Genomic DNA, 105,176 nt, shown 5'->3' with positions numbered 1-105,176 from the left:
AACTAAAAGTTAAAACAGAATACAGTTTAAGAGTAACACAACCTGATGTCATGCTAAGGTGGCCAATCACATAAGCCGACAAGCAGACGGTCTGGTCAACAGTATTGTTCTTCAAGCCTTTTACCTTGAATTTAGCTAAAAATGACACTACAATGCTTAATAACACTTAGAATCAGTAGGCAATTGTTCATTCTTGACAGGATGGATGGACCAGTTTGTGTCATCAGCCAGTGACCAGCAAACTGACTCTCATTTTAGTTTTTTGTTTTCAGTGCTATGGTCAGGGACATGGACTCTAGCACAAACCTCAGTCAGATAAAGGATTGATGAGTGAGGTAGACTAGACACATATTCAGCTGAACAACCTCTGCATTCTCTCTGCTACCTGAGGATGGAGAGGGTGGATAGCAAGGCAACAAGGGGAATGCAATTTTGCATGGAAGTGTTTCATGTTTTCTTAATACTGGTTGGCATGACACATTTGGTGTCAGGGTGGAACAGATACTGCCATATAGGCCAAAAAAGACACATGCACAAACATTCAGAGGTCTGCCAAATTGCAAGTTTTTTTTTACTCTGATAAAGACACACCTAGCATTGAAACGTTAGTCCTTAATAAAGTTTGTTGCCTAAATCTGTGTCAATCTTATTTCTGAAGTCTCTCTTGATGCTCTGAGTTTCTGTTATGTTGCTTCAAATCAAATCAAATTTTATTTATATAGCCCAAAATCACAATCACATTGCCTCAATGGGCTTTACAGTCTGTACAGTGAGCGACATCCTCTGTCCTTAGACCCTCGATTCGAGTGAGGAAAAACTTGCCATCTTGATAGGAAAAAAACGACCCTTTTAACGGGGGAAAAAAAGACGATGGAAGAAACCTCAGGAAGAGCCACAGAGGAGGGATCCCTCTTCCAGGACGGACAGACATGCAATAGATGTCGCATGTACAGAAAGAACAGCAAATCACAGTTTACAGGTTGCATTGACAGAAAATCTGATACAAATTATGTTGGCGCCTCACGCATCATAATGTTGCCATGAGACTGCATCCGCGGTACTCTGCACATTTTTTGCTAATGAAGAAAGCTTTACAAGCGAGTTCTTGCTCCCAAGCCAAGAGCCAGTAAACTGGGACTAGATTCCAGGCAGAGTTCACGGACCAAATGATGATACTCTCCCAGTTATGCAGTTATCACATAGTTTTCTACTGCATGTAATAGCTTCAATAAGTAACAAGCTGGACTTTCTACTGAACTGAAAACAGTTGCCAAATATCAGGCTAGAACTAGCCTAATGCGTTCAGTTACTGACGGACATAGCCTACTGAAGTGCATTTTGAACAGTGATTTGACGGATTTAGTATAGAAGAAAAGTGACCCAATAAGGTTGTCAGAGAGTCCAAATTTCAATTGAACTGAAATGGAAGAAACAATTTGAAGATGACTACAGCTTGCAAGGAAAATCAACCAAGGTAGCGGTAAGACAACAAACTAGGCCACCGTGCTGACCTAATGACATCACTGTCAGCTGTTGGTTTGTTCAACTAATTAATTTTTTGCCCCGCCACTTCTCTAGCTTTGTTTGTTTTTTTCCTTGCCTTTCATGGCTTTATTTGATAGGACAACTGAGCTACTGTGGCGCCCCTCTAGCTTTGGTTTTGGTTTTGGTTTCATGTTTGGGGTTGATGTCCTGTCTGAAGCCAAAGGTCAATGCTGAGTTATTATTTTTAGACTTAGCTGACTCAGTCACAGTTTGGTTAGGTTTAGGCAACAACACTACTTTGCTGAAGGTTACACATGAGTGTAAACAGCCACATCAATCCTTGCATGCATCGTTGGCTACAGACACCTGGATGCCAATAGCATCCACCTTTACTGAGTTAGGTTGCACCATTAAAACTAATGAAATTTCAGTGAATCGTTTGCAAGGAAACTGCAGCATCAAAAGTTGTAGAATACGGTACCTACCAAGAAATATGCATGTTTTGGGGCCAAATGATATGTTAGTCTTAGCTGTTAATCATTTTAATGCAGTACAAAGACATTATAATCATCAAACTTATAAACTTGACTGTTTTACCACCCCGTTCCATCACTTTTCTTCTGACAATACTCAGTAAGTGTTTGAGAACTGAGGACACTAATTGTTTAAGATTTGAAAGTGAAATTCTTTCTTATTCTTGCTCGATACATGACTTAATTTGCTCAACAGTCCAGGGTCTCTGTCCTGGTATTCTGCTCTTCACAATGTGGCGTACATTTTTTTTAGTGGGATGCAGGTCTGGAATGCAGGTAGGTCAGTCTACACCTGTACCTGAACTCTTTACTATGTTGTTGGAGCACATGCAGAATGTGTTTTGGCGTTGTCTTGCTGGAAAAAGCAGGGATATCCCTGAAAAAGACATCATCTGGATGGCTGCAAATGGTGCTCCAAAACCTTTCAGCATTAATGGTGCCTTCGCAGATGCGCAAGTACACGTTATAGGCAAAAACAAACCCCAATACCATCCCAAATGCTGGCCTTTGGGCTGAGGAGGAAAAGGACCATCCAGATTGTTACCAGCACAAAGCTCAGAGGAAGTGACGTCTATGATTTCCAAAAACAATGTGAAATGTGGACCAATCAGACAGCAGCACAATTTACACTTTGTGTCAGCCCATCTCAGATGAGCTTGGGCCCAGACAAGTCAACAGCATTTCTGAGTGTTGTTGAGACATGGTTTTCGTTTTGCAGGTAGGTTGCAGGTACAAAAATTCATAAAGAAAATATATAAATATCTTTTCTTTGTTCTGTTTTCAATTAAATAAAGGTGCAAAAAGATTAGCAAACCATTGCATTCTCTTTTTAAGGTGTTTTACACAGCTTCCTAACTTTTTTGGAATCAGGGTTGTATATATTGGTTATCTTACCGTTTAACATCTTTACATTACATTATTGAAGGGGCACTATGTAGTTTTGGAGAAGTAATTCAAACTCAGATTTTCCATATTTACAATATTACTGAGGTAATAATACAAACTCAGAAATATTTATCTTTTCCATAACTGATAAACCAGCTGTTCTCAGAGGAAAATAAGGTCCCATGAATACTGTTTGACCCCAGAAAGGTGGTAGGGTCCGCAAAATCTAAACTAAATAAAACAGTATGAAATTGTTTTGTCCTTTAAGGTCAGTTCAGTTTATTCTGTCATGAAAACAAAGAGAGTTTGTTTATTTAGTTAATTCAAGCATAAAAATAAAATATAAAATCAGTCAAAGAAGATTATTCTCTTATGATTAAAATTTCTTCCCCAGAACTACATAGTGCACCTTTAAACCACTTTTTAAATATTGTCTTGTCAGATATGTCAATAATATTCCATACAACCTCTGATACACTCCAGTCTAAACGGGCCATATATTAGCAAACTAATAATAGCTTTGTAAGTTGGTTTATTGAATTATTATTAATAGCTCACCTTTAGTGGTCCAACCTGTGAGGAATTTATGAGAAGCTGGTGTCACCAAAAGGCCACTAGCATGTGTTGATTTGTTCAACATTAACGTGAACAAATTTGTAAAAACAATGTAAAATCTGGTTTAAATGGTTGACATGAATTTAGTTTAAATTTTGGCTGAAATAGACCTATATAATAGAACACTAAAATAAGAGAGTAGCTGAACCTTCATACCGTCAGTGTTTTTTCACTGATGGGAGTAAAGATTGTTTTAGCAAAACAGAGCAGCAGCATGAAACATAGCCAGTATGTGTGTTAGTGTGCTCAGTGTGTGTGTGTGTGTGTGTGTGTGTGTGTAGGCATGCTTCCAGTAGTTCCTGCCTACTAATTTCCAGCAGTGTTTTGTCAGCTGCAGTTTCCATGAGAGAGAAAATGTTTTCATGGATTCACTGCTATTACACCTCTTTATCCCCCTCTGCTCTCTGCCTCTGCAGTCGTGTCCTCTCTCCTCTCCTCTCCTCCATATTGACTTCAGCTGACTGAAAACACACCTGGTGTTGTTATAAGGTGTAGACTATTTCTTCAGGCTGAGTGGCCCCATTCATGTTCCTGAGTGCTGACACAGCAAACAGTCACACACAATATTTTCATAGTGACCAACCTCGTTGAAAGCAGTTAAAGCTGCATTAAGTGAATTTTCAACACTAGATGGCAGAAAGTAGACAAAAACAAGCTGCTACAAGCCTTAACATAATACATTAATTCATTAAATTCTGAAGACTAACACATTAACAACATATTTGACCAAAACAGTATTGCAGTCAACTGTGGGGTTGCTATAGTGCCAATCTAATATTTGGATTAGCTTAGGTCTGGACCCAGTGTTGTGCATGAGCACGTTCATTGAACATGCTCATATTTTTGGTTAATAGCGAACAGAACATATTTGTTTACAACTAATGAAGATGAGCATTGCTGCTTCCCACAAGAATTAACGACACTCAAGCACTGTGTTAAGGAACCCGACGATAAATAAAGGAGGTATGTTTCATACAAGTGTTATTTTGGATCCCACTGCTTTTCTTGCCTCTGATGGTCAACAAGTCATGACCACAGTGTCTGATTTGTCAACAGACTCATTGCCAGAGGATTCTAACAATCATTGTGACGAAGGACAACCTTGACAGACAGGCAAAAGTTACAGTAAGAAGCAAGAAAGAGTAACAGCACTACACCCCCTGCTGGAAGCAAAGGGACAATTACGTTATAGAACAGCTGCTGTGTTTTGGGGACAGATATTAAAGTTTAACTAGTGTTTGCTGTGTCCTTTTTTGGATTTTCCTTTGAAGACTGCGTGTGTTCATAAGCCAGAAAGTGAACATGATGGGATAGGATTTGGGTTTGCTAGCTAAGTTATGCCATTCACCTGTGCCAAGGAGAAATAATGTGGTGATGTTGAGCTGGTTAGACTGTGTGTGTGTGTGTGTGTGTGTGTGTGTGTGTGTGTGTAATGCCTTGCTGTTAAGTTGTTTATCGCAAATTAATGTTAGAATCGAGAGTCCAGAAATATGGCCTTAGTTTGTATCCCATTTTGGTTCTTCATATTTGCATTGTGTTATTCCTCCATTATATCACTGAGTGTGAGTTAACATTATCCTCTGACAGTATACTTATTGCACTGTATACTTGGAATAAGGAATGTCACAACCTGTTGGAATATGCATAGAGATTGTAAATTATTATTTCCTTTATTTCTCTGTTACAGAACCACACACATACATACAATCAACAATACTCCCAAACATGTCAATAAATCACCAAAGGAACATCTTGTCTTGAGTGCATTCTAAATGATGCCCCCCTTTGGTGTTATTAGACCTGGTTTGGTCCAGTATCTGTTGTTTTAGTGTCCTGTGAAATACATGCATTGCAAAATCAAAAATGTGGTTATAATTTTCTCTGCTTTCATAGAATGCTGAAATTAAATGATTCAAACAAATTACATCCAGACTGATTGTTTTTTTCTTTTGTATGTTATTCACTATAATCAAATCTGCTCTCAAAATCAACCACGCACGCACAGCAAAAGCTTCAACAGTCCAGTCTAAAAAGTATAAAAGTCTCACACACACACACACACACACACACACACACACACACACGCACAAACACACACACACACACTACCAGGTTGGTTGCCACAGTACCTCAGCGAGCGTTTGTCCAACTTGCTGCTCCATTTCACATCATGAAACAATAGTACACAGACATACTAAGTGGTTCCAGTGGTTTATGGAACAGTGTTGCGTCAATGCTGACCTCCAACTGCCCACAAAACAGAGAGGGTGAGAATGAGGGAGAGAGGGAGAGAGGGAGAGCTACACAGGAATGTCCTGATCTAACAATACTCAGAAGTGGAAAGTACCTAATGTCATTTAGCTAATTACAGTACTAGAGAACATTTTTAAATTGTGGTCTTTGAGTATTTCCACACTGTGAGACTTTCTACTCTGCTGCATTTGTCTGATAGCTGGATTGTATAGCCTACTCAAAACAAAAGAGAATCTCCTAAAATCTGAGCTTCATGGAGTTGAAACGGTAAATCCAGCATACAGTTTTTTTCCTGTGCAAAAAATGGTCAGACAAAGGGGAATTACAAATCATCGTTTTTAATGATTTTGTTTAGTTCCACAAAGACTCATAATCAATAACTATTTAATTCATATAAGGGATGGCAATGTTGGTCAAGTAGTTGGTCCCTCACTTTGGGCCAGACTGAGAATATATTTCCCTAATGTTTTCTCTAGTGCCACATAGACATTTGTTGACGTTTGTGGTTTAAAGTGAAATATGTCAACATCTGTTGGATAGATTGCTGTGTATTTGACATTCACTAACTATGGTGAGTTTTCATCCAGAGTCATCATCAGATCACAATTTTAATTTAATAATTCCCATCGGCCTCAGCTGTACTGTGCAAATAACGACATGCTAAACTAAGATGGCAAATGGGGTGAGACAAAATATTTATATGGTAATATATTGTGATACTTAGATTATCAATAAGCCAGATATCAATATTTTTATTAAAACATGCGGCACATTGGAATGTTGGCACACATGAACATGGACACGTTGCAGTCAGTGTATATGATAAAGAGGCACTAAGCTAAGACTCTGCAGATGAATAAATACATAATTCAGCCTTTTTGTATTCTTCGGTTAGACATATTGTGATGTATCATGAAATTATCTTTATCGTGGGCAACATATCATGAATTGTATCGTATTGTAAGTTACTGAGTGATTCCCACCCTTAATGGTAAACATGGTAAATGTTGTACCTGTTCAGTACATACTATGCCGGATTTGTTGGACGCTTCCAGTTGGTCAAACTCACCATCTTATCGTCTCCTCACCAAAAACCTGGACTGGTGCTGAAACAGACATATGACTCAAGTCATTGGTCCAAGTCTCAAGCAAGTCCCTAGTGGCCAGTTTATCCAACCTGTTCAAATATAATAATGAATTGTATTTGTATGACAATTATTGATATTTAGTGAAATAAATGTAATCATACAAAAATACATTTTTAAAGGTTATTTATTTCTTAATTTCTTCTCAATAAAAAACCCATCCCCATCACTTTTAAATGTCAAATATTGACAGCCAGAATACTACATCAAACTTAGCCACAGTCCTCCCCTGTCTGTCTATCAGCCTGTTTGAATATTTCAGTTATGAACAGATCCAGGTTCTTAGGCTGTTTGTGTGTGGATTTCCACCCACTATTTAAATAACTGTCCATGGAAATAAGTCAAATTCTCAAACATAAAATGAGAATTTAGTCTTTAACTTCCAAGTCCAAGTTGAGACTCAAGTCATTTATTTTCCTTTAAGTCAATGTGCGAGTGATCATACGGTGACTTGAGTCCACATCTCTGTGCTGAACACAAAAAAAGAACAAAATAGACCAGATAAGTGGGCAATTTAGTCTCGGACTTGGTGTGTGAAATGTATACGCACACCTTTCACATTAAAAATTCAGTTTGAAACCAGTGAACAAAGGTTTTAATTTCAGTCTGTTTCTGTTTTGAACTTTTTTCGAACACATTCAAACTTTTTCCCAGCAACACACAAGCTCTGTCTACACAGTAATTAGCTGAGCAACAGCTTCCAATTTCATTTTCCAACAGCATGATAACATTTTAATGTTCTCAATATTGTTCTGAAACTCACCCTTTACCAGCCAGCATTCTGACAGAAACTGTTCATGTGCTTGCTGTTGCCTGCTGAACTCCCTCCCAGAGGAACGACTGAACAGAGGAGCAACAGTGTCCCCTGCTGGTTCAACTGGAAACACAATATAACAACTAATAACACTATACAACTATACAACCTTTAGAAAGCTACATTCTAGAGCTGTCTATCAATATCAGTTCATTTTTTGATTTTTATTTTATTTCATCACTTATGTTTTTGTTATCTATTTAACTTAATCCCATCCCTACTTTTGTATAAAAATATAAATCACAACAATTAACAAATACAATTAGACAAAAGCCGTGCATCAAATCCATATGTTCTGTTTTTTTGTTTTGTTTTTTTCTATCAAGAACATACTGATAATCATAGTTCAATCAATTCAATTAAAGGTAAAGTTCACCCCAAAATGGAAATTAAATTACTATAAGCTCACCTCCATCTCCCTAAAGTCAGGAGAAATTTCATAGTTCACAAAACACTTCTGGAGCTTCACAGCAAAACAGTGTTGCAACATTCTCCTAAACAACTGAAGTAGCTGGGGACTTGTTTTAAAACGTAACGTAATGAAACAAACAAATAAAAATTGTCTTTATACAGTTCATACAGTGTAAGCTAAGTCTCTGGAAACCTGAAATCCCAAATTGATTTGAAAAGACTTTATTTAAACCATTGATATGTCATCGAGCTAATACTTTTAGCCCAGGTGTAAAAAAACGTCCATTCAAATCAACTTGGGATCTCGGGGCTTCCAAACATTTTTTTAAGAGTTTAGCCATTGACCACATCTTCTACTTTGATGTTTAGTCCACTATATGTGTCCTGAAATTCCTACATCACATTCTGTAAGTTGCATATTAGACCACATTTGGCGCCAAACACAACACAATCCTGCTCATAGTTTGACGTTTAACTGAGATTCAAGGTGAGAACAGAGAAACGTTCCCCTTTCCCAGATGAATGTGAAAAGAAGGCTTCGAATGTCAAACTCTGCATAAACATCATTAAAGCTGCAATGATTATGAATCAGCAACTATTTTATTATTATGGCATGAGCACTGACGGGTGCAAAGGCCCTGTTGTAATGTAAGGATTTGTTCTCTCAAATGAAGTTTTGAGAGCTTTACATGCTCCAAAACTCATGAAACTTTGCACATGGGTCATTCTGTGCCAACTCACCCAAAATCCAGAACTTTTCCCAGATCGCGTCATGAATATTATGAAAAAAGTTCATGTTGAAAATTCCATTTAATACATGAGACCTTGTAAAATCCTTTGCAAAGTTTGGTCCTCAGCTAAATTTCAGCACTTTTGTCACTGTCTTTGTATGTGTATTCTAAACCTAGAATCTCTCTGTTGGAGGCTGCACAGAGTGACTGGGTGTGTCTTCACTGCTCCTGGAGCCCCGCTCAGAATCAAGGCATTTTTTGAATTTCCAGCCTAGATGTACCTCAGCCAAAACCTAGGGGTTTAGTTACTCTTTAAATTAGTTGTTCCTGAATGATTATAGTAATCAAATTAATAACATGAAGTCACGTTTTACCAGAATGAAGAATCATCACTCATTTTGATGATTCATTTTCAAAAATTCTCTTCACTAGTTTTTACTTTTTTTATTTCTCTGTATTAATGTAGTTCTATCACATCTTGAAGTTATTTGGTCCTGCATAAAAAATTGAGTGCCACAGGTCTTGTTAAATATAGCTTCAGAGCTGAAAAATGACTTTTTCGGTTATTTTGACTATATTTTCCCAAGGATTATTTTAATTTCCTTGAAACCTTTGTATGTGAAAGTGTTGATATTCATTGTATATTTTTATTTAAAAAAAATCAATCAAGTGTTATATTACTCCATCGGTTATAATTTTTTTTTTTAAATCAGCTAAATTAACATGCCAATATTCAGTTACAGTTGAGTGCCACATAGTGGCAACAGGAAATGACATGTTTCTCTGCTTCTATCTATTCCTACTCGCAGGTTGTCCTAATCCACCTGCAATTTGCTCAGAAAATCCTTCAGGCCGTAATGACATTGTATGTTGAACATTGTGACTTCTCATTGGATCCGGTTGCCTTCTCTCAAAGTAAAATGGTGGGTTTTCGAATTCCACTTGGGCAGGGAGCTCTGGTGTTCCCCACCATGGCATATTATGTTAATTCTCCAGTCTCCAGGCTCAGATCTGAAATTAGACCCAGATGCACCCACTGCTCCCTTCAACTCTTATATGATCTCATTGGGAAGCAGATGTAAACAAAAAGATTAGTGTGGTGCAACAGCTTGCTATAGTTATGCATTGCGTTGAGAAAAAAACAAGTTCAGAAGGTTAAAGTCAGCGAGAACTGTAGGTGAGACTTTAAGTTCCTGCCAAAGGTAGTATGCTATCTAATGTTAGCCTCAAGGGCTAGAATGTTTACTGTTGCTTGGCAGCACCATCAACTGTTCCAGGGTGCCTCTCCCATTGGTTGTTGCGATCCAGCTCGGAAAGTACAGATGTAATCATCCAGATTTGAAATCATAGATACCAAGCATGACTGACATCGGGGCAACACCGATGAGTCTGTGAACAGTTCAGGAGGCTTAAGACTGGATCTGTAAATCCCCTCGCATTACCAGATCATCTGTGCTGAACACCACTGGTCTAGCACTGGACTAGCGCCCTAGGTGGTGTCATTGTATCTCTTGTTTCGTCTGACCAACCATCCTAAACCCCAAAATGGTAAATACTGTAATAATGTTAAACTGAGGTGACTCAAAATCTAAATAGAAACACAAGTTTTATTGTGTTCAACAGTTTTTAGACAATAAAAAGCAACACAATGTCAACATCTGTGTGTGTGTGTGTGCGTGTGTGTGGTTCAATTATATATCCAGTATACAGTGTCTCACAGTTTTACTTCATAGAGTAAATACAAACAATGGAGACAAAAAAAAAAACAAATAAAAACAAGGCAGAAGTATTTAGCACATTCAGCACAGCAGGTAACAGTCAGTCTCAGTCTGTCTGTTTCTGTGTTACTTTTCAAGGAGTGTTAACTGCTTGATCTTTGTGCTAGACCAATCAAATCCACTTTTGCCCATCCTTGACCTATCAGATTGCAGGTCTGTCTCCCATCACCACCTAGAGATCATCAAAGCTCATCCTGCAGTGAAAAAGACAGACGTCACACTCTGGTTCACTTTACAGCATTTGAACTTGAGGTGAACTGTGAGTTACCTTTTGTTTGTTGTGTAACCGCGGTGACAGCTGCTGTAGTCGTTGTCTGATGGTGTCAGCGATCACGTTAGCATCCCGGCTATTGAGAGGTTCCCCACTGTGTTCATGCTGTCAACACACACACACACACACACACACAGGACTGATTCATTTGATGTGATTATTTTTCTCCTAATTAATTAATAAATTGATTAATTTATCAATAGAGGTGGTGCCCCTTTTAATGTGTAAATGAGTGCCTAATAATATTTCACATATGAAGTGATTGCTACATCACGTTCTAGTAAAATGACTTAAAGCTATGGTCTACGATTTGAAAGATTTGTTATTATTAATAACATCATTTAGATGGTGGTTATGACCCAATAGTACCACCCACACAATGTGGAGAGTAAAAGGAACCAAAAAAATCCATTCTCTCTAGTGTCTGTAAAACTGAAAAGAAATTGACCAATAGGAGCCATGCGGCCCGCATGGCTCCTATTGGATCAATTTTCCGATCCAATCCTCGCTCACTCTCCTGCTCCTGCTCACGTCTGGTCCCGACCCACTTCCGCATTTGAAACTACAAGCGACAAGAGGTTTGTTTTGCCCTGAGCAGTTCAGCTGCCTCTGCTCGCCCCACCGACAAAGAGTCAAAGAAAGAAAGTCTGTCACTGAAAACACACAAAGCGAGATGTGAAACAAAGAGGGCTCAAACCGACTAAACATCGGGTCATCATTTGAACGGTGGCGAAAGGTCCGTGAAGATATGGACCTGGTGCTGATACAGCGGCGTTTCTGTTGAGCAGGTAACCTTCGTCTCTATTGTGGATGTTGTGACACAGATAACTTTCATGCCGATGCTGCTTATGACTGTGAAAGCTGCCGTTAGTTTGTTTCTGTGTTATTAGACGGTGTCTGTCTCTGCAGTGTTGTCAACACTTGTTTACTTGTTCGACGGAGACGTTAGCCTCTATGCTAGCATTGTAAGCTAACAACAAGTCTGAGTAGCACCGAACAGCAGCTGGGACACACACAGGTTTGTTTTTCAGCCACAGGTGGAAGCGATCGTTGTGATGAAAGCTGACGGCAGCATCTGTTAGTCTCTTGGCCCTCAGTAACTTTTAGAAGTGGCTAACTTAGCTGTTGTAACTTATTACGTAGCTGTAAGGTAACGTAGCTGTAGCATGCTAATGACGTTACGCTAGCTTGGCTGTGGAGCTTAGCTGTGGACATTGTAATGACTTACAAGATTTACGTTAGTTTCAACGTGCATTGTAATAACTTTATCTGTGAATCCGACATCGTTACTCCGCATTCAAAGCTGGGCTGTATTTGGTTTCTGCCGGCTTGTTGCTCTTGGTGCTTGTTGCGGGACGTATAAAGTTCGTTGAAGAGAAGAAAAAAAAAAAAGCTTGTAGCAGGAGGGGGTGTGTCGCGGGACTCCAAGGGGAGAGCGATACGAGCTCGGAGGGGAGGGGTTAAGGAGCACAGAGGGGAGGGGTGTGTGTGGGGGGGATGCTTTTTTCAAACCTTTCTCAGATCGTAGACCAGAGCTTTAAGGATGAAGTTTTGATTGGTTAAGCTCTTTATTAGTATGAAAGTGTCCTCACCCTCCTTGTTTCCAGGTATGGGTAGAATCTGACGGTAGGGTAGGCGCTGATTCCAGCTGATTGACAGGTCTGATGATGAGCCTGACAGTCCACCTTCCCTGCTCGAACCTCCCCTTTAAGAATCTGTCAGTTGCACAAAGGACATCCTTTTTAATACATAATGGAAAGAACATGTTCATTTGTGTTTCATGTCACAGCATGTGGCTGCTGGAAAGTCTGTTTTAGTATGAATGTTGCCTCTACTGGGCTGTGACTGACAGGAACCACAGAATCAAAGTTACCAGGTAAAAGATTTATTAGGAAAAATAAACTCACCCGAGCAAGGACCTCAAACTCTGGGGCAAAGTGTTGACAGGGTCCACACCACGGGGCATAAAAATCCAGAACCCAGTGATCCTGACCTGATAGAACCTGAGACCTAAAGGACTCTGGAGTCAGGTCCACTGACACTCTGGGTAAAGAGCTGTACAAACAAGACATTAACACATACACACATCAAATGGACTACACATTTACCCAATCATTGATTATTTTGATACTAGAAAGACAGACAAAATAAAACTGTCTGTGTCTGACCTCAGTGCCCATGCTCTCAGTGAATGGGCATCTCTGTGCCAACCATTGTAACTCCTGAAGAGACAGAGAAACAGATGAACAGGATCAAACAAACATTCAAATACAGTACCAACATACCTTTTCAGAAAGACCTGGGTCCAGATGCATAAAACTTTGTGTAAACTCAAGACTTAAACTGTGTGTATGCACAAAGACAGAAATATGCATATGTATTCTTCTCGTCAGATTTATAAATCTATGCAAATGCCTTCTTCTGTTTTACAATTCTCAATCATTGTTAATCATCGAAAAACTTTTGCATATTGACCCTTGTGCCACATCATAAGTTATTAGACCTGTCAATGAGAAGAACGGTGCAGAAGATACAGTGCAATTTAACCAATTTCATCTACAAGGTTGTTCAACAGCATTAGAACGGCTGTCATTAGGCATAACCATTACGCACGGCTGTGGCTGCTTATAACACCTGTACCAGTAATTTATCACAAGTTCCATCATCGCAGAAATATGTCAATCATCATTTGTAGTAATCTATGGAGTTCATGTTGAAAAAGACTTTAAAAAGTGCTTCACAATTCAGGATCAAATGAAAAGATCGATAACAGAAAGATAATGTCTCCAATGATAATTAAAAGAATGATAAAATGAATTCCTCTGAAATAATTTTAAATTAAGTCAATAAATTGAAAGGAAGGGAAATTTTTACAGAACTCTAGTAGTACTCTAGAGTGGACTTGAAAACAAAACATAATCACAATGTTGTACTTTTAAGTTACATCTATATCCTTGTATTTTTCATGTCCACCTCAGCATTTCACCTGCAGCTATCTAAAAGATGGGCACATTCTCACTGCACATCTTTTATACTATAAATAGCGTATGCATCTGTCCCATGATGCAGTTATGGACGATAGGATCCAACAGGGGCATGTGATAGGAATAGACAAGCACATGTCACAGAACCCTAAGGACGTATCATATACAACACATCTGAGCTTTATAATTCCACCTGAACACTCAAACATGCATATCAGATTTTTCAGCCACTTTGAAGGGAGTGGAAATGCAACATTGACATATTATCAACGCACTGTTTAAGCTGATAGTGACATTGCTGGCAAGCAGTTGCTTATTAACACAGTTACAGAGCAACATCATTCATTTCAAGGGGTGTTTGTCTTCACATGATGAATCTAAGTCCAATATTTACTGTCTTTTAGTTCTGTTTTTGTTTTCTCTACCAACTGAAAAAAAAACAGCTGAGGAGAGCTCCACAGTCAGGTGATTATTCTCAATAGGTTACATCACTACAAGGGAAAATATTAATATAAACATAAAGATATCATAGACACTTTAAGACAAAAATCTGACATTTTGGAAAAAATATTTTTTGTTTGTAATTGTATCCAAATAAGATTTTGCTTTGTTTTGCTTTGTAAAAAGTTTTGTACATACAGATTGAGTAGTTTACATACATGTAACGATCTGACTTCTGGGTGTTGCCAGGGTACAGGCGGATTTCAGGGTACGCCCTCACATTCTGATTCTGACAGAACGACTGAAACTGCTGACAGTCAACTGAACCAACCAGGATCTGACCGGACAGCAACTGGATGAGACAGAAAGAAAGACACACACAAGTTATACAAGTTACACCCTGTGCAGGAGGTCCCTGGTAGCCCACCTTGTAGAATGCCTGATTCCTGTCTAGCCTGTCACTATACAAACAAAAGAAAAAGCCACAAAAAAGCAGTAATAACTAGCTAAACCTCAAACTGTGTTTCTTCTATAAATCGGCAAACACTTCTTTGAACAAACACTGCCTTGAATTGAGCCTATTCTGAAGAAAACAACATACTGACTTGGAAAAGGTGATAGCTTTTGTGCATCAGGAACTACAACTCAAAGGATATCGTTGGTCATATGTACCAGCAATTTGTTTAAAAGGCACAGTGTGATTGATTAAGCGGCATTTAGTGCTGAGGTTCTAGATTGCAAGACTCCCTCGCTCACCCCTCTCTTTCTGAAGAGGTTGGAGAAGCTCCAGAAGCTACGGTGGCCCTCACGGACAAGGAACCGATTTAAAATGTGGACTCGTCATTAATTTTGACCGTCTTTGACACACTCCCAGCCCTAAATATCTTCATTAGTTATCGCTCCATGTATTGTCTTACTGCAACAGACAAGGAATAAATCTAAATTAAATCTTGCTAACACTACACCAGCTCTCTGAGAGGCACAAACTGAGGCTATGGTGTGCTAATATTTTACATTATACGTGCCAACATTTCTTTTCAGTGAAATTAATGTACTGCTAATGTACATTGTACATTATCTAGGTTTTGTACCATTAGCAGCGGAGTGGAAGTATATATTACGGTCAGTTGTAATCAGGGGTGTAGTGGTATTTGTTTAAGTACCGGAGTGCACCTAAGACATGCTCATGCATGCGAACACGTGCATGACTAACCATGGGAATATTTTTTCATAAAGCTTAGTTTTCAAGTTTATCCTTTTTTTTTTTACTTGTGGAAGCAAAGCTGCTGCTGTGCACTGTAACTTCTGCTTTTGTTCCTGTGCTGTAATTCTTAGTTACGTATTTTGAGTGTGTAGGTCAGTGAAATGCAGACACCTGCACACAGAGAGAATGACAGGACCATACTGTACATGCCCAGCTTGTTACATACAGTATGCGTCACATAATGTAACGAGCTGCACATGCAGAGCTGTTCAGGTTTGCTGATGAGAAGATGCTAACCTCTGTTCAAAACATGGCATAGAATTAAGAAGTTTTAGCAATTCATCACTTTAAAAAAAATTGTATTCAACCGGATTATACAAACTGAACATTTTATTTCCTCACTTGGAGAAAAAAAGTAGTTGTTTTATGCTGTTGCCGATTTTGTTTAGCGTCTTGGAGTTTTTGTTTCTTCACAACGTGATCGTCTTTGTACAAAATAAATATGATCCGCCATCCTTTATCAGATTGTGGTTTCAAACTTGGTTTCAAACTTGGTTTCAAACCGCTCACAATACATATTGTTTGGCAGGAAAAAGCAGCCACCTTCTCTTCTTCTTCTTGGTCTTCCAATCGATGCATTTCCGGTGGCCACCCACTAAATTTAAAAACGCAAAAGGCCCTTGCTAGTGCCAGGTTAAGTTCTGGGCTACTGTGGGGACCTCCGTCGAGAGGGAACCGCTCCCTACGTAGATACAAACGGCTAATTCTAAAGTGATGAAAACACAATGACTATTATTTTCAGTGATTATATACTAATTGAAACATACTTGTGAATATTATATTCCATTTCTGCCAAGTCTGTTCGGCTTGATGCCACTACATATTACACACTGCACCTTTAAAGTCAGGATACTTTTGATAATATGGTGACTATGAGCATTACATACAGCAAAAAGCGGCATCTATGGAACAGGAATGTTGTTTGTGCGCTGATTTGCAGCATAAAAACAAGGAAGATAAAAGGAAAGAATATATATAGTAGAATGGATGAGGATGCGTAGGTAGCAAGGATTATTTTTACAGTGAAAACATAACTGCCTGCCTTCACCACGGACTAACGGTTGCAAATGCTGGAAAAAGCTTGTATGAATGCCTATGTATGCTGATATAACTGCACCTGCTCAATGATGCATGATAAGACTAGGTTCAGAGAGCTACTACTGGCGACATTTTGCCAAGCCACTGGATCGTGTCTGAACAGTTTATATGTTATATTCCTTGCATACGGGAGTGTGTAGATGATGTGTGTATGGTGTTTTGTACCCTGGCCATGCGTCTCCACTCTGGCATCAGAGCCTGACAGGGACCACACCATGGAGCATAGAAATCAACTGCCCAGATTTGCCCTTCATCTCGACCTGCAACCAAGAAACAAACTTAGTAACACTCGTTGTAGTTGAACAGGAACTCGTAGTTCCTTGTTTTCAGTTTAACTGTTAAACTCGAGCAAGATTAGAGTCATACAAAAATCAAGACCGAATCATTTAAATTCATCCACCACTCTTCCAGACTATTTGTGAACTAAGAGCTGTGATTTCAACTGTGAGTGAGAAGGGTACATGTAGAGACTGCAGTAAAATCTTGAAAAATAATTCATGCTGGTGTTGCTCTGGTCACAACTTTCGGAAAGATTTCCTGTAACTGTTGAGTTCCAATTCACTGCTGATGTTCTAACAGTAATAAACAGCATGATTGGTTGATCAGTAAAACAAGTTTTTCAGTTTGAGAAGACTTGGTTTTACCAGATTGCCTGGTGAATAAATCCTACTAATTTTTTTCCTACTTTTTGCCGGGGACAGACAATGTTTTTCGGGCAGAAATGTGACGAAGAGTCGGTCGGACAGACACTTACGTATAACTGTGGTATTTTTTTCCTCATATCAGTTGCCATAGACACGACCAGTTACGTTACTGTTGTTTGGTCCTGTAACATTGCTTTGTGGGACATTTCTCTATTTTGTTGAGTGATGGACCTGTTCAGTTATCAGACAGTGAACACCATCAGACCGACACACCCTTCCTCCTCGCCGCCGGCTTATCCGTTCACACTGGTTCGGTTTGCCAATACTGCGCGTCAGACATTGATCTCAGACACACTGTATAATGCGACTCCTTATCCGTCAAATTCAGACAGGCACAAGAAAATAACAGCTGCCATTGGATACTTTTTAGCTAAAGATATGCACCCTATCGTTTGTCTTATTTGATTTTCTAAGTATATTTATTTTATTCATTAAATGTTTTATAGAAATTGCAGAACAGTCGGATACATATTTGTACATTATTTTCAATTTGAACATTTTGTATTTTTCGATTTGAACATTTCGTGTATTTTTCTGAGAGAAGTGCTGAATAAATGCATCATGTTTCCAAACTCAAAAATAATCGTTTAAATAATCGTGATTTCAATATTGACCAAAATAATCATGATAATGATTTTTTCCATAATCGAGCAGCCCTAAACCAGCCCCTGACATACCAGTTAGAACCAGGGCTACACTGTACCTGTTGCTGACAGAACTTGTTTTACCTTTAACTTTCTCGGTGAAGGTAGGAGGATCCAGGACCACCACAGATGGATGGACAAGATCCTGCAGAGACAGAAAGAGAGGTACTTGAATAGGTGTTGATGCAACCAGGGGTGGTTCTAGGATCAGACCTTTAGGGGTGCTCAGCTCCCACATGTAAAATTCAATTGTGGACGAAATGTTTTTTGATGACTTTTCATTAGTAAAGGGCGACCAAATTTGAGGTTGATCAGACTGTCAAGAGTTCGTTTAAGTATGATGCCTGTAAATGGCCAAATATACACTGGCGGTGACGGTGACCACCTGTGTGTCTAGCCGACACAAGAAAATGAGCGGCCCGACTAGTGAAACCGAGTGCGAGGAAACTGAAAAAGACGAGGAAATTGTACCAATAGGTGCAAAATGTGTCGGCGACCAGTCCTCAGCAGAACTGGAAACACCACCAACCTCTTCCATCATCTCAAAAGGTACTGTCCCAAAGAGTACTCTTAGACCATGAGTTTGTGCTATCATGCTAGCGCCAGCCTCCCCTCAAGTAGCAGACCAGCACTACTGCTTCTACTTCAGTTCGACAACCAACAGTTGCCACTGCCTTATCAGCCATTACCCCATATGAAAAGAAACTGAAGCGACACAAAGACAGAACCAGCACAGTTACGTGCTGTATTGCTAAAGATATGACGCCTATAAGCACGGTTGAAAAACAGGGCTTCAAGAAGCTAATGACTGTCACGGATGCTAAGTACATGCAGCCTGGGCGAAAAATAATTTTTCCAAACATCACTCCCTCTGCTCTACGCAGAGTGTAGGGTAAAGTTGGAGCAGCAGCTCAGAGATGTCACCGCTGATCTGTGGTCTGGTCGCACGTCTGAACCACATCAGGGCTTACAGAACAGGAGGCATTAAAGCTGAACTGAACAATTACCTGCAAGCTCAAGAATGTGCAATATTCAAAGAATACAGTAGCAAAATCATCCTCAACATTTGCCTTTTTATTTTGTTATTAACAAGCAATTTGTTGAACATATTCATCATTTTATTTATTCAGTGTTTAGTATAAAGCCATTTGGTTGGTACACCTGTAGGTTCTGTTGAACGTTTGTCACCTATTCATTCTGACAATGAATAATTGTATTTTAAAAACCATAATTAACCTTCTGGTTTGTTTTGGGTTCTGTCCTAAGGAAAATACTCTTAAAACTGTCAATTAACATTATTATTGTTAAATATACTGTATATCGCCATCGATCAATATAAAAAAACATATCGTGATAACAGTTTTGGCCATATCGCCCAGCCCTAGTCTTAACCCATTAAGGCCTAAAACGCCTAAAAAAAATGCCGGTAAAACCTATGGGCGATTTTGGAAAGAACCCCTAAAACCTGAGGTTTTCTGGAAAACAGCACCCAGGTGTCAACATCTACTAAAAACCTGATATCTCAGCCTCTGTAGGAGATAGAAACAAAATTCAAAATGTAATGAGAGCTTACAAGAACAATGTTTTATTTGTGCAAATCTTTATAATAATTTTCAAAATATTTAAAACATTGCACAAACTATTACAAAGTTGAAAATACAATAAAACCAATAAAATAAATGACAAATCTCTCTAGTTATTATTTCTTATCAATAAACTTTTTATTTACAAAGCACTTTCCAAGTCAAACAGACGCAAAGTGTGTAACAACAAATAAAAAAATAGAAAAAAGTTACATTTACACCTAGGATGTAGAATAAATATACTGTCATCATCACAATTTCCTCTAATTATCATAGATCATAGTAATAAAACATATATTTCACTTTACATTTTACCTGTTTCAAAGTGCAGTCAGAAAAAACATTATTATTTCAATTATTATGATTATGATTATTATTATTATTATTATTACCTCCAGATTGCCACGAATCTGTCCCGGGACATGTGTTTAGAGAGGCTGGTCATGAACAGATCCTTATTTCTCCTCCAGTAGTCTCGTCTAACAGGCAGCACCATTAGCCCCATCGCTACGCAAAGTCCAATGAAACTTTTCATCTCAGTGAGAGTCTCCGGATCCCACTTTGCCGACTTGGACCTGGGTGGGGTTTCATTTCTCATCTGCTCAGAGTATGTGTTGGTCTGTGTCACAAGACGTGACCAGAGCTCCTCTGTAAAAATCTTTTCAAATACCTGCAATGGAGTTGCGTCTGCAGGTATGTTTATCTTCACGCCTGGTGTCCGGGTAAACAGTGGTGCGGTGACACGGTGATAGTTGTCCGTCTTCCACTCAGACGCGAAGCCTTCAAAATCTTCTTCTTCATCTTCGTCATCTTCTAAGAACATTTCCCTCATCCATACATCTTTCTCAATTGGCCCAGGAACGCCATCATCGTCACTGCCACCAGCAATATCACTGCCCTCGCTGACATCTTTTTCTCCTCCGGTAAAGCCCTCTGTCTCTGCCATTGTTTACAATCTGCCTGAAGCACATGTAAGAATCACCCTCCTTATTATGAGATGAAATCCTTAGATGAAATGTACTGAGAACTACAAAATGACGTATCCGCTTTCCCGGCCTCAAAGGTAGAAATGCGCAACAGCGCCCCCAGCTTCAAAGGTAGAAATGCGCACATGCTCTCCCGGTCTAAATGGGTTAAGTGAGAGCCCTTTCAGATCCACCTGATCTTAGGGCACAAAGTGGGGTGAGACAGTGCATTGAAAACGGTTGACAAATCCCACGATGGAGTGAGCTGTTTGGATACTCGCTCTAGACGGCGGGCACCCTTTATAAAACGGCTGACAAGGGGATGTTGCCCCACAGCCTTAGCATCAAAACCCACATGGCACGCTGCAATGGCAGCCAAGTAAACCTTAACTGTGGAGAAGGCTTTGGCCTTATTGTGTATTTGCATTACTGAATATAATGGGGACATAGTGTATGAATATATTATTAGGACAAAATTCATGTTAAGTTCTCAGTCTTGTCATTTCATTTTCATCTACAACACCTTTATCCAGTCTTAAAAACTGAGAATTACTGGCACCGAGCACTAGAAGGGCACCTCCTGTGACCTTGAACACCAGTCTTCAAACACACGCCATTTACAGTCATATAGTGACCTGGTAGAAGAGACTCTAGCACTCTGAATGGTTGTAATGACGCTCTGTGGGAGTCCAGCCGCATCCAGGTTCAGCCTCTCACAGGCCAAGCCCAGAGTGCTAACTGCTCTGGGTGAGGATGAGATATCTCCCCTCACCATAACAGGTCTCTGTGTATAGGAAGAGGCCATGGCTGGTCGTACAGGAGTTGACTGATATCCACCAGCCAGTGCTTCCCCAGCCAATGAAGGGCTATCAGGATGAGGGATACGCCCCTCTTTCGCACCCTGGACAGTGTGGGTGGAATCAGGGCCAGAGGAGGAAAAGCATAAGGCAGAACCTGTTGCCACTCGACAGCCAGCTCGTCTATATCCCAATGGTGCATCCAGGTCTCTCAGGGAAAAGAACATGGGGCACTGAGCGTTCTTGCTCGAGGCGTACAGATCCACACTGGGGCAACCGTAGCGTGCCCAAATCTAGTTAATAACCTCTGGATATAATTTCCATTCCCCATAAAGAGGATTGCCTCTGGAAAGCAAGTCTGCCCCACATTTCCGTGCTCCCAGGACGTGAGTGGCTCTCAGTGACAGGAGGTGCACACTGCTCCAAAAAAAAAATCAGTCTGTGAACCAGCGTGCGCAACCGGCTACCTCGTGCAAATCCATGCCTCCGATTAGCGAGGGTGGGGCCACGTCAGCCTCTCCCCCTGCAGCCAGTGCCATTGGCTGAGCTACCTGGAGTGATGGAAAGGCAGAATTATCATCATCCTCCCCTTTGAAGAGAAGAATGTCAGACAAAGCATCGGAGTCATCAGACTGCTCGTCACAGTCCAACAGTGAGCTGAAATTTTCAGATGGCAGGCAAACAACAAATCCCTTAGACAGGGGAATGTCGCCCTAGCTCTCACCTAGCATGGCGGAGACCTCACCCTCTGTCGGAGTGGCAGCTGTTGTCAACAGAATGTCCTGGGTGCTGAGGCTTGCCTGGCGTGACAGCCTACAGCGAAGGCTCTTGAGAGTAAAACGGCTACAATGCATGCATGAGCCGGGTATATCCAGCGTCGCCTGAGCGTGCTGCACTCTGAGACAGGCTACGCATACTGGGTGAGTATTCATAGCCAATATCTTCGCCTCGCACCCACAGTCCTGTGGTGGGGGTTTTACTGCTGCCGTGGGCATGAGAAACGGTGTAGCTGGCGTGCTATCAGCCGGTATGTTTTGCTTCGACATCGTCATAGTGAGTGAGTTTGGGTCAAAACTTTCACTGAAGCAGAAGTTAGCAAACAGGCTGCTAGTGTGGAGGCTACCTAGTCGCTGTGTAACCAAAGGGAAAGCAGGCTTAGCTAATGCAAGTGAGGTGGCTAGTTGGGCTAAGGTGCTTGGTGTTACCGTTTTTGGCAACAGGTGAGCTACGATTAGCTGTATGGGGGACAGTGACTGTATAGCTCCTCATTGAAACCCCAGATTTACTATGGCGAAGAAATCGGGATTCCGACATGGAATAATTAGTGCCGGTGATCGAGTGGTTAGCTCAATCTGTGGACAGTTAAGCTAATAGTCCCGTTGGCAGTAGTGTCTGGAAATGTTGCTCTCTGAGTGAAACGTTAGAAGAGGTTTTTGAATGAGCTAATGACAACGCATCACCCTCTCTAGGGAGAGCATGGCCCTCCTCTTGATGCAGTTGTCACAACCACAAGCCAATGTGGCTGGCGTAATGATATTGGGCTTCTGAGGACTATGAAGAGGAGCGTACCCCCATAGTGAGATACCGAGTGAATGTTTGAAAGAGAACTTCCTGTTGCCAGCAGATAGTACTTGAACTATGCCTGAATAATAGCATGAAGTTTGGGGCAGATTTGATAAAGTATGTGTGAGTTACAACAACTTCCTGTTTCATGGTGTTGCCTCAAAATTTCCCACGCCCAGGCCATTAAGCGAAAACTCAAGCTTTTGATAACTTTTCATCTTTAAGTTGTTAAGATTGCCCTGACAAAAGTCATCCAGGTAAAAACCCTAGAAGGAGTTTGTTAAAGTACAACAAGTGCAAATCGCCAAAAATAAGCACTTTATTCAAAATGGCTGACTTCCTGTTGGGTTTAGGTCATGGTGCCAAGAGACTTTTTTTTGCAGATCTTGGTGTGATACACATGTCTGCCAAATTTCATACATCTAGGTATTACAAATTTTCACCACAATATAATTTAAAGTGTGCTTGAGTACCCCTAAACAAGGGACAGTCTCCTGCGGATGCAACCATATTTAGTGGAAACCATTTTTGGGACAGTGTTAGAATGGTGCAGGCTGCACGTTTCTGGATTAAACAACAATCCTGATTTTTCTTTGAGAGAGAATCCCTCCCTGCAAACAGAAGCAACAGCGGTAGTGTGTAATAGTATATTATTTGTATGTAGTATTACCTGTATGAAATCCAGGATGCCATCAGCTGAATGTTGTCCTTCATATTCATGAACAGAGGAACCATTAAAGATCACTGTGGTAGGATATGCCTGGATATTATACTAAGAAATGGAGAAAGACAAAATATTAAACTGTCAGAGGTGTAGCATTATTAATAGTACAGCCCAAATATGTGTGTGCTTACCATAGAGCAGAGGTTGTGGTGGATGGTACAGTCCAGAGTACCAAACTTTATCTGTCCTGCCAACTGGATTGAAGCTTTTCTCAGTTCAGGCAGTAAGGCTCGACATGGAGGACACCACTGCACACATGAATCAAACATTTATTTAATTAGTATTAAGAAGGTGAGATCACAAGAATTGTTTTTTTTAATGCAAGGTCAGGTCTTTGTTACAGTCTGAGGACAATGATCGCTCCTCAAACTTTCTCTCGATTCTCATGAGCCGGAAGATTGCAGGCAACTTTAGTACTGAGCACATACTCAGCTCTGATGAGGTGATTATTTTCTCCCTTCTACCATTACACTGGCACAAAATGGAGAAGTCTATAGCCTCAGTGATGTGCTTCAATGAATAAGCTCATTTAAGTTATATGACCCGATGATATGGTAAGTATGTTGGAGTAGAAGTACACATCTGTTTTGTGAGGATAGCAAACGATAACCAAAAACGCATGAGCGACAACCAATCGCAACGATTGGTTGTCGCTCATGCGTTTTTGGTTATCGTTTTTTTGTAATGTTTGAACCTTTTATCCACTTCATTCCAAGTTGTACCACTGCATGACTTTTGATCCCTGAATTTTGAGGCACAAAGATGTTATTTGGGGTAGAGATGTTCCGATACCATTTTTTCCCTCCCGATTCCGATTCCGATACTTATGCTGTGGGTATCGGCCGATACGAGTACCTATACCGATACCAGTGTGTTATAAAAAATTATATATATCATACTACGCCTGCATGACTGTGATATGATCATCAATGTGGTAAGGCCTGGCTCAGGTTAAACCCTTTGTAAAACATGAATGAATACAGCAAATGAAAGCCATTTATTTTTAAAAAGAATAGTATAAAGCCGAATTCAGCACAGAGCAGACAGGAAGTCAGACACGAAATAATAACATGACATCCGGTTAATTTTTCAAAATAAAACACTCCGTGTTGATACAAGCACAAAAACCTCAAATAAGAGACAAATACACGCTCTTCTTCTAATCCTTCAGTCGGGAACACTTCGTGTTGTTGTGTTTATAACACATACATATAACTGCGCTCGTGTGTGATCATGTAATCCAGCTGATCGGTGAAGCTGCGCTGTGGCGGACTCAGAACACAGCTGGTGGGGGTTGCCGGACGAGGACGACGGAGCCAAACCGTACCGGAGCCGTAACACAGCGGACACGTATCCGGTAGAATCTAGGAGCTAACGGAGCTAGGCTAATAAATTACGTGGTATCAGATCAGTGCCTGGACTCCAGTACTCGCCGATACCGATGCCGGCATTTTCGGTAGTATCGGAGGCATTTCCGATACTGGCATCGGAATCGGAACAACTCTAATTTGGGGGGTTGAATTCAATGTAAATGGCAGCCAGTTGCAACCCCCATGCCTAAGCCCATATGTGTGAACAGGGCTAAGGCTTATCTGTGTAAATGCTGTGCTAGGCTTTGTTTGTTGTGGCCTGTCCTTTGCCAGGCCTCTGTGGTGGAGAGAAGGAGAGTTGTGTGGCTCAGGTCCTACAACATCTAAGTTCAAATTCCTCCTAGAGCCACATTCTTCACTCATGTTTTACATCAATATACAGTCGTGGTCAAAAGTTTACACACACTTGTAAAGAACATGTACCGTATATCATGGCAGTTTTGAGTTCCAGTGATTTCTACAGCTCTCATTTTCTGTGATTGAATGAGTGGAACACAAACTACTTTGTCACAAAAAAAACATTCATGAAGTTTTGTTCAATAATGAATTTATTATAGGTCTTCTTCTTCTGGCTCAAAGATATACACACAATAATTCCAATATTTGGTTAAATGTCCCTTGGCCATTTTCACCGCAGTTAGGTTCTTTTGATAGCCATCTACAAGCTTCTGGTAGTCCTCTAGCGGAATTTTTAACCACTCCTCTTGTAGTGTAATATAACCATATAACCATAAGTAAGTAGTTAGTGGTTACTGACAACTGGTAATAAGTACTATGTTAAAGAATCTAATCAAAATGTGAAGGAATCATAAATGAATGGTTAAAACATATACTACTCTGCACTAGTTGATTAAACATGCACCTATTGATCAAATTGATGATTAAACTACTGTATTGTGTTAACTTGGAATAAAATGTAACCACAAATGTAAGAGTGAAATCATGTAACCAGATATACCACACTTTTATTATTTAAAAAATGCAGTACATAGAGTGATCAAAGCTAATGGGACATATTCAGAGGGAAACTTGTATAAAAAGCTAAGGCCAGAGTCACTAAGAGCCTACGGTGTATTCTTGCCCTATCATCACAAAACTTGGTGGACAGGTTCACAACGGGACTGGGAATCTGCCTACCAAAGCATTTTGAGCTCAACCTATAGGGGGCGCTATAAATGCCACACATGCGTATCTCAAAGACTATTGGACGGAATTTCCCCAAATTTGGTATGCATGTTCTAGGGGTGACTATTAACTAATATCTTGGCTGCCACGTTGATAGGTGAAAGTGGGTGTGGCCTGTTTGTCATTAACCGTCATTGTTTGCGTTTTAATCATTTACGGCGAGCCGGAAGGACCTAGAGACACGAAACTTGGTACGTTGAGTATAAATGATGTCCAAATGCTGCTCAAAACATTTGATCCCAATCGGCCTAATGGGGGCGCTATAACATAGAGTGTAAACTTGGAAAGGCTCTCCCCACTAAGCCATAAGTGCTATTGACTTGAAATGTTTCGTACACGTCCTCTTGATAGTCCACTACAAAAAAAGCCTCTTGCACTATGAAAGCCGCTATTACAGATTTTTGGCTAATTTGCATAACTTTAAAAAACAGTAAAATGAATAGAACTTTTGAAATACTTATGCTATCAACACCATTTTTGGTATATGGCATCAAGGGACCGAGACAGTCATTTCTCTTATTGATGAGCATGATTGGTCAAAAGACAAGGCCGCCGTCAACAGAAAATATATTTTACTGCCTCTCCCATACACATCCATTATTATCTCGAGATTTCTCCCAAAATTATCATGATCGTGGAACTGTGATTACTTAAACATTATAACACCTATTGAAACTTTGAAATACACATCAATAGGTAAAATTTGAATTTATATTTCAATGTTCAAATGGAGTGTCTATGTGAAAGTATAACACAAATGCCATTAGCATGTAGCTGAAAACCAAATTTGGAGAAATCTGGGGCTTATCATGGGTATGTGTTGCACAGATCTTTGAGGAACACGGCGGCCGATGTCATCAACTGCGGGGGATGAGGGTCAGGGTGGCTGATTTGGGACGAAAGAGGTTAGAACCCGCAGATTGCCGCTTGCGGCTATATTTTTTTTAAAGAATTGTGTTTTATTCCTGTTGGTTTTTATTTACTTTTTTTTTTACTTGGGGTACGAGGTTAGTGGATTGGGTGTTATGATGAGGTGGTGATTTGTTACACACCTCAAAAAGGTATCACAAAAAAAAAAATTGGGAACACATATTTGTACTTTGTATTTGACATTTGAAAAAAAAAGAAAACGTTTACTTTTTTACATTTTTGCAATACTGGTTTCCAATAAAAATACTTGAGGAAAAAAACGAGGGATATTCCACAATGGAAAGAAATGTTTGAGTTTGCCTTTACCTCTGTATTTTTATTTGGATACATTGCCAAATTTGATGAAACAAACTACTAATTAATTTGTTAAAAATATGATCAAAGTGTGAAAATGTATTAAAAGAACTTAGTCTATTATCTCAGTACGATCTCATTTGGGGAAACCAGCGACAATGGGCATCAAAGGGACAAGAAAAAAATCAGGATCTGTATCTACTTATCTAAGACAGCATGATGTCATTTGAAGAAATTAGATGCAAGTATGACATAAATAAAAAATATTTGTTAAAATTCCTTCAGCTCAGAAGCTTTATTAGAATGAGCCAAAATAATCTCCTAACCAGACCCTTAATATCTAATTTGAAAAAAAAAATGTGTCTAAAGACAGCTTAAGTAAAGGTGCTATATCAGAACTATACAATTGGCTACTATCCAACTCAACCGAGAAGTCAGATCACAAACAGAATGCATGGAGAGAAGCTGTAGAAACAGACATATTGCCACAGGACTAGGAATGCACGTGCATGCACACACACACACACGCACACGCGCAAGCACACACACACGTTCATTCCTGCCAGTCTTTCCATGTCTGCCTCTTTATCACTCACTGTTTGTATTGTAGGTGTAACACCATCGCCAGCCCTGAAAGTAAACCGGTAATCCGGCAGGCTAGGTCAACAAGAAGTAAAGCATGAAGTACAAAACTATCTGCGGTAAAGTCAAACTTATCAGTTATGACGTTGCAGTTTCACCTGTTTATTTTTCATCAGCAGGATGTGCTTTATCTATCCCTGTAAGATGATCTGATATGTAATTTGGTACCTGGTTCACTGCTTTCTATGGGGGAAGTAAATGACTTAAGATAGGTTGATGCTACTGTATTTAGGATAGGATAATGCTATTTGTTTTAATGCATTGTTAACAACATTGTGTTTTTTGTCTCTCTTTTTTACGTCATTGTATTTTCAACGTCCGACATTTGTTTGTTTCAGTAATAGACAGTATAATGTCATTAACTCAAATACTCCACAATGTCCTAAGTCATACTGGACATAATGCTTGTAGCCTACATAGCGTATATGCAGCTGCATCACCTTTTCTCTTTTGTGTATTATTACTGCCAATTTATAATGCATTTGTATCTGGCCACTGCTAAATACCAGCGGTATTACTGAAATCTGTACTCAAGTACGACTATAGTTACATTACTGAAATATTACTCAATTACATTCAAAAATAATGTTATTAAATAATACTTAATTAAAAGCACAGTATTCTTCTCAAACGCTGCTCAGAATATAAGTTACTTTTTGACCGTTTATATTTCATGCATTATCAATGTAAAGCTGAGACTAGACATGAGAACTGGCCCAGATTGCTAGATAATAGCTCGCCTTCTGCACATTTAGGCAGTAGAAGCATTATAAAATGCTTAATTTAGCTGCACAACAGCTGCTAGCATTGACAACAAGGTCAGCAACGCCTATACTTCATTATTAAAAATTATATAAAAGTCACATTCAAAGAATCTGTGTAGGTACGGAGAAGGCACCATCATTTTGAAACAGTAGTAACAAGTAGCATCCTGAGCAGGTGACACAATTCCAAGTATGTGTGGGTGTGTGTGTATGCGTGTGTGTTGATCAATCAAACTTCTGACTGAAGCAGTAAGTTACTAACCGGAGCAAAGAAGTCAACCAGCCATGGCTCCTTCCTGTCTGAAGGAAAGTTGTCAGGTCTCAAAGTCGTCACATGAGCACGAACGCTGTCCCTTGCGAAAGCCACAATGTTGTATAAAACATCTTTACCTACAAGACACATAGATTACACAGAAAGTCTGGGTGAAGTGACTCACAAACAAATCACACTAACTCCAACTATATTGCTAATCTATTAATGCTAACCTATTAAAGAATCAAAACATTGCTTGTAGATTCTACCAGAAGCTTGTGAATGACTATTGAAAGTGCCTAAATAAAGTGAAAATTGCATTGGGGCTTAGCATTGCCCAATTTCTTACACTATTACTGGTCCTGTAACATTCATAAACTCTTATACTGGATTAACAACACAGGAGACGACATGGGTGGATATGGAACTTGCATCCTCTAAACTCTCTTTTCATTCCCTGGTTTGTTCTCAACTCCCTCTGACTGCCTCTAACTTTACCTCAAACCCAGTGGTAATTAACTCTGTTAGAATCTGGATTCAAATTAGGAAAAGCCTTCATAGGGCCTCGGACCTCTCCCCCACTGTAAACAATCACCTGTTTCTGCCCTCTTGCTCTGATTTAACCTTTTGGACTTGACAAAGGGATAACTAAATTTAAGGACCTTTACAACCAAGGGATTTTTATGTCCTATTCTGAGCTCTCAAAGAATTTCGACTTACCTAATTCCCTAATACATAATTTGTTTTTTTTTCCAGATAAGGCATTTTACTCGGAATCAGAACCCCAAATTCCCTCGTCCCCGGAAACTCTGGTAGACTCTTTATTGGCTCTTGATCCTGAACAAAGGCGGCTAATTTCTAGCATTTACAGTCTTATCAGTTCTACTATTGATAGCCCAGCATCCAGCCCCAAGGATTGTTGGGAGCAAGAGCTGGGAACCACACTGCCTGATGATTATTGGCAACAAGTCTTACGGTTGGTTCAATCTGTGCGAGGCACGGCCTCCTACAGTGTAAAGTTGTGCACAAGGTTCACTACACTAATTTGAGGCTATATCGGATTTACCCCAATGTAACTGACTCATGTAATAGGTGAAAACAATCTCCAGCCGACCATTCCCATATGTTCTGGTTCAGTCCCAGGCTTGCCACATTCTGGTCCGAAATCTTCAAAACCATTAGCACAGCATATAATACTACTATCACTCCTGAACCTCTATTGGCCTTACCACCCCCGCTAAGAATCACGTATTGACCCCATTTTCACTTCAAGGCTTCTCGGTCCATTAACATTTGCAAAGTCTAGAAGAGCCACACAATTAAATTATTTTATCCCCATTCAAGTTAGCCACGCACTAAATCGAAAGTTAGCCTGCTTGGTCGGCGATCATGGTATTTTCATAGCAGGGAAGTGAGCGTTGTTGGCTTCAAAAGCCACTGAGCAGCTTTCATAGGAATAAACGGGGCTCCGCCTCCAACGCCGTGTCCAGTAATAAAACGTCCTTGAATAGACCACATCGCAAATTCCTTCTTTATTTACGTGCCACCGCCGGATGTTGAAAACGTGTTATCACTTTGTGCGGTGAAATTTAGTGTGTTTACCTGGGTCTTACATTTAGATCAAAGCTGAGCTGAGCCAGGGCGATGAAAACCCATGTCTACGGCAGAGTTAATTGACCCGGGTGTAAATGCAGAGTGTACACATTCCAACTGCACACAAAAGCCCGATCTTAGCAGGTTTAAGTGGGATTCCCCCCCCCCCCCCCCAACACTGTCCATTGACCATTGTTAGGTCACTTTGTTCTCAACAAATTATACAATGTACATCAAAAGAGAGTTCCAACGTGAATAATTTGTTCATCAAGATCTGATGTGTGATTGAACTGTTCCCTTAATTTTTTTTAGCAGAATACATCTCGACATTAGAATCGTTTGTCATTTAACATATAAACTGGCTGACCACCAACAAAAAAAAAATGATGGTTAGCACTGCAGGTCTGTTGGAAAAGACAAACACTGTTAAGTCTCATTTCCACAGCATGGTACAGCTTGGCTCAACTGGGCTCACTTTTGGTACCAGGTATTTTACTCAATTTTGTTTTTGAAGTACGCCTTCAATGTAGGCTGGATTCATAGCTGATTGTCATAGTAATGCTGCATTAAACTGCTGTGATATCATCTTTATTGTGTCACAAACAAACAGGAACCGTTTTTACCAGTGGAAAAACTACATCAAGGTGGTATCTCTAGTATACAACAGAATGCATAAAGGTAATAGGACAGTAAGGTATGGTCTACGTATAGTACTCACCGTGGTGGATCTCAAAGTCATGGATTCCTAGTCCTTTGAAGACAGCAACACAAGGTTTATGGATGAAGAGAGACTGACACAACTCTGAGTCTGCTATACAGTCGACTCTGCTGACCTAGAGAGAAAAACAGTCAGTTGGAATAAAAACAGGCAGGAAAAAAGAGATAGGCAGACAGATAGACAGAAAGAGTGGCACCTGTATGTGGTCGTTTCGGAGCAAAGCTTGTAGCTTCTTGTACTCATTGGAGGTGGAGGTTCTGTCTCCAAATGTAAAACTCACCAACCAGCGATGATGGGCGAGCTTCCTCTGGAGACAAGAAGTTACATATCATTAAAAGGATGTACATTTTGGCATGTATTGTAGAGGTCTGATATGTACCTAAAGCTCTAGGGTATAAGAGTGTGTGTTCTGTAGTGTGTATACCTGGAAGCTGTCACTGGTCAGCAGTTGCAGATCAGGTAGGTGGTTGATGACCTGATTGTAAATCTCTTTACTGTCAAGAGTGTTCAGCCACTGGAACATATGGACATTGAGTCAGTGTGCAGTGCTACACACAGTACTGAGATTACTATACTGTCTAAATAGAACCAGTCATGTGTTCGGTGTATTACCAGTACACTGCCTTTTTGATCCAAAGAACTCCCAGGTGGGAACAAAGCAGTCGCTCCAGTGGTCACCTGCAATACAGCAGAAGCATTAGAGAATAATACTAATACTGCAATAAGTAATGTACCCTTACCGCTAACACTACTACTGCTGTTACTGCTGGGTATATCAGGGATGCAGAATTTTTCCACCGGTTAATAAACTTGCAACAACACCAGTGTTACCATTTACAATCTACAAAAGAAGCCACTATTTGAGATGTATTATTGTGCTAATGCAAACCCAATATGTCCTACTGCTGTAGCTTCCCATTAAAAGCATTTAAACGTACATTATGTAACTGCAAGCAGAGGGAAGGAGCTGCTCAGCTGCTTAGAGCTAGAGATTTTGGATTAGAGCCAGACTGTCTGGAGAATAAACACCTAGAGTCACTTCGGATTCTGCTCTGATCCAGCACCATTTACTGGCAGGAAGAAGGCTCAGGGATTACTTTGATATTATCTTCACTCCTGTGTGTCAACCAGCTGCAGCAGCAATCGCTGAGCTGACCTCTCGGTGTTTTTATTCTATGCTGACTGGAGCTGGAGGGGAAACGCACTACCCTTCTCCTCTCTTACCGCTTTTCCACCAAAATTAGCGTGTCTACATGGGGACACCCGCTAAAAATAGCCTATTGGCCCCATTCTCACTTCCCGCAGGCTACGTTAAGAACGTCACTGACATCACGTTTCACGTCATGAATGTGCTGGAAACACATACTGGTAACAGAAGAGAAAACAACAATAGACCCATTGTGAAAGAAGTGTCTGTAAAACAGTGGACAAATTCTTTTGAGCGTCACAACCCCCCGCAAAATGACTAATTTCATGGTCATAATTTGAGCCATTTGGTCCATTAACATTTGCAAAGTCTAGAAAAGCCACACGATTAAATTATTTTATCCCCATTCAAGTTAGCCATGCATTAAACTGGAAGTTAGCCGGATCGGTCGGCAGTATTTTCATAGCAGGGAAGTTGAGCATTGTTGGCTTCAAAAGCCAAAAGCTGTATGTCACTGTTTTATGTAACGAATCAGAGTCGTCACATGAGCCTGAACGCTGTCCCTTGAGAAAGCCACAATGTTGAATTTGAATTTTTACCTACAAGACACACAGTTTACACAGAAAGTCTGGGTGAAATGACTCACAGACAAATCAAACTCCAACTCCAACTATATTGCTAATCTAATAATGCTAACCTATTAATGAATCAAAACATTGCTTGTAGATTCTACCAGAAGCTTGTGGATGACGAAAGTCGAATGTGCCTAAATAAAGTGAAAATGGCCAATCTGACATTTAACCAAATACCAGGATTATTGTATGTATATTTTGACCCAACAGATATAGTCACATTTTCAGAAGACTTATAATAAATTCATTATTTAACCAAACTTCATGAGTGTTTTGTTGTGACAAGAGAGTGTAAGTAGATAAGGCAGATCCAGTTATGTTCATAGCTGGGAAGTCAAGCCTTTTTGGCTTCAAAACGCCACTGAGCAACTTTCATGGGAATGAACGGGGCTCTGCCTCCAATGCTTTGTCCAGCAATAAAACATCCTTGAATAGACCGCATCCCAAATTCCTTCCTTATTTACGCGCCACCACCGGATGTTGATAATGCTTCATCACTTAGCTAAGCCAAGCCGAGGTGCTAAAAAACCCGGATCTACTGCAGAGTCAATTGACCCTGATCTGCACTGACTTTGATTGTGTGTTATTTGTTGGTGACTTTAACATCCATGTCAACAAACCTGAGGACAGATGGACTAAAGAACTGTGTTGTGTCCTTGATGACTTTGGACTCACTCAGCATGTGACGCCCACACACAACAGGGGCCACATCCTGGACTTGGTTATCTCCAAGGGTCTGAAAATTTCTAAGGTTCTGGTATCTGATGTTGCTCTCTCTGATCATTTCTGTGTTTTGTTTGAGAGTGATATATCTGTGTACACAAATGTTCAAACTGAGGTCGTCTCAAAGCGCTACATCACTGAAAACACCAGTGACATATTCATTGAGGCTTTCTCTTCCACACTTCCCCTCTCCAGGTTCTCTGTCAATGACCTTGTACATCATTTCAGTTCTAAAATTACAAATGTTATGATGCCATTGCAACCACTAAAGTGAAGGTGGTCTCTGGTAAGAAAAAATCTCCTGGGAGAAATGCCATGCTGGTCAAAATGGAAAAAAAAGGAATATCGAAAAGCAGAGTGCAGGTGGCGAAAAACAAATGTCCAGGTTATTTTTGATATTTATAAAGAGAGACTTTAAATTTTTAATTTAGAACTGAAAAAGTCAAGGCAGTCCTCCTTTTCAGACATTATCACCAAAAACAATAATAATGCACGTGCCCTGTTTGCTACTGTCGACTGTCCAGTGCCACAAGCCTCTGAGCAACTATCTACCAGGGCCTGTAATGAATTTGCATCCTCCTTCACTGACAAAATTCAGAAAATTAGACAAGCGGTCAGTGCCACCGTACCAGGTACAGGAGGTGTGTTGTCCATGTGTCCACCTAAAACCAACTCTAACACCATGACACAATTTGAATAAATGGCTGTTTTGATGTCTTCCAACCAGGACTTCGACCACATCACAGCACTGAGACCGCTCTTGTCAAGGTCCTCAATGACATTCATTTAAACACAGACAGTGGCAAAATTTCAGTTTTAGTATTGCTGGATCTCAGTGCTGCGTTTTTGACACGATCAACCATAATATACTACTGGACCGACTGGAAAACTGGGTGGGACTCTGGTACAGCACTAAATTGGTTTAAATCCTATCTAAATGACAGAGACAACTTTGTGTCTATGGGTAATTACACATCTGAGCGGATGAAAATGACAAGCGGAGTACCCCAGGGCTCCATTCTGGGGCCTCTACTATTCAACATTTACATGCTCCCTCTAGCTCAGATAATGGAAAACAATATTGTCTATGTTACCATGCAGATGACACACAGATTTACATGACCATATCACCAGGGGACTATAATCCCATACAAAGTTTTCTTCAGTTAAACAAAGATAAGACTGAAATAATTGTTTTTGGAGCCAAGGAAGAAGGACTAACAGTCTCTGCTCAGCTTCAATCTGAAATGTTGAAAACTACAAACCAAGCCAGAAACCTTGGTGTAATCATGGACCTGAATTTCAGCAGCCACACTAAGACAATTACAAAGTCAGCCTACTATCATCTTAAGAATACATCCAGGATAAAAGGACTTATGTCTCAGCAGGATTTGGAAAAATGTATCCTTGCATTTATCTTCAGCAGACTCGACTTCTCTAACGGTGTCTTTACAAGACTCTCTAAAAAATCCATCAGACAGCTGCAGCTGATTCAGACCACTGTTGCTCGAGTCCTAACAAGAACCAAAAAAGTAGATCACATCACTCCAGTTCTCAGATCTTTACACTGGCTTCCTGTCAGTTGTAGAATAGATTTCAGAATCCTGCTGTTGGTTTATAAAGCACTGAATGGTTTAAGGCCAAAATACATTTCTGATCTGCTGCCACATTATGAACCATCCAGACCTCTGAGGTCGTCAGGTACAGGTCTGCTTTCAGTCCCTACAGTCAAAACTAAACACGGAGAAGCAGCGTTCAGTTATTATGCTCCACATATCTGGAACAAACTCCCTGAAAACTGCAGGTCTGCTCCAACTCTCTCTTTAAATCAAGACTGAAGACCTTTCTGTTTGCCACTGCCTTTCACTGAAGTGATTTTAAGGCATTGAACTGCACTGTGACTTTTTTTTTCTAGTCTTGTCTCTTTTAAACCCATTCTATTTTAACCTTCTTTCCTACTTCTTAACTTGTTTTAATGTTTTGTGTCTTGATGTCTTCCTACTTGTTTTTAATGTATTTTAAATCTAATTTTTAATTTCTTTTAATGTAATGTTTATGCTCCTGTAAAGCACATTCTGCTATACAAATAAACTTGCCTTGCCTTGCTTAAAACTTGAGAAAATCAGATACTGAACAGGAAATTCCAGGAAGCACGGTGGCCTTTCTTAAATACAGCTTACTGGCAGTGAATATACACCGATTAGGCATAACATTATGACCACCTGCCTAATATTGTGAAGGTTCCCCTTGTGCAGCCAAAACAGCTCTGACCTGTCAAGACATGAACTTAAGACCTCTGAGGGTGTCCTGTGGTGTCTGGCACCAGGGCGTTTTATAGTGGATCCTCTGGGTCCTGTATGTTGGGGGGTGGGGCCTCCATGGATTAGACCTGCTCCAGCACGTCTTACAGATGCTCGATCAGATTGGGATCTGGGGAATTTGGAGGCCCGGTCAACACCTTGGGCCCTTTATTGTGTTCCTCGAGCTGTTCCTGAGCAGTGTTTGCGATGTGTCAGGGCACATTGTCCTGCTGGGGGGCCACTGCCATCAGGTAGTGTTGTTGATGAGAGGGTGTACTTGGTCCACAACAGTGTTTGGATGGGTGGTGCATGTCAAGTGGCATTCACATGAATGCCAGCACCCAAGGTTTCGTAAGTCAGTCTGTCGCTTCATTTGTGTGACACACTATAAGTACAGACAGTGCCCAAGGACGCACACCCAACAACATCGTCGGTCTGGCCTTTGGACATTGCCCTCCAACAGTCCTGAGTGGTGGCTCTGTGGCCCCTTTGTGCCGCTATGAACAAAGTCCCCGCCACCAGTACCAACAAGAGAGTAGTGCCACTTATGTGTTCCCACTTCAAGCACTGCACATTGAACAGGTAATTTTCCTCTACTGGCAAAATCACAGGAAACAAGGCTTATGTTTTACTATGAGCTTCTTACAATGACACAGACTTTTCAACACAATCTCATGTGAAGACACCTAATGTATCTCTCCTCCACTGACCAGAAAACACACCGGCGGCTGTGGGAATTGAACATTTTAAATTAAGAAATTTAGAAACACTGTATAGATTTGGTGGTGTTGGATTCAGGTGCTCATTGCATGTCCAGCGATGCCATTATTGTCCATGCGCACGTTATGTCGATGCTGAAACAGTATATCGTGTAGCCCTACTATATACCCAACTAGCAAAGAATCAGGTGAGGAAAATGACCGAAAAACTGACGAGTGAGTATTTGCGATGAAGAATAACATGTTAGCATCTTACAGTAGTAGTATTAGTAGTATAGCAGTAATGCCAAGCCTTACCTGGAAACTCTCACAGAGCTGTTCCTGTGCGGTGCAGTCCATCCATCCCACCTTAACAAGACCGTCCTACAGAACACATCATACAGAAAACAGAGTAACTTGCATTAAACTAACTTGAATTTGAAATTAATCTGAGTTTATTTCTCACACATCTTCTGCTTATTGTGCATGTTGGAGTCTTATGCGATGAACATTAATTGAATGGAAAAGCAAGTTTTCTGTTTTTCCCTAAACAATGCCATGTGCTACCTTGACTCTAGAACCTTGAAAGATCAATAGACCTGTTTCACAGAAGACATTTTTACTTGCAAGGCTCACTAGGACACATGGACAGAACCATAGTTCCACTTTGTTTCACCACTGCTTTCCTGCTGCACAGATTCAAAATGTCTGCTGTGAAATTAGTCTATTGCCGTTATCTGTTGACAGCTGTGTCAGACAGCTCCTCACAGCATACCATCTTTACTGCAAGAAGGTGAGAACAGTGGTAACAAACCTGGGTGTGTTTTAATTTCTTATGGGCAACCCTGTGCTAATAATAGTTCTCACCAACATTCCAGCCACTTTGTGTCTTGTTGTTGGCTCGAGGCAATCTGAGAGAGAGAGACAGAGAGAGACAGAGAGAGAGAGAGAAATATTAATGACCTTTTAAATTGTATTTATTTTACTTTTAATTTCTATCTGGACTTGAATTTTATTATTATTTATTTACTATGACCAAAAAATCCTCCATACAGAGGATGCTCTGAGCGCTCTGAAACTGGAACTGTGAATTTCAACAACTGTTTCTGACTCAATGTATGAATGCACCAAATCTATAGCTTAACAATTAAACTAAATCCAGCACTGAGGCAGCTTCTCACAGAATTTTTTCCTTTTTCAGGCCACTCTGAAATGTGCAGTTTTGCTTTATTGGGGGGGTCTGGGGGGGGGGTCAGAAAACCAGTCAGTATCTGGTGTGACCACCATTTGCCGCAAAGAGTTGATCAGGATGTTGTTTGTGGCCTGTGGAATGTTGGTCCACTCCTCTTCAATGGCTGTCCGAAGATGCTGGATATTAGCAGGAACTGGAACACGCTGTAGTATACACCGATCCAGAGCATCCCAAACATGCTCAATGGGTGACATGTCCGGTGAGTATGCTGGCTATGCAAGAACTGGGATGTTTTCAGCTTCCAGGAATTGTGTACAGATCCTTGCAACATGGGGCTGTGCATTATACAGATATTATATTATTATTATATGGTCGTGGATGAATGGCACAACAATGGGCCTCAGGATCTCGTCACGGTATCTTTGTGCATTCAAAATGCCATCAATAAAATGCACCTGTGTTCGTTGTCTATAACATACGCCTGCCCATACCATAACCCCACCGCCACCATGGGCCACTCGATACACAACGTTGACATCAGCAAACCGCTCACCCACACGACGCCACACACGCTGTCTGCCATCTGCCCTGAACAGTGAAAACCGGGATTCATCCGTGAAGAGAACACCTCTCCAACGTGCCAGACGCCATCGAATGTGAGCATTAGCCTACTCAAGTCGGTTACGATGACGAACTGCAGTCAGGTCGAGACCCCGATGAGGACGACGAGCATGCAGATGAGCTTCCCTGAGATGGTTTCTGGCAGTTTTTGCAGAAATTCTTTGGCTATGCAAACCGATTGTTGCAGCAGCTGTCCGGGTGGCTGGTCTCAGATGATCTTGGAGGTGAACATGCTGGATGTGGAGGTCCTGGGCTGGTGTAGTCCAAACACCCATCCAAACACTGTTGTGGACCAAGTACACCAAGTACACCCTCTCATCAACAACACTACCTGAAACGCCTTTGGAGACGGCTTATGGTAGAGAAATTAACATTCAATTCAAGGGCAACAGCTCTGGTGGGAAGCCCCAGACCATCACATTACCTCCACCATGCTTGACAGATGGCGTCAGGCACTCCTCCAGCATCTTTTCACTTGTTCTGCGTCTCACAAAGGTTCTTCTGTGTGATCCAAACTAGGGCCCGACCGATTTATCGGCGAGCCAATTAAATCGGCCGATTATAGCCCGTTTGAGACTAATCGGTAATCGGCCAAAACTCGCCGATTGTCGCCGATATTTTCAGAAATAAAATGCAGGGAATAAGACTTGGTTTTACTTTGAAAATGTTCCCCCATTTGAAAAGATCCCCCAACATTAGGCTATTTATCCTGTAGAGGGCGCACCGACCTCATGACAAACTCCGTTGCCTGGCAGCGGCAGGAACGCACGGAGGAGAGTGGTCCGCCTCAACGGTAAATAAACAAGTTTGTGAAATAAACAATAAGTCAACAAGTTTCAATTCAACCCACTTCACGATGTTCCCCGCTGTGTTGGTCTCGATCACGCCGCGTTAACGTTTAAGCACTATGTAATATGCAAGCTAAAGTTAGAATTAGCCATCTGCTATTAGCCTTGCTACACATATTAGCCGTGCCAGTAACAGTAGAATAAACATAACAGTACACATTACGTAATCGACTAGCTACTTCTCTCACTGAGGCAGCTGCATGTCTCCAGATAAGACCGGAGCAAAATGAGTAACGTGAGTTAAGACGGGGAGGCACCGACCGGCGGAGGGGGGGGAGGGAGGGAGGGAGGTCGGGAGGGGCGAGTAGTGAAAACGCTTTTCTGGTCCGAGTCTGATTCATGATAAATCCGTGGTATATTACTGAGATGATCAGTCGGTCTTCCTGTCGGCGTGAAGAGCAGTAGCTAATGGTGCCTTGTTGTAGGCCTAATGTTGGATGGTTGTCATGTTAATATGCTGCTTGACTCAGCAATAGAAAGGATTTGAAATTATTTTTCTGCCTTTAATTCTTTGTAGAAGTGTCTGAAAGGCTCAAAAGCAGCCATTTGTTCAAAAAAATAAGTAAATATGTAGATATATTACTTAAATTAATAAAATTTTAAAACTTTATAAAAAAAATTAAAAAATCAGCCGATTAATCGGTTATCAGATTTTTTCCCCCCTAATAATCGGTATCGGCATCGGCCCCAAAAAATCCATATCGGTCGGGCCCTGATCCAAACACCTCAAACTTAGATTCGTCTGTCCATAACACTTTTTTCCAATCTTCCTCTGTCCAATGTCTGTGTTCTTTTGCCCATCTTAATCTTTTCCTTTTATTGACCAGTCTCAGATATGGCTTTTTCTTTGCCACTCTGCCTAGAAGGCCAGCATCCCGGAGTCGCCTCTTCACTGTGGACGTTGAGACTGGCGTTTTGCGGGTACCATTTAATGAAGCTGCCAGTTGAGGACCTGTGAGGCGTCTATTTCTCAAACTAGAGACTCTAATGTACTTGTCCTCTTGCTTAGTTGTGCACAGGGGCCTCCCACTTCTCTTTCTATTCTGGTTAGAGCCCGTTTGTGCTGTTCTCTGAAGGGAGTACTACACACCGTTGTAGGACATCTTCAGTTTCTTGGCAATTTCTCGCATGGAATAGCCTTCATTTCTCAGAACAAGAAAAGACTGTCGAGTTCCAGAAAAAAAGTTCTCTTTTTCTGGCCATTTTGTGAGTATAATTGAACCCACAAATGCTGATGCTCCAGATACTCAACTAGCTCAAAGGAAGGCCAGTTTTATAGCTTCTCTAATCAGCACAACAGTTTTCAGCTGTGCTAACATAAATGCACAAGGGTTTTCTAATCATCAATTAGCCTTTTAACACGATTAGCTAACACAATGTACCATTAGAACACAGGAGTGATGGTTGCTGGAAATGGGCTTGTGTACACCTATGTAGATATTCCATTAAAAATCAGCCGTTTCAACACCAGCAGACTGTTCTAAAGCTGCTGACCGTTTTTCTCTTTTTTTTTTTCTCTGTTTTTCTTTTTGGGTTGGGAAATAGGGGGGGGTATGTTGGTCACACTCTTGGAATACAAATGTTGTGAGTACCCTTTTTTTTTTAGTACAGCTGGCTTCATATACTTCTTTTTTTTTCTTTTTTGGTTACATTTTTCTCAAGTGTCATTTGGCAGGCCTATATAGGTATTTGACTCAGTATTTGACTCAAAGCTATTTGGATTTCGAAAAAGATTCAGTTCATACCAGAAAGCATGGTACCTGACTGTAATGGACGCTTCATCATGGTCTCGGGCAGACTGTTTCACTTACCTGTTATATTAGTCTGTGTCTACGCTCCTAATTTTGATGACAGCCAGTTCATGGCCACACTTTTATCTTCACTTCCAAATATGGATACGCATTATTTGATTTTAGGAGGAGACCTAAATTGTGTAATGAACACTCAGCTAGATCGCTCAAGCCCTAGAGTGACAAGTTTATCAAAAATGGCGACAACACTGCAATCTTTCATGGTAGATTATGGAAGCTGTGACCCCTGGAGATCCTTACATAAAGATACTAGAGTCTATTCCTTTTATTCTCACGTGCACCATGCCTACTCAAGGATAGATTATTTTTTTATTGATAAGGTACTATAACCATCTATACATGTTATTGAATACTCAGCGATAGTCATATCTGACCACTCCCCGGTCTTACTAGATTTCAGATTTGACTCTCCTTCGGCAGGAACTCCACAATGGAGACTCAATACATCGTTGTTGTCTAGTGATGCTTTTTGCTCTTCCATAAAAGAAGCTATTGAAGACTTTCTGTGTTTTAATCGCTCAGAAGAGGTTAGTTCATCGCTACTTTGGGAAAGCCTCAAAGCTACAATCAGAGGACAAATAATTTCTTATTCCTCTCATTCTAATAAGCTGCGCAGAAAGAAGCAAACTGACATAATGGATAAATTATCCGAATGTGATAGGCAATATGCAATAAATCCCACCCCAGAGCTGTACCAACGAAAAGTTAACCTCCAAACTCAGTTTGATCTCTCTTCGACGGGGAAGGCTGAATATACTATACTAAGATCTAAAGGCAGGTGGTATGAGTATGGCGACAAGGCTAGCCGGCTGCTGGCTCTCCAGCTCAAACATCAAGCAGCATCATGTCACATCCTCCAAATCAACACTCAGTCAACTGGTCTTACAACATCTCCTCTGGAGATCAATGCAGCTTTTAAATTATTTTATTCCAATCTATACACTTCTGAGCCCCATCCAACGGACTCGAAAATGAATATTTTTTTTGATAGCATAGAAATACCCACTATAGATATAGCAACACAGTTATCATCAAATCAGCCAATAACTGTAGAGGAAGTACTTAGCAGCATTAGGGAAATGAATAATTCTAAAACACCAGGGCCTGATGGGCTGCCATCTGAATTTTACAAAAAATTCTCCACTCAACTAGCCCCGTTATTACTAGATATGTTTAACCATTCCCTGTCTATAGGAACTTTACCAAAAACTTTAACAGAGGCGACTATTTCTGTTATTCTTAAGAAGGATAAGAACCCTGCTGAATGTAGTTCCTATCGACCAATATCACTTTTAAATGTGGACGTGAAAATACTAGCAAAAATTTTGGCGAAAAGATTGGAAACATGTCTCCCTTCAATAATCTCTGAAGACCAAACTGGCTTCATCAGAGCTCGTCAGTTATCCTCAAATGTCAGACGGCTATTAAATATTATCTCTTCCCCGTCCAATGAAATAAAGCCTGAAATAGTGCTCTCATTGGACGCGGAAAAAGCCTTTGACAGGGTGGAATGGGGGTACTTATTTAAGGTACTAGGAAAATTTGGATTCGGAGAAAACTTTATTGCATGGATACGCCTTCTTTATAAAATCACCCCTTGCCCGTGTTAACACAAATGGGCAGTATTCATCATATTTTCCCCTGTCCCGTGGTACCCGTCAAGGCTGCCCGCTGTCGCCGTTACTTTTTGCTCTTGCTATTGAGCCGCTAGCCATACAGTTGAGATCTTCTGCACATCTGCAAGGTGTTAAACGGGGAAACATTGAGCACCGTGTCTCCCTGTATGCAGATGATCTATTAATTTACATAACAGACCCTGTTACATGTGCCAATAATTTAATACAGATATTAGATGATTTTGGTACATTTTCAGGTTACAAAATCAACCTCCAAAAAACTGTCTGTTTCCCAATTAACTCCAAAGCCAAAACACTCACGCAGGGACAAATTCCTTTTAATTTCTCTCCAGAAAGTTTTCAATATCTAGGGATCAACATCACCCACTCCTTTAAGGCCTTGCATAAAAATAACATTGGCAAATTAATAAATAATGTCAAAACTGACCTACAGAAGTGGTCCAAGTTGCCGCTGTCATTAGCAGGCAGAGTGCAATGCATAAAGATGAATATCTTGCCGAGATTTTTGTTTTTTTTCCAATGTTTACCTCTCTTCCTGACAAAAACATTCTTTAAAAAACTTGATCAAGTTATTCTTTCATTTGTGTGGGCAGGCAGGGTAGCCAGGATTAATAAAAGCACCCTACAGACAGCAGGGCAGGAGGGTGGGCTGGGCTTACCTAACTTTATGTTATACTACTGGGCAGCAAATATACAAAAGATACTCAGCTGGTGGTATGAAAGCGAGTTGGACTGGTGTAAAATGGAGTCCCTCTCCTGCCACACCTCTTTACTTGTGGCTCTGACATACTCCCCTTTGCCACTTTCAGTTTCAAATTATACCTCAAATCCTGTAATCTTGTCAACTTTGAAAATATGGACTCAGTTTCGCAAACATCTCAAGCTAAACAATCTTGTCCTTCTAGGTCCGTTATGCAATAATCATATTTTTTTACCTTCTAAACTTGACTCTGCATTTACACTTTGGAAAGAGAAAGGTATCATATTATTCCGAGACCTGTTTTTAGATGGTACGTTCGTTGATTTTGAAAGTCTGTCCCATAAGCATGACTTGCCCCGGACCAGCTTCTTTCGCTACCTCCAGGTTCGCAGTTTTATTAAAGATCATTGCAGTACATTTCCACGTTTACCGGCAGATTTACCTAAAATTCTTGACAAACCAGAAACTTGGATAAAAATGATATCAAAGCTGTATACAGGTATTCTCCAGGCTAACCCCTCTCCACAGATCACAGCAAAACAGGGGTGGGAAAAAGAACTAGGAATCCAACTCCAGGATCCTTGGTGGGAGAGAGCCAAATTACAAGTGAATAGCTCCTCATCCTGTGCCCGTCTTAACTTAATACAATTCAAAGTACAGCATAGAATGCATTTCAGCAAAGCAAAACTAGCAAAGATTTTTCCTGGCAGTAGTGAAGCTTGCAATAGATGTGCCTTTGTCCCAGCTGACTTAGCCCATACTTTCTGGTCATGCTCGAAGCTAACAGGGTTCTGGAAGAGCTTTTTCAAGATTATGTCAGAGGTTCTAGGTGTAGCTATTACTCCCTGTCCACTCATTGCTATTTTTGGAGTTCCCTCAAATTATTCAGAATTGAGTAAGCAGACATTAAATGTTTTAGCATTTGCCTCTCTGATTGTCCGCAGGCGTATCCTTCTACACTTGAAGTTGCCTAAACCCCCAGCAGAACAATCTTGGCAGACTGACCTAATGTCATTCCTTAAATTAGAAAAAATCAAATTTTCACTCCGAGGGTCAACTGAGAAATTCTATACTACATGGCAGCCTCTTATCTCACATTTCGATAATATAGCTACAACTCCTACGGTGTAGGAGTGAACAATACATTGTTTGTTTTTTTGTCTTTTTTTTTTTTTTGTCCAGCTGTGCCCTTACATCAATATGAATGTACAAATGTAAGGTGGTTGATGAGATATTCTGTTTGAAAAGGGAAGACCAACTGAGGTGGGGGGTGGGATAATGCTTTGTATGTTTTTTACTTGTTTGTTTATTTGGAAAAAAAAAATCACGCATCTATTTGTAAAGGTCATGTAACATGATGTGATGTGTTTCAATAAACAGATTTATAAAAAAATAAAAATAAAAATAAATCAGCCGTTTCCAGCTAGAATAGTCATTTACCACATTAACAATGTCTAGACTGTATTTCTGATTATTTTAATGTTATCTTCATTGAAAATAACAGTGCCTTTCTCTCAAAAATAAGGACATTTCTAAATGACCCCAAACTTTTGAACGGTAGTGTGTGTATATATGTATATATATATATATGTATATATATATATATATATATGTATATGTATATGTATATATGTGTGTATGTATGTATGTATGTATGTATGTATGTGTGTGTGTGTGTGTGTGTGTGTGTGTGTGTATCTATGTGTGTTACCTCCAGTGTCAGAGCAGAAGGTGATCAGCAAGCCAAGCCCTGTCGAGAACGCACTCTCTATCTCGTTGAACACATTACCTAGCAAACACAAAATCATACCCACAGATCAGACCTGCTTGATAATCAGTCTGAAGTGCTGTTTAGTTTCATCTCTGAAAAAAAAGAGATTTGAGTGATGAATCAGGAGTCTTGAACAAGGAAACATACAAACTATAAATGATAAATAATTCAAAGAAGTTCACCTTGCCAGAGCTGAGTGACAGTTGTTGTGATAAACTGCATGGAGAAGCGGACCAGGTTGTCTTTATAACGCTCCCCATTAAACTTCTCTGGTTTCTGTAGGAAAAAAAATGCTCATGATACAACATAAACAATATTGTTCAGATGTTGAGCTAACAGAATTGAGGTTAGCAAGATTTATTCAGACAGCAAGAAAACATGTAAAGTACATTTTGGACAAGTTAAAAAAAGCAAGTTATGGTCATTAAGTAAACACATCGGTCAAATACAAAATAGGTTCAAGTATATCTGTGACATTTGAAGTTTTACATTTTTCATTTTCACAAAAGTAACCCATGAGTAACAAAGCATGATACTGTACAAGAAGGTCACGTTCTATATTATTATTTCAATTTTGGTGCACCCCCTCCAACCTCACTACTGAGGAAAGAAAGGCCCTGGCATCAATCAAAATAGACTGGAACATCACCATCTTGCCGGCAGACAAAGGGAGATACACTGTAATGCTAGACACAGGAGACTACCACACCAAAGTCACTGATCCGCTTAGTGACACTAACATCTATGAGACACTGAGCCCAGATCCTACCAGTAGCTACAAAAAGAAGGTTATATAATATCTGCAAAAACTGGGACAGGACAAAGCCATTGACAGGCCATTGATTTCCTGACTGTATCCCGGGGAAGCTATCCCATGCATCCATGGACTCCCCAAGAGTCACAGGAACTGCACCGAGTCACTGGTTCAGGTATGTGGATGACACCTGGGTCAGAATCAGAAAAAGGATAGTGGAAGCCTTCACAGAACATATAAATGCTGTGGACAATAACATCAAGTTCACACGGGAAGATGTCAGTATGCCCTTCTTGGTCTCATCGGGCTGAGAGCATGCCCACAAAGACAGAGGGGAAGGAGTAGGAACAGAAGCACATCAGGGGAGCACCTGTGGCTACCCAAACTGGACCTGGGTCAAAACCTCAAAAAGATCCAGGGCAGACAGAGAGGAAGAGACTGGAGAGAATCTTCAATAAACATCATATCCCGGTTCACTTCAAACCTTGCAACATACCAAGGCAGAAAATGTCCATCCTAAGGACAAAACACCCAGGCATAAGCAGAGTAATGTAGTTTATGCTGTTCAATGCAGCCAGGACGCAAAGATTATTACATTGGGGAGACAAAACAACCTCTCCATAGACTAATGGCATTGGAGGGCCTCAGGTCAAGACTCTGCTGTCCACTAACATCTGAAGGAGAAAAATCATTCCTTTGAGTCTATGAATATTATACCTGTAGGAATAGACTAAGTTCAAATATGTATATAATTTCTTCTTCTTCTTCTTCTTCTTCCCCTTTACTGGCAATGACATAGTTAACTTCATTTCAGATGCCTTTTTGTATACAGCCCAGTTTGAAATGGCCACCTCCATGTGTAGGGCAGGTGTTGAAGTATTAGGGGTTGGAGCATCAGGAGGTTGCATGCAAGGCATCCTGGTACCTGTAGGCTCAGGATGCGCTGATCCGATATTCAGTATCGGTATTGGTCTGATATTGGCCAGATGCGCAGCCAGATGTGTGCTCGCCCACTGCCTGTGGAAAGGTTCGCTATGGAGTCCCCTGGCCACACCCACCCCCAATCATTTTGAATTCTAATAGCAGCACACCAATGTGACGTATGTGCTGAGTTTGGTGAGTTTTGGGGTATGCTCAGGCCGCCAAATATGCGATAGTTTGGAAGGAAAAAAATAATCCTTACAGATACAATAGGTCCTCGCGCTGACAAGCGCTCGGGCCCTAATAAACAATCCTTACAGATACAATAGGGCCTCGCATCGTTAGTGCTCGGGCCCTAAAAACAGCAAACAGACCTGTCCTGCTCTGTATATAAAAAGACTTGGGTAGCTGTTGATGCCTTTCCTCCTGCACAAATGGTTGTTGTCTCCACAGTTCACGGCTCCAATTCTGATGACTCCATCCATCTCCTTGGCAAACTCCCTCCACTGTCAGACAGACAAGTTAGTTCGAGAGACACACAGAAAGACAGACAGATTTTGCATTATTTGGTTAACACTAGTCTGTTGATTGATTAGACTGACAATTTCACTTGCATACAAGGTGTCCTATCCGTGTAATGTGAGTTCAGTGCTTGGCTCGAGTTTAATGTGTATGTGTTCATTAAGTATTTTAGTATTCTTACCGTTGGAGCCAGCTGGTGACAGTGTGAACATCGTGGGAAATAGAAGTTGATGAACCAGATTTCTCCTGAGTTCACTGCTGCCTCTGAAACACACACACACACACACACACACACACACACACACACACACACACACACAGTCATTGCCCGTTTACCTGTTATGATCTGTCACAAACAACACTTGTGTTTTGGCAACTTTTCGGTCATGAACACTTGAACGATGGTCCCACTTGGGAGAGGCACATACAGTCTAATGTACGGGGGAGTAGAGATAAAGTTGACATTTTATAGCCGTTCTGCTATTTGTTAAGGAACATACCATAATGTAGAAAGAAAAAATACATTTACAGCACAAATAAAAAGAAATACAGTAATAGCTGTATAAGTTACACATATTTTTCACAGTATTGATAAATGCTCTACAAAAGGTTGTTCTTGCAGGCACTTCTTGGTGAGTGTATGTTATTATACACGACAAAGGACAGCAGCTGTCAGCTGTCTGTTGTTTAATACCACTGGTTTTCTCTGTTTCTATTTTGTTTTGTGCCTTGTTATGTTATATATTGCTCAATAAAGATCTGTTTAACTGAGTATCTGTCAACTGTGTTATAACCCTTAAACTTAAAGCTGTATTAACCTAGTTTTGACCCACAGGAGGCAGAAAAACATCCAATTCATGTAAGTATCCATGGTAGCATCTATGTAATGTATTCATGTGGGATGTCATTTTCGGTTACTTTTGCTTTTGATAAGCCGACACCCATTATCCGGTAACTAACTGGTTAATAAAAGCGCAAAATGCCGTGAAATACAAGAGATGCTTTCCTTTTAGTCCAACGCTCCAACTCAATGAGCCCTGCTCCACTGCATCATGCGCTGGACGGAGCAGCTCTGACTGAGGAGCACACTAGTCTTGCATAGCCCAACAAATTTCCACACCTGGTTTTGTCACTTTACCAACACTGGAGAATGAAGCACTCGGGACTGCATTTTCAGTCAGCAGTGATGAAGTTAGAGGTGGTTATGAAGTTTAAAGCGGTCACATGTCAGAGTAAATGTTAGCTTGTCCACCCTGTCTAGCTTGACTTTCAGCTCATCCTTCTTCATCTAAAACTGACCATGTGTCACAGTAGCTCTTGCTGGCTTAAGATATCCGGGCTTGAAGTAACATAGCCAAACTAGTTCTTTGAATCCCTCACCCTCAACCTAACTGATTGGCTGGTCTCCTTAGATCAGCACCATATGCTGATCTCCCCTAGTCTCCCCTAGACTAGCAACAACATCAACTTTGGCTCCAAGCCATCCGAAGACATGACAGCAGGGTGCCGTTATTGATGTGGTACACCATAGTGCTATAGTACTGCTAGAGCAAAGCTTTTAGCAGACAGTGTGTATATATGATATATATATATATATATATATATATATATATATATATATATGTTATATTATATTATATATCAGGTTGTTATCCTCTGAAACGCTGCTCCTCTGGTTCTTCTTCTCCTCCTCTGTTTTAATAGATGGTTCAGAAACAAACTTTAAAAGATGCATACTGCTACCTACAGGTGAAGCCTCTTAAAACTTCCTGCTCCTCCGTGAGGGGGCCCTAACCGCTCCATGACAGGTCTGTGACGGGTCCGTGCTCGGACCTGGAAGAGTCCGTGACTGGAATGAGATCCCCCGCAATGAAGAAGTGAACGCAGGGCCGAATTGTAACGCCCCTCAGCGCCATGTGTAGAAACCAGTTGCAACGGTTTATCTATCCAGCACGCAAAGCATTGATGATGGAAGCTGAAGCATTAGTTCAGCGTGAAATCAGCTGTTCTTACTGAATCATTGGCATACAGTATGTGACGTGTGTGAGAGATTGTGATTCCCACACAGAGCATTTTTATTGAATATTAGGTCATCAAATCATGAGGTCATCAATATTATGTTTCGGCTTTCTGTTTTTCAACAGTACTGTATGAAAATGAAAGTAATATGGCTGGGGAATTAATGTTTTAACAGGAAGGAAAAAACTGCGTGTGCATCACTCGTCTGACCAGCTGACTGCGCTGACAGCGTGTGCAGTGGTACCTGGACAAACTATTATAGTGCAAGAGCCATTTTCTCGTTTGTTATCTTATTATATAAATGTAATTTTCTAATGCTGTTAGATTACTGCTAAACCACACTGTCAGGTGCGTGTGGAAATCCGATAGCAATGTGCAGGGCTGCTGAATCAGCTAGGTAGCTAAGAAAACTCTGATGGATCTGTAAAAATAAGTTGGTTGGAGGAGAAATATTTCACTTTTCCTCATAATGTCGCGGAAAATCAGCGACTTTTTTAATAAGAAAAGAGCAAGAGAGGATGAGGAGGACAGGTAGAAACAGTGCAGACGGACAACAGCTCAGGATATAATAAATAAATCAATAAAATCTTTTATGAATTATATTTTTTCTGACGAGGTGTAACTTTCTAATCAGGTCTCAAGCTGAAGAAACCGAGGCGAGTGGAGGGTAGGACTCGGCATCAAGAAGAGGAACAGGGTTAGCTAGTGCAGTGCACTCGATTTACTTTATCACACATCATGACACTGAAGCCAACTGAGCATAACATTAATTTACCCCCGATTCATGCCAAAAAAGATTTTATCTAAATGTATGATGTCTATTTTCCTACGATTTGTGCAGTGAAATGTCTGTCAGTAAACCCCGAAGTCCGTTAGCATTTTTAGCATATTTAAAGGTAGCGCAATGTAGAGCTGTCAGAAATGAAAAGCAGCCTCCTCTCTCGTCATATTTGCAGCAACACTGTTGCTTCAGGCTGCGATCAAGCTTTTTTGTATCACTCATACTCTCTCTCCATCAAAACAACCTGCTGCTCTTGGCTGAAATCAGCCCGTTGTCGCTCCATTTAGTGAGGAAGTAGAATAATATGACGCCAAACGCCTTAATTGATGTGAACGTGTGTGTGTGTGGGTTGACACGCATTATCTTCGTATTATCAGCTTAATTTATGGGCAACAATGAAATTATAGCCATTACAGTCTATAAATAGCGAATAAAATACATTTCCCAATATCAGGCCGCATATTTCACAAATCATAATGTTTCCCTAATTAAAGGTCAAGATATACTGTATCTTGCTTTGCTGCTTGGAGGTTGGCCATTCTTTTTTTCTCTTTCTTCTCAGTCAGTCTTTATGAAACTGCAATATTACAGTACTGTATTGGCCGTTTAACAGCTGTCAACTTTCACACCCTGTAGACAATAAACCACAGTATCATCAAGCCGAGAAGATTTTTTGAGTGAACTTTCCTCTGAAGAAGATGTTGCTCCCAAGAATGAGATTCTGTGATGGAACCAACTCCACCAACTACCACCAACTCTACCCACTACACTACCTTTCACACCAATTATTAGATTAAAAAAAGAGGTTAGTCTGGAGGATGGTCACTCTTACCAAAGTCTCCACTGTCCAACGTGATGATCTCCAGATCATCATCATAGATACCTGGTCAGAAAGAGGAATTCAAATGTCAACAACTTTAAGATTGCAAATTTCTTCAAAGAAAACATTCTAATGTATTATCATGGTTTCAACTCAACCTGCCTTAAAAACACAAACAAAACAACAGTGTTGCTTTTGTAGCATCACCATGGTTACATATGACAGGTGTGCATAGTTACTGTAGAGACTTGCCAAAGTCATATCTGTAGTAGTTCCAGCTCTCGTAGCGTCCTCCCTGCTGCTGCTCATCCAATCCCTTTTCACCATATTTATCATATTTCTTTCTGAGCTCTTCATCTTTCAGAACTTCGTAGGCTCGATTCACCTGCAGAAACCTGTCATGGGCAGAGCTATCCCCCTAAAACACAAAACTTTTATTAGGATTTTGAAAAAACTGACATGAGTTGAAGGTTGAGGTGGAGTTCCAGTTTGATTCGGGTTGTTAGGAGTTTGTGGTTTATATGTAGGTGTTTGTGATTATATCAAGGGTTGTTTCCGAGTTTATGGTTTGTGGTTCCTCAAAGTAACTCACAGGGTTTTTGTCTGGATGCATGGTGAGTGCCAGCTTCTTGAATGCTTGTCGTATCTCTCTGGTTGTGGCCTCCCTGCCAACTCCCAGGAGACTGTAGTAGTCTTGGCTCTCTGCCAAAACTGATGCCAGCAGGTAGATGAGAACCACCGTCAGCAACGTAACTTGGAAGTGACGGGGCCGCTGAACCCCGAGGACAACCCTGTGGCCCATCATTAGCTCTCCCAGAACAACAACAATGATCAGCAACTACCAGAGGGCCAGCTGCTGAAACACACACAAGCACAAACATTGTTCACTTGCTGTTGCACAGAAGAATTAAGAATTAAATTAGTTCACCCAACCCTGTAATGTGTATGTCAGAGGTAGGGATTCATTCCAGGGGGCACTAGAGAGTCCCCTGGCCACACCCAAGACCAATGACATTGAATTATCAATTTTTTCGCCACATGTGACGTATGTTCCGACTTTGGTGAGTTTTGGGGTATGTTCAGCCTGCCAAATTTGCGATTCCGTGGATGGAACAATAATAATAATCCTTACAAATACAATAGGGCCTCGCACTGGTCAGTGCGAGGCCCTAATTAGTATCCAAGCACCAGCCCATGCAAAGGCGCTATCGAAATGCGAGGAATTAATACTATTCTCTCATACGAGTCACATTTTTGAGTTGCCCAAAAACTCATGAAACTTATCACATGCATCACAAGTTTGAATATGATATAGGTCTTGAGCATGGGCGTGGCAAAAAGGCTTAATAGCACCTTCCGAGTACATTTCACCTAGAAGTACAAATTTTGGCAGGCACATGTATCATGTCCAGCCTTTTGGTGGGTATTCATTGAACGGTGTGGCCACAGTGGTGTGGAGAGCTTTTTTAAAGAGAAGTAACACATGAGAAGGGCTGGAGTGAGGTACTAATTACTGGAAGTGGACTTAAAAGCAGGAAAAAATGTCGTACAGTCTACCTCCATTTGCATTTTCCTTTTAAATCCAATGATGTGTCAGCCCTCAGGTCTTGTTCAACACCAAGAAACACACGGAAATTTTCACCTACTGGCAGCAAGAAAATAACATACCAGATACTTTGATGTACTCTTCCTAGCGGGTTGACCAGATCCACCTCAAATGTGGTCAGAAAAGCCCTTAGATATTGACGCTGTTTTATTGTGAAAATTGTGAGTTTTCATTGAACAGCGTTGGTGGCGTGGCAAATTTCAGTATTTCACCATGAACAGCAGGTTGTTTTGGGACCAGGGATGCTCAGAAACCCATGAAACCTTGCACACACGTCAGAAGTTGTGCAAATTGATATCTGATATAGGCCCTCCTACAAAACTTTAACAAAGTAGCCCCTGCAGTACATATCACGTAGATACATGAAGTTTGGCATTTCTAATACAATACTCATAGTATTTCATTTTGAAATTCCATCCTTGTGTTTCACCAGAAAGCGTTTCCTTGATGAGCTGCAGTGGAGGGACAGCAGTACAACGAGGAAACTTCTTACTTAAAGGACTGTATCCCTCCTTGATTTAGCTAACTTAGACTGCTCACATTAGTTTCAGCTGAACTTACAAATGCACGCACAGAAGGACTGTAGATTTTATCCCAACTGTTTTACAGTGTAACTGCATTTCAAAGAGATCACTTCAGGGAAGGCATAAACAGGATGCCAGCTTCAACTAACCCTGTAAATGTAAATCCAGCCTGCAAATACTATATTATGATGGACCTGAAAACATCCCAACCTATGCTTTTATAATATATGAGTCAACTGCAGCTTTCTCACCTGATTTGGAAACCTGGAAAGAGCAACCTTTTCTTTCATGTTCTATTTTCCCTCCTTACAATTGCTCTTTTACACAAAAGTCTACATTTTTCTATTACTTATTTTTCTTTAGATTTAATGTTTGTTATACTATTCCCTGTACACTGACAGCAAAATTAACCGGAGTCGAATTCCTTGTTGTTTGTGTGCACATACTTGGCCAATAAAGCTGATTCTGAGCAATTAATACCAGTCCGAAAAAACAGAAAAACAATTGAAGGAGAACAGGCATTCCAGATCATTCTGATGATGTATATCACAAGTAAAAAACAACGTGTTTAACTAGTAAAAAAAACACCCTAACACAAAACTCATGTTCACCGCTGGTTATTTACGATGCCTGGCGTCAAAGGGGCAATGTAGTATGTCCTCAGATTTTTAATTGTGTGTATTGACCCTGCAGAAAAGCTAAAATGAGCTTAGCTAAACTGGGCAAGCTAGCTGTATGTCCCCAGTCAGCAGCACCTATTAGCTAGAACTTGCTAGCTAGTTAGCTGGTTAGCTTCACCACGACATGAATCTATCTGCTGTGTGTTGATAGCTTGAAGCTAACATTCTTCTCATGTTTATTAAAGTTTCATTCCGAATCAAACAAGATCTTCGTTACCTGAGGTACAACTCACAACTTCTTGAAGCCTGAGGAGATCCGTAAATGTCTGGCTCAGACCGGCATCAAGCTTCACAACATACCATACTCCACTTCCGTTTGTAGTATTTCACAATACGTGCCCAGGCAGCTGGTCTTATGCGTACCAAAATCATGTTTGTTGAAATGCAGTGTGTTAAATATGATATTAATCAGTAAAAGGCAAGAACTATTCGTCATCTCTTCGTCTGGCTTGCACTTTTATTTCGACAAACAAAGTAGTAACTTTAAGTGTTTTTGTGTTTGATTTGGTTGCGGTAACTTGACGAAAAACCGGGACCACTGGTCACATCCCGATGACGTAGGCACAGTAATTTGGTGCGTTCAGAGCTGCACGTTTGTTGATTCCCTTACTGCGATAACGCATTTAAACATTTTAAATGAGAAATTATGAATGATATGTAAAATAAATAAATGCGATAGAGGAAATGTACAATTGAACAAAATGGTCGATCTATGTGACATATGTGACATGATTTTATGAATTAATAAAAACTCATCATGAGAAAATCACATAAAACGCCAATTTCTACATAAGGGTGCTTTTAGATATCAGCATCTGATGGTATTTTGTAACAATGTATTGTTATTGGTTCATGTCACAAAATAGCGTATTTGTTAAATTGTATATTTTATTTGTTCATATGACATTTATTATATCATAACGTCTTGTTTGATATTAATATGAATGTATTCTAAGCTTATACTTTAACTATTCCAAACATAAGCAGAAAACAAGTTAAAAGAGGGTATCACGCGAGTGGTTGGTCTTTATTCTCTCTCTAAGTTTTCAATAGTACTTAACAATGATGTAACATCAAGATAGATTAGTAACCTCGTGAAGGGCTAGACATGTAACATCAATCAAAGTTATATGTATAAGTATAATGCACGTATATGCACATTTTTTCAAGTTTATCTTAAAACATTAATCACATGTCGGTTTGGACATGAAATCAGTTTTTAGTCATAAATAATGTTCCACAACGCCTGGACCGAACCTAGAAATGTATTTTTGCATGGATTTTGTCTCCTCCTTTCACATAAGAAAGAATGGATCTCTTCATATCTTCCGTATGAAATATAGGGATTATTACGGCCACTAAAACTGCTTGAATGTACATGCGTGCATTATTTTAACCAGAAGGTAAAACACAACCTCCTGGAAACGCATCTTTACACACTGACGCCATCTAAAAGCGCCAGAGGTTTGCTGCGGTTCCTTCAATTTCCAATCAGCTTGCTGTAGGCTGTACCACGGCTCACGGCTCAGGAGATAAACGACAGGGGACTGAGATATGCAGTTTTGAGCAAATTGCCATTAACTAATCGGATATTACACGATAGTATTTAGCGCCACTAAAGAAGACTTTTCAACAGTAGTAGGTTCTAGCGACAAATCATTTAGCTTTGCTAGCCGCGTTAGCTAGCTAGCATCCTTGCTTGGCGTCACTTCCTACTTTTGAAAATCGCGGCCAGAAAGTAACGAAACAAGGATGGAGTTACAAGGTGACTTGAGTATTATACTGTCTTTATCTATCTCTATGTATGTTATAATGGTCTGTTGTAATGTAGCGAAGTAATTATCACTTATCTGCTTGTTCTGAATATGTTAGCTCAGCGGTAATGTTAGCTCTTTAACCTCTAACAGTGGTCTTTATTATCCCGTTTCTAATTTTTGTAAAAGGTAATACCTGTTATAACATTATATTAGGGGTCAGTCAGAGGGCTAGAGGGGGTTACATTATTTCTCACGTTTACACAGACTGACAGCAAACTACGTTATTGAGAGTAGGGATTTGCATGCATTTTACTGTCACTGTCCCTGTTAAATTTACCGGCCTGATGCTGGTCTAGTCAGACCGAAGCGGCTTCTGACCGCTGGACTCAGTTCTTCTATGGTTCTGAGGTCCAACTCAGCACTGCACTATGATAGGACGTTACAAACACGCAGATGTTCTCCTGATGCAGCTGTGAAAACAGTGATGTACTGACCTGGAAGACTCTGTGTTTCATCCCACAACCCACATGGTCGTTTCTAATACTTGCTCACTGTTGTATATTTTAAAGAAATTTCACAATGTCTAGGTCTTGCAATGCACTGGCAGAAACCCTGGAAACATCAGACTGGTAAGTCTTGATGGTGATTTAAACAAATCTAACTGTTCCTGTCTCTCAGTAGGAACTGAACCGATGACCCTTGGCTCTCCCACCTCTCCCAAGCCAACCTCTGGAGCTCAGTTTCTGCCAGGTTTCCTGATGGGGGACCTGCCAGCTCCAGCAACCCCCCAGCCACGCCCCTTCAGCCTGACTACACCTATTGTGGAAAGCACAGGTAGGCGACGCTGTCAGCAGACACCCATCTGCAGATCGACCTCTTGTTGTTTATTCTGTAGATTCATTACTGTGCCCTGCCCTGCACTTTAGTAGGAGGGGGAGGAGGCACCGCCCCACAGCCTGTTGTTCCCACCCCCAAGGATAAGAGTGGAGCCCCACCTGTTCGTAGTATCCATGACGACCTGGTTACTGTGGTGACCCCCCTCAACATACACAGACAGGTTAGTCCACAAGCTATGTCTGATTGCTGGAGACCAGCAGCAACAGCTGAAAGGTAGTTTGATCTTATGTTCTCCCGGCCCCCCCTCTCCCTCCATCTGACCAGCAACCCGATGTCAGTAACATAATGTAGGTGCTCGCACATGTGAATAGAAAAGGGCATGATCAACACAGACCGATTCAAGACAGGTGGATATTACAATATTTTTTCGTGGGGGTTAAGTGGAAATGCTATTTGCCTGATATGCAAGGAAAAACTCGCTGTCCTAAAGGAATATAATCTCAAGCTTCATTACTCGACTAAACATGGAAAAACAATATGAGAAGTACCAAATAGACGAGAGGAAATAACGAGCCACACAGCTATATAGAGGACTATCGTCTCTACAAGGTCTTTTCCATAAAGCAAAGAAGTGAATGTGGTTGGTGAATTGATCACTAAAGCAGGAAAGCCATTCACAGAAGGGGCCGCTTCTGAAGGATTGCATGTTGTAAGTCACTGATATTCTATGATCAGAAAAGAAGAGATTGTTCAACAATATATCTCTATCAGCAAAAGATAGTGCCAGAGCGTATTAACGAGTTATCAAGTGACATTTATGAGCACTTACGGAACAAAGCCCGGAATTTCACTGCATCTTTGGCGCTTATACATTAACAGGAACTGTGCAGCAAATGCTTGAAATTTGAACATATCATGTCTGTTGTCCTGAAATATATCACTTACATCAGATCCAGGAGTTTACAACACTGCCAGTTCTGGGCCTTTTTAGAAGAAATCGAGTCAACATGGTGATGTACTTCACTTTACTGAGGTGCGCTGACTCAGCAGGGGAACTGTCTTGAAGAGATTTTTTTGAGTTAGGAGCAGAGGTGAAGATATTCATGGAAGAAGATGTTCCTAAACTTGATTATCCCAACTGAATCATGGATCTTGCATTCCTAGTGGACGTAACACAGGAGCTGAACATCCTTAACCTAAAGCTGCAGCGACCTGGTCAGCTCACCACAGCAGCTTATGAAAGTATGAAAGCCTTCTCCACAACACTGAGATTATGGAAAACTCAGCTGTTTGCAAACAACCTCTGTCATTTCAAAGCTTGCAGATCTCTTGTGGAAGAGGGCACAACATCCAGTGGTAATGAATATGCCTCTGCTATTGAAAACCTTCAGCAGTTTGATGAGCGTTTTGCTGACTTTAAGGCATACTGTGACACTTTCCAGCTGTTTGCAGACCCTCAGACTCAGCTGATGTAGAGAGTGTCCCAAGTGTGTTGCAGATGGAGTTTATTAATGTGCAGTGCAACAGTGAGCTAAAAACTAAATTCAGAGAGGCACAAGGAAAAGCCTGGACAACTTCTTAGAGAACTGCCTTCATCTTTCCAAGAGCTGTCCAAAGTGTTGAATCGGGTAATGGGCCTTTTTGGGAGCACATATCTGTGTGAAAAACTTGTCCTGACTATGAGCTTTAATAAATGTAAGTATAGAGTAGTAGTACAGGTCAGGGCTTACTGATGCCCATCTTGAACCTGTAGGGTTTCAACTGTGACCTCCATCAGGGCAAATGTGGTGCAGCTGTGTAAGCAGAGGTGCTGGCAAGAAATAAAGTACAAATCTATTCAGGGATTTTATTTGTTAGTTCAGTGGAAGGTTTAAATAAGTTACTTAAGATATTAGGGAAAAAAATCACACTAACTGTTTAAAAACTGTAAAAAATAAATAAATTTTAAAAAATGGATAGAAACTTGCTGTATTCATTGATTGGAACCTGAACGTGTTGATGTGAAGTGAACTTTGTTCAGGTGCACCATCTCTACCTCTGCTATAGTTTATCTAAGTCTAAATAATCAAAACTTAGTCTTAGAGACAGTGCAGTATTGAGGAATATTCTCAACAAAAAAAAACTATTTACTGCATGGAAATTACATTTTTAAACAGAAAAGGTAATGTATGAAATCTTAGGTGACCATCCAGACATACTACAGAATGTGTTAGTAAGTCAACACATGATTTGTCCATCATTTCGGTTATACATAGGCATTTGGGTTTTTTAAGTCATGTATAATAAAAACATCAACTAAAGTCCTTGGATGAACTTCAGTTTTGGTGTAAAGATTCCTCTGAAGTAAATACCAAAACAGTTGTGAATGCAGAATAAAATTGCACAAGTGCCCTGCCAGCTGATCCACTGACATTTTTTGGTTGTAACGGTAAGAAAAAACATGTTTAAATGAGCCAATAGTTTTGATGATAAAATTCAATCAAGACAAGAAAAGCATTTTTTAAATCTTTCTCTCCGTCTCCATCTCTCTTCAGTGTTTTCCAGTAATGCAGTCTCCTGTGTCGGCACGTGGGGCCTCAACTCCAGGAACAGGTACACACAAATACTAACATTACTACTGGAACTACATATTCTACTACTGTTATTCATTAGGGCCCGACCAATATGGATTTTTTTGGGGCCGATACCGATTATTAGGGGGGGAAAAATCCGATAACCGATTAATCGGCCGATTTTTTTTTATTTATAAAGTTTTAAAATTTTATTAATTTAAGTAATATATCTACATATTTACTTATTTTTTTTTAACAAATGGCTGCTTTTGAGCCTTTCAGATACTTCTACAAAGAATTAAAAGCAGAAATATAATTTCAAATCCTTTTTATTGCTGAGTCAAGCAGCATATTAACATGACAACCATCCAACATTAGGCCTACAACAAAGCACCATTAGCTACTGCTCTTCACGCCGACAGGAAGACCGACTGATCATCTCAGTAATATACCACGGATTTATCATGAATCAAACTTGGACCAGAAAAGCGTTTGCAACTACTCGCCTACTCGCCCCTCCCTCCCTCCCTCCCTCCCGCCCTCCCTCCCTCCGCCGGTCGGTGCCTCCCCGTCTTAACTCACGTCACTCATTTTGCTCCGGTCTTATCTGGAGACATGCAGCTGCCTCAGTGAGAGAAGTAGCTAGTCGATTATGTAATGTGTACTGTTATGTTTACTCTACCGTTACTGGCACGGCTAATATGTGTAGCAAGGCTAATAGCAGATGGCTAATTCTAACTTTAGCTTGCATATTACATAGTGCTTAAACGTTAACTCGGCTCGCCGATAAATCGGTCGGGCGCTAATATTCATAGTGAGTAGTAAGAACACTGATACTTCTGCTGATATACAGCGGTAAACCCAAAGGTATAGGCTTTGTGTTACTTTCAGAAAACCATGGTTATCAATAACACCTGTAGCTGTTATGTCAACTGCAGTCAGCATCCTGTTGCACATGCTCGCACTGTGTAGGCGCGCTACACGAGCGAGCAGCTGAGCACTGGTCAAAACAGTGAGAAGACACACACAAGCAACCAATGCCAGACTCACGCTGTGCAGTCAAGCTTGTTGTTGGCTTAGACCTATACAGTTTGTCATGATAAATAACTTTATATCACTGATCATGTTAACTGGTGAAGTAATTTGGCAAGCTAGCCAATGAACATATTCACTTATACCCCTTTTCCACTGCTCAAAAATCCCACCTAAACCTGCTAAGATCAGGCTTTTGCGTGCATTTTGAATGTATACACTTAGCACTTACACCCGGGTCAACTGACCCTGCATTAGACACAGGTTTTTATCCCCTCTGCTTGGCTTGGCTTTGATCTAAATGTAACCCGGGTGAACACACTGAATTCCGCCGTGTGAAGTGATGGCGCGTTATCAACTTCCAGTGGTGGCATGTAAATAAGGAAGAAATTTAGGATGTTGTCTATTGCAAGCCCCCAGGAAGAGTGCCAGGCTTTGAAGCCTTTGAAGCCAGTTTTCGTAGACAGCTCGTCTTGCCTGCAGGAAGTGGGAATGGGGTCAATAGGCGGATTTTAGCAGGTTGATCCTTTTGTCGAAACCAGTGTAGACTCGCTAATTTTGGTGGAATAGCGGCATTAGATAGTATTTTGCTAGCGATTAGGTTAGCAAGCTAACAAACTGGCAGCCACTACAACAGAGACTGACACAAAGTCCAAAGTCAAAGCTGATATTACTGCAACACAGAAATAGATTGTTATATTTTGGTTTCAGCTAGCTGATGTTGACTAAGGTTTGCTTAGACTAAGTTAGTTTAAAATTGAAATATACAGTGACAAAAATGACCAAATTAATACTTGCACATTATTAAAAGATTGCATATCTAACTTCTTGGAAAGCCACAGTAAACAGTATTGTTTTAAATGTGCACTATGTAGTTTTGGGGAAGATATTTTAATCAGAAGAGAAAGATCTTTAATTAACTGATTTAAAAAAAAAAAAAAATTACACCAACAAACTGGAAAACAAACTCTTTGTTTTCATGACTGAATAAACAAACTGACCTTAAAGGACAACACAGTTTCATACTGTTTCACTTGTTTATATTTGGCAGACCCTGCCACCTTTCTAGCTTCAAACAGTGTTTAGAATTGTTTTTTATTTATTTAATAATTTTGTCATTTCGATGATTAACACATCTGGGCGACGCCATCTATTTGTTTGTGTGTTTCCTTTCCATAACAATTGCTGAACAACTGCAACACACCCTCCTTGTCCTATCCACCACTTGCTCTCTGACACTTTCTCAGCTGATTTGAAAGCAGCTAGCTGTCTCTTGTGTATTAGCCATAGTGCATAGTCGCATCACAGTGTCCTTTTCTTTTTCTTCTTCTTTTGTTGTTTAAGGGCGGTTTGAAAAACAGTTTTAGGCGCATTAGCGCTACTTACTAGGTGTGGATCAGAACAGTTTTAATCCAGTCCATTGACATGTACTGTCGCCATATTAGTCAGACCAGAAGTGACTCTGCAGGTAACACTGCATGGTCACTCATTGCCCATCCGCAACCGTGATTATTTTTTTGTAAGCTGCCCCAGACGCGCCCGACCCAGGGGTCAGTTGACTGATCATTACTGTCTACGTATCTCTTTTTTCAGGTGTGCAGCAGGTGTGCCTTTCTCCAGCTCAGGTGGATCCCTTCTACAGTCAGGGAGAGTCTCTGTCATCTGACGATAAGCTCGACCAGACCTGGGTCACTGTTTTTGGGTATTTATGTAACAGTTTTTGTTTTTTTCCGCCATTTAGTGTTGCCGCCATTACTATGGTGGCAACTCAATGACAGCAGCATGGGTAGTTGGATTAAAGATGTTAAACAGTGGACCCCAGTTACCGATGAAGGTACCTTTTATATGGATGGCAATCTTAGCATATTTAGATTTTACACATTACACATTTGGTATGACAAAAGCCCAAATAAATATTGGAGAAATAGAGAAAAAAATCTATGTAATGTTATATCCAAGTTATGGTCTCAGATACGGGCCCGCTTCATGAAGTAAATGTTACACGACAAGAAACAGGTTTTTTTTTTCTCCAACAACTGCTTCATTGGCATCCGCCATTTACCACGAACACAATAATGAACAACAATGTCACTTCTTGAGACTTCACAATAAAAGTTTGTGTTTCCTACTAAAACATATTTGGTAACATAAATTATCTCACACATGTAGTTGTTAGACCAGCAGGATATGTAGCGCACCAGTGCAATATGCAAATGCCTGTGACCTAACAAACTCACTCTCTTAAAAAACCCTGTGACCTTCATTTGCGAACAGCAAAACGTTTTGAACATGACTACAACATAACAATGATACAACATGAGTTGCATCATTTTGCTCAGAGAGAGATTATGTCCTTTATCAATTTTTCAATGTCCTTCACTGAGTGCCTTAAGCAACTGGAGAGCAGAAGCACCTCTTTTTCTGAGGCAGTCTGCAAGTTGATCTTTTGTATTGGACAAAAGAACTTGTTTCAACTTTGATGGTGCTTATTTCCAGACTTAGTCTTTTCTCAGTGACCGACTTAATTGACTTTAGTGTCCTCCTTGAGTGGCAGACAGATCAGATAGATTTCCAAACAAGGCATCACTGAACAGTCATCTTCATGGCACTATCTCTGTCCAGGTGTTGGGAGTTCAGAGAAACCTTCTTGGACTTTAGTTTACACACTATTCTGTTTGATTCATGCCTGATGCCAAGTTACTGGCATCAAACATTACATCAGGTCTGCTCTGCATTGCAACCTAGAGGATCTGGCCTATCTTGTATGGACTGCATGTGCTGAATGTAGTTTTCCTGGTGTATTTGTATATTGTATCAACAGTCTATTCCAACATAACAGAAGTTATCAAGTTCTTCACGTCTAACTTGGAATGCTGATCTGAGCTGAGGTATTACAGTTGTGGAGAAACTTTGTGTGTCCCCCTTATGAAATCATCCACATGGCAAGTGAGAACCCAACTTCAGTCTGCCATTAGCACTATTTCCCTTACTCTGTTGTACCAGTATAGTGAAGCATCCGCTAGACCATACACACTCCTCCATAATATTCCTTCACTTTGAGCCTTAGGGGGAGGCCTGATTTAAATGTCACATGACAGTTCCAATCCCTGTCGAAATGCAGATTATATGTTCATTGAATTAAGTGTCCACTGTCTGCCGTGACAAATCACTGCCACAAGTAGCCGAAGAGACTCAGTGGCACATGTGGGTGAGTCCTTTTGTAGCTCTGACGCATCTAACTCCTCAAAACCTCTAGCCATAAGCCATGCTTTAGGCTGTAAACCAGTGGCTGTCTCTTTTAGGGTGCAAACCCATCTCCTGGAGATACACCTCTGTCCCTCATCCCCAACTTCTTCAAACACATTGTTATCACTCCAGCTCTTTATCTCTGCAGGTTTGCTAGGACAAATGATACATCTTCACATATATCTGCTGTATTGGTATCAGTAGCATTTGTTTCTACCTCCAAGTTTTCTACATTAGACATGTCAGCTGACTCAGTAGTGCCGGCAACATCAGTGGGCTAAATATGCAACAACTTGTACCAGTTTCTGTATTCTCCTGTAGCTTTGCTAAAATCGTTAAAATTATTTTTTTTCCTCTCATCAATCTATACTCAATACACCATCAGGACAAAGCCGAAACAGAATTTTATACATTTTTGCAAATTTATTAAAAAGGAAACACTGAAATATCACACTGACATAAGTATTCAGAGCTCTTGCTATGCCACTTGAAATTTAGCTCAGGTGCCTCCCATTTCTCTTGATCATCTTTCAGATGTTTCTCCATCTTGACTGGAGTCCACCTGTGGTAAATTCAATTGATTGGACCTGATTTGGAAAGACACACACCTGTCTATATAAGGTCTCACAGCTGACACTGTCTTTGTTCGCATTCATTCTCCTCTTCGTTGTGGGTGTTGTTTTCTGGGGTTACCAGAACCTGATCACCCCAATGAGCGTTCTTGTTTTTATTGTCCATAATGTTCACATAGTAGTGACCAGAGCTTGTAAAGTCAAGTTTCACAGGCTTGTTGAACATCATTACATTGTTGAACGTCAATTTCCATCGCGGTTTCTCCTGCTCTTCCCGATAGCACCAAAACCACAGCAAGCACTTGTTTATCTTTGTCATGTGCTGTAACTCTTGTCCAAATTGTAACTTCATTCTTCCAACTTTCAAATGGTTTTCCTTCATCAAAGCCTGGCAGGACTCTGTAGTTGCTAACCATCCTCTGCTACCAATGTTACGTGACAAGAAAGTTGTTTTTTTTCTCCAACAACTGAGAACTGAGAAGTTCCCATTTCCTACTAAAATATATTTGGTTACATATATTATCTCACACATGTCGTTATTAGACCAGCAGGATATATAGCAACCACACTGCAATATATATATGACTGTGACTTAACAGTAAATGCTTGTGTATTTTGCATTTATTTTTATTTTTTTCCAGAGTTGAAGTTTGAAGACTTTTGGAGCAGCTGAGAATTGCTCAAGTTCTTTTTCTGATGACCTAGATATCAATGTTAAAAGTAATTTTACATAGAAGGTAAAGGTAAAAGTAAATATTTCTTCAATTCTTAGGTTAGGTTGCATTAAAACATGCTGATATTATAGGGAGATGCCACCGCAGTAATGGTGACTCTACTTCTGGTACTTTCCCAGATTCACGTAAACCAAACGTACTAGTAACACTGCTGTACTGCTCAACATACTGTGAATTCTAATTGTGTGTATGTGTGCGTGTGTGTTTTAGTTTTCCTCCAGCCTCAGCCTCGTACATCTTGCTGCAGTTTGCTCAGTACGGAAACATCCTTAAACACACGGTGGGGAACCTCACACACATCCACAGTCCTCAGATCTCTAATTCTAATGTTTATTTATGTATATCTTATATATCTCTCATTTATTTCAATGATTTAAAGTTATTAGTGCCATAAATAAAATACAGTGGAAATTGTTAAAGAATAAGTTGGCTCACATTTTATCAAAATCAATTGACAGGGTTTTTGGTGACATCTGTTCATTTTTGTGTTAACTTAATTTGACACTTGTAAACACTGCATGTGTACGCCTGTCAGCCATGTTCTAATGTAAGGAGTTATGTAATATTAAACCAATTCACATTTCTGACATTGATCACTCTGAGAGAGAGTGAAAGAGTGTGTTTGTCCCTGTCTCTCAGCACTATATTTGTTTACAACACAGTACTCCTGAAGCACAGACCATGATTGTTAGATGTATTGGACAAGAAATGCCCTCAGGTCAGGATATTGTTAAATGTGGACTGAGGTTTATGCATTATTACATGCAGTCTCATAAACTGACTTGTTTAATGCAGCTAAAATGTGTGCAGTCAAAAGAAGGTACATTAATGTTTCCATGAAGTTATGTTTTAAAGTTACATTCAGAGCCTCATGTCAACTTGTATAAGAATGGTCCCAATGAGTTGCATGCAGCAAGCGTCACACGGATTTGGGGAAAAGAGGGCAGTGATATCAGATCAGTATACTTGGCATCGGTAGAGTTGAGGTATCTTAATCAGTATCCAGGGAGAAAAGTCATATCTCCAGTTTTTTATTAGTCTGTAGTGCCCATGTTGTACCCATTTGGAGCCCCTTTATGGGCTGTGGAGCCCATGCGGAGATTCTGCTTTATGTGATGCTAAGAGAGTTTTTTTATAGTTGAAATGGAGCCAAAAACTTGGAACCATACAGCTACACCATTAGCTCAGGTTTTAGAGGTGTTCTGTTGTGGAGTTGACTAATGTCTGATTTACTGACAGATGGCTTCTCCTGGTAACTGGATGCACCTTCAGTATCAGTCCAGACTTCAGGCCAGGAAAGCTCTGTCTAAAGATGGAAAAGTGTTTGGTGACGCCATCATGGTGGGAGTCAAACCCTGCATTGAGAAGGTCAGTTCCCGTTTACCCACCTACCTGTCTTCCATCACTCTGCCATCTGATTGGCCCTCCACATCAGATGACATTAAGAACATTTCGAAACCTGAACTCAACAGTGGTGAAGTTGTTTTTCTCTCTGTCTTAGAGTGTGATGGACAGCAGTGTAGCCATCCCTTCTCCTCTCTCCACCTCCTTTTCCTCCGTCCTGCCCTCCACTCCTCGCTCAGCCATCAGACCACTCAGCGCTGCTTACAGGAGCTCCGGCAGCGACTACCAGGTGACTTGTGACCTCAGGATTCACTTGGGGTCTCCTTTAAAATCTGAACTGTGCCATTTGTCCTACTTAGGCAACAAATCTGTGTGTCTGTCTTTAGGTGGTAGCAGACAGACAGACACCCAGGAAAGACGACAGTTTTGTTTCCAAGGCAATGGAGTACATGTTTGGCTGGTGACATTACACAATGCATCTTGGGATACCTACAGCCTCAGAAGAGAGAGGGGAATCGATGAACGGACGAACTGATTCAGTACACTGTGTGTGTGTGTGTGTGTGTGTGTGTGTGTGTGTGTGTGTGTGTGTGTGTGTGTGTGTGTGTGTGTGTGTGTGTGTGTGTGTGTGTGTGTGTGTGTGTGTGTGTGTGTGTAAGGTGGAGGGTCTTTCTTTCTCTCCTTTTATAATCAGTATTTTTTTAATGTTTTTGTCTCAATAAAGTTTTCCTCTGGTTTGAATTTAGTGATGCTGAAGTTTTATTCACCTGTGATGATGTATCATCAGCAGCATGGTGGCACTGTTCACTTTACAATGCATAGTTGCGTCCTCAAATTGACATAGCATAACCAAGTTTATAGACATGAATCTATATCAGCCCCTGGCCTTCTGGTTTCAGTTAAGTCATCACTGATGTTGGATAAGGCCTGGCTCACATTGTGATCCCAAGGTGTTGATTGAATGGGGTCAAGGTCAGAGCTCCGTGCAGGCCATTCAAGTTCTTCTACACCACATTGAGGAAAACATTTCTTTATTGAGCTGGCTTCGTGCATGGGTGGCATTGTCATGTTGAAACAGCAAAGGGACAAACACAAACTGTTGGTGCAAAGTTGGAAACACAGGCCCAATTCCAATCCATCCTCTACACCCTCCCCCTACCCATTCTCTCCATTTGCACATTTGTCTGGAGGGACTGTCATATTAAGTGTGATTACAAACCAATTCGCCCTAAGGAACAGCCCTCCAACACCGGCACACACGTGTACACGTAACTACAAAATATGAATTTCAGTTGATAGCAGTACAAAACTGCCTTATTTGACACTCAAAATTCAAAAGAAAAAAAACAGTGGCAGATGACTGGGTGTGGAGGAAGAGAAGGGTGGGGGCACTAGACAAGACTCTTAACAGAGAGGGACCGTCTGTTGAACCTGGTAAGTATGGAGTAATTGTAATTTATTTGGATTATACAGAAACATGTTTTACTAAAGTTTAGTCAAGGTAGTCAGTTGAGCTAAACTGCTAGATTTAGCTGTCCCTGCTCATCAAGCTAATGCCAGGAGAAAGAATACATAAAATGGAGTATATATATATATACCCTAACCCTAACCCAAGTTAGAACTAGAACACACGGGGAGGCGGCATTCAGTTATTATGGCCCCCGATTGTGGAACAGCCTCCCAGAGATGTTTGATGTTTTTAAAAAGAGGCTCAAGACCCATCTTTTTAATCAGGCTTTTAACTGAACTCATTTAACTCTTTCTAAGTTCTTACATTTTTTATTATTATTATTTATTTATTTATTTTTTATTTTATTATTATTCTATTTTATTTTAATTTTTAGTTTAGTTTATCCTGTTTTATTACTTTATTGTTTTATTTCAATGTTTTATTTCAATGTTTTAGTCGTTATTTATGGTCTATTTTATACATTCTATTGTTTTATTCCCTCAGTTTTAGCTTCTATACCTTTTATCTTATTTTACTGTTTTAGCCCCTCGATTTTCCAGTGTTTCCTCCTGGGGGCCTACCACACCGGGAGTTGCTTCTGGTCCACCGATGGGGGTGCTGTCCCATGGACGGCCCTGGCCCGGGTGGCTAGAGAGCTCTACACCTTGGTGTGGACCAATGGATTAAAGTTCTCCGTCGCTACGACGGATTTCCGTCATTCAAACTTCACAGAGGCGACTTGTGAGATCAATGTAGATCGGAGGAGAACTGTTGGCTGATGTTTATTGACAGATTGTCACACTCTACAGCCAATGGTATCGTTAACAGCGTGTGCTCACCTGACCAATGACAGTGTAGAGACCCACACAGGGCGGGATCTCAACACGGAGCGGCGCTAAAGTTTAGCTGCTTAGCTAGCAAGGACTCGTCGCGCTGCTACGTTATCAACTGAGTTTAGTCAGCACGTGAGAACTCGTCTGACACGGAGAGTCTCCTGTTGTGTGCTACATGTGTGAAACAACAACTATAGTCTGGACTTTGTCTGCAGTGTATCTGTGTAAACGGCTTCATTCAGCGTCTCTCCCTCCCCTCTGGCACCGTGAGTTACCATGGTTACAGGAACGCCCTGAAACTTTATAATGATGATCAATAAGAAGTTTTTGGTTAGTTTGACTGTACAGAGTCATGAATGTTGCCTGATTGTAGCTCAGTGCTGAAATCTTGTATTATAACATACAGAACAAAGCCTCAGAGCTTCTTTGATTATTAACATGTTAGTGATGACAGAAAGTGAGAACTCTCCATCAGACTGACAAGGCTGCAAAAGTTGCTGTTTGTTTTTCTGTTGAACGATAAGAGGCTCACTTTGAACATTATTATTATTATTAATGATAATGATGATGAGAAGAAGTAGAAAAATAGCTACTGAAAAGTTCTGTAGATGGTTGATTATTTGAAAGAGTAAAACTTGAGAGAAGCTTGGCAAAAAAAAAGAAACATTGATTTCATAGATTGAAAATTACATTGAAAAGACAAAAAACATTTTAAGTGTGAATAGAACAGCTGTTCAGATCATCCTGTAAAACACTGTTGGTCAAATATTTAAACTTGATGTCTGCATTAGAGAACATGGTGTGGGGTGAGGCTGTAAATCTTATCTTATTTTTTTAGCACGTGTCAAGTAAAATGCCCTGTAACATGTTTCACAAATTACAAATTGAGAATATGACTTGGCTACAGCTCGAAAAAACATTTCAGTCAAAAGATTTTTTTTTGCTTTAATCCATGTGTGGAGCCTCCTGTCTGCCTGGGCTGGGGGGGTCCTTGTGGTGGCGCCCCTGCAGTCATGGACCATGATTTCTCTCGGTGTGCGCGGCCCCCAAAGGTAGCTTCTTCCTCACCTCTGATTTCAGTGCCAAGCCATGTCTCCTTAGCAACAGCTAGTGTATGTGTGTGGGTGTGTGTATGTTTGTGTGTGTGGCTGTGTATGTCTGTCCGTATGTCTATGTATGTGCGTGAGTGTGTATGTAAATGTGTATCTGTGTGTATGTTTGTGGGGGTGGGAGGTTTGGGGTTTTCATGGTGTTTTGTATTGTTTTGTTTTGTTTTGTTTTTAACATCTGTGAGGCACTTTGTGTTACTGAAATGTCTGAAAAGTGCCATATAAATAAAGTTGATTTGATATATATGTGTGTATATATATATATGTGTGTGTATATATATATATATATATATATATATATATATATATAAATAAATAAATAAATTCAAAGCCTCTAGAAGTAGTCTTGAAGCACATGTTGCTCTTTGAACATGGCTAAGGTGAAGAAGGAGCTAACGAGTGAGCAACGGGTTCAAACAAAGGCCCTTTTTGATGCTGGCTGGAGTTACCGCCGCATAGCAAAGGACTTGAGATGCAGTCGAAGCAAGTACACTTTAGACCGCCATGATGCCACCAATTCACACCAGAACCAAAAGGAGAGAGGTAGAAAAAAGAAACTTTCAGACGGACAAGTGACGCATGTCAAAATTCCTCAGGAGAACTGCGTGACGAGATCAACACCACAATGACTAATGGTGGAACTGTATTCAAGAACTGTGTGTCAGAAACTGGGAGAAGAAGCAAAGAAACCATTACTGAAAGAGAAAAATAGGGTGAAACGCCTGGGATTTGCAAAAGAACACAAGAAATGGACAAAGGAAGATTGTGTTGTGGACTGATGAGTCCAAGTTTGAACAGTTTGGCAACAAGCAAAGAGGGAGAGATATAAAAATGAGTGTCTCTTGCCAACAGTTAAACACGGAGGGGGTAGTATTATGGTGTGGAGTACCATTTCAGCCTCAGGAACAGGTGTCTTGGTGAAAATTGATGGCATCATGGATAAGAAAGTAAACCACAACATTCTGATGAGGCACGGAGTACCATCTGGGAGTCGTCTTATTGGGCCTGGATTTATTTTCCAAGAGGACAATGACCCTAAACATTCTTCTAACTATTGTCGGAACTACCTGCGACAAGGAATCTGCTGGAACATTGAAAATGATAGACTGGCCCCCTCAAAGTCCGGACCTCAACCCCATCATAGACGTCGGAACTAGGGGTGCGGCCGTACCCCCTCCCATCCACCCCCCCGTACCCCATCAGCCTCCCTCCCCACTGCATTAAGCTTTAAAAAAATAAAGAATCTGACTTACATTTATCTCTTTCATATAATTAATGCATAGATCTATGCTTTTGATGTGACATGCAGCCTGCCTGACTACTGTACATACAGTAGCCTAGGCATCTGGCATAGGAGTCAGGCTGCATATGGACCTGGTGCTCTCCGAGGTGGAGCAGCGGTTTGATCAGGAAGGACTCCGCATAGCTGCAGGGCGAGAGCAGGCAGTTCTTGAGGCGGCTCAGGGGAAACGAGTGGATGTGGATGTTGTGTCCATCCTGCATACCTTGCAGCCCCAAACCAGCTCCATGCTGTCGGAGGTGGAGAAGCTCATTAAGCTGTGTCTGGCCCTGCCAATATCTGTCGCGGCATCCGAGCGCTCTTTCTCAGCCTTGCGCAGGCTGAAAACCTGGCTGCGCAACACCATGACGCAGGAGAGACTGACTGTTATGAACGTTCACAGTGACCTTATGGACGAAAGCGATGTCTCGACCCTGCTTAAAACCTTCATCAGTAGGTCAACTGAGAGAAGGTCCACTTTTGGAAATGCATGAAAGCCCTGAGTCAGGAGCGCAGACTTTTCTTTTTTTCATTCAAGGGTACAAATAATGATGTTATGTTCCGTAAATGGCCTGATTTAGTTATCAAAGTTTCATTTTTTTAACAATAAAGATGCCGTGTTCATCCATTCTAGTTCTCTTATAACTGCACGCCATTATAAAATAACTTCAAATCAAATCCTTAATCATTGATAAAAGTGCGTGCTTCCCCCGCCCATCCCAACAAAAATCCCGCCCCCCCCCCTCTAAAAAAAAATATATATATATAGTTCCGACGTCCATGAACCCCATCGATCAAATTTGGGGCCAAACTGGACAGATCTATTGTACATTCAAAGGAAAGCCTTTGGCTTAAAGGATAACTACCGTTTTTTACAACCTGGACCTTATTTCTAGCATAAAATACGATGCTTTACTCACCCAGATAACTTTGGTGTAATTTGGCGTCGTTCGGACGAAATTAGATCCAGTGGAGCGCCGCGTATATCCATATAATCCGAGTGATCTGGGCACCGAAGCGCAGCCTCTACGAGCATTATCTGCCACGAAGCTAGTTCATGTCACTAATATTTTGTTACGATACGCTAGTGCTATTCCCCTCTGAGTCCAGGCTTGTCTGTTATCAACATCCGGGGTCTGTAGGTTGACCTACTACCTCTGACCTGGAAGATGTCATCTCTGAGCTGCGCGCGCACCCACGACAGCCGGCTTGTTTACCTGTAGCTGCTACTGCTAGTTTGACCCCGGATGTTGATAACAGACAAGCCCGGACTCAGAGGGGAATAGCACTAGCGTATCATGACAAAATATTGGTGAAATGAACTAGTTTCGTGGCAGATAGTGCGTTATATAGAGGCTGCGCTTCGGTGCCCGGATCACTCGCATTATATGGATATAGCGGTGCAACACTGGATCTAATTTCGTCCGAACGACTTCAAATGACACCAAAGTTATCTGGGTGAGTAAATTATCATATTTTATGCTAGAAATAAGGTCCAGGTTGTAAAAAACGGTAGTTATCCTTTAAGTTGCAGAAAGCATGGGATAACATTAGTGTTGACGTTCTCAGGAAATATATTGAAACTTTGCCAGAGAGATGTGCTGCTGTAATTGCTGCAAAAGTTGGACATACCAAATATTAAAGTTAAAAGTGGATAAAAACAGTAGGATTCAGTATATATTAATATATGTGCGTGTGTATATATGTATATATGTATGTATATATGTGTATGTATATATGTGTATGTATGTATATATGTATGTATATATATGTATATGTATATATATGTGTGTGTGTATATATATATATATACACACATATATATATATATATGTATATATATATATATTGTATATGCATCTCATAAAATTTGATTATCATGAAAATGTAAATTCTTTCTGTAATTTAATTCAAAAAGTGAAACTTTAATATATTTCAGATTCATTACACCTAAAGTGAAATCATCATCAAGTCAATCATTTTTTTGTTTCAATTTTGATGATTACGGCTTACTGCTCATAAAAATCAAAAATCCAGTATCTCTTCTTATTACATAAGACCAATCAAAAAAAAGATTTATAATACAGTAATGGCGACCCTCTGTAAAGCATGTTCATTTATGCACTCAATACATGCTCCTTTTGGAGGAATTTCTCCATCAATGTGGCGTGGCATATGCTGTCCTATGTTTGCTCGCAATGTCTCCATCTAATGGTGGCTGTATTTTCAAACCCCTTGGGAATTTTGGAGTGTGAGTTTTGAACCTTGGAGGATGTTGAAGCAGTTCAGTGTTCAACACTCTTTAACACTAACAATACATTTTCACTTAAAATGTACAAGGTATACTTGAAGTACTTCCACTTCAGCACATAAAAATACACTACATAAGAATACACCTTCTTTTCTACAATTTAATAGCAAACTTAAGTTTATCATTACTTATCATTAACATACTTGAAGTGTACTGATGATTAGTCTGGCTACAAGAACAGTTAAGTATGCTGAGATTTAATATACTTAATATATTATTTTTTTCATGAGGGATGTTTTGTGTGTAAGCAAAATTTACAGGCCTACCGTCCCATAGTAGGTACCATTAGGGATTCCAAAACCCAACACCCGTTTCCGAGCTGAGGGACAGTCCATCCACAGAAGTCATTCCTGGTGCCTCTCAGGCTCGTTGCTCTATCCCTCTGGAGACTCTGCAGCGAGTGAACATGTTTTGCAAAGTTTAAAACAAGCTCATATTCCCCGAAACCACATAGTGCACCTTTAACTTACACATTTAAAATATTTGGTGTGCCCACACAAAAGGAAATAGTTGTTGAAGATATTTTAAATTTTGGAATATGGAATGGCTGAAATATTGTTTTGTCCAGCAGATGGGGCTACAAGTCCTGTGTGGCAGGACTTGTAGAAATCCTGCCACACAATGGACTTCTACATAATGTAGAAGTCCATTATGTGCACTACACGGTAAAGAGTCCACTAATACTTTTTTGTTGGGAATATCTGAAACATGATTGAGAAACCCAGAGTTCATAAACAAATATTCATGTAAAATACAGTGCATAATAAACGTTACAGGTTAATGTAATCAGTCCCCACCTCACACCTAATTGTTTTGTATCAAGTTAGGCAACATTCTTTGAGTAGGCAGGTGCACCTTGGTGCTTTCCTGTCTGTACGGAAATATATTGTAAGTCAATGAATGACTAATGGATATATACTAGGTTGACACATTGGACAGTGCAAATAAAAGATTTCTGAGGCATCAGCTTCAATTATTATCTGTCATCTCAGAAATGTCCTTGACATTTCTCCCAGCCAATTACTTCTGTTGAATCTTATCCCAGCAACATATGGTCTCCTCAGCCCTCACTCTACTGGCACAGCATAAACCAGGGGATAAGTGACGAGAACAGGCCTCACAGCCTGCACTGTATGCAGAACAGAAGGCACACTGTCAGAGAAAAGAAAGAGAGAAGGGGGTTGTGGGTGGAAAAGACAGGGGAAGGCTTTGGTTGAGCTTATGCTTGGCCTCCTGACCTTACAAAGCACATTGGAAACCGTGTCTGCTTCAGGAGACTCAGCCACACCTCTTGTATAGTCTCTCTCTCTGTTTATGGTATTGCTGAGGTTTTTGTCTGTATGTGTAGTCCTTTTTCAGGATTGTGTGGTGCAACTGTCAGTTGCTCTTCATTTTCCTGGATGGATGGATTCTTAACTGTATTAGAGTATTTAGTATACTGCTTGATATAATGCTTCATATTTAAATTTTAAATATATTCAGTATACTTAAATATACATTATACTTATATTATACTTAAAAGTATACTGTACAACCTGCAATACTGTAAGCGATATTTCAGTGTACTTCTTACTTACTTGTAACTATATTATATAGTATATATGTAGTTTTAAAAACTATACTAAGTTGCACAAATCCATTTAGTGTGCTTTCTTAAGGTGTCCTTTAAATTCACTCCAAGTGTGTTTTAGTGAACTTACAAACATTGCACTTGAATGTAAATTAATTTTAAGTTGTACTTCTTTTACTTTTAAACAGGCATACTAAATGTAAATACTTAAAGTGGTCAGTTAGTTTACTTCAAGTCCTTTATAATGCACTATTAATATGCTTTATTAAGTTGTATTTTAATTTCACTTCATTATATGTGTATTTAAGTATACAGTACAACAAACAGTGCACTTTAAAGTTACCTCAAATGAGAACATTCAATTTAAGGCTTTTTCAAAGGAAAAGTTCTCTTAACAACTATTGGGGATGGTATGCAAACAAAACCTGGGGGTCTTTATATTTCATTTTTTGTATACAGCTAGCTTCTTTCTCAGCAGCAGCATAAGGGGAATTACATCCCAGTCGCAGTTGTGATGTACAGCAAGGTGGCTCATTGTCACAAGGGTTATGTTGAATTTGTATGAATTAGTTCAATGTAATGGGTATTTTAGTACAGTATGTGGATAAGGAACAAAGGACTGTCTAATGGTGTTTTTTTCCTGGGAGGGAAGTTTTTAAGGGTTAAACAATCATGACAGTCCTCAATTTTTTTTGTGTGAAGTTAAATCTTTTTCACTGTGGAAATATTAGTTCTTTAAGTTTGAAAATAATTTCTCTTTTTACCAGAACAACTTGACAACTTGAAAGCATTATTCATGTGCACAGAGGTTTGTCGTCACCATCCCCATATTTTTTAAAGGGTTGGTTCAAAGTCTTGAGAGTTTTTAAGAAAACGCAATTTTCACTGTTTGGTTTAGTGAGTGCTTGAAAAGTGGTTATATACAGTATATCTTGAGACAACGGTTCAACAGTTGAATCACATTTTTAGCTTTCCTGGCCCGATGTCATGTCTACTGTATTGACTGCCATACCGTAACCAAAAAACCTTATCCAACTATTAAATCCTCTCTGGAAAACTGCAGGTCACCTTTGACATGGTTCTTCTTAGATAATAGTACCTGTGTAGCCACACTCACGTAGGCCAGTTCTCTGTAGTATTCTTGATGAGGTTGACTGATTGGCTTTTGTTCTCAGAAGCTTAATGCCAGTTTTACACCAAAATTACTGTGTATACGCACTTACGCAGATTTGTTTTTTTTTTAAATGCTGAAACCCACTGAAAATAGGTGATTTTTTTTCTTTTCATGTTGCCGAGAGAGGAGTTTGTGTCTCTCTTTTTTCCTTGTGTGTCATGTTCATTATCACAGACACGCCAGAAAAACAGAGAACAGTAGGAAGCAGCAGATCATAACCCTCACCAGTCTAGACCCAGAAAACATTAAAACTTTCCTCTAAAAAGTCGTAATCAATAATATTCATATTCTGAAATCAAACACATTGTTTTTTTCTGGAGATGATAATGGAATGGCATCTTGCTTCTTTTCTCATCTTTGTTAAGAGTTGCACATGCTCAGTTTCGATCAGGCAGCTGATGAGGCTCAGACATTTCTTTATATCTCCGACTTCCTCAGGAGGCTCTCAAGTATAATTTTTGGGATTTTCCAGTGTGAAAGCAGCATATATCAGTTGACCTTTGTCAACTGCCTCCACCATCATGCTGCACTTTATCTTGTAACACTTGTAGAGTGTTCATTGCTCATGGGCCCTGTTTTATTTCACCCAACAGAACACAGACTCTGAGGCCAGCAGTGTCTTCTGACATGGAGCAGTATGTGATGTGTGTGTCCTGAGGAGGGATGGTGCAGAGCCCGAGCCTGACCCAGACGACATCTATGTCCTGACTGGAAAAAAAGAGGAATTGGGGGGCATTGCTTTATTTGGACTCTTGCTTTGTTTGGATTAATGTTTGTTAGAGCTCAAATGCAGAGGATTTTCCTAAAAGCCTCAAAACTTGAATTGTCACATAATGTATACTAATGCCATGTAACTGAATAATGGAGATGAAAAGGGGAAATATGTTTGATAATGACTTCACAATTGTTTCTGTGACTTACAAAAGTACAATTAAATGTATGCATGATTTACAGTTTGTATTTGGTGCTTATGATATATGATTTTATTTTGATACATTATGCTAGAACCATGTAAAGTTGAAAAAATGTTATGTCTCTTCATTAGTGAAGTAGATGTTCCTGTAATGTATTTCTATAAAGTGTACTATAGTACAATTACATTAAAGTTCTATTGTTAAAATTTGTAAAAGCCTCATGTTGGTAAACTCTAAAGTCTTCTTTAGTATGTCTGTGATGTACTATTGAAAATGTAAATATATAAGGTTTTTAGTGCATTCAGCATTGGGAAGTAGACTTAATTAACTTAATTTAAGTATAATGCATGTTAGTTACAGAAAATGTTCTTAAAGTTGTTCCACAATTAACCTGATAAGAACTAGCCTCTCAAAAATTACATGCCCAATAATTAATTAAGTGTGTCTCTGCAACTACAAGGTCCAATTAAATAATCAAGGTATCATAAAGGGAACACTTGAAATGGTGTTCAGATGTGTAAGTATACAGGTGCAAATCAATAAATTAGAATATTGTGGAAAAGTTCATTTATTTCAGTAATTCAATTAAAAAAGTAAAACTCATATAGATTCATTACACACAAAGTGAAATATTTCAAGCCTTTATTTGTTTTAATCTTGATGATTACGGCTTCCCCAGAAAGCCTGGATGAGTGGAGAGGTGAGGGCTCTTTTCAGAGCCAAAAAAGCTGCCATTCTGTCAGATTACAAGGAAGCATACTACACCACCAGAGCAAGACAGAAAGCTGGCTTCAAGGAGGCAAAGAGGAGACATGAGCAGAGTCTGGAGAAGGATCTCAACACCAACAGCACTAAATGTGGCAGGCGATTCCAAATGTCACATGCTACAAAAGTCTGTGAGTCCAGGCTGCCGGATGAGCTGAACACATTTATGCTCGCTTTCATCTCCTCAACAAAGACTCAGCTGTGAAGTCTACTCCACCTACAGTGGGCCAGCCACTATGAGTAACCACAGTGGATGTGAGAAACATCCTGCTGAGAGTGAATATACAGTCGTAGTCAAAAGTTTGTATCCACTTGTAAAGAAAATGTTCATCATGGCAGTCTTCAGCTCCATTGATTTCTACAGCCCTCATTTTTCTGTTATGGAATGAGTGGAACACAAACTACTTTGTCACAAAGCAGTTACAGGTCCCAAGATCAACTGTACAAACAACTGTTATAATGTAATTATAAAGTGCATGGCACAGTTGTGTCACTGCCACGATCAGGAAGAAAACACAAACTATCACCTTCTACTGAGAGAGAATTGGTCAGGATGGTAGGAAGTCTGCAATGACTTAGAAGCTGCGTGTGTTTTGCATTGCCCTGGGCTGACAGGTTGCCGTGCAAGAAAGAAGCCCTTGCTCCAGATGTGCAAATTCCGCCAGAGGGCTATTGCTATCAAAAACACCTTATTGAGGTAAAAATGGCCAAGCGACATTTAGCTAAATATTAGAATTATTAAATATTTTTTACCCAAATTTGAACCGCACTTCATGAATGTTTTTTGTGACAGAGTAGTTTGTGTTCCACTCATTCCATCACAGAAAAATGAGAGCTGTAGAAATCATTGGAACTGAAAACTGCCATGATATATATGTTCTTCACAAGTGTATGTAAGCTTTTGACCACTACTGTAAATAAGGCTGTTCTTCCAGATAATATACGTTGCTGTGTACTAAAAACATGTGCAGATCAGTTGGCTGATGTTATTTCTGATGTTTTTCTGATGTTCATATTTTAACATCTCACACTCACAGGAGACTATGATCGTTCCTCTGCCTAAAACGTCTGCTGTGTCTAGTCCTAATGACTATTGCACTCTGGCTCTCACCCCACCCCAAGTGCTTCGAGAAGCTGGTTCTCCAGCACATCAAAGACAACATCCCATCCAGCCTGGACCCTCACCAATATGCTTTCAGAACCAACAGAACCGCAGAAGATGCCATATGTACTGCCCTTCACTCAGTCTTCACACACCTGGAGAATAAAAACAGCTACACCAGAAAGCTGTTTGCTGACTTCAGCTCACATTCAACACAATCTCACCCATGAAGCTAAATGGAAAACAAAACACTCTGGGCTTGAGTACAACACTCTGCAACTGGATATTGGACTGCCTCACAAGCAGACCCCAGAGAGTTTGAATTGGCAGTCACACCTCCTCTACGGTAGCGCTCAACACCGGAGCCCCCAGGGCTGTGTGCTCAGCCCCCTCCTGTTCACACTGTACACCATGACTGCACTCCCAGAAATCAAGAGAACTCTATTGTGAGTTCCATCCCACCATCATGGGCAGCATTATAAACAACGATGAGAGTTCATATCAGGAGGAAATCAACAATCTTGCAAAGTGGTGAACAAAGAATATTTTACTGCTCAACATCAGCAAAACCAAGGAGCTGATTGTTGATGTAAAAAAGAAGGACGCACACATCCCTGTCTGTATCAGTGGAGCTGAGGTGGAGCAGGTAAACAGTTATAGGTTCCTTGGAATTACCATCACTGAGAACTTGTCTTGGTCATCACACATCACCACCCTGGTTAAAAAAGCACAGAAAAGGCTCTTCTTCCTCCGGACACTTAGGAAGGCTAAATTGCGGAGTAAGATTCTGGTCAACTTTTACAGAAGAGCAATAGAAAGCATCCTGACTGGAAACATCACAAACTGGCATGGTCTGTGCACAACCCAGGACAGGAAGGCTCTACAGCGGGTGGTTAAAACCGCCCAGAACATCACTGGTACCATCTACAGAGCATCAGCATTATCGGTGATGTGAGATGTCTGCACAGAGCTCAAAGGATACTAAAAGACAACACCCACCCCAGCCACAGTCTGTTCACTCCACTGCCATCTGGCAAAGATACAGAAATATCCACTGCTATACCAACAGACTACGGAACAGCTTAATTCCCAAGGCTGTGAGACTCCTGAAGTCATCCTCAACAACACTCAACACTCCATAAAATAGATGTAGCGGGACTCAAGGACTGTTTATAAAATGCCCAAAAAAGGTACCCTGTGCCTTATATCAAGGGACTGTTAAAGGGAAATATTCAAGTAACGTGTCTGGAACAATTATCTAACCTTCCCAAACCTGCTGTAAACTTAACAATAACAATGGCTTTGTCAGAAAAACTTGCCATTTCAACAACTATGGACAAATATTAAGGTAAGCTTCCTGGAACATTCATCTAACCTTCCCAGAACATGCTAGGAACATAACAATAACAATGGTTTTATGTCAGAAAAACGCGCCGTTTAACATGTAGGCAACATAAGACAGAAAAATTCTAGTAACCTTCCTGGAACATTCAAGTAATCTTTACAGAGCGTGCTGGGAACGTAACAATAATGTTGGTTTTATGTTGTTAGAAAAACTTGACATATTTACGATAAGGGGAAACATTCAGATAACATTTCTGGAATATTTAACTAACCCTCCTAGAATGAACCGAGAACACAACAATAACATTGGTATTACATCAGAAAAATATGCCATTTCAACATTTAGAGAATGTTAAAGGGAATCATTCAAGTAACCTTTCTGGAACAATCATTTAACCTTCCCAAACCTGCTGTAAATGTAACAATAACAATGGCTTTGTCAGAAAAACTTAATTTGAAAGCATGTTCATAGAATGTATCAAAAATGTTGGCATTACATCAGGGCAAACTTTCGAGTAAGGCTCCTGGAACATTCATCTAACTTTCCCAGAACATCCTGAAAATGTAGCATTACCAATGATTTTATGTCAGAAATACTCGCCATTTCAACAACTAAGGGGCGTTAGGGGGAACCATTAAGGTAACCTTTCTGGAACATTCCTCTAACCTCCACAGAACACTCTAGGAACATAACAATAAAAATGGTTTCGTGTCAGAAAAACCTGGCATTTTATATCTACGCAAAGTAAGACAGAAACGTTCAAGTAATGTTCCTGAAAAATTCTGGTAACCTTTTCATGAACAGCTGTGAACGTAACAATAGCGTTGGTTGGTTTTAGGTCAGAAAACTTGCCATCTTTACATCAAGGGGAAACTTTCAACGTTCTCTCCTGGATCATTCAAACAACCTTCCCAGAATGATCTGAGAACATAAAAAAAACATTGATATTTCATCAGAGAAACTTGACATTTCAACATGCAGGGTTTGTTAAGGGTAAACTTTCAAGTAACCCTCCTGGAACATTCATCCAACCTTCCCAGATCCTTTACGATAAGGGGAAACATTAAGTTAATGTTTCTGGAAAACTTAACGAACCTTCCCAGAATGATCTGAGAACATAACAATAATGTTGGAATTTCATCAGAAAAAACTTGCCGTTTCTTGAACAATCATCTGACCTCTCCAAACCAGCTGTTAATGTTACAGTAACAATGTATTTCTTCAGAAAAAATGTTAACATCTAGGGAACGTTGATTTGAAACCTTCAAGTAACCTTCAATGGAATGTTCAACTAAAGAATGTTCATAGAATGTAACAGTATTCTTGGTATTACATCAGAAAAACTTGCCATGTCAACAACAATTAGGGGGAACCATTAAGGCAATCTTCCTGGAACATTCATCTAACCTTCACAGAACGTGCTTCTTTGATCATCACAATAATGTTTCTCGAACATGGTGAGAATGAAACAGTAGCATTAGTTGTACTCCAGAAAAACTTGATATTTCAAAATCTAGGGTTCATTTAGGGCAACTTTCCAAGTCCCCTTCCAGAATATTCAACTTACAGTCCCAGAAGGTTCTCAGATCAAAACAATAATTAGAATACTAATTAAACAAGTATTACAGCAGAAAAAAATGCTATTTAATATCCAGGGAACATTAAGGGAAAATGTTCAAGTAAATCCTCCTGAAGCGAGTTACCTTGCCAGAACGTGCTAGGAATTTAACAATAACTTTGGTTTCAGGTCAGAAAAACTTGCCAAGTAACATTCCTAGAAAATTCAATTAACCTTCCCAAAACTTGCTGTCAACCAGTGGTGAATATACCGTATACTATGGGTGAACTATTTACCCATCTGATGATTGGATCCCATATTCTGCATTTTTCTGGTGATCGAAATCAGTATTTGTCCTGTTTTTTTAATCCGATTGCTGATTAAATTAAAAAAAGTATTTGAAAATGCGCTACTTGGTGCAGCTTGCAATCTGCAAAGTAACAAATGACTAATTTTATCAATTAGTTGTTGTGACTAAAAAGTACAATATTTGCCTCCAGAATGTAAGGCAGTGGAAGTATAAAGTAAGAGACAATGGAAATACTCAAGTAAAGTACAAATACCTCAAAATTGTACTTAACTACAGTACTTGAGTAAATGTACTTAGTTTCATTCCATCACTGCTAGGAAAATAACAACAACGTTGGTACTATGGAAAAAACATTATAGTTTTAACTGCTAGGGAAATTTTATGTGGGATCTGCAAGTAACCCTCCTGAAACATTCATCTTTCCGAATGTAGCAGTGATCTTGCTGTTTCAACATCTGGGAAATGTTAATGTGCAATGTATGGAATGGAAGTAACCTTTCTGGAGCATCATAATAACCATCAAAGAATGTGCTGGGTATATGACAGTGACACTGTTTTTTCATCAGATAAACGTGTTGTTTCACTATCTAGGGAATGTGAAGGGGAAACATGTAAGTAGTCTGCATGGACTATTAAACTAACCATCCTTGGATGTTCTGGAAATAGTTTTAAAACTTGCTCTGCTTACTCTAGAGAATGTTAATGTGAAATGTTTAATTATCCTTCCTGAGACTTTCAACCAATTTTCCCGGAACATGTTGGCAGTGTAATACTAATGCTAGTTTTCCACTTTTTAGAGACTTTAATGTGAAACAACCTAACAATATCATCGTTTTACATCAGAAAACCTTGCCATTCTAACATCGAGGAAACATAAAGATGGAATGCTCAAGTAGCCTTCCGGATCATTGAACTAGTTTTATTAGAATTTTCTGGCAATGTAAACATTGTTAGTTTTAGGTTAGAAGAAAGACTTGCTGTTTTACCACCTAGAGCATGTTAACGTGAAATGTTCAACTAACCTTCCCAGAACTTTCTGGGCACCTATCACAATATCGTTGGTTTTATGTCAGACAAAATTTTAACCTCTGGGGGACGTTATGCAGGAACATAAAAATGTATTTTTAATTTATTTATTTCATCATTTTAAAACAAACTCAAGTGATTGATTTTATATTTCCACACAATTAAACTTAAATACCACCTGTCAATCTCTTCGACTAAGGGCAGCAACAGGAGAGTCAATAGAGAAGTAGAGAAGTGCACAAGCTAGCTACATATTTTTTGAAAGTACAGTTGCCTAATTTACAGCAAATGAAACTGCAAGATGAGGAATAACGGAGGTGACGTTTTAGGAAGCAGCACTGTACTGATAGTAGCTTATTATAAAATATGGAAAATAAGATGCAATGATCTTAAAGGGAAATTTGCAGTGTTATAGGTACAAAAGGTTTTGGAATTGGTCTAGTAGATTTCCTCAGCTGCAACATGGGCTGCAATGTAATCTTTCTTAACAACTTTGAATGTCTTCATACATCCACTAACCCTTTGTCCACACTGGCTGCTTGGTAGTGTGTGGCGGCTGCGTTGCTGAGCTGCTGCGGCTCACATGCGTGTGTCCACATAGGTTGCGTTGCTGCTGCAGCACAGATCCTACCTGCCCTATTTGTTTACATTGAGTTTGCCTTTGATAATTACCAATACACTTGATTTCCTTTTTCCCTGTGCAAGACCAAGAAAGTGGGATGGGGAAAGAGAGGGAGGGAAGGAGAGAATGCACAGGGAAAAACTGCCCTTCACCTGTTATGTGTATTCTCTTCATGTCTGTGACATATTGTACAGATACACACATGAAAACAGTAGTGAGACACTAGTATGATGTTGTTAAACTGTCTACAGGTCGTTTTCAGGTCTATTTTTGCAGAGAACTGTGCGTGTCACTGTAAAAATAGGCGAGACTCCGAATGTCTAGATGATGCACTGCTGCAGCCTCAACGTGAGATGCACTATTCATGCTGGCAGTGTGGCTGCTACAACCTGGAAAAAACATCGACACTGAAATGAAAAGCAAGATGTAATGCCACGCACATGCGCTGCTCACGCAGCCAGTGTGTCGAGCCTGTATAAGTGCTTGTTTTTGCCACTGACAGCCTGAGATTGTTATTGTAATTGTCTGACCCCATTACAGAAATGATCCCTACAGATATCACCAACTCTGGTTTTGGTCAAAATAAATCCTTAATTCAACGTTTTTACTATATTTAACTATATTTTTAGGTGTTGTTACAACATTTTATCACAGTACCTAGCATTTTTTATGCTTTTAAAAAGTGATAGGGACAATATTGGCCATTTCAAAAGTGGTTGGGATGTTACATGTCCCTAGCGTCCCCAGTCTAAATTACATATTTGCTTGTCTGTCTGTTCTCAAAGTGGGATCACTCAGTTGGTTCATCCAGGTTTGAAAGGTTTATCAAATTATCTGGAAATCTCTATTGAGTAAATCCCAAATTAATCCTAATACACGTAGATATACTTATTCTTTCCATGTATGCCAAATCTCCTTCCTACTGAGTAATATTGGATAGTTTAAGTGTAACAAACATTGCTCTGTTGTATGACCGAGAAACACCAAACGTGGTGCCTGGTTTCATGTAGGCACTTCCTCGCTTGCTCGTGTTGGCCAAACCAATCGGAGATTTAAAAAAAACAGAAAAGAAAAGAAACATCGCGATATTTGTGGCCAGGGGTTACAGAGGCGATATCTCGCGCTACCTGATCACTCAACGTCTCATTCCACCACGATCAAGCCAGCCGGGAGGGGGTTTCAGCTACACAGCAGTCATTTCATTCGGGAACTTGAACGGACTTTATATTTATAACAGAGATCATCGTTTTATTTATTTAATATAAACGTTGTTGTCTATCTTACTTTGTAGATAACTGCTGACTCAAGATCTTAAGTATAGAAAAGAAAGCTAAGTTTACGTTACAGCATTGCCGGCCGTGCTAACAAAGAAAATCCGTTCTCTTCTGAAATAATCCCCACTACTCTCTTTAGTTATGAGTCATGTGGTCGTTGATAATCCACACGGTCTAGATCAGCAGGTAAGTACTTTCAAGTGGTTACTTCTTTGCTTCTATCATATATATTTTGAGATTTTCCATTACGCACATGTAGTTTCGACAGAGAAAAAAGGAGCTTCATTAGCTAAGTCGCTAGCCTTCAGCTAGCTAAGCTAACGTTGCGGCTGGTAAAATGGAGGTGATGATGTCGCTGGAGAAATTGTGATGGCGGAGCTCGTCACTACGTTGTGCCAACGAACAAAACTAACTAGACTGTCAGTACTGTGTTTCCCCTTAAAATGTAACATCGGTGTTAAACTTTAATGATGTGTCATGTACTAATTACCCGTCGTCATTTTATTTCAGTTAACCCCGATGGAAATTTACAACGTTAGCTAACCTTTACGTCCGGCCGGTATCACACAAAGTTAGCCCGGCTAATGTTAGGCCTTCTCAACCTGAAACGTGGCGCAGAAGAGAATGTTGGCAGTCGGTTTCAGCGACCAATAATGGTTTTGGAATTGAATGGTCACTATTTAATGGATCGTTCAGGTTGTATAAAATTGGATAAGCAATTTAACTGAGGGTATTGAAGAAAATGATTGTACTTTTATGTCATCTTAACCTGTCAGCATTTGCCTTTTTGAAACGATCACCGACTACATGGCTGTGCCGTGCCATGTCGTAGGTTGGACAAAGCCAGTCTTAACAAGTCAAAAACAAAATGACTGAAGATATTAGATTCGAATGTCATTTCACCGATAGTCATTGTTTTGCTCTAAGCTCATTTTCTGTTATTGGTAGTTTCAGAACTCTTGGTGAACTCGATGTTGGTTTAACTAATATTTTTAAAATTGTTGCCTTTCCGTAGCTTGCTGTCCTAGACTTGAACTCTCCTGACGGCCAAGGCGGAGGCACTGGCAGTAAGTAACAAAGTTGATTTTTGAAGATATGTTGGTGTCATCATTGATTATGTTAGAATCAGTTTAAGCTTAATGGTACTGTTCATATAATTTGATACTTTTGTATTATTACATTCAAGTTATTTATTTTGTTTATCCAAGCAATACAGAAAACTGGTTGAAACATCTTTACTGTAGCACACTGAGACAGTGTTTTTCTGAAGGTTCTTGTATGTATATTGTATTTGTAAATACCAATCTCCGAAAACAAATGTGTTTAACTGCTCTCCCCCCCTACCTAGGGCGTTACATTCCACCTCACTTGAGAAACAAAGATGCCTCTAAAAATGGTAAGTTCGATTTAACAATCAGACCATCAAAGCCGGTTTGAATTGTAGTGTTGTTAATATTAAAATCAGAGCATGGTAAAAGCAAGCACAGTTGAGGGACAACAATTAAATATTTGTTTCTTATCACATCAGTCTTTAAGAGTTAAGACAAAGATGTTGGTTTTACAGGGTTTTGCTGCTTCAGACCACAGGAATATTCAAGACATTATTTCCATTTAAAATAGTGCACAGAAGGATGAGAAGCTGTGACGTGGGTTTTTGGTTTCTGTGCACTATAGCTTATTTTGACATGGATAAAATGGGGCAAGCGTTACTGTAAAATGGCCTGAAATTTTAATTAGAAAGACAATGGGACAGATTTAAAGCCAATTTTGTTAAAACATTTTAGGTAATATTTTTATGAAGTGGGCATGGGGAGAACATGGTTAAGGTTTCCCAAGCTTATTATTGTTTCACGTTAACAAGAGGAGTGCTAGCTGTTTTCCTGCTCTGAAAATGGGAAATATGGTGGGTGGATGGGGTGATGGTTGTATCCTAAGCATTGGCATTTCAAGATTTTGAACAATGTTCCCATATTTGTAAGACAGATAAGGTGGTTGTAATTTTCTTCTTCTCTTCTTTTTTTGTAAATCTGTTTAGCCTCTTAAAGGCTTAAAATCAAGATGCATGTTGTGCCTGGCATACTCAGCCAGATAGGTTTACATTTTTAAAAAAATAATCAAATCATGGTTCTGTGTCATTGCACACTTGACGTTTTTCTCGTTTTACTGTTTTCTTATTCCACAGCAGGAAATGCTTATTCCGCTGGTAGACAGTGCGGTTATTCAGTGGCACCAATAAATCTCTGTAAGTCCCTTCTGTCTGCTTTCGCTGAGGGCAAACTGCATTATCAGATGCATGTAATAGTCATTCAACACAACAGAAAAACCTGTGCGAAGGAGGAGATGGTTGGGTTATAGATGTACATTTTACAGTTTATGATGGGCTCATTATTGTTTGATGCGCTTCTCTCTGCTGGGATGCTTGCACTCAAATTAAGAACTGTTACAGTTTAAGGTCATTTTGATGTAAGCATAATCTCTTTGGATTAAGGAGTTCAAAAAAAGTGAGGTAACTTTCTTTTAAGAGAGATAGAGATAGATATGTTAAAATATTTTGTCTCTCTATACATTCAAGCCCATATTTCACCTGCAATGTCCCCCAAGTTTCTTATAAACAGTGCCCACAACCATGGCAGGCAGAGTGTCCTCAAAGACACAGAAATAACTATACTTCAGGATGGGATGACTGTAAGATTGGTAACTATTAGAGTAAAGCCAAGCCCAACACTCATACAGCATGAGCCAGTAATTATGGGTGAGTCTTTTTATAGCCTGCTTCCCTACCTTTGCTCAGGTTACCCAAGACTGGCCTCTCAAGAGCTTGCCTTTTACCATGCCTACAGTGGGGGTTGGCGAAATGGATGTGGTATACCTTGACCTCTACCTGCATGCCATGCCGTTTACTTGTCAGAGTTTTATAGTGTATATAGCTGGAAACTGGGGCATAATTACAGCCCCCCTGCTTTGTCATGGTCACTTGATTAAACAGCGGAAATTTGGGCCTAACACAGCATTTCCCAAAGCTTGCAAATGAGGTTGCTTATAATGCATGTGATGGTGCTTTAAAGACTGCACTGCATCACAAGTGTGACTGTACTACTAATAACGACATTATCAGCTGCGAAAGAATGTGACACCTTTTATGAATCATACCCTTTAACCTCTGTTAGTCATCAAATTAGGGTTTTTTGTGGGTTTTTTTTTGCACAGATGCGGAGCTGTACACTGCTGCGTTGACATACAGTGCATTCAGAAAGTATTCGAACCCATTCACTTTGTTCACATTTTATGTTACAGCCTTATGCTAAACTCATTTAAATATTTTTTTCCCCCTCATCAGTCTACACTCTATGCACCTTGATGACAAAGTGGAAACACAATTTTAGATTTAGGTTGAAGCGCCTTTGGCAGCCATTACAGCATGGAGTCTTCTCAGGTATGACGTGACAGGCTTTAAACACCTGGATTTGGAGATTTTCTGCCAGGTTGGATGGGGACCGTTGATGGACAGCCATTTTCAGGTCTCCAGAGATCTTCGATTGGGTTCAAGTCAGGGCTCTGGCTGGGCTACTCAGAGTTGTCTTGACTGTGTGCTTAGGGTAATTGTCCTGTTCGAAGATGAACCTTTGGCCCAGTCTGAGGTCCTGAGTGCTCCGGACCAGGTTTTCATTAAGACACACATGGAGGCCAAACAGTTCAATCATGGACACGCAGACTGTGAGAAACTAGATTCTGGTCTGATGAAACCGTAAGGTGTTTTTTTGCAAAGTCCAAGCAGGCTTTCATGTGTCCTTCACTGAGGAGTCTGGCCACTCTGCCATAAAGCCCAGATCGGTGGAGTGTTGCAGTGATGGTTGTTAAAGGTGCTTTGATCAAGATTTTTTGGGCTGATCACCAATGGCTGGAAGTAGTATCGGCTGAAGATCAAAAGGACAAGGAAATCTAAAATTGTTAGCTATTACTGGCATAGTTAAGTGGCATTAAAATGTTGAGGAAATAATTCTATATATGTATCACATATATATCACACACACACGTGACACACATACACACACACATATTTTAAATATATATATATTTTAAATATAAATAAATATATGATTAGGGCATTTGTGCCCTGAGACCAGTATTCCACCACCTGGTCGCTATTTGTATCTGGTTACATTTATCTCTGACAGAAGATTGATAAAATGTACGCTGATGTAATGTGCCTGTATCTACAAACTCAAAGTCAACTGTACTCGGCAAAAGTAGTCTGCTTCAGTATGTTTATTTAGTGTAAACCTGTTGTGTTGTCACATTAAACTGCAGTTTACTGTTTAACACTTCATGTTCATCTGAACAGAAACTGCTGTGTGCCTCTGCTGTAAGCCATTAGCTGTGTCAGCTGTTAGCTCTGGTTGCTGTTTGCTCTCATGCTGTAAGGTTCAAAACAAACAGTAGTCCTGCTGTTACCATAGTTCTCTCTCCACAGCGCTGTGTCGGCGCTAGTTATAATCACTGGCTGGCCATTCAACATGAGACCTAATGTTACGAGAATTGTTCCTTGGTACTGATCCATCTATCCCCTCAGTCACAAACGGCTTGCTGGCAGGACCTTGCTAATATGTTGTGCTGGTTTAACCAAGAGGGCACTGAAAATCTGTATTGATATTGGTAGGTGGAAAGTTAGTTAGCTGTTAGCAGCCAGTGAGCAGCAGTGTCCTGTGGTGTGTGTGGCTGTGACATTTTAGCAGCGCATAGAGAAACTGTCTCCTGTGTTTATCGATCGGCTCTTCTGATTGGATTCTATTGAGACCACAGATCAAACTTTATACAGTTTATATCGGCCGATAACGATCGGTGCCCGATCAATTGGAGCACCCTAAATGGTTGTCATTCTGGAAGTTTCTCCCAGCTCCACACGGGGTCTCTGGAGCTCAGCCAGAGTGACCATTGGGTTCTTGCTCACCTCTCTTACCAAGGCCCTTCTCTTCAATTGCTCAGTTAGGCCAGGTGGCCAGCTCTAGGAAGAGTCCTGGTTGTTCATAACTCCTTCCATTTATGAATTGTCGAGGCCACTGTGCTTCAATGCAGCAGAAATTTCCCCATCTGTGCCTTGACACAATCCTGTCTCTGAGCTCTGCAGTCAGTAAAATTCTGTTTCTGCTTTGTCATTATGGTGTATTGAGTGTAGATTGATGAGATGGGAACATTAATTTAAACGATTTTATCATAAGGCTGCAACATAACAAAATGTGAACAAAGTGAAGGGGTCTGAATTCTTTCTGAATTCACTGTAAATCAATCCCATTCAGTAATCTGAAGTCTGTTCTTGTGAACGTTTTCTAGACCTTGTAGCTTTTGGTCCACTGATGGCACACGGTTGTCAAGTACTAACGGTGATTACTGAATAACGTGTTGAGAACCACAGTGCACGCAGGCTTTTGTTCTGACAACTGACTGCTATGGGTGATTTCATTGATTGGTTATTTCTCTCTGGTGTGAAGGTAGAATAACTATTAAAATTTACTGTTGCACTCGGGAGTGGAGCAGAAATCTGCATACACTCACTTGACCTGTAGTGTCTGAAGGGGACGTTTGTTTCTGCAAAGTTATTTCAAAGTAGTGATTATGAGGTCTTCTCCTTTGCAGTTTGTCTGGCATTTGTGGATTAAATTGATCTACTACAACTTTCATGTTTGGTTGCTATGATGTATCATCATTTCAAGGGCTAGCTTTGCTATCAAGTTTCAACTTGCATTGTTTTTAGTTCTTCTAAAAGTAGCATTTTTCTTTATTTTGGTGGTTTGGGTTGATGTGAATTGTGGTGTTCGTTGCTATGTTCACGTGCATCATTTTTGTCTTCCAGTCTGAGTAGCTAAATTCTACCACAAATCCTGATGTATTTTTTATGTTGATTGGTTTTTGCCGAATTTACCACACTGCACTTTTAAAAGTAAAGGCAACATCTATTAAACATTTGGACTTTGAAGAACTTCTTAAATTTAGGTAACCACTTCAATGCCCTTTTCTTTGCAATGCAGCTCTGTCTGAGAGGTCCCAAATACTACCCGTTCAGATGCAAATCCATGTCCTGTTGCCATCGACGGGGCACTGTTTGGGCTTGTGTAAAAAGTAATAGACAGTGTATTGTTGTTTTGCCTGATATTCTGAATTTAATTACTCAGATCAACATCAGAGACAAAAAACTCTGCCTGTCTACAACCCTTTTCCCCTTGTGCTTACTTGAAGAGGGCACCACAACGCTGTTGGCACACAGGTATTAAGTAAATGTCATCACCACAGATCTAGAATTGGCCCATTTGGCTGAACCAATTCTCATTCAAAGCAAGACTAATCTGAGACTAGATCTGTGTGGTTGGTCTGCCCCTTGATGCTGTAGTGACATAGCCTCAACTACTTAGCATGGAAGCAATAACTATAATTTATCCCCTACCAGCCTCATCCTCAGTCTGCACTGGTAACAGTGTGGCCACAGATGGGAACGATGACACAGCCAGTGTCCGAAGCTGGGCAGATCGCTGTGGTAAATGTCCCAAACAGGCTGAGAGGGGGCTCAGTAGGTCTCTTTGTACAGAAGTCATCCTACTCAAATAACAAGGCCAGTGTCTGGGTGGTTATTTATAAAAAAAAAAAAAAAAAAAGTCAGTGGATTATTTGTTTAATCCACAACCTTTGATTTCTCTGCGTCTGTTCTAATGCACAGGTCTAGAACTTGCTTTGCATTTTTGCTACTGTTTTTATATTGAACAACATTATTTTACCCGGTGACACAAATGTTGTTGGAGTGTATGTTTCTCACAATTGTGCAAGCTTTCAGTCAAGGTTCTAGTCTACTATGGACTGCTTGCATCCCACCTATCAGTAATAAGGCTAAGAATAGGTGAGCAGTGGAAGAGAGACTCATGGTTAGTCAGGACTTTGAGTACAGCCAAATGTATACTGACACAAATAAGTAACACATGCCGCATTATGTGCCTCCTCAAGCCTTGTATTCTGTTTTTTGTCTTCCATGAAGATTCACCAGGATGGGACAGTGGACGCAGCAATGGATTTGTGAATGGTTACCATGACAACCGCACAAATGGGGGCTTTGGAGGGCGAGGACCCCCTCGCAATGATAGAGGTGGGCGTGGCGCCTACCGTGGTAACAGGGGTGGAGGCTCGTTTAATCAACCATTGCAAAATGCAGGTGGGGAAATCCTGACATGCCTTAGAATGTTTAATTATAGCTCTAGATTTGGATAGATGACAGTGTAGCCTCAGACTTAAACTTGGCCCTCCCCCACCCTTGTTTATACAGTTATGATATCAAGACTCTTTATTTATGCTGAATAAACATGATAGATTTACATTAAATCATAATTAACAGTAGCTGTGCACTTAATTTACGATGAAACGACTGATGGCGTTTTGCTTTAGGGGAACGTAAGCTTCACTATTGACTTTTGGCTCTGAGTTTATTTGCAGAAGAAACTACACGACTGATGGGTTGATCTGGTTACTACAGGGTTTGGCAGTTATGACAACAAAGATGGCAGCTGGGGAGGACCTCCAAGGGATGCTGCCTACAACAGTTTTGGGGGACGTTCTGATAGGAACAAGTCGGCCTTCTTCAATGACCGTGGGGCAGGCTCAAGGGGAAGGTGTGTAAATTTATTACATTTGTAATGGACTGCACTTTTAGGTTTTTTGAGCCTGTAAAGCGTCTTCAAGTTCTTTGATGTCTAAAGTTTTAGACATTCAGTAAAATTTGTGTTCTGTGATGAGCACTTCAAATCCTCTTACTTCTACTAAAAATAGTTAACGGTTAGTTAATAGTTAACAATAGCTAACCAGTAAGTTGGAAGTAATTGATGTAATAAAACTAGGGCTGTCAAGCAATTAAAAAAATAATCTAATTACAAGCTTTGTGATTATTTAATCGTAATTAATCCGTATGCCAATATTAGCCGTAAGCATTTAAAAATATTTCAGCGCAAATGGATTTTTGTAGATGAGTGAATAAATGGACTTTCTAAACTTTAAAAGGAGGTGATATTCTAAGCTTGAATTATTCTGATGATTAGGAAATTCCTTGCGGAATAAGTTGCACTAAATGGCGCTTCTGTCAACACTTCCATCTGGGCGTCTTTTTGTTAAGTACTGCTCCAGTGTGTTTTGGCATTTTTATGATCGTTCCTGACAATCTTTTTATCATTTTTGACAAATAACATAATTTTGTGCTTAAAAAAAATTAGGGTGTCACTAAAATGGAATTGTCTAGAGTAGAATCTCAGACTTGTATATCGTCCACCAAGCTTGGCTTCTGGTCTTCAGAGCAGTGTGGCACCTTTTTTAAGAACAGGGCAGTTCGTAGTGAGTGAGTGGAGAGCAATGGTTGGTGGCTGAGCTCCGACCTCAATTTTTGACAGTTAGAAACACTGGCTGGAGTGTGACTTCTCCATTCAGTATGCTCAGCAGCGTTGAGTTATCTGCCTCCATCATGTTTATAAAGCTGTTGTGGAACGTGTTCAGTGACGTAAGGTCAAGGGGTGTCTCAGAGCATGATTAATCTGCGTTGTTTTTTTAACACGTAATTTTTTCTGTAATTAATAAATCGAAATGAACGGTTTCTTTTGGAAGCCCTAATTAAAACATACCTGTCAGAATAGCCAACACACTGGTGGCCAAGTTAAAGATGGTATCGCCATGCAGCCTTAAATAGGATATCGCTATGGACTATCGCTCAAGATCTGTTATTTAACATAAAAAGGTTAAATAAAAGATAAAGAAGCGCTTTAACTCGCAATAAACGGAAATAATTTTATATGGAGACACAAGTTGGTAAAGCTGTTGAATTGCATGTTAAGTTATACACTCAAGGTGTAGCTGTTGTTGCTACAGCTATTTTTAAAGTAATGAAAAGTGCATGGTGTAGGTTGCCTTTTGATTTTTTGAAGAAGAAAAGTCTTAACAATTGTGTTGTGCAGATACATTTGTATTGAAGGAGACATGAATTTAAAGGGTTTGTTTTTGCTCCACACTTTTAAACACTTTTTGTGTACAGATATGAGCGTGGGGGTTTTGCTGGTGGAGGAAACACTCGCTGGGTGGAAGACTCCAGAGATGATGATTGGTCCAAGCCCACTGCTCCCAATGAGCGCCTGGAACAGTAAGACAGATTCTGCTCACAAAACACAATAACACAATGTACAGCTATCTGGTATCTGCATTTGACCACAACTTTGGCAAACCTTAATTTTTAGTGAGCTTTTCTCCGGAAGCAACACTGGGATAAATTTTGAGAAATATGATGATATTCCTGTGGAAGCCACTGGAAGCAACTGCCCGCCCCACATTGAAAGTGTAAGTTTATACTCAGCAGATCTTGTGTAATCTTAATGATGTAATTTAAATGGCCATCCTCTGTCCATAGGGATTAATTCAAAATTGACTTTTAAAGGGTTTGATGGAACAGTTTGTCTTAAACTGATTTGTCAAATCATTATGTAGTTCCATGATGTAGACATGGGGGAGATTGTCATGGGCAATATCACCTTGAGTCGCTACACTCGTCCCACTCCGGTCCAGAAGCATGCTATTCCCATCATCAAGTCCAAGAGAGACCTGATGGCTTGCGCCCAGACTGGTAAGTGTTTCTGAAAACGTGCACTTAATGTGGGGTTATTATAACATTTTTAAATGGAAAGTAAAGGTTTGTGGGTCATTCAGGGTATACCCTTTGGCTCCATGGTTATACATTTGAGTTTAAAATGGTATAATCCCTGCTGTGTTTCAGGCTCTGGTAAGACTGCTGCTTTTTTGCTGCCAGTGCTGAGTCAGATTTACACTGATGGACCTGGAGATGCCCTTCAGGCCGCTAAGAACAATGGACAGGTACTGGGGAAAGAATACACAGTGAAGATATTTTGCATTACCATCTGACTTGTTCCTAATAAACAATATTTCTTTCATCTTCAGGAAAATGGAAGGTATGGTCGTCGTAAGCAATACCCACTTTCCCTGATCCTGGCTCCCACTAGAGAACTGGCTTTGCAAATCTATGATGAGGCCAGGAAGGTGAGTTTCAAGAATACTTCTGACTAACTGACACCATCCATGACACAAAACATTGTTTTCCTGGACACTGAATATGTATCTTTAAGCTTGTTTCTCTTTCTTGCAACATTTTAGTTTGCCTATCGCTCACGTGTGCGCCCCTGTGTGGTGTATGGTGGTGCTGATATTGGCCAGCAGATAAGGGATTTGGAGAGAGGCTGTCACCTGCTGGTGGCCACACCTGGACGTCTGGTTGATATGATGGAGAGGGGCAAGATTGGTCTGGACTATTGCAAGTCAGTATAACAGAGGGATCCATACTGAGATTAATATTGCAATGTACTTCATATTTGTATTTTGTTATTACTTTCACCAAGGAGGTGATGTTGTTTTTAGTTCTGGCAGCAGGATTAGGGAAAACTACAGCCCGATTTTTCATGAAACTTAGTCGAGTGGATCTGATTTGACACTAGACTGTGGGGGAAAAAGCTGAATCATACATTTCTATAGACAATATATCATGAGCCATATTTCCAAAATCAGTGCACATCTTGTCAGTCATTCTCAATCTTATTTCAGCAAGACCATTGCTATATTGGATATAAAGTGGTAAATAAAATACTTTTTCAGTAAAGTGCTATAATTAGCTGTTTGTGCTCATTAAAGGATAACTACCGTTTTTTACAACCTGGACCTTATTTCTAGCAAAATATATGATCATTTACTCACCCAGATAACTTTGGTGTCATTTGAAGTCGTTCGGACGAAATTAGATCCAGTGTAGCGCCGATATATCCATATAATGCGAGTAACGGGGCATTATCTGGGTGAGTAAATGACCATATATTTTGCTAGAAATAAGGTCCAGGTTGTAAAACACGCTTGTGTCACACACAAAATCGGATAAACACCAGTTAGCTTCTAAAAGTCTCCAGCGAAGTCGCGCTATCACATGCTTTTGTACGCGTTTGTAAATTCGATAAGATAAAAAGTTTGTAAGATAAAAAGTAAACAAAAACTATTAATCACTTCTTTAATTAATTAAAACAAGCAAAAATGTGTACAAAACAATGATAATTTTCGTCTTTTTTGACAGTGGATCCGTTTGGAATATGTCAGGGAATAGTTCTATACAGTCTTTGGGAGTAACAGATCAAGAAGGAGCTGTTAAAGAGCTGCAGGCGACAGGCTGCACACCTCCAACTTATCAGAAAGAAAACAAACCTTTATTCCCACATTAACTTTGAATAACTGAATTTATACCCAATGCTTATGAGGAGCCTGACAAATACGTTATCATCTTGTCGGTCAACGGTCTTTCCAGTCCTTCTCCTGGCACACAGCATACCCGAAAAAACCCAGTTGGGTATTTTGAATTTGAGTTTTGACCCTTTGAGCTTGCTCTAGCTATCCAGTGTGTTGGATTATTGAAGCTGCAGAGTAACAGATTGAGTTGACAAGTATATGAAATACTGTATGTTTAAAACATTTAAGTGGCTATGGAAACGTAAATACACATATGATGCAACTACTTATACTCTTACACACATCAAAGATATTAAGGAGAACTTTGGCCAGATGATGAGGCTTCAGCTAGGCACAATGATATTTTGACAATATTCTAGTGATTTGAGAAATATATCCAGACACGCATGGCGGTTAGACTTGCAGATTTGCATTTTGTAGAGTGTACTATTGGTGTTGGAGGTCTGTGCTCTCTTATTGCCTTAGTTAAATAGATGTTTCTCTACAGCTACTTGGTCCTGGATGAAGCTGACCGCATGTTGGACATGGGTTTTGAGCCACAGATCAGACGAATTGTGGAGCAAGATACAATGCCACCTAAAGGCATCCGGCAGACCATGATGTTCAGTGCCACCTTCCCTAAGGAGATCCAGGTACATTGATATATCAGGTCCTCATTATCTTGCTTAATTAGATAAATATCTGCATACTTATCTGATTTTGTTGTGCGTAGATCCTTGCTCGTGACTTCCTGGAGGACTACATTTTCCTGGCAGTGGGGCGTGTTGGCTCTACCTCAGAAAACATCACACAGAAGGTGGTCTGGGTAGAAGAGACTGACAAGAGGTCCTTCCTTCTTGACCTTCTCAATGCCACAGGTGAGGAATGCATATACAATAAGAAACATCTTTTTTTTGTTGTTTTTTCCCCCTGCCCATGAAGGTCACATTGGACTCTAACCCATCATCCTGTGTCTGCCTCATATCAAGCTAATATTGACTTAGATACATCTGTGCTAACAAATATTCATTATAGCAAGACCTTGCAGTGAAAGAAAAAATATCGGTGGTGAGCAGGGATTGAAGTTGCTTGCCGTGTTTTAGGGGGGTTGACTTCTCATGATGATCTAAAGCTGATATTTTTGTGTACTGAGCAGCTTACATTTACCGGCTGGTTTGGTTTTATCTTAGTTATTCCCAGTGAGGTTCAGGAAAATGTGACAGAGGCACCAGAGAAACCCGGTAAGTATGAACATACCATAACTTCACTCTGACCCACAAACCAGAAACATCACATCCCACAGCTCATCCTGTCCCTCTGCTCCCTAGCTGACATGCTACCTCAGTTTTGTTTTTCTTTAATTTCCAACAAGAGCTTGTAGGATCTTCAATAATATTTGCCTTGCACCACAGGGACCTAAATCTCAAATACAGAATTCGAGTCAATAGTACAACCTCTCCCCACTGAAAGAGGAGTCGTTTTTTAGCACAGTGTTAACCAACACCAGCAGTAAGGTCAGCTGGCTCATCATGATCATGTTGGCTGGTTGTCATAGAAAGAGCTCTCAGTTTCCATTAGTCACATGGCTGTAACTGCATGGAAATGGCAAGCCAAGTGTCTTGTTTTCGCCTTGACAATTAAGCTATTCTGATTGTGCTAATCTGTGCTTCATTTTAAAGTACCCAGACATAAGTAATTGGAGAGGATAGAGCTTCGATGGATGTTTTTATATTTTTTTTACTATACTGGCTTGTGCCAAAGTGCATTGTTAAAGTAGTTGCAGGTTAGCTGTGAATTTGAAATGGCTTGTCCTACCCCATCACCCCCAACATTTTTTTTTTTCTCAAGCTTTTTTTTTTCTGGTAGCCATTAATGCCAAATATCGGTTGCCATCACTGTAAAAGATGACAATAAAGTGACTGATAAAGGCCAATCTTGCACTGTGTGCTCTCTGTAGCAGATTTCCTCACACAGTGAAACATTGTTTATGTGGTTAAAGAAGCATGGTCTGTAACCCCATCATACAACCCCAAATGGTCTGTGTTTATGTAGTGGAAACAACTTCAACAGTGTCTGATCTCTAGCAGATCACTTGGCATAAATGTCATGAGTCACATTTGCCATGCTTCAACAACTGAAGCTGATACTCTCAATAGTGTTTAACCAGAAACCTCAGTATTGGGATCAAATGGCTCAGGAAAAGTGTGGTGTGCCAGATTTAGGAGACAGCGGCGTTATTTTAATGGGTCAGTTGAAAAGCAACTGGTCTCTCCTATAACACTGTTGGACTCATTATGGACGGTTTAAAAACAAATGATTAAAACTGATACAGCAGAACCAGAGATGCTGCCTTTTTTGCTCCACCCATTCTCCATTTCTAAAAATCTGTTGCCTATATTGCCAACAAAAAAGCCTATCCACTGAAAGACATCCCTGCAGGTAATTTGTTGGATTTTACTCTGCTGCTACAAAAGGCTTTATACTCCTTTTTCACATATGCAGAATATTGGTTGAGTTACCCTTTAAGTAAATATAGGTATTGGGTCAGACAAAGTGTCAGCACACACCCAATATTAGGACTTGATCCAGAGACAAAAAAATAACTTGCTCGGACATTCCTAATTTTAACATAATTGGGTTATTTAGCTGTCATCTCAAGCACTTTGTGCTGAAAGACTGAAGAAATGGATGTCCATTAATGGTTGTCAGTAAAAGTAAAGCTTTTTATGCAACCCCCGTCTCCATTTCCAAGTTGTCATTTTGGTTTTTGATTTTCTTCTTTACTTCATGATCTTGTAATTGCTGTCCTTTTTTAAATGACAGTTTTAAGTTTCTGATCCCATCTTCTGAGTCACAAAAAATCCTCCCCATACCCTTGTTTCCAGTTTTGAATGATTTATTTTCTTTTGTTCTCCTTTATCGCTCTTTATCCTGCTCTCCTCCCTCTGTCGCGTCCTCTTTATTTCTGGCAACACAGGCAAAGACTCATTGACTCTGGTGTTTGTGGAAACCAAGAAAGGAGCAGATGCTTTGGAAGACTTCCTTTACCACGAGGGTTATGCCTGCACCAGCATCCATGGAGATCGATCCCAGAGAGATAGAGAGGAAGCTCTGCATCAGTTCCGGTCTGGACGCTGCCCCATCTTGGTGGCTACAGCTGTAAGTAATCTTTTGTTAACTTTCATTTATTTTATTTTTGTTTGAGTGTGTGTGTGTCCCCTGTTGGTCCAGTTCCATGGTGACAAATGCAGGAATCATGAGGAAACGACACAAACTTGTTCTTGAAGGAAACTGTTGGTAATGATGATTGCTAATAAACTTATGTTCTATGATCAATTTGGCCAGTGAAACGCTAGAACACTATAAATTGTCTGATGTTGTTGACATGATCATTGAAATATTTTTTTTCCAACCTCTTATTTTTCCAGGTGGCTGCTCGAGGCTTAGACATAAGCAATGTGAAGCACGTTATTAACTTTGATTTGCCCAGTGACATTGAGGAATACGTTCACCGTATTGGCCGTACGGGACGTGTGGGCAACCTTGGTATGATTTTGTTTTTTCTTTTGTTTGTTATGGCTTTGTTATGTTGCATACATGTATTTATATAACCTCCGTTTTTTCATTATTTTTTTTTTAACAGGTCTGGCCACGTCGTTCTTTAACGACAAAAACAGCAACATAACCAAAGATTTGCTGGACATTTTGGTGGAGGCCAAGCAGGAGGTTCCCTCCTGGCTTGAGAGCCTAGCCTATGAGCATCAGCACAAAAGCAGCAGCCGTGGACGCTCTAAGAGGTAATTGTTGACAAAATTCCATGAGCCAGGTGAATTGCTGACGTTTGGGAATGGAGTTGGATAGTATGTGCTCTGAAACAAATGCTCAGTTGAACCATACCTTAGCCATTGAATGATTAATTCAAATGATATTAACATACTTGTAAATTAAAATTAAGTTGAATAGACCAATATATTATACCTGGCAGTTGCTTTGCCCTCCATTTGAAACAACTCGGCTTTGACCACCTTCCGAACTTTAATTTGTTTAATCATCAGAAAATTTGTGCTATAATGTCTAACTAGCAAGTGTTCTTGTTTAGGTTCTCTGGTGGTTTTGGAGCTAGAGACTACCGTCAGACACCTGGAGGCTCTGGAAGCTTCAGTAGCAACCGCGGAGGGCGTAACACTGGAGGTCATGGAGGAAACCGTGGCTTTGGTGGAGGCAAGGAAACTTTTTTTAATTTTCTAGCCTGTTAACTTAAAAGCATCATGACCTGTGTGTAGAATATCTTACAAATTTGAGCTCTTTATTTCATGCAATCACTCTCAAGCTTCCTACTAATAAGAAAACGAGCCAAGCGGTGTCCGTTTTTGATTTTTTTCTAAATAGTTTTGTTGCCACTTGGGTGTCTGACCTCTGATTTTGTCCTTCCCAGGTGGCTTTGGTGGCAACTTCTACAGCAATGATGGCTATGGAGGAAATTACAGCCACTCTGGTAGTGTGGATTGGTGGGGCAACTAGTCACCATAGGAATAGGTTGCCATGCCAACCCATCCCAATGGAAACCACATGTTAACTTAAGCCAGACCATAACAACCCTCCCTGTGTAGCTTCACTGACACACAGTACATTACCAACCCTGGTTCTCTGCCATTCGCTTCTCTCAAAAAGGAAGTGCAGCACGACGCAAAGGAAAGTCACCAGCACGTGCAATGCACTGGAGACCGCAGAGATTCGCACACCTCAGAGTGAGCATGGATGCTGACATGCATTGTTCGATAGCAACCTCGAACTTTCATTGTTAAAAGTATTTTTGTTCTTTTTTGTGGAAAAAACCCAATTGAATAACCTGAGGATCATTTGTATGTTAATGTACTGTGCCTTCGGAATTTAAACAGGAAACCTGTGTTTTCATTTCACCAGATGAACATGGCCAAGAGCTCTAAATTTGATTTTACTATTTTGTTTGAAAAATATTAGAAAGGCAAAATAAGCTTGGACTTAATCAAACCTTGGCAAACACTGGGGTATTGTGGCTCTGAGCCATGATTCCATTTGAACTTCAAATTTATTGCAGGAACATCATGTAGCCTTTTCTATAGTCAAACAGCTAAGGGAGCCATTACTATGTCTAATACAAACTGGGCCACTCTGCAAAGCAACTGTATTTTAATCCTGAGGTACAAAGTTACATTTGTTTTTCTTACTTTTTTTGCTCACTCTATCCTGGACAGGCTCCTTTTTATGGATATGATAGTCTTTGAAATAGCCATTCCTATTGTAATCTTAAGAAACACAGAAGTCATTAAGCTCAGTGCCAATAATTGCTGAGGTTTAAACAAGAATAATCACTGCTGGAACTTGTTACTCCACATTTTTCAATTGACTTGACAGTGTTACGGCAGCTAGTATGTTATCAAGTGCTAGCTACATTAAGTGGGCGGTGTTTTTTGTTTATTTTTACTTGAGACATTTTTGGTGCAGGTGTGTGCAAAATTGAAAAACTGATTCAGTTTTTTGATTTTTGAATTGTTTCTCTACAAATATGTATCAAAACAAAAAATGCCTGCCATCTTGAAAGTGAAGTTCAAAATGGCTGCATAAAGGACCACAGCATCGGGAGGGCATAGCGTGGTGTTAGTGTTTACCGGCAACCATGAGGCCCAGATGGTATTCTACGCTTGCAAGTGTTTTGTTTTTTGGTCAAGGAGAAAGGACACGTGAACTGAGTCGCAGGCTTAACTTAATTACAAACGTTTTCTCTTTTCAAGCTGCGTTGGAGGCATGGTTCATCTTTAAGAGACAGGCATTTAAATGATCACTGAGGTTTATCAATTTAACAGCAAGGAACGGAGCAGGGTAGAGCAGCACTCTGACCACTGGGATTTGGGGAACAGGGGTAGGCGTGGGGAGCGGTTTTCAAGTGCACCGCCATTGTCAGTGGCTTTGGTTTCCATTGCTGCGTAGTGTAACTGGAGGTGGCCAAAGATGGGGGGTGTCCACTTCCTTATTGAACATTAAAGTACTGTCAGGTCCTCTGGGAGTTTATCTGCTCAGACATGTAAAAAAAATCTATGACTTACTAAAGCCAGAGCAGGCTTCTCCTCTGAAAGGGGAGCAGCCATCGAGAGCACGAGATGGGGCGTTTCACCTCCCAATTTTCTCATCGGGTGTGTTGTGCCTTGAACCTTTGTGTTTTTTTTTTGTTTTTTTTTTAAGAAATTGAACTAAAAGCGGATGCACTGACAGTGTTGAGAACTTGAGATTGAATGGTGCTACTTGATTTAGCCCTTGCACGTCGTGCCCATCAAGTTTTACAAAAGTTCTTTTATTGCACATCTAGAGTTTTATATAGATGTCTTGGATATGTGTCCTTAAGCTTCCAAATATTGTGTGTGAGGAGATTGTGAAAAACGCAGCTTGTTTACAAAGGGGAAGGGTTCTCAAAGTTTAAACCAGGATTTATTTGGGACCAGGGGATTTAGCAGTCGGGGGAATTTAGCCATTTGCACAGATTTCTAGATTCTACTTTTGCTGCTAGTTTTGTGTAATTTATTAAGCATTTTTGACAAATATTTATTTTTGTAAGCCTCAAAGTGATTCTTTGAAAGTTTCAGAAACTTGACCAAAAGACAGTACAAAAAACACTGGCACTTGAATGTTGAATGTCACCTGTATGCGTGAAATTTATATATTTCGGGGTAGTGTGAGCTTTTTAATGTTTAAGATACATTGGACTCGGTAAATAATATCCACAGCTGTTTCAGGGCCTCCTCAGGGCCAGTCATCTCTATTAGATTATTATAATTGGTCAACAAAATTTATAATGGAATTGAACAAACATGCCAAGGTTTGGAATATAGCTGTCAAAAAAGCAAATAAATTTCCTAAGCATATCAGTGCAGAAGTGTTCAGATTCTCCAATTGTGTGCATTATTGATTCTTTATTCTAATTTGACCTGATAATTGTTTTTCTCCAGTGACTGTCTGGCACATGGCAATCCTTAAAGAAACAAACATGTGGTTTATTCTTATTGTTGTATTTGCATATGACACCTCCTTGAGTTCTCTGTGAATGTGGAGCAAGTCTGCAGCATTGATTTCCAAGGCAGCTGTTGGAATTGTATGGGTTGAACTGAAGGTTCTGTGCAAGTATTTGCAGGCAGAACCTGAGACTTTTTCCACATTTGCGAGAGGACTCTAGAGCTCTTTAGATGTAGACTTTGCTTTCTGTATTAGCTTATAGGCTACTGCACTGCATGGGAAATACTCAGCTGTGCAATTGTATGATTTTACCAAAATAAAATGTTTGAATGCAAAAGTATCTTGAAAAATCAAGCATGTTTCATGATGACTTGTTTACTGTAGTTGTGCAGAGAAGACCTGTAGCAAGCAGTCAGTTGCCTTGTGTGGATACAGGGCAGGCTGCAAAATTCAATTTGGTATAGATTGGGCTTAATTTCTTTTGGAAAAATATAAAGATTTAATTTGTAAATTCAACTGTTTCACTTGTCTTATTTTCCCAAACCTCTTTTGACACTTGTCAACTCACTGAGATCATCTTTTTCGACTAACATGTTTGCGCAAACAGCCTGGCTTAAGGAAGGACAGACGGACACGAGCCATTTCAAGTTGTGTTTTTGTTCAATTAGAAAAGAAAATTGAATAAAAAAAAACCTGACCTACGTAAATGCAACCCAACCAAGTATACTACAGTCAAGCCCGAAATTAGTCATACCCCTTGCAAATTTTGACTTGACTTACAGCAAGTTTTTTCTTGATTGGAAATGACACAGGCGTCTCCCAGAAGATAAGACAATGTACAAGAGGCATCATTGTGGAAAAAAATATTTCTCAGCTTTTATTTACATTTGAACAAAAAGTGGCATGTCCAAAATGATTCATAACCTCAATCAATAGAAAAGCCTTTATTGGCTATTACAGCAATCAGATACTTCCCATAATTGCTGACCAGCTTTTTGCATGTCCCTACTGGTATTTTTGCCGATTCATCTTTAGCGATGAGCTCCAACTCTTTCAGGTTGGAGGGTCTCCTTGCCATCACCCTGATCTTAAGCTCCCTCCACAGATTCTCAATTGGATTCAAGTCAGGACTCACTGATGCCCAAGGCAAACCTGCAAAGAACATCTTATGACGAGACAAAGGGAATACAAAAACATTTCTGTGCCCTAGAGACTTTTAGATATTTCACAAATTATAGAGCAAAGTGAACTCATGAAATGTTAGAGAAAAAAAGGGTTTTTCCAGTTTGATGTCGAAGAACTTGGTTGGTCTGCATAGATCACTCACTTCAACACCATCCAACACCTTTGGGATGAACACTAATTGCAAGCCATTAGGCCTCATGGCCCAACATCAGTATCTGATGCCTTTTCACAGACATTTGACATGTCAAAGCAGGAAAAGCACAGGTGTTGATACTGACATACTGTAAATGATAGCTAGCTTTCTTGATTTTCAGGGTCCTGGTATTGTGCATGTTGGCCCACTGACACACTGTCATGTCTTACTTGGAAAGTTAGAACTAAACCTTTTAATACATTGATCAGCCACAACATTAACACCACTGACGGGTGATGTGATTAACATTGAACATCTCGTTACAATGCAATGTTCTGCTGAGAATCCTTGGCTCCATCTATGTGGATGCCACTTGACATGCACCAGCTGTCCAAACACCATTGCGGACCAAGTACACCCCCTCATGGCAAAGGCATTCCCCACTGGCACTTACAGTGCAGAATTAAAATAAATTTTCCATACCATCAAAAGGTTCAGAGAATCAGGAGAAACCTACACGTAAGGGGCAAGGCTGAAAATATACAATGAATGCTGTGGCCTTTGGTCCCTGAGGCTGCACTGCATGTAAAGCCCCTCTTGAGCCAGTGGTTCTTCCTGTCTAACATTCTTTGTCAAGCAGAGAATGGCCGTGTGGTTAATTGTCGGACTTAATCCATTGCCACTGCAACCAGAGTGCCGTTCTAGCAAGAGCAATGACAGCGATTGCA

General features: G+C 40.2%; 3 protein-coding genes and 1 long non-coding RNA gene across 13 annotated transcripts; 3 read left to right on the top strand and 1 right to left on the bottom strand.

The window, feature by feature from the left end:
- Positions 1-10,461: 10,461 nt before the first annotated feature.
- Positions 10,462-56,414, bottom strand: dnajc10 (DnaJ (Hsp40) homolog, subfamily C, member 10). 3 transcript variants are annotated; one of them, XM_084361762.1, is made up of 25 exons: positions 56,396-56,414; positions 51,927-52,187; positions 51,587-51,752; positions 51,347-51,397; positions 47,896-47,978; positions 47,567-47,698; positions 45,700-45,793; positions 45,458-45,535; positions 37,805-37,848; positions 37,256-37,321; positions 32,050-32,115; positions 31,862-31,951; positions 31,634-31,744; positions 31,438-31,552; positions 29,136-29,263; positions 23,820-23,936; positions 23,635-23,736; positions 18,141-18,201; positions 16,874-16,968; positions 14,565-14,698; positions 13,090-13,143; positions 12,829-12,976; positions 12,514-12,636; positions 10,919-11,026; positions 10,462-10,844 (listed from the first exon to the last, which is right to left on the bottom strand). In XM_084361762.1, exons 2-25 carry the CDS (start codon positions 52,137-52,139, stop codon positions 10,833-10,835), a joined length of 2,391 nt encoding a protein of 796 aa, XP_084217888.1. In that variant the 5' UTR covers positions 52,140-52,187; positions 56,396-56,414; the 3' UTR covers positions 10,462-10,832. The 3 variants fall into 3 exon arrangements, with proteins under 3 accessions (XP_084217888.1, XP_084217887.1, XP_084217886.1); XM_084361761.1 differs by lacking the exon at positions 56,396-56,414 and adding an exon at positions 54,362-54,606 and having other exon boundaries at positions 51,927-52,190; XM_084361760.1 differs by lacking the exon at positions 56,396-56,414 and adding an exon at positions 54,362-54,606.
- nup35 (nucleoporin 35) lies at positions 55,602-66,959 on the top strand. 3 transcript variants are annotated; one of them, XM_084361765.1, is made up of 9 exons: positions 55,602-55,909; positions 56,583-56,735; positions 56,828-56,958; positions 59,273-59,330; positions 61,916-62,024; positions 65,085-65,154; positions 66,114-66,242; positions 66,376-66,507; positions 66,605-66,959. In XM_084361765.1, the coding sequence occupies exons 1-9, from the start codon at positions 55,897-55,899 to the stop codon at positions 66,680-66,682; spliced, it is 873 nt and encodes a 290-aa protein (XP_084217891.1). In that variant the 5' UTR covers positions 55,602-55,896; the 3' UTR covers positions 66,683-66,959. The 3 variants fall into 3 exon arrangements, with proteins under 3 accessions (XP_084217891.1, XP_084217890.1, XP_084217889.1); XM_084361764.1 differs by having other exon boundaries at positions 56,580-56,735; positions 56,831-56,958; XM_084361763.1 differs by having other exon boundaries at positions 55,603-55,909; positions 56,580-56,735.
- A 1,124-nt stretch (positions 66,960-68,083) lies between these two features.
- On the top strand, positions 68,084-76,897 carry LOC311262477. The gene is made up of 2 exons (XR_014623260.1): positions 68,084-69,553; positions 76,538-76,897. It is a non-coding gene; the product is annotated as an uncharacterized lncRNA (long non-coding RNA).
- Positions 76,898-84,723: 7,826 nt separating this feature from the next.
- On the top strand, positions 84,724-103,646 carry ddx3xa (DEAD-box helicase 3 X-linked a). Of its 6 annotated transcripts, none has more exons than XM_084361233.1 (20): positions 84,724-85,046; positions 85,876-85,927; positions 86,209-86,256; positions 87,043-87,102; positions 91,879-91,986; positions 92,371-92,506; positions 93,910-94,014; positions 94,109-94,208; positions 94,356-94,491; positions 94,642-94,739; positions 94,824-94,922; positions 95,037-95,197; positions 96,655-96,799; positions 96,880-97,024; positions 97,337-97,387; positions 99,124-99,305; positions 99,575-99,692; positions 99,790-99,943; positions 100,246-100,367; positions 100,582-103,646. In XM_084361233.1, exons 1-20 carry the CDS (start codon positions 85,002-85,004, stop codon positions 100,665-100,667), a joined length of 2,151 nt encoding a protein of 716 aa, XP_084217359.1. In that variant the 5' UTR covers positions 84,724-85,001; the 3' UTR covers positions 100,668-103,646. The 6 variants fall into 6 exon arrangements, with proteins under 6 accessions (XP_084217359.1, XP_084217356.1, XP_084217361.1 ...); XM_084361230.1 differs by having other exon boundaries at positions 91,879-92,052; XM_084361235.1 differs by lacking the exon at positions 87,043-87,102.
- The last annotated feature ends 1,530 nt before the right edge of the window (positions 103,647-105,176 follow it).

Source organism: Pagrus pagrus (assembly GCF_965226575.1).
Source record: "Pagrus pagrus genome assembly, chromosome: 9".
NCBI classification, from domain to species: domain Eukaryota; kingdom Metazoa; phylum Chordata; class Actinopteri; order Spariformes; family Sparidae; genus Pagrus; species Pagrus pagrus.
Note: the sequence above shows the minus strand (reverse complement) of the source record. Positions and strands in the feature narration are given on the sequence as shown.

What these genes read in the sequence shown, in the direction of transcription:
- dnajc10 (XM_084361762.1), bottom strand. Translation starts at nt 52,139, where the DNA reads ATGATGGGCCACAGGGTTGTCCTCGGGGTTCAGCGGCCCCGTCACTTC. An exon ending in ACAAAGTGGCTGGAATGTTG is followed by an intron (nt 37,322 to 37,804) that starts GTGAGAACTATT and finishes TGTGTTCTGTAG; the next exon opens with GACGGTCTTGTTAAGGTGGG. An exon ending in ACCACAACCTCTGCTCTATG is followed by an intron (nt 23,737 to 23,819) that starts GTAAGCACACAC and finishes TCCATTTCTTAG; the next exon opens with TATAATATCCAGGCATATCC.
- nup35 (XM_084361763.1), top strand. An exon ending in GGCCTCAACTCCAGGAACAG is followed by an intron (nt 59,331 to 61,915) that starts GTACACACAAAT and finishes CTCTTTTTTCAG; the next exon opens with GTGTGCAGCAGGTGTGCCTT. An exon ending in GCTCCGGCAGCGACTACCAG is followed by an intron (nt 66,508 to 66,604) that starts GTGACTTGTGAC and finishes GTCTGTCTTTAG; the next exon opens with GTGGTAGCAGACAGACAGAC.
- ddx3xa (XM_084361230.1), top strand. Translation starts at nt 85,002, where the DNA reads ATGAGTCATGTGGTCGTTGATAATCCACACGGTCTAGATCAGCAG. An exon ending in GATGGCTTGCGCCCAGACTG is followed by an intron (nt 94,492 to 94,641) that starts GTAAGTGTTTCT and finishes GCTGTGTTTCAG; the next exon opens with GCTCTGGTAAGACTGCTGCT. An exon ending in ATTGGTCTGGACTATTGCAA is followed by an intron (nt 95,198 to 96,654) that starts GTCAGTATAACA and finishes GTTTCTCTACAG; the next exon opens with CTACTTGGTCCTGGATGAAG.